Below are 144179 nucleotides of genomic sequence, written 5' to 3' on the forward strand. Positions count from 1 at the left end.
CGGACATGTCCCACCGGGAAGAGGCCCCGGACACGCTGGGGTATGTTTTTGGGTATTTTATGTGTCTCTCGGCTGGCCTGGGAACGCCTCGGGATCCCCCCGGAGGAGTTGGAGGAAGTGTCTGGGGAGGAGGAAGTCTGGGAGTCCCTGGTTAGACTGCTGCCCCCGCGACCCGGCCCCGGATAAAGCGGTAGAAAATGGATGGATGGATGGAACTCTCTAAATTGAGTTATTTTTTATCATATTCTTCAGAAACATCCCGGCTTTTTTAGCAAACAATAATCAGCAAAATTCTTTATCAAACTTATATTACTACATTTGGAGTATGTATTGTACTATGACTTCACACCCAAGCACTACGCGTCCAAGACAAATGTCCCTTTAAAGGACAATAAAGTTTAATTTAAGTCTCTCAGGGGCCAGAATTCTGTTGTGATCTCTATTTCTCTATTGTTCCTTCTACTACTGCTTTGAGTAAATGTAACTCAGCTCGTACTTTTGACTAGTCTGATGAAATGCAGAGGTGGGTAGAGACAAAAGCACCCTCTGCGGTCTTCAAATCTGGTCTTACTTAACTAACAATCTTTCGACACCTCCAAGCTGACGCACCTCCTCTGCCTCGGCTTTGTACCGGCGCTCGGCGGCTCACTTAAACATTTAATTAGAGTCTCAACACGAGGAAGACGCTCTCACCACTCCCGCATTTTGTTCACATCGCGCCGCTTTGAGCCCGTGTCAGATTAATTGTGGTCCACTTATTTTTAATTAAAGTGCTTTTGTGCGGTCTCTTTCTGAAACATGGAAGTACGCAGGGGAAGTAGTGCGTCCTTGCCTGCCGCCGCCGCCACCGCCGCCGCCGTGCCGTGCGTGGTTTAATCAAGTCTTTTCCTGATGAGATTGGGCTAGGTTAACCAAATGACTCCTCATCCTTTCTTAATTATTAAAGCCCACAGCGCCGGCTTCTGTTAGTTTTTTCTTTCAAGATATTTAGAGCTCTGTGTTTCTGGGGCTATAATGAATATTTGACTAATTGATCCATGTATTATAAAAGAGGATTGAGATCAGTTACCCTTCGATTTCACGCCATTCGAGGCGGAACGTTTAGCGGGAATCGGGTGATGTGCGGGGAATGTAGTGCAGGTGACCTATACAGTAAATCAGCTTGATAATGGCCTGGCTGTCTGAGTGCATTATCACGGCTCCATGGCAGACGAGACTGGCTGCTCGTAACGGTGTGGAGAAGGAAAGGTCTGCTGTACGGCGCCCCCTGCCTGCTCTGAAGCCAGTGCAAGGCAAGACTAATAAGGATTTTATAAAGAGATGAGTTAATTATGAGGTATACTGTATTTTCTGGACCATAAGTCGCACCTTTTTTCATTGTTTTGGCCGGGGTGCGACTTATACGCCGGAGCGATTTATATGTGATATCATTCGTTATTTTCACACTGGCAACCACAAGAGGGCGCTCTAGGCTCTAAGCGACGCAGAAGAAGAATCTGCACTTCCTCTACCTCTGGAGTTTGTGGAGTTGTTTAGAAGTGACACAGAGGAAGAAGAATTCAATGGATTTAGTGATTTGGGTAAAACTGATGCTTTGGTAAACTTGTTAGCATGTTCTTTATGCTATAGTTATCTGAATAACTGTTCATATGTTACGTTAACATACCAGACACTTACCACAGTTCTGTCTGTGCCTCATGTAGCTGAAGGTGTTAGCGTTAGCATACGTACACCTATTCACCATGTTCTCTAATCTCTATTATTTTAAGCTGCATTTCAAGATGAGATGTCTGTTCTTGGTCTTGGATTTGATCAAATACATTTCCCCCAAAAATGCGACTTATACTTCAGTGTGACTTATAGTCCAGAAAATACGGTAGTAGGTAACATGTTGTACAAAAGATCAGATTAAAGCAGGCCATGAAGTACTTTTTACAGTAGGGTTGAAGGCCATCGCAAAAGAAATGGAAGACACAAACTGAGCAGAGAACAAAGGACTGGACCCGAATTATAACTGACATTTGCAACATGGATATTTGGATTAAATCTGAAGCTGGATTTAACAGATTTTGGACTAAATGGGACGTGAGTGTCGGGTGGTCTTTGGGTGTCATTGTTGCTCCTATAATATCTCTCTGTGTGTCGTGTTCTGTGTTAATACAAAATATATATAGAAAAAGAAAATTGTTTACGAAAACTGTCAAAAGTAATGGTTATTGTACAAAAATGAAAAAAAAATTCAGGCAAATTTGTAATAATTTCATACATAGGGAATGTTGGTTAACAAATTCTGCAAAATAATTAATATATATAGAATTACATATATATTAATATTGTAAGACTTGATTAGGGTTAGGACCTTAAGTATCTTGTAAGATGAAACAATTTTAATATCTTAGGCTACTCCAAATAAATTGTCTGTTTGCTGTAACCCGAGTCAACATTTTTCAAGTGGGTCGGTATTTTCAAGGCAAATTCTTATTTTTTTTACTTTCAAGGCAAAAAAAAAGATCAACATTTTGCAATTTTTTGACTCGGAGTGACCGCCAGGGGTCAGGCTTCAACAGTCCAGGGGTCAGAGGCTTCAACAGTCCAGGGGTCAGGCTTCAACAGTCCAGGGGTCAGGCTTCAACAGTCCAGGGGTCAGGCTTCAACAGTCCAGGGTCAGGCTTCAACAGTCCAGGGGTCAGAGGCTTCAACAGTCCAGGGGTCAGGCTTCAACAGTCCAAGGGTCAGGCTTCAACAGTCCAGGGTCAGGCTTCAACAGTCCAGGGGTCAGGCTTCAACAGTCCAGGGGTCAGGCTTCAACAGTCCAGGGGTCAGGCTTCAACAGTCCAGGGGTCAGGCTTCAACAGTCCAGGGGCCAGGCTTCAACAGTCTAGGGTCAGGCTTCAACAGTCCAGGGGTCAGGGTTCAACAGTCCGGGGGTCAGGCTTCAACAGTCCAGGGGTCAGGCTTCAACAATCCAGGGTCAGGCTTCAACAGTCCCGGGTCAGGCTTCTACAGTCCAGGGTCAGGCTTCTACAGTCCAGGGGTCAGGCTTCAACAGTCCAGGGGTCAGGCTTCAACAGTCCAGGGGTCAGGCTTCAACAGTCCAGGGGTCAGGCTTCAACAGTCCAGGGTCAGGCTTCTACAGTCCAGGGATCAGGCTTCAACAGTCCAGGGGTCAGGCTTCAACAGTCCAGGGTCAGGCTTCTACAGTCCAGGGGTCAGAGGCTTCAACAGTCCAGGGGTCAGAGGCTTCAACAGTCCAGGGGTCAGGCTTCAACAGTCCAGGGGTCAGGCTTCAACAGTCCAGGGTCAGGCTTCAACAGTCCAGGGGTCAGAGGCTTCAACAGTCCAGGGGTCAGGCTTCAACAGTCCAAGGGTCAGGCTTCAACAGTCCAGGGTCAGGCTTCAACAGTCCAGGGGTCAGGCTTCAACAGTCCAGGGGTCAGGCTTCAACAGTCCAGGGGTCAGGCTTCAACAGTCCAGGGGTCAGGCTTCAACAGTCCAGGGGGCAGGCTTCAACAGTCTAGGGTCAGGCTTCAACAGTCCAGGGGTCAGGGTTCAACAGTCCGGGGGTCAGGCTTCAACAGTCCAGGGGTCAGGCTTCAACAATCCAGGGTCAGGCTTCAACAGTCCCGGGTCAGGCTTCTACAGTCCAGGGTCAGGCTTCTACAGTCCAGGGGTCAGGCTTCAACAGTCCAGGGGTCAGGCTTCAACAGTCCAGGGGTCAGGCTTCAACAGTCCAGGGGTCAGGCTTCAACAGTCCAGGGTCAGGCTTCTACAGTCCAGGGATCAGGCTTCAACAGTCCAGGGGGCAGGCTTCAACAGTCCAGGGGTCAGGCTTCAACAGTCCAGGGTCAGGCTTCTACAGTCCAGGGGTCAGAGGCTTCAACAGTCCAGGGGTCAGGCTTCAACAGTCCAGGGGTCAGGCTTCAACAGTCCAGGGGTCAGGCTTCAACAGTCCAGGGTCAGGCTTCAACAGTCCAGGGGTCAGAGGCTTCAACAGTCCAGGGGTCAGGCTTCAACAGTCCAAGGGTCAGGCTTCAACAGTCCAGGGTCAGGCTTCAACAGTCCAGGGGTCAGGCTTCAACAGTCCAGGGGTCAGGCTTCAACAGTCCAGGGGTCAGGCTTCAACAGTCCAGGGGTCAGGCTTCAACAGTCCAGGGGGCAGGCTTCAACAGTCTAGGGTCAGGCTTCAACAGTCCAGGGGTCAGGGTTCAACAGTCCGGGGGTCAGGCTTCAACAGTCCAGGGGTCAGGCTTCAACAATCCAGGGTCAGGCTTCAACAGTCCCGGGTCAGGCTTCTACAGTCCAGGGTCAGGCTTCTACAGTCCAGGGGTCAGGCTTCAACAGTCCAGGGGTCAGGCTTCAACAGTCCAGGGGTCAGGCTTCAACAGTCCAGGGGTCAGGCTTCAACAGTCCAGGGTCAGGCTTCTACAGTCCAGGGATCAGGCTTCAACAGTCCAGGGGGCAGGCTTCAACAGTCCAGGGGTCAGGCTTCAACAGTCCAGGGTCAGGCTTCTACAGTCCAGGGGTCAGGCTTCAACAGTCCAGGGGTCAGGCTTCAACAGTCCAGGGGTCAGGCTTCAACAGTCCAGGGTAAGGCTTCAACAGTCCAGGGGTCAGGCTTCAACAGTCCAGGGGTCAGGCTTCAACAGTCCAGGGGTCAGGCTTCAACAGTCCAGGGGTCAGGCTTCAACAGTCCAGGGGTCAGGCTTCAACAGTTAATCAACCTTTTGTACACCGTTATCCTTTATTTTGGTAGCTAAGGCGAGCGGGGGGAACATACGGGGGTCGCCGCCATGTTTGTTGTGATGACACTGCTGGGCGTGTTTCAATCCCAGAATGCATTGCGTAAGTCAAATTTCACACCGTGATAGAGCGTGACATGTACTATGGACAAGTGAGTGGCGCCCGTAGAAGCAAACTAACATGCCAACCGCCATAAAACAACAACAACAACAACAACAACAAGCAAACTAACTTGTAAAAAGCAATATAACAACACTTGAGTGTGTTCCGTTTTCTTACAGACGCATGTGGAGGACTGAATATGAAGTCGCACATGTGTTGCGCAATGCGTTATCAGTCCTTTGGGATGAAAGAAAGGATTACCGACATGATAAAAAAAAATATTCGACATGGCGGTTTAGGAAAGACCGGTCGGTGAGTCCGCAAAATAATTGAAAAATAAAAGATTTTGACGTTTTTTTCAACAAAATGCTGATTTTGTTTTCTTCAGTTGGCTAGTTCCGTACCGGGTCGGTCGCGTTACGGCAAACTGAAAAATGTGATTTATACTTCAGTGCGACTTATAGTCCGGAAAATACGGTAGCGGGTAATATGTTGTACAAAAGATCAGATTAAAGCAGCCCAGGTAGTTTTGGACACGGCGTCATGTATCAGGGCTTCAAAGCTCCTACCATGGATACATTAAATGGATACTTTATGAAGTACTTTTTACAGTAGGGTTGAAGGCCATCGCAAAAGAAATGGAAGACACAAACTGAGCAGAGAACAAAGGACTGGACCCGAATTATAACTGACATTTGCAACATGGATATTTGGATTAAATCTGAAGCTGGATTTAACAGATTTTGGACTAAATGGGACGTGAGTGTCGGGTGGTCTTTGGGTGTCATTGTTGCTCCTATAATATCTCTCTGTGTGTCGTGTTCTGTGTTAATACAAAATATATATAGAAAAAGAAAATTGTTTACGAAAACTGTCAAAAGTAATGGTTATTGTACAAAAATGACAATTTTCTTTTCAAACAGACATATTATTTTGCTCAGCCTTACTGTTTTTATTATTAGATTGTTGTGTTTTTTCCTTCAGTATTATTCAGCCTGCGTGTGTGCTACCGACAAAGTTGATGAAATTTAATGAAAAAGAAAAAACATTAACAATTGCAAATATACCTACTTAACTTAAAAAAATATATAACAAAACATCTGTATTGTATGGCTTGTGTTCCCTCTCTGCACCGTGAATGTAGAAGTACTGGGAAACAGAGAAATGAAATCAAGAGGAGACAGCGCACTCAGCACTCTCACTAATAGAAAGTAATCCTCTCACTAAATGACATTGACCTCATCCAGACACACAATAGCTCCAACTGAAAACACTAGTCCACCAGCAAACCTTTCACACCCATATTTACAGATGCATTATCGATTAATACATTTACAGTTTGCTTTATACATATTTCCAAAAACATCTCAGAAGTAATCATGTTCAAATCGAACATTTTGCCGAGAACAAATAGTCACATTAAGTTATTCACGGAGATGTATTTCGTGTTTGGTTTCTCAATCCAACATCTAATCAGAAAGCAGACGGAGCTCATCACTCTGGGTTGCCAAATCCTACGACTGAAACCAGCTCGCACCGAACCCAAAAGAGCTCTATAAATGACACGACGAATGCTCAGCGTGTGACAGCGAACGACAGTGAACGACAGCTTGTACCAAGTAAAGATGTGCTCATTTGTTCACTCTATTTGGTTTTTAACCCCTTTAGAAGCATGACAACGTAATCCTCCATTTGTCCAGAAATTATCCGCGGTAGTAAAGGTTTCAAATGTAGTTATTACCATATTTTCTGGACTAAGTTGCATCGGAGTATATACGTTTTTTATTCAGCATTTTTGGGGGAAATTTATTTGATAAAATCCAATGACCAAGAACAGACATTTCATCTTGAACTGCAATTTAAAATAATAGCAGATTAGAGAACATGGTGAATAGGTGTGCGTATGCTAACGCTAACACCTTCAGCTACATGAGGCACAGACAGAACTGTGGTAAGTGTCTGGTATGTTAACGTAACATATTAACAGTTATTCAGATAACTATAGCATAAAGAACATGCTAGCAAGTTTAGCAAAGCATCAGTTTTACCCCAAATCACTAAATCCATTGAATTCTTCTTCCTCTGTGTCACTTCTAAACAACTCCACAAACTCCAGAGGAAGAGGAAGTGCAGATTCTTCTTCTGCGTCGCTCAGAGCCTAGAGCGCCCTCTTGTGGTCGTCAGTGTGAAAATAATCAACATGTGAAATGCGGTTGCCAGTGTGAAAGTAACGAATAATATCACATATAAGTTGCTCTGGAGTATAAGTCGCCCCCGGCCAAAACTATATAAAACTTAAAAATGGTAATAATGATGTATGTAATTACTAGAAAGTTTGAATATTGATACTAGTTCATCTACTCTAGATATTCTAGATACTGATTTTGACGTCACGATGATCATTAAAGCTTTTTTAGATAATAGACTGATATTTTCAGCACAAAATAAATTTCACTTTCTTTATCAAACATTATGGTCTTATACAAGAGCTGATCAAGCTTAAGATCATTCTAAAACGATCCAGTAAAGATTTTCAATATAGTTTCGACAAGTATAATCATAAGTAATCAGAGTACTGATAGAAGAATAGAGATAATACATTCATCGTAGCAATTTAGAATAGTATCTTGATCACAGTGAGTAACCACACGAACCACACAAAGCACAGTTTAAGTACAACTTTTATTAATACTGGAGTCATCACAGTGCGTTTTGTTACATTAGCAGTGACTAAAGTTAACAAAATGGGTCAGATTTACAAAAGAAATTGGAAGACACAAAATAAAACCTTTGTCAGATTGAAAGAGAGTAAGAAAAAGAAACGAAAAAACAAAAACGCTTTGTTAAATTATGTCAAAATAAATAAAAATAGAAGAAGAAGAAGAGGAACCATTAAGGAGGGTAGAAGCACAGTGAATCCAGGGCTTGTCCAGAGAGATAGGAGCAATAATGGTGAGAATAAGAAACAATATTGTCTGTCATTTTCTGTTGTTGTAGTATTTAGTTTAGTTTTGGAAAAAATCAAACAAAAATGTGAGATTTCCTTTTGCTAAAACTTGAAAAATGTCTCCTAATTTATTTCATTTTAAGCAATTTATTTGTTCTTTCACGTCAAAGTTAAAGCATGTTTTTATTATTATTTTTATATTCGTTTGATCCTTTTAAACAATTTCAAAAATCAAACGACGCACGTGTTTTGCCTTTTCAGCTTGACTAGATTTTTTTAGATCAAAAGACATTTTCCTCAGACAAAAAAAAAAAGAAACAGTGACTTGATTACCAATTGAAAAAGACACAATTGCCCTTCGAACAGAATAATAACCCTATACATGCGTTCGCGGTGACGTCATACAGAAGGGACTTCCCCATAGCGGCCATTTTGAAAGGGGCACGCTATATACTAGCAACCACCACGACTGCATCCTTTTCTACGGCAGAATGAGCTACGAATACTTTGATTCTTTAGACGATAACGGCAAACTAAGGTACACGACACATATATCCTGGATATTATACTGTTGTGCCCCTTTCAAAATGGCGGATTCGGTTGCTACTGTACAAGTTCCCGGATGTGCAAACGCTTGTATTGTAACAAGTCTGTACCTCAAGAGCGACAACTGATGCTTTGTTGTTGTTGTTGTTGTGATTAACGCCATGGCAACGTGGTCGATTCCAAGTGTGACATTTCAGCTTTAGTTAGAACCACGACACACGGAGGCCACTTCTCGGACACTCCACTCACAAGCTACAGTCTGAATCTTGCTTGGTCATGTTAGCAGCTGTGTGTGTGTGTGTGTGAGTGCAGGAAGCGTTGACAGCTTGCGCGTGGGAGGCGGCGTGGAAGAAGAAGAACACTCGGGGGCTCGATCACGTGGCCGAGCGCGCCACTCGCGGACGCGGCTCGGCTTCACCCGCGCAGATGGAGCAAAAGAGGAGGACAATGCTCGGACGGATAAAGCAACCGTGGACTTGATGTTGACGTTCTAAATGGTGGAACTCGGGGTGATCGTTTAGTCTCAAAATGCAGATGTCTTGCAATGGTTTGTTTCTAAATATCTATCCACATGAGACAAATTTCCAACCACAATATACTTCTGTTTCCACCCTTAAAGATTTTTTTAAATTATCTGTTATCTTGTTGTCTGGAGTTGTATTTTGGTTAATTCATGCTGTTTACAAGGTTGTATAGTTGTGTTTTTCCTCTGAAATGTAATTTTTTTAAGCAAAATTTACTTGTTGAGCTTTAAACCGTATTATCTTGTTGTCTAGAGCTGTATTTTGCTTCATTCATGCTGTTTACGAGGTTGTAAAGGTGTGTTTCAACCCTAAAACATCATTTTTTTAAAGATAATTGTACTTTATTGAGCTTCAAACCGTGTTATGTTGTGGTCTGGAGTCGTTTTTTTGCTTCGTTCATGCTGTTTACGAGGTTGTAAAGGTGTGTTTCAACATTTTTTAAAGATAATTGTACTTTATTGAGCTTTAAACCGTGTTATGTTGTGGTCTGGAGTGGTTTTTTTGCTCCGTTCATGCTGTTTACGAGGTTGTATGGTTTGAGAGCTCACAAATTACTCCGTTGCAATATCCGGATACTCCACAGTTCCCATTAAGCCCATTAACATCCACAGCACACGCTCTGCCATTGAATCACGTTCACGACGAAGGCATGACTCTATCAGCAGCGCTCGTGTTCATTTATTTTGTTGTTTATTCCACAGTTAACAGCAGAGGGCGCTCGGACTCTTAAATACCTTATTGGAAACAGAGGTGTGCAGTGTTTTTTAGTTGTTAAATGCAAAATACTAATGCCACGGTGATCAAAAGTATGTTTGAACGCCAATTAAAGCATATGCAGTAAAAATAATTGGGAAAAAATCACCGCAAAACTTTGACAATTGTTACAAAATTATCTTATTGCTGTTTTTGGTATCTAAAGTGAGATGTACTTTATTGTTAAGCTGTCGAATGCATTTCTAAAAGGATCATTTTCAACATTTGTGGATTTTTGGCTAATAGTAGCTGATTGTGCTAGCTACACAACTGGGTCTGAATACATCCAAAACCCAAAAATGCAAATTCTTACGATTGTTAGAAAAATTCTTACGATTGTTTGAAAAATTCTTACAACAGTTTGAAAAATTCTTACGATTGTTTGAAAAATTCTAACAATTGTTTGAAAAATTCTTAAGACTCTTTGAAAAATTCTTACGATTGTTTGAAAAATTCTTACGACTGTTTGAACATTTCTTACGATTGTTTGATATGGATATGACAGAAACATAAAGGATACACTTCCCCACAATCACATCTGAAAATCTAAACGAATAAGCGTTCTGTCCTGATGAGAACATACAACAGTACGTTCATTACAGCTGAATTAAAACAAAAACATACGCTAATTCTTGCCCTGGACGGCTTCTTTTATCAGAAGTGATGTCCTCTGACGAGACAGGAGAAACCGCCTGTGGGACCGTGATCAGAATGTGTTTTTTGTCCGTATGCAGCCTACAGAAAGGGAAGCAGCAGAGTCCAGCGCTCACTTCAAGGCGGGTCAGAGGATGTGGTGCATTGTCTATATGACCAGGCCTATACTTTTACTTCATGGAATCTAATGTCACAATCTCAGCGAGCGGGCACAAGCTGTAAAAGTGTATACGTCTATAGGGGTTTTTTGAAAGCAAACTAAATCCACAAATGTTGGACCGTATCGGGTTTTTGTTTGTGTGTTTTTTTTGGCCTGAAGGCTTTGTTGGACAGGAAAGTACAGCGTGAAACAGGGGATGCGAGATGGGAGGACATGCAGTACATCGTCCGGGATTTGAACTCACAACACGGCGGCCGGCTGCACTTGACCACCGGGGGGCACTGGACTGTTTTTGAGTGTGATTGAGTTTACAAATTTACTATATTAAAGGAGAAATATACTTTTTTTCTTAAGTGCTCAGTATTTAATTAGATAAATACATTTATCTATATCATACATTTATATTTTGTTATATATTTATCTAAAACAGTTTAGGAACAGAACCAGCTCCATTGACTTCCTGTTAAAAACTGCAGAACTGATAAGCTCCGCCTCTTCATAGTGACCTCATAGCGAGCAACAGATTTTCTTTTACATGTTTTTATTCTTGAAAAGCAGCTTTGTGACATTTTAGAACTCTACACTCGACTGTGAATTTTTTCAAATAAACATAGCTAAGTACAGGGATGTGGGCGGGAATAGGGGGTATGTGAAAACAGGAATTTTCTAGAGCATGCAAGCTTCAAATGCAGGAAAATACAGCATTACTCAAACAAGCAGGAATCAATCAAACTACAACTTTGAGCTCAGTAATGATGAGAAAAGGCTGTGGTCTGGGTTAAGGTTGAACAAAAAAGTTGATTTTAAACCTATGATTAACAAAATATTCATTATTCAGTTCAGTTTTGCTCTCAAAGATGACGCCGAACTTTATGCCAGTATTTGTTTCATGTGGATTGGCCCAGACATTGCAGATGTATAGATAAAAAAACTGTTCATAACAATGCATTTTGAAACTTATGGATGGTTAAAGATGTTGTGACGTCACGTGAACCCGACCTATTGTCTATGTACTCTCAAATCTTGTTGTTTTGAGGATCTGCTCAGACGCTGCATTGTTTTCCAAGGGAATTTCAGAATTTCTGCACAGATTTTTCCTTTTGGATTGCCGTTAGCCGGAGCGAAACGCCACTCAAACGATACAACGGCGGTTTCATTATTTTCCTGGCAATTTGGTGAGCTGTCTTATTATTGTTGGATCGTGCTCAAAAGAGTGGAAATTCGAAAAGCAGATAAAGGTCTATTTTTCAGCTGCGGGTGCCAAAATTCAACAGTCAATAATGCGATTGTGCGGCGCATATACAGTGAGCCGATAAAGGAAGTGGTGAAACATCCGGTATTTTGTGGTGTATTTGCTGTTTAGCCAGTAACGGCGCAACGAATTCACCAGCCAATATCTGTCCGTCAAGTTTTTATCAAACCAGGATAAATGAAGGGCATCTGATGTGAAATATGATGAATACGAGGAGAAAGATGGTTTTGCTTCGACAACAGCAACACAAATAGTACAATAGTCTGAGTTGCGTCCGGATTTTTACTGATAAACGACGGTAGTAAAATGTGTCGTTTTGACTTAAATATCACCTAAAATCCTTACATCACAACTGCCACAAAGAACTGGATTTACCTGATTGTACATAGTCTTATAATTCATGGTCTAGACTCTAAACGCAGTGACTTTTGTGCACGTTTGTGTCTTCATAAGGGAACATCGATAGGAAATCTATGGAAATCACCTCTTTGTTGTAGTATTTTCCTCTTTTTTTTGTATGTCGACATTAGCATCAGCCGCGGCGCGCTTATTTAGCTCGTCAGTTAGTTCGTTAGTAGTATACAGTTATTCTCAAAAAGACATTGCATTGTAGCCTATTATTGTAACGTTAAGGTATTTTAAATGAAATAGCAGTACTCCAATATAGCCAATATACAAATCGTCTTGTATTGGAGTGCAATTCAGACTTTTTTTTTACAGATATATTTCAACAGACATTTCAAGTCGCTGTCCAACTGCTGATCATACGTACACTGAAGAGCGTCGCCGTTTTCCCACAGAACAAATCAAAAAGAGTCAATGGCATTGGAGTCATAACATACACGGCGATGGGACAGTTTTAGTCAATTCACAAGTTGTTCATTTACAAAGTCCCATTCGTGATTGTGTTATTACATAATTGGGATCCAAGTCTGCTTTTCCTTCTTCCGCGCTCTCACCAGTTTCAAAGTCATTTTTTTTTTTAAACACAGAACTGGCATCTGGTCACACACACAGTTTATGCAAATGGTTAAATTCAACTCCAAAAAAGGGAAATAAGTTTATTTTCTAAACAAATACTCATTTACGCGTGTTTTACGATAACGCTCACTTCTGTTGCGTTGCACGTTGTTGTGGCGCGGGGCCAGACACTCGAACCAATGTGCTACGATGCTCCCGTCAGATTTAAAGAGATGCGTTTTTGTCATCACTCAATTGTGGTTCAAAATGTCCCACAAAATGTCTTACCCGCACACAACAAAATGTAAAAATGTTTGATGAGCATTGCCAGCGACTATTAAATCCGTTATCAATGCTCAAAGTACTGCACTGTACCGTTACTTGAGTAAAAGTACTGCCTAGTTAAATATTACTACAATTAAAGTAAAAACAGCTCAGCACAAATTATTATTTAATACTCAAATATGTGCTTAACAAATTACATAAGTATTGAAGCAACTCTTTTGTAATAAGTGTTGTGAATGATAACAACAATGCAGTTACTTTGAAATATCGCTCAATTCTTTTATGGCCTGATCCTGTTCAGTTTAGCCGGTAAAACTAGTGTTAAAACGAAGGATTTGGTGACTACGTACGAGTAGCACATCATCGTGTTTCTGAAATGTGCATCTTGAGGGTTTTAACGGGACAAACATGTGGAAAACTTCTCCACAAAAGCTCTGTGAGCCTCGTTTTTCATTTTATTTTGAAACGCAGTGGAGACAAAGGGTTGAATGCTCAACTGAAATACAACTCAAGCACAGTACGGATCCTCAAATACTGCGCTCGAGTAAATGTACTGCCCTGACCACCTCAGTTATTATTAAATTGAATCTCACCGTGTCCGAGCTTTTTTGGAATTGAATTTAAAGAGTTTTATACGTTGAAAAAAAATAATAAAAAAATTGCATCCATATCCAACCCCTTTATTAGAATTCCCATTTGAAGCAAAAATAATAAATAAAAATATTAACATAATATCAAGATTATAGGTTACCGAAGGAACAACCACTGTGTCCGTCGTACATCCACGTCACACGATTAGTTTCACTTTTACATTAAACATAAGATTCAAAACCATGAAAAGTGTGCCGTATGCAGTACATTTGTGCGCCGTATGCAGTACATTTGTGCGCCGTATGCAGTACATTTGTATCGACGGGCAGTGAAATGCTCTTTTTACGCAAGTGTGTTCCAAAGTCCTGAACGGAATCCTCACCTAAAGTGCAAATCCACGACGCCTTTGACAACAGCACAATGTAAAAGCACTTAACAACCATCATCGAGTTAAAGTAAGACATCTGTCCGACACCCCAGAGTTACGGTATACGGCGTGCGTATACGGCGTGTGTGTATATGCAGTTACGCAGTCAAACCGACACGATATTTGGATGCCTTTTTCGTCGCCAAAGCTCCCCGTTTAGTTCACTCTTAAATTTGTATTCTACTTCCTTATCCCCGTCTCTCATTCAACCAATCGAATCCCCCCGTCCTCGTTCACTTCCTCTTCATCCCTTCCGTCTTTCTCAATAAACTAAATAATCACCTCGATGGCTTTGTCAAGGGCAGACTGGTTACTGACTATCAAAGATCCCTCCCTCGCCATCCGCCCTGCGCTTTTAACACCGCGACTGCAGCGACATCTACTGGCAGGAATTGTAAGTGCTCTGAGTGCTCGCTGTTTTCGAATGGACCCTGACTCCAGAATGTCAAAAAAAAATCCAGAATTGAGGCGACTGGAGGTAAAGTGAAGTCGGCCGTGACACATGTTTAATTATTAACGGCGTCAGCAATAAATATGAATGGTTTTACTTCTTTATAACATAAGAATAAGCAACTATTTGGGATTTCCATGGTAGGAAAGATTGAGTTTCTATCACAAAAAACACTGTATTTGAGCTTGAAGTGTGTAATATATATTGAGATATGTAGAGTATGTGTCATAGTCTCCTATTAGATATACAAATAATATAAAATTCAACTGTAAATGTTTCTAAATCAGGCTCTGACATCACTCAAGTATCTGAGAGGTTTTCATTTGCCAAAACCACCTTCATTTTTCATATTTTATGAATTCTTCATTGAAATTGCATGGTGTTCCACTTCACTTTTGCCTCCAGATGCCTTCGGAATTCAGAATGTATTTGTTACAAACCTTAAAAAGGGTCTAATTGGCTCCGTCCGTACAGACAGACAGAGAAAGAGGTGTTGCCAAACGGGCGAGAGGCATGAATTCACAGTCGACGTGTAATTTAGCATTCCTGATGTGGCAAAAGAGAACCTAGAGTCCCCTCCAATCGATTCTCTCCTTCAAAACAAGAAAATAAATCACATTTATTGCTCCATTTCAGATTAACATTGTCTCTCTAGAAAATATATATGAATATATCTATACGCCTGGATTACTACAGTGGTAACAAGGTAAGGACGTCACGATAGAAACAAGCAAATACGCACACAACACACAGAAGAAAAGCCCTGCCCTCAATGGGTGACCTGTAGCTGTCCCGCAGCAGAGCCCGACCCACCCCTCACTCGCTCCACACTCACACTGTTTGTCTGATACACTCACGCCACGCACTGAGAGAGAGAGAGAGGGGAAGGGGCACTAGCACGGCTCAATGCCCACAGCGTGTATACTAAAGGAGGCTGTTAGCTCCCCATGCTAGTGCCTAAGCTTGAGTGGAGTTGGGCCGTAGTAGGTACAGTGCGTTGCCCGGTTCAGATCCAGCAGTCACATGGCACCTCTCTCCTCTTCATCAGTCCCTTCATGTGGCACTAGACCAGCGGTTAGCGGAGAGCACAACTGCGATAACTAGAACGTGGAACCCAGTCTTTCTCTCCAGAAGCACTTCTCTTTGTCACAGTTTGTCCTGCAGATGCCTCCATCCCTGGGTGAGGATGAACTGAAGACACACATGCGTCCAACACACACTAGTCACGGTGGCCTGCTAAAGCCCCTCATTATTTTACTCCTCAGCATGTTAATGTTTATTATGTTTTATCATTGTTATATTTCATATATTATACTCTAAAGATGGTTTTAAACACGTGTATGTTTTTGTTTTCATTCCTCTTCTGTTGATTTATCCCTAGATGGTTAATTTTGTGTATCTCTATGCAGTTGCACCTGACTACTGGCTGACAACATCTTGTCTTCCTGCTTCTTTTTCATCACAAGATGCGAGGTGCTGAGCGGTCATTGGACACAGTCTTGCGAAGGCGGACGCCTCTCCTGATGGTGGTCAGCATGTCCCCAGTCCCCTCGGCCCCCTCTGTCTGAGCCTCACCGGAGCCAGATGGTGGCGTGGCCGGATCATCAGGAAGTGTGGGGAAAGGAAACTGGCCTTCTCCGAGGGCGTGTGCGCTGGCCACTAGCTCGCCGATCTTCTCCACCAGACTGTGACGATTGGCAGCGATCATTTGTTCCTCGTCTGATCCTGAAGCCATGCCCATGCCCAGGCCGTGTTGCTGGGCATAGACCTCCAGAGCGGCCCCTGACCCCCAGGCCGTGTTGGGCAGGCTGAGGCGCTTGGGTGATGCCTTCACATAATCCAGCGCTCCCTGTGAGTCCTCCGCACCAGCAAAGAACACACACTCCTCGCTCCCCGTGCGCACAGGGACTCCAGCGTGTCCCCCACTGGCCCCGAGCGAGTGCGAGTCCCCGGGGACAGTGGGCGTCTTCACAGGCACAATGGGTGGTCGGATGGGTATGGGCCCCGCGTTGGACAGTGTGCGTCTCACACCCGGTTTAGTGGATGGAGTCCGGCGGATGGTGGCTGTGCCAGGAGTTCCAGCTCCTCCTCCACCACCTCCACCAGGCTGCCCCGGTATCCCGTGAACCCCAGGACCCAGCACTCCGCTGGGCAGGCCGGCAGTGCTGGCTGGCCTCTTGGTCTGGATCATCCGCCGATAGTTTTGAGCGATGTTGGAATGCCGTGGAATTGTGGAGGATTTATCAAACTCTGTCTGTCCGTCTGTGCCCTCGGTATCTCCGTTCACAGAGTAGCAGTCGTAATCCGAGCCTAGGATCAAAGCAGACCAAGACATGAGAACAAAGCATCAGAAACACAGTCGAATGTGATCTCCTTGTGGCGAACATGACTTGACTGTGAAGTTTCGAAGCTATAACCACTGCCTTCTGCTGAGACGAGAACAGATGAGACGGCGATGGCAATCTGTTCATCCATGATTCATTTTGTAATAAGTTTGGCACTTCCTCTGTGTCAGACACTTTGTAAGAATCTTTCAGTACGTTCTAGTCCAATGTTTCCCTTTCTAGCCCGTTGGAAGCGAGTCTCGGCGGCGTTACCTTGTGAAGGGATGGTGTCTTCGGAACATGACGGGGTGGTGGTCTCAGTGCTGTAGCCGCTGGAGTAATGCAGCGAGTCTCGGTTGCTCTTCTGCTCCATGCTCAGTCCTCTGGTCAGCACCATGGCCAGGTCACTAGCTGCAGGAGAAGCGTCATCTCCATGCTGGAAACACACGCACCAATCAAAAGAGCCAATTCACACATGGGTCGTTTTGAATAATGTACTTATTCTCCCAAATTTGAATTAACAGTTTGTTTACTTATCCTGAAATGAAAAAAAGTGTGAAGAGTGTTTTTGCAGCGAATGTATTCATTTTGTAACTAATTGGCTCGGAGAAAACTTGCATGAATACAAGCAATTATGCCGCTGTATTTTTTTCTATGCACAATTAAAATTCAAATGGAGGTAATCCTGTCGAGGCTAGTTCACATCTAACAAATTAGCACCAGTGGATTTACTATTCTATTCTGATGCCAGGGCCGTATCTAGCTTCGAGGGGACCATTTGCAATGTGCTGTGTGGAGACCCCTGCCTAATTACACTGCCTCCATCTGTTAATGCGTAATGAAATGAAAAGCAACAAAATAGCAAATAAACCGCTAAAAAATAAGTCCAGTGTGAATTTTTGGTGTCGATAGCAATACTTAATATTTCTCTTATTGTTGTGGCCAGTAACCAATATCTGCAGATTGCAATTCTCTTTAGTACTTGTAAAATCCACAGCAAGGACCACAAATTAGTTAAAGTTAAAGTTAAGTTCACAAATTAACTTGAATTTCCATTTTTTTTATGTTTAAAAGGACAAATCTGTTCCACTGAGGACAAACTGGGAATGACACACGGGCGCATAGCAACCGGGGCAGTATAGGGGACCAAATATCGATGCCAAAACCTTTTAATATTGGGCCGATACGATATCACCGATAAACCATCCCTACTAATGCTCTTTTCACGTCAACACTTCTAATTATTTCTTTTGAATGTCCCTTTGTTGTTGCTTTTTTTGGTTTTTTGAATTGCTCCTTTGAGATAAGAAAATAATACAAAACATTGTCATCGCCTTGAATTACACAAATACACATTAAGGCTGGACGATATTGACAAAAATGAATATCAATATCAATACTTTTTTTGGACAAGTATCCCGATAATGATAATCAGAAAGTATTATGTCCGTCCAACAGAAATGTGTTGAAACATGCCTTCAAATGCATTATTGAGGTTTAAATAAGTGAAAAATGTATCACAAAAGTGCAGACATATCACTTACTTGAAAGTTTACAGAAATTTGCAGAACTTTGGTTGCATTTTTTACTATAAACAATATACACATTATGCAAATCTTCAAAACACTCACAATAATCGATGCATCGTCCACCTCTAATACAGTCAAACTAAACAACAACACGTCATAGAAACACTTGCTCTCCTCCCAGTCCACGCTCACCTTGCTCGCCATGGCAACCGCACCCATCCTGGCCCTCTGCGCGTCCTCAGCGTGCGATGGCCCCGCGTACGCCTGTGCGCTGGGGGACCCCTCGCTCTCCCTCAGCCTGTCCAGGGGCTCCTTCCTCCGCTGCACCGCCGCCGCCGCCGCCACTGGCTGCTCGTACTGACCTGCTTTGGACCAGTCCTGGGGGGGGACGGGGGGGAGGAGGAGGTGAGCGGGATTAATAAAAGAGCCAAACAGAGGAGAAGGACCGGCGCAGACTTGTCCGCCATCCAGCAGTTCTGAGCCCTTCATCTGAGTGCAGAGACGGAGGCTTTCTTAGTGGATTTCCCGGCTCGAGCGAGCGTATGGGTGTGTGTGGGGGCGGAGGGCAATTTAGTCTCAATATTATCTTTGTATTATTAAAAAAGGGGTGAGCCAAAGACAAATCAAATGCATGCACACACGTCAAACAGCAAACAAAGTGGAAATTGGGAATCAAAAGCGATGTTATGTGTGATGATGTGGTAAAACTCATGAGACGCAACAGGAGACAAAAAAAAAAAAGGTGCAACGGGGAAGAGAGGGGAAGCGTATGGGGGAACGAACCTTCCAGATAGGAACCTTTGATGTGGGAGAGGAGGAGCTGGATCCGGAGGGGCGGATATAGGGTGGGGACGCAGGAACGGGAAGAATGACAGAAAGAGGTCTGGTGGGGCCTGAGTGAGAGAGAGCGGGGCGGAAGGTAGCGAAGGACGGGCCAAACTGCGGGACGAGAGACAAGTCAGAGCATCAGAGAGAACAGGGGACAACAAACTGCGGGACGAGAGACAAGTCAGAGCATCAGAGAGAACAGGGGACAACAAACTGCGGGACGAGAGACAAGTCAGAGCATCAGAGAGAACAGGGGACAACAAACAGGCCGGGACGAGCCGCGGACGTCACATCGCCGCGAGAAAAAGGGCCTTCGCTTCAGGATATTGAGTTTGATCTTTTGAAATCTCAACCGTTCATTTATTTGTCCAGTTTGTGTTACCTTCAAATGCATTATTAAGGTTTAAATACGAGAAATGTTTGAAAAATGTATCACAATAGTGCAGAAATATCACTTTGTAAACCCTTACTTAGTTGACATAAGTTATTATTGCAGAACTTTTGTGGCATTTCTTACTTTATAAACGATATACACATTATGCATATCTTCTGGTTCACTTAAAGGTGCACTGTGTAACCTTTCTGGCAGTGGTGGTGATGCTGTTATTGTTTTGTCTGGAATGCTCCACGGTACAATTTAAATGTGTGTATCTGGCATTTATTCAATTTACAGGCGTTTCCATCATCCAATAATAGCTCAAAAAACTGAAATTCTTGCTGTGAGCTGGGTCACCTCTCCACTGATCTGACCTGTAACTTGTGTAATGCTGTGCCGTGGAACATTTCAGGCAAAGCAGTTACATCGAGACCCCTCCAGGTGGCAGACATTGTACACCTTTAAAGTTGTTTAAATATTTTGACACTGTGGCACGCTAAGATGAAAAGATCTCGAAACAGACAGTAAATATATGCATTTTCCGTTTAATTTTGGGGTTATTACTGCTCTACGCCCATAAAACACATCACCTCCCTGTAATTTCTGGGTATAAGTCGCACTAGCCAAATGCATAATAGAGAAGAAAAAAACATATATAAGTCGCACTGCAGTATGAAATGTGGTTGCAAGTGTGAAAATAACAAATAATATCACATATAAGTCACTCTGGAGTATAAGTATAAGTGTATAAGTATAAATATAAGCGAAATTATAAGTCGCACCCCGGCCAAAACTATGAAAAAAGGTGCAACCTATAGTCCGGAAAATACAATAAATATCATATCATTAGCATATAAGAGGTCAAAGTCCACAGTCCAGATAATGATCAATTAATGAATCTGTTTGAACCTATAGCTGCTTATACATTAAACTTTATAGGGGAAAAAAATAAATGTATTTATTTATTTGTTGGGCTCTGCTATTGGTAGATCCTCTTTTTTGTCCACACCCATGCCACAGTGTGCATGGTTTTATTGTAAGCACCGTACGGTTTGCTCGGCCATATAAATAACTTCATATATAAATAACTTCATATATAAATAACTTTGTGTACAAATAACTTCTTTGTACAGCTCATGTTTCTTTGGAGTGTCTGAATATATACCGTATTTTCACACCTTTAAGTCACACCTTTTTTTTTTATAGTTTTGGCCGGGTACGACTTATACTTATATTGATACTTATATACTTATACTTATACTCCAGTGCGACTTATATGTGTTTTTTTCTTCTCTATTATGCATTTTTTGGCTGGTGCGACCAGAAAATACGGCATTTTTCTAAACATAATGTAATATTCCGCAAACAAAAAGTAGGGTACTCCTGCTTTGAACTACATAAATGAAGGAAAAAGAAATAAGATAGTGAAACCAGCCAAATTTCTGTTTTTAATTATTAAATATCAAGGTTAATATTCTGACTTGACGTGATCGTAACTCATGTAGCTCTTTTGAAGTCAGGAAGTTCAAGTGCAAAGAAGGCAGAAGATCAGGCTCTACGACTGTGCCACGGTCAGAAGTGTGAGTCAGTTCAAACACAAGGTCACGAAACGCTCCACACGGTAAACGCTGCATATTCACATCGTTTAAAAGGCCCAAAACATGTCGGAATCATTCAGAATTCTGCTCTACCACATTCTTCTATTGATTAAACCCAGCATCCCGTCACGCCGGTTTCAGCGAACGAGAACGCGGCCTCGTCCGACAATGCTCGCCGTTTCAATGAGAACTGCATTCTGGACGGCGACGGGCAATCAAGCGAAGGTGAACGCAGTGGAAACCCGCCCGAGTGTGACGGACGCGTCGGCACAACACCGTGTTGACTTTGCCTCTGCGTCATCACGCCCACAATGGGAAAAACAAATCACACTTTTTTTTCTCCCTTTCTTTCGGGGGATGTAATTTTCAACGGCAAGACGAGGTTTCACATGAATAAAAATGCAATGTGGTTTTTATTGTGTCCACGCCAATTAAGTGGAGGAAAAAGGCACCGGCGAAGTTTGTTGTGCGGGAGCTTTTACAAAATCTTGACACCTAAATTGAGCTTTGTCATTGGATTGGTACGAAGACCGGATTTCTAATATGAGCAACGTTACAAAAACACAAACAGCTTGAATAAAAATGGCAGAAAAAAAGAAAACAGGCCACTCATTATTTACTAAAGGTTGTTATTGTATTTTTTTCCTAGCCAAACACGTGATTACCGTATTTTCCGAACAATAAATCGGACCTTTTTGCATAGTTTTGGGTGGGGTACAACTTATATTTATACTTACATACTGACTTATATGTGACATTATTTGTTATTTTCACACTTGCAACCTTATTTCATACTCCAGTGCAACTTATATAAGTGTTTTCTTCTCTACCATGCTTTTTTCGGCTGGTGCGACTTATAGTCCGGAAAATACGGTAATATGTTTTTTGTATTAAAAGGGACCATGTACAAGTAGAAATAACTAAATGATAACTTAATAACATTCTTTAGCAGTTCATAATTGCGATAAACTCCTCATATTTCAGTCTTTTTCTGTCTTTATTGCTACTGTGAATAAGCACACTGAGCAAAAATCCTATTACAACTTGTCATTGACCTGCGGGGCACACCTGATTGTTTTATTCACAGGTAATTAAAAAAAATCTTCAGCATTTTTTGTCGATAAGTGTTAGATCTGTGAGAAAATAACAGAAGCTTCGAGCCTTTGTGTGTGCGTGCTTTGTTATGTGCACTCCAGAGTTATTCTCCAAGTTCCAGCGGGGGTTTTGAACACGGCTGCATCGCCTCGTCTGAATGGCACGGTGAGCAGGTGACTAAAGGTACTCACAGTTGTGGGCGAGCTGCATTCACTGACCGACTGGCACGTCTCGGACGCCTCGGAGGAAGCAGAGCTGGAGGATTTCTGTGGCACAAAGAGAAATGACCTTCACTTCAGAGCGAACGGGGCCGATACATTCTGAGGACGTGTCTAAAAGGTCTGATATTTCGGCTGAAACTTTTGATTAGATTAGATGAAAGTGTATGACATTTAACATTCCCATTATTATCTTTATCGATGTAGGAATTCATATACAATTCTAAATAACTGAGGTTACTAGATACATTTTGTCATTGCTACAATAAACCTTAAATACAGTAATAGAAGGCAAACTAAGGTGGGTTTAAAGGTGCACTATGTATGTTTTCTGGCATCCAAAAACATGTTATTGCTTTGCACGGAATGTTCCAGAGTATGCTACAAACTATCGATCTATGATGTGTACAATTACAGGCATTTTTACAATTTAAAAAGTAACGATACATAACTCACTGGAATGATTCCATGTAAATCCTTCAGAACATTCTCCATGCAGATAGTTTATACCATACTATGTAATATTATATTCAAAGGAACAACATTTCTGTGTCATTTGTCAGGTTTGTGGAGATGCAAGCCTCCTCACAGTATGCACAGTGTTATATCATCCTACATATACTTGGTTTAGTGGTTTCACCTGCTTTGAAATGACTATGTTTTATGCAATTTTGTGGATTATTTCTGGCAACTATTCCACAGAGAATAGAAGGTTTCAGATCCTCCACCTGAAAACGTATTAACTATAGTAATAATATGCTACTTTGTGCGAAAAATGATACAAATCTTGCTATTTCCAAGGCTTTATTAGACAGAACAGTGCAAGGCGAAAGGCAAGTAAAGAGCAGGGAGGACATTTAGCAAATTGTCAGCGCCGGGCATCGATCCGGCCCAGAGCCTGACAGACGTGCTGCAGCTTAGGCCACTCCACCACCGGGCAAAAGAAACACTTTAAACCCCCAGTACTGACGTTTTTCCATGTGGTATAGTTTTACTGCACTAAAAGAAATTCAGAAAAAACCTGCTCCAGCTTGTTTCCATGGAAATGTTCCTTGGACTGTAATATTCCACAGTATGACACCCATCTCTCTGCATGGAGAATGTTCTGAAGCATGGCAACACTAACGTTATATTTCAATGAACACGCCACCTCCAAAAACTGACTGTTATTAAATATTGAAAAAGTGGGTTATTAAATATATAATATATTAATAATATAATATATTCTATTGAGAGTGTTTTTCAAACTTCCTATAAGTTATCTGTACTTTTCCTCTGTATCTACCTGTGTTGCAACAATGAAATTTCCCCATGTGTGGACAATAAAGGAATATCTTATCTTAATCCGTGGCTGGTGATGAAAAAACACTAACAGCTTGAATAAAAATGGCAGAAAAAAAGAAACCAGGCCACTTTTTATTTACTGAAGGTCGTTATTGTATTTTTTTCCTAGCCAAAGACGTGATTACCGTATTTACCGGATTATAAGTCGCACTGTTTTTCATAGTTTTGGGTGGGGCGCAACTTATACTTATACTTACAGACATTATTTGTTATTTTCACACTTGCAACAGAATTTCATACTCCAGTTCAACTTATATATGTTTTATTCCTCTCTATTATGCATTTTTTGGCTGGTACGACTTATACTCCGGTGCGACTTATAGTCCGGAAAATACCGTAATATGTTTTCTGTATTAAAAGGGACCATGTACAAGTAGAAATAACTAAATGATAACCTAGTAACACTCTTTAGCAGTTCATAATTGTGATAAACCCTTCATATTTCAGTCATATTTGTGTGTCGACGTGCACGGGGAGGACAGGTACATCCCCCCAGTCACCAGTACAGACCCAATCCTTCTAATCCGTGTGTGTGAAAATGCAATCTTTCATTATTTGTTTCAATAATTTGCTCCTGTTCCGTCACCAGAACGTCACTCGCTGTACAACCTTCACATTCCCTCTTCGTACCTGGCTGGTGATGTCCGAGGGCATGGGCGACGGGGGTTTGGAGTAGATGTTGGCGTCCTGGGACACGAATCCCGAGTCGTGCGAGGAGACGCTGCTGAGCCGGTGTGCCGCGAGGCCCCCCGGTGGAGGAGGCTGGTGCGGCAGGCTGCTGCGGTACCGGACCGAGGAGGAGGAGGAGGAAGAGGTCGGCGAGTGAGGCAGGGAGCCCCCGGCAATGCTGCCCCCTCCTGACGAACGGGAGGCACTGCTGTGAGCACTGTTGACGCTGCTGTGGACGGGAAGAGGGGGGTGGGGGTGGAAGGGGTGGAAGAGTGCGATGTGATTGGTCCGTATGGTGTGAGGAGGTCCGGAGCGGGGGGAGCAGGTCGTTCCAGAAAGTAATAAAAAACAACAACAAAAACAGAGAAAGAGGGCAGCACAAGCAGACAAAGGGAGGGATGAGGCAGTGGATGAAGGAGGAAAGAGGGAGAGAAAGATGGAGAGAGGGGAGGTTATGAGCATTATTTTATGTTAACATTATGCATATAAAAATTAATGTGAATGAATATGAATCAAAACTGAATATATGAACTGATCTATTGATATTTTTACCTTTTTCTTAATGACAAGCTATTACTTTGCCGGTCACAACATTTAATAAAGATGTATTAAAAAAAAATCTAAATAAAATCTAATCTGCCAATTTGGATTGAAGAAGAAGAGATAAAATATAAAAAAAAAACTAATACTATTTAAACAAACCAAAATTCTGATTTGAAATTTGATCCTTCGAAACCTGGGAAATGTCCTGAACTCCACAGTTAGATTGCTGATTTATAAAAACTAGTTAATTAGAGTTTGGTTTGGCCATAATTATTTCACTACGGAAATGCCATGCAGATTGTCTTACTCCTGTAACACATTTTACATTTTTTAATACATATGTGAAACATGTTATGCACTAATGATCGATAGTAGCAGTTAGACCTTTGTCCATTTACCCAAAAATTGGACAATACGCAATTCAACTGTCCTTGTGTGCATTGTGTATGAGATCTACGTAGCTCTGTTGTATATACCGTATTTTCCGGAGTATAAGTCGCACCAGCCAAAAAATGCATAATAGAGAAGAAAAAACACATATAAGTCACTCCGGGGTATAAGTATATAAGTATAAATATATATAAGTATAAGTTGCACCCTGGCCAAAACTATGAAATAAAGTGCAACTTATTGTCCGGAAAATACGGTAACAGTATAGCTGGATGGAAATTTATTTTGTGTATATTCATAATGAAGAAACTTTGCTGCGTAAATACTTTTTTTGCGCTTCTAAACTTGTACAAAGTAGTCTGAATACGTCCTCTGTGTCAACACCGTGACTGGCAGACATGGTTCCCAGACAAAACTCCACAAAGCTTCATATTTAGGGCGCAGCTTTTCCCGCTCAGTATTAATATCTGCAGGTGTCTGTCTCCGGTTTCATATGAATAAGTGAACGTGACAGACAACGATGAGCGGAGGAGGCGCAGACAAAAGGGCCCGTGATCAAACACACAACACACAGGCTCCTCTTTCTGATTGCCCCTGAACGTGGCACGAGTCGGAGCTACGCACACGGTGCTGTCTGATGGCACTTGAATGCATCGTGAGTGCAAATATGAGTAACAAATACGTTTCTACATTTCAGATTGGACGCAACTGGACGCAAAAGTGAAGTGGAACAATGGGATTTCACTGGAGAAACTGGGATTAGCCTCAGAATGTCTCAATACATGAAAAATGAAGGTCAATTTGGCAAAAGAAAACCATTCAAGATGCAGAGTGATGTCAGAGCCGTGGCATAAAGACATTTACTATTGTGTTTTACATAATCATATCATTTAAAAGGAACTGTATGCAAGACTGTGATTTAAAATTCCATAAACTTGACCAATCAGTGCTCGGTTCAAACCAAACATATATTTTACTGATAACAATTTGACATTTAACACTGACACCAAAACCCAAACCTTTATCAATTTAACCATGAAGCTATCGTGAATTAATCATTTGCCCCCATTTTTTGTTTAATTTTTTGTTGTATGTGACCAGTGTGGCCAATGGCAGCAAACCTCCTCCTCGCTACTCACGCTTCCTTTGGAAAGTTGGATTTTGAAGGTTTTACTGGACAAATGAAGCCTGCGTAAATTCAGCCTGGAAGACCTAACTCCACCATCTACATCAAGGCCACCTGCTCCCCAGCTCAATCAACGCACCCAGTCCGGCCTGTCCGTCTGTGAGAGTTCAGATCTCTCCTTCACCACAGAACTCCTCCAGGTTTCTACTTTTTCCCATGGAGGTTTTTGTAGTTTTTCCTGGCCGAGAAGGAGAGTCCCAAGGACAGGGGATTCCCGGGACATCGCCCCTCGCACCTGCTCCCCATCTTCAATCAATGCACCCAAGTCACTCCTCCCCGTCGCACCACTGCTCCCATCAGCGCACAGCCGGTCCCATATGAACCCTCACTCAGTTGGATCGGCCGCTTCAGACCATACTGCGACCTACCACCTCCGCTCCTCCTCCTCTGCATCCCTCTCGTCCTAATCATCTACCCTCTCACCATATCTACCACCACCAGTCTCCAGGCCCTGGGGGGAGACATCTAATACAAATAGATCATGGAGTGCCCATGATCGCAATGTCTTCCGCGCCAAATAACCCACGTAATAAAGCTTGATAAACAGTCCTTTCTTTGTCGTCTCTGCGTCTCTCCAGGGTGAAATACAGATCTTCAGTCAATCATGAAAATGTCTCCAGTCGCCTCCATTCTGGGACATATACCTGTGAGTATACCTGCACATGCTGCTCTTGCGTGAGCCGGAGCTGCTGGGGGAAGAGGGCGGAGTCTGATAGGACCAGGTGTAGTCGGAGCCCTTCAGATCTTTAATCACCTAATCAGAAGAAAAAAATGTAATAACGCTTAAATTCATCCATTTCTGTTCAGTACAAATTTGATAAATGACATGATTTATGAGCTAAGTTTTCCCGTTACCTGTTCACTGGCAGCGGGCAGTTTGTGAGGGTCGGTGGTCAACACAGTGAGGTCATCGATAATGGCCTGGAGGTGTGTGATCTCTCCTAACATGGCAATCTCCCCGTTCTGTCAAATCAGTCTGGACTTAGGTACATACAGTATCACACAAACTGTAACTCATGAGTCCAACGTACTGTACATGATCATGACATTATCCAGTGTGTTCACATCTGACTCGCGCTAAATGAATAGAATGAAAAGTATACGCTTTCTTCCTGATTAGGCTAAACATTTTTAAACTATTCGCTTCAAGTGCAAGGATACGCAACTGATCACCAAAAGTCTCAGAGGGGACAAATACTGTATACCCTGTGAAGGCGGTGACACATACATTCCATTTGTCTGTCCCCTTAGGACCTTTTATGCTCCATTTTGACAATTACATATCAAATTGATCAGAAACTCTGGGTTAACAGTGTGTTTCTTGCTCTTACCACCACAGGCTGCAGAAAACCGATAAATGTGCAGAATCGGCCCCTCTCCTCCACCAGGGCCCTCCTCACCGCCTGCTTCTCGGTCTCCTCCATCAGCAGGCACATGTCTGTCACGTCCTGCATGGCACTGTCCACCTGAGGCTGCAGGTCTCCACGACCTGGGGAGCGAGGGCACACTGGAGGTCAAGGTGAGGGCAAAACAACAGAGTCAACTCTCCTCTGAAGGAATCAGAGCAAAGCACAGAGTAAATGGCATCATGAGCGAGCGCTGCAGTGAATGTTAAACCGGACATGGAGCACTTAGAGACCGTGACTTCCTCCAAGGCATTGGCCCTATCCTACAATGGATTTATTGTTAGGCCCAACATGCAAACGGGAATGTTTTAAGTAAAAGATCGCCGCAATCTCTAGATGTATAAACAGATTGAATGAATGACTTTATAAACTGATGTTAGATCTCCTGTGAGTCTCACATGCATTCATAATTATATATTTTTACAATAATTGGCAAAAAATCTCCCCAAATTTGCAAATGAAAACAAGCAAAATGTAAAAAAATCATCCATGGCAAAAGCATAAAATGTGGTCTAAGACTGGTCCAAGTGCCACAACTATGTATCAATATAGTAATAAAATATCAAACCAATTTCACTTACTAAACTGGTGAAAAATCTTTAAACAATGTCAAGATCCACGTGACCACAGCTTTATTCAACATGCGTCCTAAGTTACGGTGGATGATGTCATTTAAAACAGCAAGCGGTGCAAAACTGTAGAGAATGACAGCATGCAGAAAGAGCAGGAGTCAAAGGAAACCATGGAGCGACTACAAAGCTAACAGTGCGGCAATGGAAGTCATGCAGGAGGTTTGCATCAGGCGCCGTCGCCGTGAGCCGACTGAGCTCCGGCTCCCGAGAACACAACGAGGTGGAAAGTCTAACGTAGATGAAACTACCCAGAGATTAGAGGACGTGCAGAGAACTTGCACTCGAGAGGACTGTTGCTTCAGAGTAATATCTGCGTAACTTTTCTGGTGGAGGGTAAATGTGCGCTGTGCCTGGAATGTCCCACTGTATGGCATTAAACACATCCATCGCCAAGGAGACAAGAAGGCGGAGTTACAGCAGGTGAGATCTGTGGCGAGGCAACAACTCGCAGTATGTTTTTCACAGGTGTTTTGAGCCATTAAAACACAAATAGATGCATTTAATGTCATACTGTGGAAAATCCCAGACAAAACGATCCAATCTCCATGGAGACGAGCTGGTCATGGACCCTCTGGCTGAAAAGTGACATAGGGCATCTTTAAGTAATCAAGCGTAGACACCAATCTGATCCTATTTACACTACTACTTTTTGAATGATATGTTGTTACTTTTTTTGACTTGACGTTAAAGAAAAAAATAATGTAATAGTTAATCAATTACAATTTACAAATCAATTACAAATAAAACAGATAATCACACTTTTAAAATACAATTAATCACTATTAATAACATTGCTTGCATGTTATTATGTAAATGATTTTTTGTTGTTGCACATTTTCACAAATCCAAATCAATTATTTAAAAGTCTCGACTGTTGGACAATTATTTACACATTGTATTTCATGCTGAATCTGTAAAACAGCTTTAGCGAGGTTCAAGGTCCTTCATCGCTGCTTGCGGGTGTAACTTGCCCTTAAGGCGACATATCGGAAAATGCATAAATGATAATAATTAAAGCCATTTCTTTGTTTTCGTCACTATTAGACTAATTGTAACACTTAAAAGTAACATATCAATAATGTTCTGCTCATTCCTCTTCACCTCTGGGAAGTACAGTCTGATTTTGACAGTGGACATGTAATTCTAAGCAGATGTATGACCCGACATGAAGTGACCGACGACGTGTAAACGGCAAACACTGAACGATACTTACCCTGCATCTCTACAACAGCGAGACACATGGGACGAGACAGCGACAGAGACGAGGGGAGAGCGAAGGAGCAAAATAAAAAGAGAGAGCGAGAGAGAGAGAGAGAGGGGCAGAAACAGCAGAACTTCTGGTTAAGGTTAGTACGAGGAAGACCAGAGTGCAGTACAGGTTAGAGTAACTCATACTTCTGCAACGGAAAACACAAATCATAGAAGCGACTGAGAGCGCAACTTAAAACAAGACGTGAATGTGTCATAGTCATTCCATATCATACGATATCATACAAACAAAGTACAATTAATGTTTAAATCACAATTAGATTTGACAAAAAAAACAAAAACAAGCGCAGCGGAAATCCCAAAACATTTGTTGAAACAAATTCTGATGTATAATTCCCAGTGTCTCCTGTCCTTAGTGTCCCAGCATCCCGTGTCCTTAGATAAATGTCCCAGCATCCTGTGTCCTTAGACAAATGTCCCAGCATCCTGTGTCCTTAGACAAATGTCCCAGCATCCCCTGTCCTTAGACAAATGTCCCAGCATCCCCTGTCCTTAGACAAATGTCCCAGCATCCCCTGTCCTTAGATAAATGTCCCAGCATCCTGTGTCCTTAGATAAATGTCCCAGCATCCTGTGTCCTTAGACAAATGTCCCAGCATCCTGTGTCCTTAGACAAATGTCCCAGCATCCCCTGTCCTTAGATAAATGTCCCAGCATCCTGTGTCCTTAGACAAATGTCCCAGCATCCTGTGTCCTTAGACAAATGTCCCAGCATCCCGTGTCCTTAGACAAATGTCCCCTGTCCTTAGACAAATGTCCCAGCATCTCCTGTCCTTAGTCAAATGTCCCAGCATCCCGTGTCCTTAGACAAATGTCCCCTGTCCTTAGACAAATGTCCCAGCATCCCGTGTCCTTAGACAAATGTGCCAGCATCCCCTGTCCTTAGTCCCTTCTTCTCAGCACTGGGATGTTTTCAAATGGCACTGAGCTAACTGAATACAGTACAATGGAAAGTAATGCCAGTTTACTTTAAAAATCAGTTTGAATAAATAAGTGGACCGTCCAAAACACTTGAATCCTGTTCTTGTTTGTGGCCAGTAAATAAGGGAAACTGAGCTTGGCTGTGGCTTCTTGACAACACTGCTGACATCTTTTTCACGCTGCTGAATATTTTACCTTATCACATTAACAACACAAGTTCTCTGAAGTTATCTGACTCTCCCAATTCTCATTCTTCGCACCCCTGCACCCTTGCACCCTTGTGCACTTACACACTTCATGCATTTTTAGTAGTGTGTAGTGCGTAGTGTGGGTATTGGGACAAGGCCAGGAAATCTCCTCTGCCTTCCACTCAATCTTCAAAGCCAAATATACCTGCATTTCAACTCAACCATGTGTGAAGATTTGGTATATTACAGTTTTTTTTACACATTTCTATAATATCTACATTAAGAACAGTAACTGGACACTGGTTTTGACAGTATCTTGACTGTATTTGAGAGAAAAAAAGTGTGGTCTCTTTGTTGTAATGACCTGCTTTTATATTTCTTACCACTAGATGGAGCTAGTAACCCATTTTCCCAGAGAACAGTGCAGCTGTCGGTCCAGAGAGTGACAAATCATTTTGTACAAAGCACCTCTTGCATTTCGATTAAAAAACAGGGATCTGGTGTAAATCAAAGTCAGTGGTTATTCTCCGTGTGGTCCGTACCTTTGCGAGCCTTCTTCTGCAGCTTCATGGTGTCAGATGACTTCTTTTTGATCTCGTGGCGTGACCTCTTGTACTCTGGAATCAACAGAGATGTTTTAAAGCTCGGAATGTCAGGCCGCCCCGGGTCAATTATGTGCGCTACTGGAACCAATGTGTGCAACAACTCCGCTTCTTTTTCCAGCGTACAATTAGCTCTGTCAACAGTAAAACAGTCTCTCCTGGAGGAATATAACAAAGTCGGCGTATCAAAGTGAATGCTGAATATAAAGCGACTGTCTGAAGTCGGGATCAGAGGAGGGCTTTGGTTTTCGAAAGGCGTTCAAAAGGCCTCAAATGGCACGCGGTGTTTATCTATTTCATTTTCAACAGAGTTTTGTATATTTCAGTGCGTAAAATAACTAGCGATACTTCGGCAATTGGAAGAACTGCTCTTTACGAAATGGAGTTGAGGCTTTTTACGGATCAAACGGCGTTGGAAGAGATATTGTCATTTTACGGTAATATCTTCCTCCAACGCCAAACATTCAAACCTTTCAGCAAACTATGTATCGCGCCTCGTCGGCCGGTGCGTCGTCCGGTTACTGATCTCGTAGTAGAAATGCTTTTAAAACTTTGGAGAACTGGGATTTTTCTCCGTACCTTTGGCGTGATCCTTGTCCAGCTGGTTGGCCGTCTTCTTCCAGTCCTCGATCTTGTCCTGGAGAGGCGTGATCAGACTCTCCATCAGCGCACTGCGGATGATGGGGAAACACAAGGAGAAAAACATACATTAGACATTAATAATTTACTTATACGGCTACAACAACTGCTTCTTTACACAGCTGAACAGACAAGACAAAACCTCTGTAGCACTTTATAATGACTTCATCTTTGCCTTAATTAAGCATGAAAAAGACTTTAGGAGAAGTTTAGGAGCGTATTATCATATTCTTCGTATTAGAGTTTCGTCGCCTGATAATAATAAAGCTTTACTGCAAAATAAGAAGCCACAAGAAGAGTAATTTTGGAAGTAAGTGCACAAGTATTCATGGTTTTGTCTCACCTCCGTGTTGAGGGCGAGGTCATTGTCGTGTCATTGTCGTGTCATTGTCGTGTCATTGTATTAGCAGGTAATTTAAGGTATTTGGCAGAAAACAGATGATGTGGCGTCATTGTGATATCGTCCAAAAGCATCAGCATTTTGCACATTTTAGCACGTTTTAGCACGTTGAAACTGTCTTTTAAATGGTTGACTTCTCGCCGCTGTTTTCTGGTTCGAGCTCAGGCGTCAGAGCTCTGTCTGACGTGACACCAGAGCCTCGGTCAGGGGCAGACGGAGGAGTTCCACAGCTCAGAACATCTTTTGGATGGTCCACATGATCATTTTTAGTGAAATGTTGTTGTTATTATTATATACTTATTATGCTAATTTGTCATGTTTTTTTTTATTTTTTATATTGAATTGTTCTAAAAGCCTCACATAGACGTGTTGAAGGTGTTGAAAAATACATTTATTTCCTATATCAGCTTTTTCCAAGGTAACTGCTGTATCTATATAAAATAAATAAAATAAATAAAATAAATAAAATAAATAAAATAAATAAAATAAATAAAATAAATAAAATAAATAGAAAATTTGAAGTATTAGTATTTTAGTTATTTTCACTCTAAGCCTTGCTAGAGTTTTTTTTTTTTTAAACATTTAGTCACTTGTTTTAACTTCCAAAATCATCTCCAAAGAAGTCGTGTTCTAGAAAGGACACCGTGTTCTACAAAGTTGCGTGTCCTCCTCGCTCAGGGGCCACGCTACTGTTCTTTGCGTTGTTCCAATCATAGGAGGTGTTAAACTTTCGCCCAGTCTTAAACTTTAATAACATTGACATTCAGATCCAGTCGGTCCATCACGCTCCGCAGCCGCCGTAGATATCACACCGCGTCAATGTAAGACAATATGGAATACTGGCCTCACCTTCAAAGGGCCCCATTAGTGTAGACATATATCGTAATCATCATTAACATCGGCGTAAGAGCTCGGCTGTGGAAAAGTCATTAGAGTAATGTATGGAGCGAGGGAGCAGGGGCAAACAATGGCTGAACGTGGGCCCCGGGTGAAGGCTCTTGATTGGTCAGTGATGCACACCGCTGAAGGTCTTCATTTACATTTTACATATTGAGCCGGGTTAGGACATTTTAACTGTTAAAATTCACACGTTTTGACCTGGTTTGTGTGAGTGATGGGCCTATGCAGAAGAAACAAAACCACCAAAAGCTTTAAATAAAAAGAAAAACACTGGTGTTATTGTGACACACAGACAGAAGGATTCAAGAAAATATAGTTATGCTTTTCCTTGCTATACATACACTGTATTTTCCAGACTTTTTTTATAGTTTGCCCGGGGTGCAACTTATACTCCGGAGGGACATATATGTGATATTATTTGTTATTTTCACATACAAGAGGGCGCTCTAGGCTCTAAACGATGCAGAAGAAGAACCTGCACTTCCTCTACCTCTGGAGTTTGTGGAGTTGTTTAGAAGTGACACAGAGGAAGAAGAATTCAATGGATTTAGTGATTTGGGGTAAAACTGATGCTTTGGTAAACGTGTTAGCATGTTCTTTATGCTATAGTTATCTGAATAACTGTTCATATGTTACGTTAACATACCAGACACTTACCACAGTTCTGTCTGTGCCTCATGTAGCTGAAGGTATTAGCGTTAGCATACAATACAATAGCGAGGAGTGGAATCGTTTGTTTTTTCCCCCATTTGTGCCAAAATGCGACACTGCTGAATCCTACGTGCATCACCGCCAATCATCAATCTGAGAGCAGAGCAGTGGCATCTTGAATGCAAGATAATAAAGATTGCTCAAATATGCATGAATCAGTCAAAAGTCGAGTTTGAGTGGTAAATGAGAAGAATAAAACATTATAACATGGACAAAACCCTAACAAAATATGATCGAGTATGTCGATTATCTATATTTTCAGTTAGGGGAATGTTTTATTGGCCCTTTCTCTGATTTTATGACAAAAATCAAATGACATTTTGAAAAGATTTGTTAAGTTCTTACTTTGTGAACTGTCGAAGTTTGGCCTCGATGCTGCGATGCCTCATGCACATCCTTGTGAGAGCCGAGCCAATGTCTCTGGTCGCCCCTGGAAACACAAAACAGTTTCACACTTTTAATCACACTTTTAATAACGCCATCGCAAACCAATCACAGAAGTGGCCTTTTGGCTCCACAATTGTCACCAATTCAGGGTTCATGCGGTCATAAGTTGGAAAAATGCACATACATGCCTTAAAATGTCAGGGAAAAGGATTAAAAAGTGTTGCTTCACCTTCGAAATGACAATTATATACATTATAGAAGAAAATATAACACGCCATAGTACTATTTGTGCGTATTGGACGTCAGCTGGTACTACAGAGTTACGTCTTTGTGCTCCAGCTTCTAACAATAACACATATTTATCATTTTTTGGAAACACTGAAATCATCAGTCGACAGAAAGTGGATTTACTTTGTAGGTATCAACCACCACAACAACTTTTAACCAGCCTCCATTGACCCGGCGTTTACACCGCTCCAGAGACACTCCACGTTTAAAACCCTTCAATCCAAATAAACGTCTTCCTCCCGTGAGTGACCCATATACACGAGTGCCGAACCTGCCACTGTAAACACAAGTCTATTCTGGTCCATGGCGGATCCCAGTGGAAAAAGCCGACCCCGGTGAGAAAGTCAGTTTAAATGATGGCAGACTGCGCCAACTTCCAAACAAGGCGCTTTTGGGACCCGAGGGGAAAGTACAGGTGCGGAGCCAACAGTGGAGCAAAAGCCAAGTATAAGCCATTTGCAGTGTGCGAGGAGACTTGGCTTTAGCAGACACTCAGAGGGCACAGTAATGACCCTGCCCAGTTAAAGGTAAACAACAGAGATGGCATCAGCCCAGTGGGACTTCCTTAGATAACATGCTGTTTATCACCAGAGCTTAAGAGGCTTCAGTAACAAGCACTGGGCATCGGGGGAGATGTCATCGTGGCATATGGGGAATATGATAAAAGTGTTATGAAAATTTCATATGTGTTTCATGTGTGACGCGTTAGCCTTTCAGGTCAGTAAGGAGTCGACTAGCTCCACCTGCTGGTCAGAAAAACACAGTACGCAGTCTTTCATGTACTTATTCCAAGACCATGATAACAAAGTACACAATTTTGCATAAACTCAGATGGTGGACAAGGGCCTGTGTAACTCTGTGGGTGATTCACAGTTTTTGAAAGAAATTTCCAAAATAGGAATGGTCAAATGTTGAACCGCATCATTAACAACAAAGGATTCTCTCCACAAACTTGCAAAATTAGCCAATAATTACAGAGATATGAACCATAAACTAGGTCAAAAACAGGTAAACAGTCACCAGCTAAATTTTTAAATATCTAAAATGTATATGTATCTAGAACATTGAATAGTTAATAGATTCGGAAACACTTCTAAGTTAGACGTGACGGACAGATTTTAACTTGAGGGTTGATTCTCATGGTGAATTTTGCATGTGCCTTGGCAAGACATTGGGCTTACATTGTCCAGTTACCATGCCACTGGAAGGCCTTCTAGAGTGCCAATAATCTACAGAATCAAAGGTTAGAATCGATACGTTTTCAATAAATGGGCGTTGAACACACGGTGCATGAGTTGGGTGCAAAATGCCTAATACAGAGTAAGATTAATGCTGGTCACAGATGGTTTCTTCTTGGGTTAAATGACCCGGAAACATGCCGGGCACGATAGAGCTACAGTGAAAAGGTGATTTATTGCTTCTATTCATACCCACTTAAGCTGTGAATTGACATGGCTCCATCTCATTCACAAAAATACACTGCCACCCCATAATTCCTTGTGGGTGGAATGTCTAAAATGGTGCTAATAGGTTGGATATCTCTGTAATTACGGGGCCTATTCACATGAAACAAAAACTGGCATGAAGTTCAATGCCATTGTAACTGAAACCTTCTCTACCATGGACTTCTGCTGGACAAATGAGGAATTACATCCAACTCCCTATAACCAACAGAATCGCTTTCATTACACCAAAAACGACTCAATTCACTTTGAAATCACGGCCACAACGTCCATTCAAACGGGTCAAAACACAAAAAATACAATTGCAGTCGCACCAATGTACAAACAAAGTCCCACGCACGTCAGTTCACGGCGGCATATGTGCAAATAGAGATGCCGCGCCGGTCAAATCTCCAGAGAAGAGCTCCATTCATAATTAACAAATTCCTTCCTTACGCCTCCTGTTCTACCCGGCAACCATTCATTAATTCACACACACACACGCACGCACACACACAGACACACATATAGACACATATACGCACACGCACACACACAGACATGCAGTAATGCGCGTGAGGGCGTACACTCTGAATGCCGATGCAGACTCAGGAACTGAAAGTGCATCACAACTTCCTCTTCATGTTGATATCGCGTCCCAAATTGGTACGATTTATTTTTTTTGGATGCGACTCAAACGGGAGGAGGAGGAGGAGGAGTGAAAGATGGAGTGGCAAAGCCTGTATCTGTGTGTGTGATGTTTTGGCGGTGAAGCATGGGGAATTCTGGGATAGAAGAGGAGAGACGAGATGAGAGAGGCTGCAGACGAAAGAGGTCACTTTGCACATTTTAATGAGATCATGGCACTAGACGGGAGCGAGAGTCTGAATGTGCTGCAGGTACAACTCCTCCGCTCAGGTTAAAAATAATGCAAGACAGTTATGAGAGACATCAGTCAAGCTACTGTCTGGCAAAAAAAAAAACATAGTAACTTGCTTTGGTGATTCGGTGCAACATAAAACAATGAACAATGATAAAACAACCTGTATAAGTCAAAAAAGAAAAACGATTTCAATGTACTATAGGATACAAATAAAAACAGGCTTACTGTGTACTCAAAATGTACAATTAAATTTACAGATGTTGTGTTATGTAGTGAATTACGTTGAAATTCTGAATTGTCTATGGCGTGGATCGCTCTGTAACACTTTCCTTCGGTGTAACAGCGCCCTCTATTGTCTCGGAGCTAACGTCGATAATGAATATGTGATATTAGTCTTACTCACACTGTTGTACCTCTTAATGAGTAAAGAAGTGCAGTATTCATGCATATCTTTTGGTACAACTTTCAATCATTGTTTGTCAGAACCGTGGATCTATTCAAATATCTGGTTGGGGTATTACAAGCTTAAACTGTCACAAAGTGGGACAAGTGGCCAGCGAAAAAGTCTTCATCAGACCATAAAGCATTTTTCCATAGAACACGATCTAAAACTGCTCGTGTTCGACTGAAAAAGCACCTACAGTTTTCAAAAAGGTGATTTTAGGCTTGTTTTAATTCCTTCTGTGTCTTTTTAACCTTTAGCTTCCGCTCACTCCGCTCCACGTTAGCTAACTCTTGCTCTGATTAGTCAGAGCGGTCACGTGGTTCGCGGGGAGGAAGTGCACGACATCTCAAAAGCTTTACAAACGATCGGTGGCTGAGTGGATAGCGCACATTCTAGTCCAGTTCTGACAATTTACTGAATGTCCCTCCCTCTGTCATCCTCAGTTCGCGCTGCGCTGTGTCCAATGGAGCCTATAAGGGCCAAAAGTCCTTCAAAAAGGGCCAAACAGGAAGTGACGCTCTTCATTTCCAGGAAGTACAGCTCTGTGTTTAAGGATCTACACTTTCACTTGATTTGATTGGAATATTTTCTTCAGTGAAAACATCAAACCCGCTAATTTGACTCGATTGGAATTAGTTTTATCTAGGTATCATAATAACAATGTTGTTTTGGTCTGTTTTTTCACCTTCTAACTAATATAAACTGTAAAAATGACATGACTGTTAGTGTCCGAAGCTTAAATAATTCCCAATACAAGACCTGCAAACACGCACGGATGAGGCTACAACGCAAACATCTATAGATCTTAAAAACGTTGCCTTTAAATGACAACTTTACTGCTGTTTCCATGACAGCAGACATCTCGTTTGTTACTAAGGTGAATGCATGTGTTGCTAAGGTCAAACTGTTTCAGAGTAGAAAAAACATCAGCTTTGCAGGAAACAGAACGGATGGCAATTAACATCTAAAAGCTAAATATGACATGTTTTAATGGTCAAAACTGTGCAAAATGGCACCCATGAACAAGAATAATGCCACAACATTCATTAGGCCTACAGTATTTAAAATAGTATAATAATAATAATAATAATAATAATAATAATAATAGTATTTGGGAGATATTGTCAGGGAGTATGGCCACATCACCAAGGTAAGGCAGACTAATTATTTTTAAAAAAAAACTTTTTATTAAGAGTTTTTTATGAGTTTTTATCAGAGCTTTTCTATTAGGAGTGTTTCCTATAAGTTATCTGTTCTTTGTTTACTTCTGTACCTACTTTGTGTTGCAACACTGGAATTTCCCCATTGTGTGAGAAATAAAGGCTTATCTTATTGATTGAATGCCTTTACAACCACGCCTTAACAAACAATTAAATTCCATCACTGTAAACATTTTATTGAAGCACACATTTTTATCATTCTTAAATTGTATTAACTAAGTATTCTTAAATCGTTTTTCCCATGTGTTAATGCTTTGGCTCCACAGCCTTTGAGCAGCTGTAAGTGTAAACTACAGTTTACAGACTGTGGCAGGTCAAGCCTCATCCGGAGGAAGTAAAGTGCCTTTTCATAAAACATGCTTCGCCCAAACCTAAACCAATCTGAGGAATATGCTCTCTGTCCTTTTAAAACCTCTTAACAAAATGTAGTAGCTTCAAAAAAGGAACTAAAGAAGCAGCTCTGCATTCCCGTTTAAAGTGTTTCTAATGTATCTGCTCTTGTCCATGTCCAAGTGTTGTACATGTCTCTGTGTCCTTTGTTTTGTGAGTGTGAAAAGCCCTTTTGGGACGTTTAAAGCAAATTAGCTTTGGCTATTAGCATGGGGCTGCTGTGTTACAATTAGTCACTGTTTTTGCATCTGTCCCTGTTCAAACAAATAAATAAGACCATTTCAACATTTGAGAATTTGGATATTTATCACAAAAGTTCCACATAACCAATGGATTAATCGTTTTCCTCCATCTAGGAATACGACATCATTTAGAGCACTACAAATACCAAGAGCTTTGTGATTATAGTCCTCATTTTTTTTTAACTACCACTATCAGTACTTTCCTAAAAACAAAGCGAATGACCAACTATACCAAATACATTAAAACATGTGCCCACCGGCAGCATCCAAATCCTGTAAAACAACGACACTAACACTTACAAACAGTTACATATGCCATATTTGTACACGCTCATGAAGTACTACTCGGACTACATAATGACGTAATAACGATGGCATGATTGTGATCGCCCTTGCCGCTTGAATGCCGCTACGCACAAAGAGCAGGTGAGGTTGCGGTTGCCACGGTTACAGAGGTTCGCTGCAGCCGCCCATCTGCTCCTCGGTGTCATCTGCGCAGTGACACAGCAGTAAGAGCTCGGCAGGGAGAAATGAGACGGTGATACAGGAGAAGGAATCATACAATGGGATTTAATACATATATGACTTTTTATTTGTTTGTTGTATTGTACTTTTAAAATTAAATGTCATCAGAAGGTTCTACATTTTGGGAATGGAGACAAAATTAAGTAGATTAACTCATTTTTAATTATAAACTGACAACAGACCTATACAAATGAGTCATTATAATATCATGATAACAAAACAAAAAAATAAAATAACGATTTAGAATTTACAGGGTAGACATGTCCGTTAGTTTGCTTTCCTTTTACAATAGATGGAACAAACAAATACAATTCTAGCTTCAAAGTTGTATTTGACCATTACAAAAAGTATAATTTTTGCAAATGTATGTAAAATAACAGCCTTTTGTTCAGTATTTCCCCAAAATCCAAAAATCAGGATCGTGTCTTTCATAATCTCTTATCAAATAAACTAATTGTAAAAAAAAAATCCTATTGCAAATGTGTTTAAACCAGTTTCTGAGTGATTTTTTATACTATATATTCTGTGGCTAACTCAAATTTCTCCATTGAAAACACATTACATTCCACTTCACTTTTGCCTCCATTCCAGAAACCTTTAAACTCTCAATACATGTTTAAGTAATCCTACATGTTGAGATCATCTTCCCTAAACAGACAAAAACACTATTTAGCACTGTATCCATCTGGAACGGCTCCAGTGAAATCATTCGCAGGGAAAAGGACTTTTTCCAGTGACAAGTTTTTCGGCTAATTTGATCAAGCACCACTTATGTTAGCGACGCATCTGTTCGTCAACATTGCCTCGCTAATTAAGCCGCGCTGCTTCGTCACAACAGATCCAGGCCTCGGAAGAGAAAGGCATTCCACACTCGCATACATCGCGTTAAGCTACGAAACACAAAACACCAATACGATAGTGTCATAAAAGGGCAAAGACGTGCGCCGCTGCGGGGATCAGATCAGTCAGAAGTCGTCACCGACCCTGGACTCTCTGTGGCCGTAAATCACAAGAAGAGATTGTACTTTCCAGACAAGCGGGCGGCCAGTCACCCTGACCAGAACGAGCTCCAGGACTGATAAAGCCGCGCTCGCTCCAGTAGATCCCAGTGTAAACATCCTGGTCCCGCCGCAGATCGTGTATCGTGTAGTTGATGGAATGCGTTACGACGTGAAACTGTACGCTGAAGAAACAAACCATGGGAGACCTTGGTTTGGGCCGGTCTGCGGGAAGCTAACAATGGACACGATCTGTGGGTTTCGGTTGCACAGGCTTGATACGATTCATCAGGTCTGAATTATTAACCGGATATGAGTGCAGTTTGGGGCACGTTTCCACTGGTTCGCTTTGGAGTCGTACCGTACCGGCCCGAGTCCGAAGGGGGCAGTGAGAGGTACGAGCTTCCGGGCGGGGCTGGCTCGCTTTTCGGCGCCTGGAACACTTTAGCGCAAGATGATTGGACAAGAGAGAATACAGATGTAAAAGAAAAATTATGAAAACTTCTCTCAAATTGCTGACGCGATCTTGTGATAAACCGACAAATTTCCAGTGATGATAACGTTGTTCATTGAGTCGACATGCTTAGAAAAACAAAGCTAGTGCACGTTAGCATCAGCTGCTTCCTGTTTATCGACGCGAGGCAAGACCCAAAATATGAACTATATTTCCAGTGCATCAAACACAGTCCAAAACAAGGTTCCAATGTTGAAAATGCAGAAAAACCTGAAAATCAATCAAAGTAGTGTCAAAGTAGTGTCCTGTTTACTCTAGCTTTAGCCACGTCTCAGAGCAAAGCAAACTTGGAACATCTTTGAGTGAATCGCTGAGATTGGCCTCATCTCAGAAAACTAAAGTTATGTTTGGGTGACGTCGGCTCCTCATGACCTCTGCGAGCCGGGCCCTTGCCATGGAAATGCAGACCACTATTAGAGGACGGGGCCTGAGAAGCGTCAAAGTGAGCGTGAATCTGAAATATGCGTTGTTGGCTAATCCTCCGGCTAAGTACTCTGAATAAAGATGGTAAGTAGTCAAGTTATTGCCACACAATTATGTTGAAAGAAACACACACAAAGCTTTATTTGACACCTCAGTGCGAAAAGAGGCTGAACAAAATGTGACTACTCTGCTCTATTATCCGGTTTGTGATAAAACAGGGCTGTGGATGTGGGTGTATGCTAACGCTAACATGCTAATGCTAACACCTTCAGACTACAAGTGTCTGGTATGTTAACGTAACATATGAACTGTTATTCAGATAACTATAGCATAAAGAACATGCTAACAAGTTTACCAAAGCATCAGTTTTACCCCAAATCACTAAATCCACTGAATTCTTCTTCCTCTGCGTCACTTCAACACAACTCCACAAACTCCGGAGGAAGAGGAAGTGCAGATTCTTCTTCTGCGTCGCTTAGAGCCTAGAGCGCCCTCTTGTGGTTGCCAGTGTGAAAATAACATCACATATAAGTTGCTCTGGAGTATAAGTCGCACAGCTAAACTATGAAAAAAGGTGTGACTTATAGAAAATACGGTATATAACTTGGAGAAAATAGTCTCTACATATAGACTCTCTGGCGCTTTTGGGCCAGTGGTTTCTCTCTTTATGGATTCTAAACAAGCGTTATCGTCCATGACAAAATCCATATCTGTCGACCTCAACCACGAACCAATGACAGAAGGTCAAGACAAGGGCCACTGTCAGACATGTTTGGCTAATGAAACATGTCCAAACAAAGAAACACTACGCACACGTTAAGACAATGCCTTCCTTTGAATATAACTGATGCACAAACAATTCAGTTAAACCCAGCAGAGTCAAATCAGAAGTTGTAGTTGTAGCCGTGAGCAATATATTGAAATTTAGATGATATTGAAGATATACAAAATGTTCAAACATCAAGTATACATTTTATAGTAAGATATGCTTCAAAAAGAGCTGATTAAAATGTGTTGGAATCTTTCAAATAAGGTTATAACAGTGATATTTCTGCACTTTTATGATTCATTTAATAGACATTTCACATTTGTTTGATAATTAAACCTTCTTACATACATTTAAAGAAGTTCACTATTATAATTGCAATAAACTGACAATCGAGACATTGTTGAATACACTATTTGTCAATCCAAAGTGGAGTATTTCCGCAGCAGCTGTTCATCTGTTTTGCTCATCACTACTTCAAGTCTTGTTAGTGGCCAATGAAGAGCACCTGTATTCAGACTGTTACAAAGACATGCTCCAATGTAATCTTATATTTGAAAGTTACAAGAATCAAACAATACAATGTAGTTCTGTCTAACCTGAAGAAAAGCCACAGTTTAAATATAGGTTATGTTGTTGCCAGCGTTAAGAAATAAGTAAAACCACATTTCCGACTCCACATGGACAGAGAAATGATTTATACTTCATTTGTAAAAATCATGTTTGGGTTTTGGTCCATATGAGCAGAAAAGACAATTGTCCCAACAATATCTAAGTGTGATTCTTCTGACAAACATTATGCTTTATGTTTTAATACTTGGACTCAAAGTGCCAGGGGACAGATTCTCTCATGTTTATTTCATTGTTTCTTTGTTTGGCGGGATAAGAACATGTGGTAAATATTTATAATTGTTTTGTATCCATCAGTGGCAGTTTTTTTTTAATGAAAAATAGAAAAACAAGAGATGAAAATTACAAGAGGAAGTGCTGCACAGGGGCAATTTAAAAACAACTTACAACAGTTTTTATTGACAGTTTAAACAGTCATTTTACAAAATAAAAAGGGGATATCCCGTATTATTGTTTGTTAAATCAGTGTTGTGTAATTTGATAGATTTTGGCCTTGCTTACAGTATTGTTGCTCGGTAACCGCTGTAGAATTAATTATGTCTATGTCACATCTGCTGCAGCTCATGTCAAACCAGGAAGTACAATTATAAACAGTTTTTACTCAAATCTTATATAATAATTATGTTTCAATGATCCAACCTGTTGTATGCACTTAAAAATACCGTATTTTCCGGACTATAAATTCCACCTTTTTTCATAGTTTTGGCCGGAGTGCGACTTATACTTATATACTTATACCTATACTCCGGAGCGACTTATATGTGACATTATTTGTTATTTTCACACTTGCAACCGCATTTCGTTCATACTCCAGCGTGACTTATATATGTTTTTTTCTTCTCTTTTATGCATTTTTTGGCTGGTGCGACTTGTATTCCAGAAAATACAGTATTTCTAGTCTTTGTGATTCGTTCATTGCGACCTTTCCAATTGTGATTTCGATTCCAATGTATTCTTCTGGTTGTTGTTGTTATTTTACCACTTGGTCTGCTCTTGGTCAGTCAAACGTGTGGCTACATCCCGCCTCTCCTGGTGCTGCCGCAGGTGAAGACCCTCGTTTGTGCCGTGTTCAGGTCGACCGCTGGCCTCATGCGTCACTTCTGTCCTCCCTCGACGCTGGACGCACTGGAGGTTTGCTTTCTGTCATGGGAATATCCATCTGAACGGCACGACGGCCTCCAGCGACCACAGCGCGACAGAGGCTATTTACCACGGTCTGACTTCACACGCATTCTTTTCTTCTATTCTCGAAAGAGAGGTCAGCGCATCAGAATTTATATCAGAAGCAATGCCAAGTCTAATTTTTATTGCCAGGCCTGTGTGACCAGAACAGATATGAAAGTGTGATATATAGTGTTGCAGAAATGATCGCTATAGACAATAATTAAGACTAAATCAAGCCTTAAATAAAACATGAGCTGCAAAACAAATAAAAAGCAATAATAGCAATGGCACAATTTAAATTTTTTAGTCGACAAATTAATTATTGAGATGATATGGTCTGAAGCAGGAGGGCTGGGAATCTTTTTGGAATCTCCTTCTTTTAAAAATAAATAAATGTGAAATTTACTAGAACTTTTTTGTCTTATTATTGCACACTTTAATATTTCGTTTGAAGACTTTTAGCTTTGATCAGAGCACACATTCGCAGGGGCATAATTTTAATAAGCTTCTATAATATTGTCAGATTTATTTCCATCCAGTGTGTCATTATGTTTCACCAGTTGATCTTGTATTGATGATGGAGAGAGTGACCACTGCACAAAGAGAGTGACCACTGCACAAAGAGAGTGACCGCTGCACAAAGAGAGTGACCGCTGCACAAAGAGAGTGACTGCTGCACAAAGAGAGTGTCCACTGCACAAAGAGAGTGACCGCTGCAAAAAGAGAGTGACCGCTGCACAAGGAGAGCGACCGCTGCACAAAGAGAGTGACCGCTGCACAAAGAGAGCGACCGCTGCACAAAGAGAGTGACCACTGCACAAAGAGAGTGACCGCTGCACAAAGAGAGTGACCGCTGCGCAAAGAGAGTGACCTCTGCACAAAGAGAGCGACCGCTGCGCAAAGAGAGCGACCGCTGCACAAAGAGAATGACCCCTGCACAAAGAGAATGACCACTGCACAAAGAGAATGACCACTGCACAAAGAGAGTGACCACTGCACAAAGAGAGTGACCACTGCACAAAGAGAGCGACCGCTGCACAAAGAGAGTGACCGCTGCACAAAGAGAATGATCGCTGCACAAAGAGAGTGACCGCTGCACAAGGAGAGTGACCGCTGCACAAGGAGAGTGACCACTGCACAAAGAGAGTGACCGCTGCACAAAGAGAGTGACCGCTGCACAAAGAGAATGACCGCTGCACAAAGAGAGTGACCGCTGCACAAAGAGAGTGACCACTGCACAAAGAGAGTGACCGCTGCACAAAGAGAGTGACCGCTGCACAAAGAGAGTGATCTCTGCACAAAGAGAGTGACCGCTGCACAAAGAGAGTGACCGCTGCACAAAGAGAGTGACCACTGCACAAAGAGAGTGACCACTGCACAAAGAGAATGACCACTGCACAAAGAGAGTGACCGCTGCACAAAGAGAGTGACCGCTGCACAAAGAGAGTGACCGCTGCACAAAGAGAGTGACCACTGCACAAAGAGAGTGACCACTGCACAAAGAGAATGACCGCTGCACAAAGAGAATAACCGCTGCACAAAGAGAGTGATCTCTGCACAAAGAGAGTGACCGCTGCACAAAGAGAGTGAGCGCTGCACAAAGAGAGTGACCACTGCACAAAGAGAGTGACCGCTGCACAAAGAGAGTGACCGCTGCACAAAGAGAGTGACCGCTGCACAAAGAGAGTGACCACTGCACAAAGAGAATGACCACTGCACAAAGAGAATGACCGCTGCACAAAGAGAATGACCACTGCACAAAGAGAATGACCGCTGCACAAAGAGAGTGAGCGCTGCACAAAGAGAGTGACCGCTGCACAAAGAGAGTGACCACTGCACAAAGAGAGTGACCGCTGCACAAAGAGAGTGACCACTGCACAAAGAGAGTGAGCGCTGCACAAAGAGAGTGACCGCTGCACAAAGAGAGTGACCACTGCACAAAGAGAGTGACCGCTGCACAAAGAGAGTGAGCGCTGCACAAAGAGAGTGACCACTGCACAAAGAGAATGACCACTGCACAGAGAGTGAGCGCTGCACAAAGAGAGTGACCGCTGCACAAAGAGAGTGACCACTGCACAAAGAGAGTGACCGCTGCACAAAGAGAGTGAGCGCTGCACAAAGAGAGTGACCGCTGCTGCTTCTCCAGCTCGTCCCAAACACTCTCACTGGGTTCAGCTCTGCAGTAGATTAGTCTCTGCTTCTCCTTAGACGTTTTCTCCGCTCGATGCCAACGATCTGACCCTTCTCAAACACACTGACATCTCATCCATGACCACGGGATTTGTCTTTCCACATGGTTGTTTCAGAAATGCATGAGTGGGTTTAAATACAGTGTTGCAGCTGAAAGTAAATCACGTGGAGCAATTATCCAACAGGAGGCTCGAACCTATTTGCTTAGTCAAATCCAGGTGGCGACTTTTTTTGGGACAGGCGGCGTGGAGAGACAGTTTGGAGCTTTTAATCTACAAGAAGTCTTTAGTTACGCCTTTTTCAATACATTTTAGCCTTAAAGATGCATGTATCAATAATAAGTCACATTACCTTTTTTCTGTTTTAATTAGTAGTACTTGCTCAAATTAGTACCGTATTTTTCGGACTATAAGTTACACCGAAGTCGCACAAGCCAAAAAAAATGCATAATAGAGAAGAAAAAAATATATATAAGTTGCACTGGAGTATGAAATGCGGTTACAAGTGTGAAAATAACAGATAATATCATATATAAGTCCCTCCGGAATATAAATATATACCTTTAAATAAATATAAGTCGCACCCCGGCCAAAACTATGAAAATACGGTATCTACGTTCAAGACGATCAGTATCAGATTTTGATGCTTTTGCCAAACCCACAGCCTCAAACATCCAGGATCAGACAGTGGCTGGCACATGACCTCATCAAACTATGAAAATAACACAGTGGAAGTCCATGCAGCGCCGGAATAGCCCTCCTCCTCCTCCTCCTCTTCCTCCTCCTCCTCCTCCTCCTCCTCCTCTCACGAAACACAAGCACCACTCAAACGACATTCACAACCACCACAGCCACCAGGAACCAAGAGAACAGAGGAGAGCCGCCTGCTGTAATGGTTTCGAGTGCAGTCAGCTGGCCCTGGGAAAGCATGCACATTCTCTGGCTTTGATTACAGAAGCTTTAAATCCCTCTTTCTCCCTCCCTAACACACACACACACACACACGCACACACACACACACACACACACACACACACACACACATACAAATAGTTGCCGTGTCCCAGAAGGCCAAATCAGAGTTGAACGGCATGTCTACAGACGGGACGCGCTTGCTCCAAAAGGGGGAATGGGGTCACAGGCAGTTTCACGGGCTAAAAATACACACAGTTCAGGAGCGAGAGAAATAAGACTTTCCAGGTTCAAGATCCGGGGAAACATATGCCGATAAGTAACAGGGGAAATTCAAGCTGTGCAATGAATATGTAAAGAAACGACGTAGGTGCTCTGTGACTTTGAGATGACGTTCAGTGTGTTCAATGTTTTATACCAAAAATATGAACAGTAACCTTAAAACTGAGGAACCTGCTTTTCAAACTGTGAAAGGAGGAAGTAGGTGTTTCAATTTGTCTCACTTCCTAGATCTCACAAACCCTTTGGCACATGGGGAAACATACACGGTTTTATTTGGCCACTGGCAGAGCTTTAGTAAAGCTTTTTTCAGATGGAGAAGTGAAGCAGGATGGACCATACCACAAAGTGAAGCATCAGGTTTGTGAGTAGTGTCATTTTGAATAAATAGAACGAGCTCTGGTTTTACAATACATTTTGCTTTAACTCATTATTGTGTGAAAAAGTTGGATACTTCAATTTTAATATTAGAACTAATCTTACCACAAAATTGAAGCCCGAACTTGTTTCATTCTTAAGTCTCAGTATATATCTATGCAATTATATTTTTTATATTTTATAAGATAAGAGTTCTTCTATTGAGAGTGTTTTTTAAACTTCCTATAAGTTATCTGTCCTTTTCCTCTGTATCTACCTGTGTTGCAACAATGAAATTTCCCCATGTGTGGACAATAAAGGAATATCTTATCTTATCTTAATTATTGAGCTAAAGTAGCAAATCACTTAAGTAGGGATGAAAGAAATCGTGCAACTTTGATCACCACAAGACTTTAATGACTTTGTCCATAATGTCCATAATGTCCATATATATGCTATGATGCTGAAAATATAAACAATTTCAATATTTTACCCCTTTTCTTTGCAAACTACTTTATGTTTACTTTGGAGTACGAGTTGTGGCATTATTTGTCGCAAAGTTGCATTCAAAGTTAAGGTTATTTAATATCACTGCCTTATTGAAACCATGGGATAGGATTACACAGGGGTCATTTGAGTACACCCTGAAGACCACTACCGCCCGTTTTGGTGTCCTTGAAAGCCAAAGTGAGTGCGATTGAGCTCTGTATTAGTCCATGACCTCACTGATGCCTCTAAAAACACTGCGTCCGTCATCATTGCCTGGCCCCATCCCAGTATTATCACGATGTACATCACCGCTGCACGCTCCCCTTCCAGGAATCCAGACACCGGACACTACAAATGCAATCAATAATAAGCTAAATCAATTGAAAATACATTTGTGCACCTTGGTAACCTGATATTCATCTCACATGATTCCCCTCGTCAATGTAAACGACTTTTCACGTAAAAGTTTGTTGTGAGATTTGACTGAGAATTTCACTGTCGCGCAACCTTCGCTAATCTGATGTGGTTTTTTGGCGTTGTCGGCAGGATCTAACCGGTAGCGGCAAGAACTGAGTTGAATTCCTGTAAAACCACGTTTATTTCCACCAAGGTTTAGCTGACCCTTGTCTCTTGTGTGCTGTGGTGGAGGTCGGAGGATTATTATTCGTGCTACCAGGCAATCAAATTCCCATCTCCAGATCTTTAGATATTCCCTTGGTCAGGAGTACCAAGAAGGAGAAGAAAGCGAAGTCAATCCAGAAACATGCACAATCAGGCTACTTATATCGGCGATTCGAACCTGGAACCTCAGACGCCAGAGTCACGTGACCCGCGGCAGAAGAAAATCAGAGCTTTTTACCAGATTTAAAAAGCTCCAAAGTGAAGAGAGAAGGGACTGTCTGTATCTAAAGGGCTAGAAGTGAGTCAAGGCTCACATCAATGAAGGTACAAATGTATTTCTGCATCGATTCAGGTTTTAATTTGGAGACAGATTTAACCACCGTCTCATAACAACTCAAAATCTTTATTAAGATTGTGTATCATATTATAGATATCAATCTTTTTATCAAGCGCCAGTTGCCTAGTTTGAAGAGAAACAATGTGTGCATAATTGACTGTTAAATAAAATCATTAAACTAAAGTTAAACCAATGATTTCCCAGTGTTTATAACATTGACATGAGTGAATAAGCCTCTTTCACGTACAACACCTCAAGAGCACATCACTTCAATTGTCAACATCAGTAAATATTAAATGTACAGAGATTTATAAAAAAGCACATTTCTCGCGAACATCTCCAGAGACACTTTTTGATGAAAATAGAAGGTGGAACGTGAATCAGATGCGCACATTTTAAAGATTTACGGTGCAATCTATGTCATCTAAGCTCTTCAAAAGCACACTCATACCAGGTGAGTGTGTAATGTTTAATCTCATTCGTTTTTTAAGATATATCGCTATTTATAAACTACAAAAGGTTCTTTTCCCCTGCCGTGATGGCGTCCTTTAGTCCCACGGATGCAGGAGCTCTACAGTACATGCTGAGGACACATCATATATCATACACGGACAATTAGACAGCACCTTTCCCCCTCGCGTCGCCCTAAGGCACCGCGCGCACTTACCATAACCTTGCTCACACACTGCTGCGCATTCAAATGACATACCAGGGTTTGCAAACATGACTAACATACGTGATCACGGGCCCTGCATAAGAAGGTCCTTGTAATGCTCTGCTCATCCACACTCCATTTCATCAATTACGCGCCACGAAGCTGAACACACACACACATACACACACAAACACACACTTACATGCACACAAACGCTCCAAACCTACATACAACCGCATATCTACTGCAATATGGCTCCGCGTAAGTGCAAATACGCTTTCTCACGCCGTTTAATAGCACGTTAAGACGCACAATAGCTGCTGGCGCTTCGCAGGCGGCGTATATCGTATCCGCTTCGATGCGTGTAAGCGGCTTGGAGGTAAAGAAAAGGTAATCGGGACGTGTCGGCACAGAAAAGGGACATAAATGCAGACATATCGTTGCAAATGTATGTAATCATGCTTATGGAAACTGGGTATAGCAAAGCACGACTGCGAGACATATCCCACGGTAATCTTCTGACACATCTAATCTGATTACGAGAGCTAATTAAAATAAACGGGGCACTGCTATTGTGGTGAGGATCAGGATGGGCCGTGCTGAGTCATACACTGCAGTGGTCTAAATATAGCATTGTGGGTAATGTAGTTTAGGCATATGTGCACTGGTGAGCCACCCCTGCAGATGGACTATTAGTCAACCTGATTCAGGCTGAATTAGGGTACAAAAACATAGGGTCAAGACCATAATTGCAATTTTTCAGACAAAATAGTGCGAATAAATTTGGGATTTATGTTTAAAAAGTACGGGCAATTAGACATGTACATTTTAAACTCATCCAGGAGCGTTATCTAGTCTAATATGACTAAGAATCTCATGAATGTATTTCGGAAAATGTTTGTAGAGGTCCAATAAAAAGACATTTAAGATAATGTTGTTGTTTACAGTGGATATTACGTAAACTTAATAATTGTAGTCATTGGTATTTGTCATTGGTATTTTATAATTGCGGTTTTGATTTGATTGCAATGTATTGTGTAATGACCAGTGCAAGTTTCTGCCATGCTGTGCAGTTTGAACAAGTCAGGTGTAGCTAGCCTTTAGCTTTTGTGTACTGTTTTGTTTGTTTTTTAAGGTAAAATTGTAGAAACTTGGATAGACTGTAGCTGTGAAGTAGCTCATCACTATCATGTGTTTTGGGACTGTCCTGTTACTCATAAATACTGCACTGCAAACTCTCTTCAACACCAACATTCCATTTGACTTTAAACCAATCACAGATGTAAAACTCCAACAATGCAAACGATAGATGGATACCAGTGGAATATACTTTTGACAGCAGCAAAACAGCAATAACAAGAGAAGGATGACAGTGATGGAACCGACGGTCAAGGACTGGACTGAAATAATATGTGACGTTCATAAAATGGAAAAACTAACTTTTGCAGTGATTTTGAAAAGGAACAATTTGCAGACTTTGGGACAAACAGACACAAAAAGCAACATATATCAGACTTTTTGTTTTGTTTTGTCCCTTTTTGTGTCTTGTTCTATGTTGTCGCTTGTATTATTATAAAAGAAATGAAAAATGGTAAAAAAAAAATCTATCAGATCAATATTTTGTACTTGTTTTTCTACAGCTACTTTTACTTTTACCACAAGAATTAGCCTTTTTTGCTAACTCATTTTGGGTAAAGTAAATATAACACAATATTATTCGCAAACGCTTTATGCCCCAAAGCATAATAATCCTAAAACATGAACAATAAATAAATTACACTCTTAAACTCTTGAGTATATAACATTTTACAACTGATAAGTGAATGTAAGCCAACTACAAAGAATACAATACAGTAAACTACGTAACAAAGTACTTACATAAAGGTGGGTTACACAATAAATATCGATTCCAAAGATGTCTCAATTATTGAACGATAAATCAATAGCAATCATTATGACTACTCCTAAACTTTCGCTCCCACTTCCAAACTTATCAATAGCGTCATCGTTTTATACAACACCAAATAGAGTCAATTTACTCGCTTTCATAAACGGTAAACGCGCTGACGGAGCCAACAATGACCTTCCAGTCTGCACAGTTAGTCCTGACATTTGAAAGCATAAACAAAGAGAAGAAAGGAAAGAAAGAAAGAAAAAGAAGAAAACACTGTGTCATCTGCAGTTGCCATAGTTACCCTGCAGTGAGAAAGTGGGAGCAGACTGGGCGAGGGCTGGGGGTGAAATCAAATCAGGTTTAATGCAGAGACGGTGCAGACAGGAGGAGCTGGAGCTATAGGGTTACACTGGAAACACCCAGACTGTACAGTTCATTATCAGGCGCACAGAAGAGGCAGCGGGAAGGCTCTTAATATGTCATCAAATAAATAACTCGAGCCATTAAGATTTTGACGTAAAATACAGAAAATATAATAAATATTGTTCTGATTTTTTGCGAAAAATTGAAAATCAACAAAGGGAAGGTGACGATGTGAGGAAGATGAAGTCATCCTAAGGCAACGATGCATGAATTCCAATTACATAAAATGAACACAGAACAGAAACAAGACACACAGAGAGAGAAAGAGCATATAAACATGTTTACATAGTTCTAAACATGTAATCTGGCATAAGTCGTCCCATTTGGTCCAAAGTCTATTAAGTCATTTAGTCTGAATGTTATTTTCTCCACTTCTCGAATGTCAATTATAATGTCGTTTATTGTTGGTGCAGTTTGTGTCATCTTTTTTTTTTTTCCTGTAATGTCTTTCTTTACCTTCTGACAAATGTATGTATCCATTTATTGTGTCCATGACAGGAGTTTTTAGGCTCAAATACATAGTTCTGAGGTTAAGTGGAACGCCAACGCTAAAAACAGTCTGCAGTGCTTCGTTAATCTCAGTCCTCAGCTAAAGTACTAGAAGTAGGGTATTTTTCTGTGTTTGGATCCACAGAGAAAGCACAAATTGAATCATTGACCTTCAAAGGGTACACGTGATATGAGGAATGCCGCTACATGTGCCGCTTAAGTGCTTTGTTACCTTGGAGAACCCACACCTTCTCCAAACACAAAACACCCGAATCTCACATCTACAAATGCACTTCATACTTTGAAATCAAGACATTCAGAGACAGAATATAATGAAGTAAAATGAAATGGGCAGTAAAATGGACGTCCAAATTCAATAAGGATATACTTGATACTCAACAACAACGATGATAATAGCAAGCATTAGCATTAGCATTTTCAACACAAAATAATAGTACTTTCTTTTTCTAGCTCTGATAAAGCTCAAGATCCTTCCAAAACTGTTCAGGGAAGGTCAAATTTAGTCATGTTTATGTAATTCTCTATACTTTTGACACCCTAGAAGAAGTTAATACTCTATTTCTGACCTCAAACCCTCGCCTTGACCAATTTAGCCCAGTGACTGTCATGAACTAATTGTTTTAACATTTTTTGTATTTGGCATCGGAAGTAACATAGTGGAGCTAGCCAATGGCGCAGCCGACAGAGTGAAGCTCCACTCGTCAATGTAAACGACTTTTCATGTTTTAGTTTGTTGTGAGATTTGATAGAGAATTTCACTGTCGCGCAACCTTCGCTAATCTGATGATTTTGGCGTTGTGAGCAGGATCTAAGATGCGTTGAATTCCTGTAAAACCATGTTTATTTCCACGTTTAAGGTCAAATTTAGTCCTGTTCATGTAATTCTCTATACCTTTGACACCCTAAAAGGAGTTAATATGCTATTGCTGACCTCAAACCCTCGCCTTGACCAACTTAGCCCAGTGGCTGTCATGAAGTAATTGTTTCCAACATTTTCACAATGATTTTATATTTGGCATTGGAAGTAACATAGTGGAGCTAGCCAATGGCGCAGCTGAGAGAGTGAAGCTCCACTCCATGGGCTGGGGTGAAGCCAGACAAATTCAAGAACTACAACAATGCCTCACAGCAAGAGGGTCCTGGAATCCTAGACCTTTCTTTTTTTTTAACATGTGTCTGTGTTTCCACTTGTTTCTCTCCATTCCACCGTCTTGTACAACGTTTATCCATGCTTCAACTTCATTAAAATCACCTCCAAACGTACAAACACATTCACCACACATCATCTCACCGCGGACCCTTTATAAGAAGCTGTGGGAGAATCTCAACGCCGTGAGCCCGAGCATGCGGCCAAACAAACAGACCGCTGGAGCGCGTACACATTCTCACACACTCTGCCATGCCACCGCCGTCCTCTCGCTCTTCCTCCCCCTTCTTCTCCCTCTCTCTTCTCGTTAAACAGCACTTGGCCTATGGGAGCTCCGGGCCCGGCTAGCTTCCCATGCTAAACCAAAGAGTGCCGTGCAACAGTGCATGTGCTGTGCAGCTGACCCCGGGGGACAATGAGCGCTCTGTGACAGGAGGAAATGTCCTTAGAGAGCTGCCAATGACACACAGACTGCACAGAAGGATGTAAGGATGGAAGACTGGGAGAAGTGATGGGGCCATAGAGGAAGAACTCAACGTGAGAGAGAGAGAGAGAGAGAGAGAGGGGGGGGGGGGGGGGGGGGGGGGGGGGGGACGCCGGCTTCATTAAAGACAATAATGTTGTTTTTGTAGATAGGGCCCCATGATAACAACAGGACGCTTATATGGAGGGACGGGAGAGATTGCATTAAGAAAACGTGATGTACTCTGATCAGAAATAGAGAGTTTAATATTTATTCACATCGATACATGTACAGCTATATTTCTTCTATGTATGTATTATTGCTTCTAGATCAAACAATGTGTGATTTAAATGCACTGTACATGAATTTGAACCAGGAACCAGTAAAGAACATGTTTCAGAATGAGTTAAACCATGACAGAGAACATGACATTTGGCATTTCCTGGGCATTTACCTAGAACCGTTCTTTAAACACTAATATAATAATAAGTGATTAGTTGGTGTAATCCCTCATCCTTCCAGTAGTCCTTGGTTGAAACGTTTTCAATGGTAGTCCAGACACTTTTTGATAAATAAATGTAGTTATTTACAATCTGAAGGCACTGATCTGAACTAGATTGTTCTGTTATAAGGCAGAACTTTGGCCTTGGCCTTATCATGGGTCATTTTAATCTACGTGCAGTGAAGTTGTGATCATATTGACCTATTTTCCCTTTTCCCTGCCTAACTCTTCCTCACTGCAGTTATGTACCGGATTTGCATTCACCTGGCACAATTCCTCACTTGAATATGGTTTGAGCGGGCTGTTGTACACAGAAGGGTGATTGCACCTCACTTCTGTTGCAAGATGAATTACATCTTCTTTTAATGGCCTCACTCGTAAATGTTTTTCAAACCATCGCTTCTTTCTGCTTGAAATCTGCCCTCAAATGAGTGATTTGCAGCTTTAAGATGCAGGCGGACGACTACACAGATGTAATGTACAGATGACCTTTGAACCCTTTTCTACCATTTCAACTTCACACATCCACAATATCTAACCCAAAGCAATAGATTTCATTTAATCACAAGCAGTCATGATGATCCAAAGTCAAACCTATTAAATGGATGTAACATAAATTATAAAGTAGCAGAAGGTCCAGAAAGTGGCAGTTTGAAGGTCGTTCGCCAACTAAACCAGCGGAATCTATCCTCCAACCACATAAAGTCAAAATGCCTTTGCCAAGTTCTACATACAAATAAATAACCATAAAACTGACACAAGAAAGTGCCTGTTCTGATCACAGCTCATAATAATTCCTGGTATACGTCACAGGATGCCGGTGTCGGGATGATGGAAGGTCACTGTAAGTCTAATCCCGCTGAGGAGGGTTATGTATAGACTGCAATGTTTGGAGCGCTGAACCACACGTATGGGACCGTCGCTGCATCTCTGCTCCACTATGAATGGCATCCCATCTGCGAAACGCAATTAAGCAACCGGCTCGCTCCCGTTTCTGCTCTCCTCTTGGCAACAACGTGGCTATTTTTTTCCTCTGCCGCCGCTTCCCTCTCAGTTTCTCACACGGGCCTTCTCTGACTGTCGCCTGGCAACCTTGGTCGTAAAAGTGGTTCCTCTGCGTGATAGGCGGAGGGGAGAGCACAGCCATGTCAGGGGCATCGTTCTTTCAGGACAGAGCAGTTTGTACTGATTGGCTGCGTTCACAACATTTTAGAATTTGGTTGTCCATGTGCAATTCACCATTTTGGAAGCATTTTGGGTCTACAAACTCAGTCCTAACACCTTTCTATTGCCATTGCAGTTTTACAGGTAGTTCATATCATGGAATATAGATGAAAAGGCAGGAGTCAAAGTCTATTATAAATTCATACATTCCCGGAGGCTTGAATAAGCAATTAGCATATTAGCATTGATTACCAAAGCCGGGAGATGCTTCCACATGAAGAGGGTTTATGTAACCTCAGTTGTGGGTCATATTGAAGGACAAATGAGTCAGATTAAACATAAGAAATCTAGGTGGTGTCCATACGATTAGGTGTCGTGTAACTTGAACTATCTTTTGTCTTTGTCAGGCGTGGTAAACCTGATGGATCTGTCAGGTCTATCAGGCTGACCACACCCCTGGACGGCTTACAATCGGCAATATCAGATCGCTGTAAACGCTATAACCACATTACGGACTGAGAAAATACACGGATCATTAACCAAGAGTCTGATGAATACAAACGCAGAGTCAAAGGAGTAATAGTGATTGAAACGAGGCACTTGCACTTTGAATCGAGACCAGGCACTTTCCGATATTCCCGCACATGGGACACACTTCACAAGCGACGACCAGCAGCCAGAGGGGGGCAACGGATCATGCTGACCACGCCAAGAAATCAAATCAAATCAAATCAAATCAAATCAAATCAATTTATTTTTGTAAGGCCCAAAATCACAACAACAGTTGCCTCTGAGGGCCACAGGGAGAAATGAATCAACAATGTCTGTGGTGGCGATGGAGTCAGACAATGTCTGTGGTGGCGATGAAGTCAGACAATGTCTGTGGTGGCGAGGGACGATGTCCCAGGGTCCTCTGTCCTTAGACTCTCCTTCTCGGCCAGGAAAAACTACAAAAAAAACCTCTTTGGGAAAAAAGCGTAGAAACCTGGAGGAGTTCCAGTGAAGGAGAGATCCGACTCTCACAGACGGACAGACGGACACAAGGAGACTGGAGCTGGACCCACTCTTCAGGCAGAAGAGGGACCGTCTGAGTCGAGCTGGACCCACTCTTCAGGCAGATGAGGGACCGTCTGAGTCGAGCTGGACCCACTCTTCAGGCAGAAGAGGGACCGTCTGAGTCGAGCTGGACCCACTCTTCAGGCAGAAGAGGGACCGTCTGAGTCGAGCTGGACCCACTCTTCAGGCAGAAGAGGGACCGTCGGAGGCGAGCTGGACCCACTCTTCAGGCAGATGAGGGACCGTCGGAGGCGAGCTGGACCCACTCTTCAGGCAGAAGAGGGACCGACTGAGGCGAACTGGAGCCACTCTTCAGGCAGATGAGGGACCGTCGGAGGCGAGCTGGACCCACTCTTCAGGCAGAAGAGGGACCGACTGAGGCGAACTGGAGCCACTCTTCAGGCAGATGAGGGACCGTCCACACAAACAACAGTAACACCACGTCACGCCAACCATTGTGCGACGCTTCGGACAAAGTTGGAAGTTACTGTCAAAACACATCAAGGTAATTACACCGATTGTCTGATTTACAGTCGATGAAACAACAATCTAATCTACTGAAGGGGACAAGATGAATGAATGTCATCAACATCAAACAGCGTAAATCTGCACGAGTTATAGGATATGAGCTCATTTGCATCGGCAGTGCCTTTGCCAGATGTCAAAAAGGCCTCCTAAAAGTGAGAACAGTTAACTCGGTCACTCTGCCCTCCCGAGATCTAAAGTTCACAAAGTCGTTGAACGAAGGAGGAACAGAGTCACATTTGATCCAATACATTGGTCGTCATAAGGCGCTGGTACAGCTGGCAGCCCGGTGTAAACGCTCTCTCTTCTTTCTCACACTTATTGTGCTTCATCTCCTTTATTTCGTAAATATAATTAGTATATTTTTTCTATTTTACTGTACGATAGGGACATGCGCTGGAATATTTTTTTAATTCAACTGTTTTTGACTTTTTTCGGCTGGATTTGAGCGTTTTTCGTTGCGTTCGTTGTGTTGTTGTGGCGTGAGCTAGCTCCGAGCGAGCCCACCAGCCCCTCCCCGCGCCCTCCGGCCGCGCTAAAGTACGGCGTGTCGTCGGTACACGTTTATATACACGTTTATATGAAAGAGGAACTGCACGAACGATCGGGACACGCACTGGAATCGCTTTAAACTAACTTGTTTTGACTTTATTCGGCTGGATTGAGTGTTTTCGTCGTGTCGTTGCGATGTGTCTTGGCTCTGAGCCCCCCGGCTCCGGCCCCGCCCCCCGGCCGGCCCCGCCCCCCGGCCGGCGCCGTACCGCGTTTACACAAAGGAGGAACTCATGATACTGCGGAGAACAGTCGTCTTACCCGGAGATCGTCACGTTATCCCGGCGGACATCCTAAGGAAAATGCAACGAGGCAGACGGGCTGGACGTAAACTCCGAGAGAAGAGAGAAGAAAACAGGAAGTCGGTTCCCGCCGTAGTCATGGGTAACGTGAGGTCCCTTCAAAATAAAATGACGGAAATAGCGAGCCTCATGCGGTCCCAGAGGATTTATAGGGACAGCAGCGTCTTGATTTTCACAGAGACCTGTTTAACAGCAGAAATGCCAGACTCTATTGTAGGTTTGGACAATTTTCATCTGCTGCGGGCGGACAGAACGAGAGAATGCTTGAAGAAAAGAGGTGGAGGTCTGGCGGTGTATGTGAACACGAGCTGGTCCAAACCCGAACACTGCACAGTGAGGGAGCAGCTATGTAACAAGGATATTGAAATATTGGCTATTGGCATGAGGCCATATTATCTGCCCCGGGAGTTCTCATATGTGATTTTGATCGCAGTCTATGTGGCCCCGTCTGCAAATGCTGAAAATGCTTGTGAAGCACTGCTCTCCTGCACTTGTAGGCTGCAAACACAGCATCCACAGGCTCTCTTCCTCATCTCTGGTGACTTTAACCACGCTTCTCCCTCTTCTGTTCTACCAACATACACCCAGTATGTTACCTGCCCCACCAGAGAGAATAGAACATTGGACTTGTTTTTTGCCAACACCAAGGAGGCTTATTCTTCTTCCCCCCTCCCTCCCCTGGGCAGCTCGGACCACAACCTTGTACATCTGAGGCCTGTGTATGAACCCATCGTGCGCAGGCATCCTGTGGTGTCCCGTGAGGTGAGGATGTGGTCTGCTGAGAGCGAGGAGGCTCTGAGGGACTGCTTCAGCACCACTGTCTGGACTGAGCTTTATGACCCACATGGGGAGGACATGAACACCATCACAGAGTGCATCACGGACTACATCAACTTCTGTTTTGAGAACATTGTTCCCTCCCGGACGGTGCGGTGTTTTCCAAACAACAAGCCATGGATTAACCGTGAACTGAAGGCTCTGCTGAAGGAGAAGAAGAGAGCCTTCAGGTCAGGGAACAAGGAGGAGCTGAGGACTGTGCAGAAGGAGCTGAGGAGGAAGATCAGGCAGGCTGAGGCCGGCTACAAGAGGAGGATGGAGGAGCAGCTGCAGCAAAAGAACATTCAGGGAGTGTGGAGGAGCCTGAAAACCATCTCGGGCTTCAAAATCCCCCCTGCCCAGACAGAGGGGGATCTACAGTGGGTGAGTGATTTAAATGCTCACTTCTTGAGGTTTGATCGGTCACCCGCCCCTCCCCCTGCACAGCTGCATGCTCCCTCTTCCACAGCTGGACAATGCCCTGCATCTGTTCCTCTTCGCTTATCTGCCCCGGACCATCAGCTCCCCACTTCGCCTGGACTCACCCATCTCCCCAGCACACGGTCCCCCTGCCAACCACTGACTGTCACAGCAGCACAGGTGAGGAGTGAGCTGAAGAGGATTAAAGTGAGGAAGGCAGCAGGACCTGATGGCATCAGCCCCAAGCTCCTTAAGTCCTGCGCAGATGAGCTGTGTGGAGTTATGGAGCATGTCTTCAACATGAGCCTGAAGCTGAGGGTGGTACCACAGGTCTGGAAGACCTCCTGTCTGGTACCTGTGCCTAAGACATCGCGCCCCAAAGACCTAAACAGCTTCAGGCCAGTGGCTCTCACGTCCCACCTGATGAAGACACTGGAGCGGCTAGTCCTGGACCACCTCCGCTCCACCGTGAGCTCAGCCATGGACCCGCTGCAGTTTGCATATCGGTCTGGCATCGGAGTGGAGGACGCCGTCATCTCCCTGCTGCACCGCTCTCTCTCTCACCTGGAAAAGCCTGGCAGCTCTGTGAGGATTCTGTTCTTCGATCTTTCCAGCGCCTTCAACACCATCCAGCCGCTGCTCCTGAGGGACAAGCTGGAGACGGCTGGTGTGGAGTATGACCTGGCAGAGTGGATCCTGGACTACCTCACAGACCGACCCCAGTTTGTGAGAGCCCGGAACTGTGTGTCTGACACTCGGACCTGCAGTGTGGGGGCGCCCCAGGGCACTGTCCTCGCGCCCTTTCTCTTCACCCTTTACACTGCAGACTTCAGACATGACACGGACAGCTGTGTCCTGCAGAAGTTCTCTGACGACTCTGCCATCATCGGACTCATCACGGACGACGATGACGCGGAGTACAGAGGACTGGCGCAGGACTTTGTGGACTGGTGTCAGCGGAACCACCTCCTCATCAACGCGGGGAAGACCAAGGAGATGGTGGTGGATTTCCGCAGACGCCACCCCACTGCCCCCTCACCAGTGAACATCCAGGGACGGGACATTGAGAGAGTGGACTCATACAAGTACCTGGATGTTCATCTGAACCACAAACTGGACTGGACTCATAACACAGACGCACTGTACAGGAAGAGCCAGAGTCGGCTCTACCTCCTGAGGAGACTCAGGTCTTTTGGAGTGACAGGGCCACTCCTGAAGACCTTTTATGACTCTGTGGTGCATCAGCTCCTGTAGGTGTGGCCTGCTGGAGCAGCAGCATCACAGAGAGGGAGAGGAGGAAGCTGGACAGAGTCATCAAGAAGTCCAGCTCCGTCCTGGGCTGTGCTCTGGACTCGGTGCAGGAGGTGGGGGACAGGAGGGTCCTGGCTAGATTCACATCTATGCTGGACCATGAGTGTCGCCCCCTGCAGGACACTCTCTCCGCTCTGGAGAGCAGCTTCAGTGAGAGACTGATCTACCCTCGATGTGTGAAGGAAAGGTTCCGTAGGTCTTTCCTTCCTGCTGCTGTCAGACTTTATAACAAAAACTGTTAGTACTGAACACTCGCAATACTGACCTAACCATGTGCAATTCTGTCATATGTGCAATTGCTGTTGGAATTCATGTGCAATTCATGTGCAATTACTATGAAATTCATGTGCAATCTATGTGCTGTCGTGAAACATATTCATGTGCAATTACTGTCGTGATCACATGCAATGGTATTTATTTATTTATTTATTTGTCTATGGGAGTTTTTATTTATTTATAGGAGATCTTCTACTGAAAGTGTTTTTCAGACTTCCTATAAGTGATCTGTTCTTCTGTATCTACCTCTGTATCTACCTGCGTTGCACCAATGAAATTTCCCCATGTGGGACAATAAAGGAATATCTTATCTTATCTTATGAGACTTTTGAATTGAATAAGATTGTCCTAATTCATCAACTTGTATTTCTGCCAAATCTGACAGTGGTGACATCTGTAGTGTCTGTTTTTGTAGTGTTTTTAGAGCTTGTTTATAGAGATTCTAAAGGTTTTATTGTCGTGGTTTAAGTGTTGGACCAGCTGACCATGCAATGTATATGTGAGAGGCAAATAATCATCTTAAATAAGTATGTTGTAGCTGCTTCAGTTGATAGTAGTGGATATAAGTAGTCTCTTATACTTAAGCTGTAACTTGACTGGCATTTTCAACTGACAACAGCCACTCATGCGTGATTAGATAACGCCTTTTTGAAGCTACGGTGACAAAACAAACTTCACCATAGTTGATTTGAACTTTGAACAGTCTTTATTTCCTGTATTACTGAGATATCACACAAAAACCAGCACCAAAACACAGACAAATCTACTACAGAATTTGACTTCCACCTCATTTTTAAACTATAGACATCTTGGAACGTCGCAATAATGTGATTATCTGGAACCTATTGCTTTCTCGTCGAGGCCATTTCCAAGCGTCCCCGTTTGAATGGCGTGCGTAACTAAAACATAAAGAACGTGACAGTATAATGTCAAAAAAAAGAGCCAAGTCATGATTAAAGTTAATTTCCTGGTAAAACGTCCTGACTGGCGACCGCAGCCAGCACCCGTCGTACTGTTAGCGGTAGCATTTCTCCCTAAATCAGAAGCACATTTGCCATAAACGTTCATTGCTTCCTGCTTCCTCCAGCGTTATCGAGGGAGAAAAACATGTCGAGGATGACTTTTCCATCCTCGCGCCATCTGCAGCTCAGACAAACTCCGCTCCAACTTCTGCTTCGGTGCAGCACATTGAACCGTCAGCGCTGTTCTTTCCACGAGCCAGAGAAAACATCAGACTGTTTACTGTTTAAACTATAGACATCTTGGAACGTCGCAATAATGTGATTATCTGGAACCTATTGCTTTCTCGTCGAGGCCATTTCCGAGCGTCCCCGTTTGAATGGCGTGCCTCTTTACCGGGCTGAGCGATGCGTGTGAGAGCTCAGTGGCTTGGCATGGCCTGAATAATGTCCCCATGTTTACACACACGCCTGTTAGGGCCCCATGCGTGGCTCTGTGTGTGGGCATGGGGACCGGGCAGGTGGTCCTCCTTATTGTGGAGTTTCCGTGCAGTGATCTGAGTCAGGGAGAGTCTGTGTTGGTTTGTCACAAGTTAAACAGCATTAAGAGCCAATGAAGCACTCAGACTCGAAGTGCATATGACGGATTACAATAAACATTTAGTTTTATAGTTTTTCTGATTAGACCATCTCAGTTTATTATGTTACTTCTTGGCTGGGCATAGACAGCAGATGTGATTTGCAGTAAGTACAGGTATTTCCTCGAATATTACCTTAAATATATGTAATCAAGCGCCGAAGCTCGTCTAATTTAAACAATAGCCATGATTAAGATATGATAAGATAACCTTTATCTGTCCTACAATGGTTGAAATCCCAGTGTTGCAACACAAAGTAGGTACAGAAGTATAATAATAAAAACTCTTCTTAATAAAAATAACAATAACACTCTTATTTACAGCTGTTATATGGACAGAGAATATTGCACCAGGATGATTGATGTTATGTCACAGTATTGCACATGATTATATCAGTATTGCACATGTTCAGGGCTAACAGTGTAGGGATGTCACCGTGTCAAATTTTGATTATAATTTTACGATTATTGTGAAAAGACACAGCACAATTTCACGAATAGTCACGATTGTCGGCACTGACCAAACAACAGTGAAGTCCATGCATTTGCTTTCTTTCACAAGTCTAGCTTTACAAAATCAATAAAGTAATGATATTGGCACATAAACAGCCAGATAAAAAAATAAAAATTGAATAGAAATAACCCTTTCTCACCATTATTATTATTTTTTAGTTCTTATAATTATTTTGTGACCTGCATAATCACAATTATCAATGAACATAATGATCTTGACGTTAGCCAAATAGAAATACATAACAACACATTTATTTTGTTAAATTAATGTCGATTGTGTTCCGTGTACGTACATTTATCTTGCTTTTTGGATGGACGTTTTGTGGATAGAGGTATTTCTTTTTAGACCTCAGCTTTACTTTCTGTCATTTCTTCACAAACTTGACTGAAAACTCTCATTCACGTTCCACTTTATCCGGCATTAGTGACATAGAGCTCAGTTTTGATGCGAGAAACCGATAAAACATTGTTCTTCTGCTGCGTACGGCTGTAGCGACTACCTGTTTCAAACTTGTGGAAGTAAAATGGACACCGCGAGGTCCAACATAAACGAATATAGTCAAAGTACCGTACTGCAGTCTATTAATTCAGCAGGGATCTCGGCCTGTAGACGTCGATCCTCGGAGCTGCTGCCTGCCGCTCATTGGAAAGGGCTGCGCAAAGTCTCGCACACTATCTGAACCTCCTCAGACATGTCATGCATATCAAGCATCTCTGGCTTATGTAACCGTCGTCGTGGCACAATGCTCTTTCAGTCCAACTAGTTTGTCTAAAAACCAAAGCCATTGACTCTGATGCTACACAGCAAGTCGTATGTCGCGCCAGCCAAAAAATGCATAATAGAGAAGAAAAAAACATATATAAGTTGCACTGGAGTATAAGTCGCATTTTTGGGGGAAATGTATTAGATTAAATCCAAGACCAAGAACAGACTTTTCATCTTGAAATGCAATTTAAAATAATAACAGATTAGATAACATGGTGAATAGGTGTACGTATGCTAACGCTAACACCTTCAGCTACATGACGCACAGACAGATCTGTGGTAAGTGTCTGGTATGTTAACGAAAAATATGAACAGTTATTCAGATAACTATAGCATAAAGAACATGCTAACAAGTTTACCAAAGCATCAGTTTTACCCCAAATCACTAAATCCATTGAATTCTTCTTCCTCTGTGTCACTTCTAAACAACTCCACAAACTCCAGAGGAAGAGGAAGTGCAGATTCTTCTTCTACGTCGCTTAGAGCCTAGAGCGCCCTCTTGTGGTTGTCAGTGTGAAAATAATCAACATGTGAAATGCGGTTGTCAGTGTAAAAATAACGAATAATATCACACGCTCCACGCTGTGGAGTATAAAAAGGGTGCAATTTATAGTCCAGAAAATACGGTAGGATTGTTGTCTGCCTCAGTCTTCTTACAGTTAAACAAAAGTGTCTCTTCCTGCATGACTGTACTCTGCTTCAAACCGAGCCGTTCCATCCACTCAAAATCAATACAGGACATCATTGATAACTTGCTTGTATCCCTTGTGATGGTTTAAAATATAGTATATTTCATAAAAAGGTAAACATCTAATCTCCGAGGCAATGAACGTACTGTAAATCTAACTAATCCACGGCTCATTTATACAGACTCCGGCACGTTCCCTTCGTGTCTAGAACGTGTTAAAACTACATGATCGTCTCTTTTTGCAGCGTATGAGTGAAGTTGAACTTGCAATGTATGTAGCCAAACATTAGATAAATGTGGAAAAACGGTCCGGGGCAAATATCCGGATTTAAATGTTTGATGAATTATTAGAAGGCATGTAGGCTCTATGGATTTACAAAGAAGAGATGAGCGGAGAAGGAGGCAGAGGAGCGGAGGATGAGCAGAGGATGAGCGGAGGATGAGCAGAGGATGAGCGGAGGATGAGCGGAGGATGAGCGGAGGATGAGCGGAGGATGAGCGGAGGATGAGCGGAGGATGAGCGGAGGATGAGCGGAGGATGAGCGGAGGATGAGCGGAGGATGAGCAGAGGATGAGCGGAGAAGAGGAGGCGTGTCCCTTTTATTTCTGCTTTCTTCAAGTGCTAGACGCAAAACTCTGAACACAATCACATTTCCTCACGGTGTTTCCTATTAAACATTCGGTTAAATATGTTGTTTTATACAGATTATGTTCAAATATATCGAAGAAAAATAGTGACAAGGCTTCATCATCTCAAAAGAACACAATTATCTCTGTCAAAAGAACCAAATATCAGATAATTAATACAAAAACTAGTATTGAAACTATGTACTAATTTTATCTATACAAAAAATGACACGAAAAGGACAAAATGGATGTTTCTGGAACAGTTTTACAATGATTTTGAGCTTTATCAGAACTAAAACATAAAGAACGTGACAGTATAATGTCAAAAAAAAGAGCCAAGTCATGATTAAAGTTCATTTCCTGGTAAAACGTCCTGACTGGCGACCGCAGCCAGCACCCGTCGTACTGTTAGCGGTAGCATTTCTCCCTAAATCAGAAGCACATTTGCCATAAACGTTCATTGCTTCCTGCTTCCTCCAGCGTTATCGAGGGAGAAAAACATGTCGAGGATGACTTTTCCATCCTCGCGCCATCTGCAGCTCAGACAAACTCCGCTCCAACTTCTGCTTCGGTGCAGCACATTGAACCGTCAGCGCTGTTCTTTCCACGAGCCAGAGAAAACATCAGACTGTTTACGGAGAGCGGGAAGAAAGATGGGAGACGGCTTATCATCGCGCTGCGATACGCTAATGACAGAAGTTTGTAATGGATGTTCAGGAAAAGGGAAAAGCTTCATCGTGCTTCTTAAAGGGGCGGTGTGCACAGTTTGTGGTGTTTTAGAGCTTGTTTGGCATTACTTTAAAGGCGCATCGTGTTCGTTTTCTGATGAACATGGTGTTTTATTAATGTTATAATGATATATTCAATTCATTTACATTTATAGGGAATATTCCAATCCAACAGTCTTTGTATAACACATTTTATAAACAAGATAAACAAGTCCTGAGACAAGCAGGTTATGGACACTCCACCCGAGAACTTACATGTTACGCCTTTAATCATGTGAAATACTGACTTAATCATATGCAATACTGTCATATTCAGACGCAATAATGTCATATTCATATTCATGTGCAATAATGTCATTCATGTGCAATACTCATACACAATTATGTCATTCATGTGCAATACTCATACACAATAATGTCATATTCATGTGCAATACTCATACGCAATAATGTCATTCATGTGCAATACTCATACACAATTATGTCATTCATGTGCAATACTCATACACAATTATGTCATTCATGTGCAATACTCATACGCAATAATGTCATACACAATTATGTCATTCATGTGCAATACTCATACACAATTATGTCATTCATGTGCAATACTCATACGCAATAATGTCATATTCATGTGCAATACTCATACACAATAATGTCATATTCATGTGCAATACTCATACGCAATAATGTCATATTCATGTGCAATACTCATACACAATAATGTCATATTCATGTGCAATACTCATACACAATAATGTCACATCCATGTGCCTATAACTGCTGTAAATAAGAGTGTTTACTTTTGGCACTATTATTATTATGATTTTTGTCCTATTTTATTGTATTTTTTTATTTTTGTATTTCTATTCCTTATTAAGAATATGAGAGGTTTTGTCTATAGGAGTTTTGTTTATAAGAGCTTTTCTATTAAGAGTGTTTTTTTAAAGCTCCCTATAAGTTTATGTTATTTACTTCTGTACTTACTTGCATTGCAAGACCAAAATTTCCCCAGAGTGTGGACAAATAAAGGCTCAACTTATCTTATCTTAATCTAATTCCAAAAACAAGCTCAAGAACAACAACAAAATGTGCAACGAGACTTTGTGGAAATAAATAAGCGCTACAACAACAAATATATTGACACTTGAATCTGCTGCAGAACATAGTGTAAATAGATGCGTCAATGGAATGAAAATATATCAGTCATTCAAACATGTCCAGGAGCAATTTGAGGAAAAGACTGGAATATAAACTTGCAGAGATCAATAAAAGAGGTTGTTAGTCTGTAATATGTGTTGTTGTTGTTCTTGTTGTTCTTGTTTTTGTTGTTTATGGTGGATATTTTATGACCTAAATAATTGCAGTGCTTGTGATTTGATAATTGCGCTTTCTCAAACTACGATATATTGTGTTTTTATTACATGCTAACAATAGTGTCCCATCCCCACAGCTCCCCTAGTGGTGGAAGTAAAAGTGCAGGTACTTGAGCAAAAAAGACTTATATGAATGAAATAAAGTAATGATTTTAGTTTGCTCAAAGCTGGGGCTTGAACTCAAAACCTTTCACTATGAAGTACTTTTCACTTTTCAGTCATGTTAAAAAATGCAGCGGAGTAGAAAGAAAAGTACAATGCTCTCAAATGAAGTAAAAGTGAAATGCACTGACGTAACAAACAGATACCTAGACATTTTTCCTTTTTTTACTCGGTTATTTTCCACCACTTGAATCACGGTCAAATAAAAACATAATAAAACGACGCGCCCTTGTACCTCTGATCTGGAAACACTGAACTCTCAACTTTCAGGGCTCATTAAACTTTCTCTCCCACAAACCACATGAAAACGACAAAACGCAGTGAAAGATGCTCGTTCAGAATTCTTCCTTTCCGCCATTCGAATTCCTCCAGAGTGTGATTGATGTGGTTCATGATTAGAACCCTCCGTGGAAGGCGGTGCCCGCGGGTGTCCGATCATCAGACGCCCGCCCACATGCTTCACCGCTCCGCCCACGCGCTTTTACCGCTCCGCCACGTGTCGTGCGGTCGTTCCGAGGGTCTCCGGGGGGGAAGCCATTTTTATTACCGATGCTGCATCATCATAATCATAAAGAAAGGGCCATAAAATGCTGAAAACGGTTTCAAGTGCGCCGCGGGGTCGGAATGTCATCGTTTTCAATCGTTTTAATTCCAGCTTTTTCTTGTTTTCTTGTTCATTCTTACTTATTTTAAACCCACTATTTTTCAGCAAACAGCACACTAATGCAGCGGCGAGGTTTAAGGTGAAATACTGCACAAAAGAAAGCGTTTACGAGATGTTGGAAGGACAAATGGCGGCTTAATTGGTCCCAACTGACACATTAAATGCGTGGCAATTAGTACATGTGATTCAAAGCAATTTGTATGCTAATAACCACACAAAAAACACTGACACCGATGTCCTGTGGGAATCAGACTGGGCAGAACTTTCATTTTAAAGGCCCTGTACCTGATTTGGAAGCGTAAAATGCCCAGTATAGTCTCTTTCCTCACACGGATAATGCACCGTGATAAAAGGCACGTCATTGTTCTGATCCAATACCAAAATACTATGGTAAATATTGATTGTATATTGAGACTAATGAGTTTTCTACTGTATTGTATAATGGATGTATAATGGATTATTAAGCGGTTGGAGGCTTTTATTATTTTAGCACCAAATCAGTTCGAACAGATCTTAAAAAAAACAATGTGAATATAAAGATTCAAAAATGAGCTCAAATTTAAACAATATTTGCGCATGAGAAGTTATATTTTTCGATAGCCAAGTCAGAATGAATATATTTATATTATTTCATCCATCCATCATTAATTAAAAAGCATATTGGCAATATAATATAATTTGATCCTACCTTTTTTTAATGGTAATAATGTAACTTTTGATAGTAGCAGCACATCATCGATTCAAAATTCATAAAACGTTTGTACAAACTCAAATACATACATACGAAAGAGAATCATTTATTTCTTAATTTATTTTGGCAATGAACTGAATATTATAGACTGTTGAATCAATATATCTGAAGGAACAGGCAATAAGAAGCAAAACTGGATTTCCATAGCATTATTTCATGGAAGAAAAGATTATTAATGATTATTAAATGACAGATATTTCCGGTTGTTTATCGTGCGTCATCTTGAATTGTCCAGGAGATTCCCAGACGTAGTTTACATGTAAAACAGGTTTGAAAATCCCTCCACAGCAACAACAACTGTAGCTTAAACAAATTCATTATTTCTTCCCCATTCGTCCCTCGCGGCAGTTTCCCCCCGTCGTCCACGCCGATTCTTTTTACGGAAACAAAATAGAATTGGAACGCCCGGTCTCCGTCGCAAACATCTCAATCACTCAAATGCCCCGGGGTCTTTTCCCATTAGTTTGGACATCGCACTTCTCCACCAGAGTGCAGAGGAGCAGTTGTAAGCTGTCACGGCCGTTCTTCGAGTCCAACCAGAACACCGTCTGAATCACATCGGCGTCACGTGCCATTTCAAGCGCCTCCATTTTCTCTGCCCTGTTCTGTCAGACGGTGAGAACCCCGGGGGGGGGGGGGATGACTGTTTGTGCTGAGACGTGCATCTGAAGTGAAGCGCACTCCGGTTGACTCCGCTCCGGGGGAATTCGCGACGGGCCCGATTCTCCTGCCTCCGACGGCACGACTTTCACCGACTCATTAGAAGAGTCGCTTCGTGCGCGTGCGCCGAATCCCCCTCGGGTAGCGCCGTTCTCACGTTTTGCTGCCATTTCGCGCGCTGTCCAGCCGATCGGGGTGTAATTTGGTCGAAGAACGGTGTGTGAATCGTGCAGGATTAAAGGGAACATCTTGAGGAAGGTTTGTCTTATCTGAGTTAACAATAAGGGATAAGCTGAAATGTCATATTGATTTGGTTTCCCATCCTTTGGCGCAATGGCGTTCTTCTCTTCCCTATTATCTAAGTGAGTGGCTAGCAAACTTGCCGTGGATAGAATTTGATTCCTGGGCTAAGTGTAACCTTTCTGTGTGGAGTTTGCACGTTATCCTCGTCCGGGTGAGGATTGTGACTTCATGACGTCGCCCTTACAAATGATCTGATCTGGAAAGAAGCTCAAAAGCACGATGCGATTGACACGAACTTGACGAGGTCGAATGTAGAGGAGACATTTTTAAACAGAGACAATAAAGTGTGTCGTATGTATTTGTAGCACAGGTAAATTATGTTGTATTATGTTATGTTGTATTCCTTTTATAGGTTTGTATAGTCAAACGATCTTCAGATTGAAAATGACTTCCGGTTGGCAGTTGATTCGTTTCATGACCGTTTTGTCCCAGCGTTCCCTATTTTGACCGTGGATGTGTTGGCGACCCAATCGTCATTCTCCTTCCTGAGAAACTACAGTCTCTTACGGAAAAAATAGGATTATTCACAGTAAAGCTGCAACAATTGTGACTAGTTGACCTAAAAACCCTAATCGTTTTTTGATATACGTAATTGTTATACTTCACAGACTCCCATATGAAAATACTGTTTACTTTGTCCACTTGTCAAGTTATTATTTCTATTTGAGTTTTTAAATAAGTTGTTTACCAAATAAAGGTTGAAATACAGTGACAAATAAGGCATATTACTGATTCAAACACAAATATGTTTTAAATCGTGGACTAACTGACTTCTTAAATAATAAATGAATATGCCCTTCAAATTCACACAATGTACTTTCTAAGACCTAATATCTTAGAAGGCCCCTGGGGACCCCTGGGAATGTTTGACGACTCAAATGTTTCTATTTTCTGTTATTAACCCCTTCTAGACACGACTTCCTCGTGGTGGGTGATATTTGAGTCCCCTGATAACGAATGACAGACAATACTATGACAAGCCAATAGAACTGTGTTAAAACATTGTCTTTAAACACATCAGTTGAGGTTTGATTATCAGACAAATGAGAAATGTCTGTAAAATGAATCACAAAAGTGCAGAGAACAGTTCACAGCATAACTTTTCATTGCATTTTTAACTGTAAACAATGTACTCAATATTCAAAGTTTGCATATCTTTGAAAAATGTGTCGTTATATTATCAAAATGTCTGTATATTGCCGCCTCGACCTGTTTTACACCGAAGAGCTAAAGTTCCCTCAAAGCTTCATGTTCCCGTTATAACTTGTCATCAGTAATAAGTGGACAGTCAATCGGAAAAGAATTGCCATATTTAGTCATGCGTAATCCGACATATGGAGAAGGCTTGATGTTTGCTGTGATTTTGCTCGTGACTTTCGCATGTTTGTGGTGGTGTTTTCGACTCCCCAGCCTGTTGACATGGCAACCCAGACCCCACACTCTAGCGCGCCCTGTTCGGAAATCAATACATGGACAAGACGCTGAAAACGATGGAGCGGCTGAACGAGGAGAGCGGGACGCAGGAGATCGAGGAAGGCTGGAGTGAGCCGCAAAGGAGGTGGAAGCACAGGAACCAGGACGGGACGACCCAGATCGCTGCCGAAATTATGCCTGTACTGGCCTGATGTACTGGGCTGAGCGAGGTGGAGGCGGGACGCGAGGGAGACGAGAGCGCCAAAGATCCACAGAGAGCGGCCCGATCCCACTCGCGGGAGGAGCACCGCGGCAACGGCAGGGCAGGGAGACCCGGGGGTGCTAAAAAACAGCATATCGAAAACGCAGCGGCAGGGTGTAAGAAGTACCCCAAACATCCAGCTGATCGTGCCCGGTGTCTCTTTGTACGCTGACATGGACCACCGCCCCACGTGCCCCGCCTCCCTGTCACCTCTAAGATGTCTATGCTTATTGTTGACGTGTGCAGTTTGCAGATAGCGTGCTGATATGGGAAAGAATCAATCTAAAAGTGATGTGTCCATCCCGGAGACGCCTGTCGTGCTGCAATGTCAAATAAATATGGGAAAGAGTGTCTGGAATGCTATGTATGTGGTCTGTAATTTCTTTGTGATTTTAATGCATTTTTCCTGTTGTGAAGCACTTTGAATTGCCTTGTGTATGAAATGTGATCTACAAATAAACTTGCCTCGCCTTGCCCACTTTTACCAATAGTTTTAACTGACTTTTTCTGTTTCTTTTTAAACATTTCTAATTGTAATAAACCTTAATTTTAACGGATTGCATCTTATTTGGTTGTACCCGCGAGCCCCTAACGGGAGCAAGCGGTAGAAAATGAAATAAATGAATGAAGAACTGCTTTAATTAGGTATAACTAACATTGTTCCACTCATTCGGCCGACACCTTTAAACCACAGTAGTCTCAAAAGCCCCACAATTACACATGTGCGTACAGTCTAATCATTTCCAAGCATGTGTCATGTTGCACAAATACTTTTCAACCAAATGAAAAAGACATACATTAACTATAAGAATGCCCATTTCTTTACACAAACATATAAAACGGAGCAGTGTCGGCTGGTGACGAAACAGTTCAGTTATTGAAAGTTCTGGTACAAAAGCCGAGCCGGGGCGTCTTCAGTACTTTAGCTCTTAAAAGCCTCACATTCAGACGGCACACGGCACGGAGACACTGAGCCTCGTTATGCCAAGCCAGCGCCTACTTCCATCCATTTAACAAATCTATTAGAGAACACGGCGCTGCACGCAGAGAAGAGCAGCGATTGTGAAGAGGCAAATGTGACAAATAGACTCCGATCGGGATGAGTCATGATTCACTAGGCACGGCGCTCGCCTGGTGCAGCATAATGTGCCAACCCAGTCTCCCACTCCCACGGGCGCCACCCGAGGATTTGTACTGTAGTTTTAGAGATGTTCTGATCACTATATTATACTCTGTAGTTGTCCGCCTGGGATTATGGGCGGATGGAACTAACCGCAGAATCAAAAAAGCATAGTATATTTTGTGAATATTGACAAATAGATTTATTCCAGACTATTCCTAAGTGTATACAAGAGGTGGGAAACATATAATTAGAAGGGGGGAAAAATTAGGATATTGAGTTTGTTACTATTAAAAATTACCTTTTAAAAAGATGGTGTAATATCCAAACATGAGACGAAAGTGATATTTATGCCTTTTTGTGGTTCATTTGATGGTTCATTCCATTTTATGCTTGATTTGAACATGAACCAAGACATTTACAGGCACATTTTAGCACATTCCTAATTGTTCCTTATTGCTATCAATACAAGGCAAAAATATATCAACATATTAACTTTTTACATATCACCCACTCCTAATTCAGACCGCGGCATCAAATTCGTGCCGGACGCTCTGGTTGGACGCTGGTACATTCGACGGCAGACGCTCTGGTCTCTCGGTGCGATGGTAGAACAGGTGGAGAAAGTGGCTTTGGTGTATTTGCTTTACAAAGTCTAAAAACAGAGGCTCGTGGCTTCTCTGAGACCATCAGATACTTCAGACGTGAGCAGAGTTTACTGAATATCATCATTTGCTCCAAGACACATCTGGATGATTTATTTTTACCGGTTCAGGGTTTGTTCTTCCGGATCATGAAGTACTTTGGTGCGTCACTGGAGTATAAACTTTGATTGTTTGGCAAAAGCTCAGCTTTGTTTAACGTCTGCCTCGGCCTGGAAGCCCTCAGGTTCAAAAATGTCACATAATAAACCATAACATGTCATCTTGAAATATTCTCGCTGCCTCATGTCTTTGATGCAGATACGGAGGGCACTATATTATGTGGGAGTGCGTGTGCGGCGGAATACGTAATGGGCTGACAGAGCTGCCTGATTTCCTGTCTGGGCCCTAAAAGCAGCGGGGGTCTTTTCCTGTCCTTATTCTGGAGCCCACCTGGGGAGCCCACACAGCCCCATCACATGTTCACTGACTACAGCTGTGCACGAGGAGCTACAGGAGAACGGGTCCACGCCGCGCTCCTTGGGTCGAGATAAGCTGCAGTAGTATTAATACGCTGCGGTGTGAGCGGGTCTGACCTCCGCGGCGCTCAACCCACATTCACAGGAAAGTGGAGCAGTTGGACTTTAAATGGGGTTAAGATGGAGAAAATAGCCACAAATTAGTAAAAAATTGGATCTGAGTGTTTGAAGTGCAATGGCAGTTGAGCCAGTTTACACTTAAATAACAGAAAAGCGTGTTTGAATTAAGCAGTTCTGAAATAAACCTTTGTATGAAAACAAAATATTGACATAAAGTTGCAAGTGAAATACTTTGTAGATTACTGTAAAGACGACAAGGGATTTCAAAAAGCCCAATATAGATAACAAAGGACTATATGTTAAGTATAAGTGCAGAGCATGATTTAGAGTCATTCCACTGCTGATAGATATTAAATATGTAACATGACTTCACTGGGACCTAATGTTCCATGTTTTTCCCTGTGAAAAACTGATTCTACCAGTTTATCCAGTTTAAAATCTGGATTTTCAACAACACAAAGCATGAAGGACAGAGACAACACACACTTGCCGGTTTCAGTAACTAGGGACAACGGGACGTGTCACGTGATCGAACGGTCAGTCTAATGAAAAGACGAGTGGAATCGGCTTCTTTTCCCATGTGTTCTTCACAGCCATAATGAAATGTGTGATATAAGGCCACAGGAGCCGTGTGAGCAGGAGGTGAACCTGTTCATCCTGTTCCTGCGTCAATTCTGAGGATATAGACAAAAGTTTGCACAAACTCCGTGATGGAGTCATCCGTACTTTTTCCACAGTTTAAAAGTTGTCACTAGGCAACAGTTGCCTGGCAGTAACTGGATGTTAAGATCGGCTGTTGTAAAGATGATCCAAAGCGACAGTTGCAATACAGTCTGAATGATGGTGACAGAGCAGAATCACACTGATCCCACAGACATTACTCAGGCCACGCCTCCTCCAGCACAGGGAGGGGCAAATCCTGCCAAAAATCAGGGTAAATATTCTCTAGTGTTCAGAAGGCAAAAAGAATCCACATTATGAACAAAATAAAACATACACAAGACATTTAAAGGCACAGTGTGTAACTGTCTTGAGGTAGAAAGTCGACTGCATAACTCCACAAAGATCGAAAGTTCAAACCAAACTTCAAAACATTCTCCATACAGACATTTTCATGCCATATTGTGGAATATTACAGCCAAACGAACTACATTTCCATGGAAACAAGCAGGAAGAGTACGGTATTATCCGGACTATAAGTTGCACCTTTTTTCCTAGTTTTGACCGGGGTGCGACTTATACTTATATTTATACTTATATACTTATACTCCGCAGCAACTTATATGTGATATTATTTGTTATTTTCACACTTGCAACTGCATTTCATACTCCAGTGCAACTTATATATGTTTTTTTCTTCTCTATTATGCATTTTTTAGCGACTTATACTCGGGAAAATACGGTACATTTTGCAGCGAAACAACTCCTTTCACTTTAAGGACACCATTTTTTAGTGCAATAAAATCATCCAAAACGGAAAGAAAGTTACGTACTGTGCCTTTAAACCTCACATCAGAACTCACAATTCTTATACTTATTGCTTTGTTTCTAAATTCAACGAGAATCCATCGAAACGCACTAAACGCTCTCCACAGCAACAACAACAACATTCCTCGAAATAACTTTTGAATCCGCAAATCGACAACAAAGACGCTCAATCCTCCCGTGCGCCGCTCCACAAACACGACTTCCTACTGCGTGCAACCCTAATGAGTACTTTCCTACTTCCACACCCCGCTACTTCAAATACGACCCCTCAGTACATCTCTGACACACTTCCGCTCGTCTCTGTAAACACCGCTTTGATCAGGCCATTTCCCCGCCCGCCCGATCGTATCTCGCAACGCGGCGGTCGCCACGTAAGCACTCGGTCGGGGACGTCTCTCACAGCGTAACCACGGCGTCCTACCTCGAGTGTTGGTCGCCATGTCCGCCACTCTCTGAAAGGCGTCCAGGAAGGCCACGGCGGCGAGGACAGTGGTTCTGGACACACGGAACAGACACATGTAAGCGGTCGTGTGGTAGTTGTACTTTTTACACATAGCGAGTACAGAGAATATATACGATTACGCAACGTGTTGAGTGGAGGAGACACTTACCGGAGCTGTGAGTGTAGCTTGGTGGCCTTGGCGCTGAAGTCCTCCCATACAGGATAGGAGCACTAGAAACACAGCACAAAGAGGTTTGATTAATGATTTTGTGTGATATTATGGATTATTTTCTGTTGCCACGTGTAAGAGGGAGAGGAAAGTGTTAGTTTCTGGGGACGTGGGTGAAGACGGGGGAAATTTGACAGTATTGACAACAAAATACAGTATTTTCCGGACTATAAGTTGCAACTTTTTTCATAGTTTTGGCCGGGGTGAAACTTATACTTATATTTATACTTATACTTATACTCCGGAGCAACTTATATGTGAAATTATTTGTTATTTTCACACTTGCAAACGTATTTCATACTTCGGTACAACTTAATTATGTTTTTTTCTTCTCTATTATGCATTTTTTGGCTGGTGCGACTTATAGTGTGGAAAATAGAGTACATAACATTTGGACATTTGATGATTTATCTGTATTTTCATTGGCCTTTAAACATGCTCTCGAGTACATGTTTCAGCACAAAATGAGTCTGAATACGATTTAAATACTCAAAAAAAGCGCAAAAACAACCTCTGCACTTCAAAAAGATGGCAAATTTGGAGTGTTTTTTGAGGCTCAGAGGGGAGAGGACCCACTCAGCAAGATTAGAAAAGCTAAATACAAATCCAATGTGTTTTTGATGATGAAACAATGTTAAAACATGATTAAAAGCTTAAAAAAAGTCAATTAATACGTGTTCTTTAAATCCTTTTTTTAATAAACTGCAAATAATAAGTTCATAGTAACAAATATTAGCTTAAAATATAAACTTGTGAAGCTGTTTAAGTGAGCTGTTACTTTCACTTTAGGTTTGGTGCTTTAAGACTATTTATTTGTTTATTTGTTTAAATGGATCCATTGGCTGAAAGCAGTCTTCCCGGGTCCATTACAATTAAAAACAGGTTACATTACAGTAACATAGTTTTTGATCATTCCACTTCATTATAATTCATTACAGCAACAATTTAACAGTTTTTCTGCAAATTATGTTAGATTTCAGTCCATAATAGTGTACAGCAAGTCTTAAATATCTAACACGTGACTCTTTAGGTTAATTTTGAATGATTGTTTATTTTTGAATTGCATAAACTTAACAGGAATGCGGTTCCAAATGGGTATTCCTTATTGCTTATGAACAGAATTACACTAAACAATTTTATTCAACGTAAAAAACAGCATTTTTAAGGTCATTGTGTTGTATTTCAAGACTAGACATTCACCATCCAATTTGCAGCAGGAAGAGAAAAAAAAAAGATAGACATATATATTGATAGTTCTTGATAAATACCAAAAAATTAAACTACATTTTTTGCCAAATCTTCTTTGTGCGCGCTTTGTTCTGCCTCTAGACATCCATACATCAATAATACATTTCCGTATCACTCTAAGCTCGACATAAATCAAATTCCATATTCCCCTAAAACACGGCCCCTCCCCCTGCACCAGCGCACCCTCAACCATCACCCTCTGCTCCTTTTATTCCCCTGCACACCCCCCACTTCACATTCAGCGGCGCCGTCTCCCCCAAAATATGATCTACGTCTCTGCTCCCCAAGTGCTCATCTATCTCCCCCACACAAACACCGACGTGTGAGGAGGGGCTTCTGGCAGCTCCAGCGGCATCAAAGGATCCACAGCAGCCATCGTTATGGGGGTGTGTCTCCGGTGGATGTGTCCCCCTGTCCCGCACCCCGTGCACCCACACCCCGCGCAACCACACCCCGTGCACCCACACCCCGCGCACCCACACCCCGCGCACCCACACCCCGTGCACCCCATTACACTTGATCCAGGTTAACCCCTCGCACTGTTAAATGGCTTGTATAAGAGGGGTGAGGGGACGGATGTGTGCATGTGTTTTGGTGTTTATTGCTCAAAGTAAAGAACAAACTGGGTAAAAAGAATATATATATATATATATATATATATATATATGAATATATATATGAAGAATAGAATAGACTTTAAATTAATAGACTTTAAAGCAGCTCTGCTTGTGTACAAGTCTCTCCATGGCTTAGCACCAAAGTACATCTCAGACATGTTAGTGCCTCCTGCTGGTGCCAGAGTCAGGACTAAACATGGACCGGCCTCCTGCTGGTGCCAGAGTCAGGACTAAACATGGACTTGGAAATGCAATTTATGTTTTTGTGTAATTTATCAATTTGATTTCAACCAAATACAGTAATCAAAAGACAAAACTATAAATCAATATGTCATACCACTTTTAAAATATATATATATATATATATTTATATGGTCAATAGTGAGTGTTATTCCTTAATACAGTCTCTCATTATGTGAACATATATGTAAATACAACAGAAGATGCTGGTGGAAAGATGATCATTATAATTTGGGGAAAGCCCGTGCTCGTCCCGCTGGCACAGACACTAACAGACTGTTCCTCTTTCATCATGCCTGGGTAACACGCCCTCGTATCACAGTCCGATTTCCCCCTGGCACCGACCCACCCGTGCCCCCTCCCCCTGCCCCCTCTGTGCCCGCCCCCCCTCCCCCCGTTTGAAGTGTCCTGTGATGCTGCGGCAGTGCGGATGGGAGATAAGCGGCGACGCCCTCCTCCACACACACACACACACACACACACACAGACTTAGGACTTGATTAGCCTGTTTTGGTGAATCCTGATCCTGCGGGGTCTTCTGAGGCCGAGGTTGAGAACGTTACAGTGCACGAGTGGCGGCGGAGGCGGGCGCGGCAGATGGTTGGCTGATGGGGCGCGAGGCAGCGGTTCACGTAATTGCTTTTAAATCGCAATATTATATAGAAGTCTCAGCGAAATGTGTTTTATGAATGTGTTTTGCACAGGCTTTGGGGCAACATTCCCATATCCATTTAATGCAGTTCATTAAGGACCGCGTGAAATCAAATATAGACTCGAGTATATTATGTAAGGTCTGTCATGATCATGGATTTTTTGTTCATTTGGCCAAAGGATGCAGCTGAATTCTATATATGTATTACAGATCAAGAAAAGAACATCGGAGTACAAAGTGAGTTCAGAGCAGTGGGCGAGTGCCAGGGGGATTGTCAGAGAATGAAGACGACAAAAACATGCATTAATCATTCTAAATGCAACTTTGAGAGCGGAAATGCTGAAGCAAAACAGTTATAACATGTTTAAAAAGTTGATTTTGCATCGTACGAAACAGATGCTTGGGGCAGTTTAGGTACATACAGTTGTTTTATAGAAGTTTTGATGGTAATGAAGTTTAATTAAAACACAGGATTGGTCAAAATGTACAATTCATTACTAATATGCGCATATGGGACAATATTTAAACTGTATGGATTTATATGTATATGTAGTAAATCAACCTCGGTCTAGAAATACTTACATACAGCACAGCTACATATTTGAATACACGCTTTAGACTTTGGTCCAGTTAGTTTGGTAAATACAGCGATCATGAATTGAACTGTACAAACTGTAAAGTACAGAGGTGAATATAGAGTGAATATGTTGAAACTCAAATAATACACGAGGCCGACACAGTCTATGTGTCATGTAAGTGGGGCGTCTGAAATGTTACGAGATGGCACAATGAAAGGTCAGTCAAACGTGAACCGTAACATTATACCAGGGCCTGAAATACTGTACGTTTTCTTTACTTGCGTCATTGAAAGTGACCATGACCCTTATTTCTAATTAAAAAGCAGCTGTCAATAAGAAATAATATGGTTTGACGAGATACAGTTAAAACTAAATGATTATTATTATTATTATTTTTATTTTATTATTATTTTATTTTATGCGTGCCCTATTTGATATATTTTGCTATTATTACCATATTTTTCATTTATGTATGTTGCATTTTTTTATTTTATCAGTATTTTTATATTTATTTATGCATGCCTTATTTGATACATTTTGCCATTATTACTCTTCATTCATCTATGTCGCACCTTAACGCCAACGCAAGTTCCCAGTCCATGACTTTTGTTCACTGACAATGGAAACAAACCCTTTTCTGATTCTGATGTAAATGTTACACGTTGCGACTCGGACTTTGGCTGTGCCCGTCTCTTCCAAAACACTTTTTTTTTTAAACGTTCTAGTCTTAAAAAGTTTGCAAAAAATGTACAATAATTTCTGCACTTAAGGCTGGGCTTTGTTCCAACAGAATCTTGTGATAACACCACACGTTTAGTACAATTAGCACACTGTCAAATTTGAATATTACCGTATTTTCCGCACTTTAAGGCGCACTTAAAAGCCTTTAATATTCAAAAAAAAAGATAGTACGCCTTATATATGGATGACTTTTTGGTTGCGCTTACTGACCTCGAAGCGATTTTGTGTGGTACACGTTTTATATATGAAAAATTATCGAAAATAGACCATTCATTGACAGTGCTCCTTATGATCCAGTGCCCCTTCTAGTGCGATCTTGTGATAACACCATATGTTTAGTACAATTAGCATACTGTGAAATCTGAATATTACCGTATTTTCCACACTATAAGGCGCACTTAAAAATCTTGAATTTTCTCAAAAAAACAACAGTGCACCTTATATATGGATGACCTCTGGTTGCGCTTACTGACCTTGACGCGATTTTGTGTGGTACACGTTTTAATGCGCCTTATATATGAAAAATGATCGAAAATAGACAGTGCGCCTCATAGTGCGGAAAATACGGTACATAACAACAAGCTATTTAAGACAAACTTGCATAGCCTTTTTTCCATAAACGACTGTGAGCCTGACTGACTTTTTAATGTGCGTTTATCTCCGCCACAGTGACCAGAACGGGCCTGCGATTACGGACTTGAAAAGCCAGTGGCCGAGGGGTGAACGCAGTGTGAAGAGAGAGGGAATGTGTGAGAATAAGCTGCGTACCATTACATCACCACTTCCTGTGTCAGAGCGAGGCGCATCGGCACGCACGATTACTCCCGTGTACACACCGCAGCCACGAGCGCCGCAAACATATCACGCATTCGACGTCGAGGAACGGAACAACACGCCCCGAAGAGGTGGAAGAATGATTTACGCAAGAGATGGCAGTCACACAACTGACTGCCATCGACTTATGATAGAGCTGTGTTCTCGTGGTAAACGTCCCTGGGGTTGTATTACGTTTCATTCATGGATTTTTAAGAAACGTTTTTTTTTTGCTTGGGTAATTTTCTGAATTGATCAAATGCTCAAGGTCAACTTAAATGTAATTGGAATCCAGAAGAACTCCTGAAGTTCTAATAAAAAGTGGGAGATGTGTAGAAGAATTGACAATATTGCAACTGTTGTTTTGCTAAATCAAGTATATTAAGTGCGTTGTCTACAAATAAAACGGTTAGAAATGGCCTCGAAAGTAATTTAACAAAAGGTATAAAGTGATATTTCTGCCCTTTATGGTCCACTGTGATCCAAAGAACCACCAGTAATAAAACAATTTGAAAAGGTTTTGAACATCTGCCACCGCCATTCGTGTTTTGTGTGATATTGGAACCTGAATCCAACACATTTGCAGGTATATTTCAGGACATTCTTGAAGCGTTGTTAAAATATTGTTGTAAAATTGTTCTCAAAATATACTGCAGAGTTCATTTTTGACACTGTCGTCCACCCCTTGTTCTAATATTTTTGTAATTGCCATTGAAAGAAGTACCAATCCGGTTGCATCGTGTTGCATATTCTGCTATTTGCCCTTCAAACATGCTTCTTATCTGCTCCAAGTGAAAACTGAAGGTCCTCAATGGCTAAACTGCGGTCAGAAAGAAGCATCTGTCTGTTAGTGACATGTTTGCTGAATAACTGTGCTGCTATTTGCTTTTTCAGCACGAGTCACTTCCAACTGTTGCCTTTAGAGGGCGTCGGTCTCTCATCTAAACTACCTAATTACCAAATTCACCATAAACTAAATCAAACATGTCACTCAACTCTTTATGATAGGGGCTGGATCTTCTTCTGTTCAAAAAAATGGTTATTTTTATATATAGATGTATTTTATATTCATTTGTTGAGATAATCCCTCAATTGTCCATATTCGTTAGCTTTCATTATGTATTTGTTATATTTATTTGTATTTAAGAAGCCTAAGAAAATCTACTGACTCATTTTATACAGTAAAAAAGCTCCATTAAGTCTAGGATTATATTAGAAGTGTGCAAACCTTTTGAAATAATGTGAAGTCTAAATAATAAATTGTATTTCAATAAATAACAGACTTCTTTGATGAATTGTATCACTCACCTTCTTTGATGCGTGTGAAAGGTTTCAAAGCTAGTTTCTTTCAAGATAGAAGTAACTTTCATTTGCTTTGAGGCTGTTACTTGAGTTTGTTCGGAATAAAGTTATTTATTCAAATATATATATATATCGAAAGCTACTAATGAAGCTCTTTTTGCTCTAAAAGTGTAGCTCTGTTTTGAACCGTTTTCATGTTTTTTCCAGGTTTTCCCTCCTCCACACTCAAACTATATTCAATAAGAAGTATACATAATATGTATACTTCTTATTGAATATAGTTTGAGTATGAATGCCAAGTGCTGCTTTACTACTCCTTTTCTGCACAATATATGAGATCTCAATACGAAAGCGTTCAACCCTCGTTACATCGCCGTCCTTCACCTTTGATTCCTTTCCTTCTCTCGCTCTCTCGCTCTCCCTCGCTTCCTTCCTCCATCCTTTCCTCCCCTGCTCTCAGGACAAAGCCGGCCTGCCTCGGTGAAAAGTGGAGCTGTGTGGCACTACATTAAAGCCGCAATAAATCACTGGCGTTAAACAGAGAAGTGCCGAGCCGGAGTGGGGAACGTTTGAGAGAGAAAACGGGTCAAAATGTAAAAGCAACATAAGGCCAATTTACATATTGACAAGGCTCGAATAGATGCAAGAAAAATCAATCAACGCCATAACCTTTTTGACTGTAAAGTGTCCGCTTTTCAAATTGCGGCCCTATAAATGTCACAAAAACGGTTGAAACACAGTAAAAAATAGTGAAAACACAACAATTACAGTGAGCAATACACATACAATATACAGCAAATGTAATTAAAAGGCCTGTCTGAATAAATTACTTACATGAAAAAATCTCAATTGGTAAAATAATGTAATTTAGGAGGTATAAAGACAATCGATTTTGAGTCAATGTTGGGAATATAAGGTAAAATGGTTAAAATTGTCGATAGTACTAACTTTTTGCGCAAACTTGTCATGATGTTAGACAGAAATGGCACTGTGAATTCCACCACAAACAAGTTACAAGGGCCAGGTTCTTAGTTGAACATTTTTCATTCATCACAATACGATTACTGTAATGTCTCTGATTGTGATTGACACATGGGAGATAAAACCGATGCCCAGTTTGCTGTTGTAAAGAAGAGAAAAAGGCTGCAATCTTGGTCTTCCAGGCAAGAGATTTCAACCCAGTGATTTACAAAATGTCTATTACAAATGAAACTATTATATATTATCTCTATCTGGAAGTGAGTCCGTCTCAATCACATCTTCAGCCTGTGCGTATGTTGGAGTATCATCACTCCTTCACTGTGGTTCTCCTCCAGGTTTCTATTCTTCCTCGTGGGTTCTTTGTAGATTTTCCTTGCCGAGAAGGAGGGTCCAATGATCTGGGGATCGGGGATGCTCTGGGACAGTTACCCATTTGCTTATTTCCTGTGAATTCTGGCTAATCTACTTTCCTTCTCTGCCTTTTATCAATCAATCACTCGCTCAACCTTTATTTCTTTATTTCCGCACTCAATGTGACCAAAGTGCTTCACAATAAAAAATCGAGTCAATACAAAACACAAAAACTAAGTAAAAAACAAACTGTACAAAATAAAGTGTCTTTACATTACAGAGTGTTAAAAGCCAGTCTGAATAAATATGTTTGAAGCCTGGATTTAAAAAGGTTAAAGTCTGTGATGGTGCGCATGTCGGGGGCTCATGTCGGGGCTCATGTCGGGGGCTCATGTCATGAGGCTCATGTCGGGGGGCTCATGTCGGGGGGCTCATGTCGGGGGCTCATGTCGGGGGCTCATGTCGGGGCTCATGTCGAGGGCTCATGTCATGAGGCTCATGTCGGGGGGCTCATGTCGGGGGCGCATGTCATGAGGCTCATGTCGGGGGCTCATGTCGGGGGCTCATGTCGGGGCTCATGTCGGGGGCTCATGTCATGGGGCTCATGTCGGGGGCTCATGTCGGGAGCTCATGTCGGGGGCTCATGTCATGTTGCGCATGTCGGGGGCTTATGTCATGGGGCTCATGTCGGGGGCTCATGTCGGAGCTCATGTCGAGGGCTCATGTCATGGAGCTCATGTCGGGGGCTCATGTCGGGGGCTCATGTCGGGGGCTCATGTCGGGGGCTCATGTCGGGGGCTCATGTCGGGGGCTCATGTCGGGGGCTCATGTCGGGGGCTCATGTCATGTTGCGCATGTCGGGGGCTCATGTCATGGGGCTCATGTCGAGGGAGCATGTCATGGAGCTCATGTCGGGGGCTCATGTCGGGGGCTCATGTCGGGGGGCGCATGTCGAGGGGCGCATGTCGGGGGCTCATGTCATGGGGCTCATGTCGGGGGCTCATGTCGGGGGCTCATGTCGGGGGCGCATGTCGGGGGCTCATGTCGGGGGCTCATGTCGGGGGCTCATGTCGGGGGCTCATGTCGGGGGCTCATGTCGGGGGCTCATGTCGGGGGGCTCATGTCGAGGGGCTCATGTCGGGGGGCTCATGTCATGGGGCTCATGTCGAGGGCTCATGTCATGGGGCTCATGTCGGGGGCTCATGTCATGGAGCTCATGTCGGGGGCTCATGTCGGGGGCTCATGTCATGTTGCGCATGTCGGGGACTCATGTCATGGGGCTCATGTCGAGGGAGCATGTCATGGAGCTCATGTCGGGGGCTCATGTCGGGGGCTCATGTCGGGGGGCGCATGTCGAGGGGCGCATGTCGGGGGCTCATGTCATGGGGCTCATGTCGGGGGCTCATGTCGGGGGCGCATGTCGGGGGCGCATGTCATGGTGCGCATGTCGGGGGCTCATGTCATGGGGCTCATGTCGGGGGCTCATGTCGGGGGCTCATGTCGGGGGCTCATGTCGGGGGGCTCATGTCATGGGGCTCATGTCATGGGGCTCATGTCGAGGGCTCATGTCGGGGGCTCATGTCGGGGGCTCATGTCGCAGGAGCATGTCATGGGGCTCATGTCGGGGGGCTCATGTCATGGGGCTCATGTCGAGGGCTCATGTCGGGGGCTCATGTCGGGGGCTCATGTCGCAGGAGCATGTCATGGGGCTCATGTCGGGCATGTCATGGGGCTCATGTCATGGGGCTCATGTCGAGGGCTCATGTCGGGGGCTCATGTCGGGGGCTCATGTCGCAGGAGCATGTCATGGGGCTCATGTCGGGGGGCTCATGTCATGGGGCTCATGTCGAGGGCTCATGTCGGGGGCTCATGTCGGGGGCTCATGTCGCAGGAGCATGTCATGGGGCTCATGTCGGGGGGCTCATGTCGGGGGGCAGTTTGTTCCAGAGTCTGGGACCAGCGACAGAAGGCTTGACTAATGGGTGTTTCATCCTGTTTCATCGTTTGATCTCCTCTCTCTCTGCAAAGTAAATCAACATTTTCGTAAAGCTTAGCAAGGCGACCTGCCGTTGTGATCTCGGGCTTTACAAAAATACATGTAATGGCGTTAAACAATTAATATGCAACCACTTTGAGCATGCATGGTGTTGGTCTCAAATGTGGACCAGTGGCTCCTATTTTTCGTCTCTATCGCCCCCTATGCTTTGGCTCACACATTGCGTAACCTTTAACTCTGGTATCGGGGAAATGCCTCGACACTGAACGACACTGCCACAGAAATAAGTCACACATGCTAATATTTCATTGGACGACCTTTAGCCTTGATCACAGCTCACGTTCGCTGTGGCGTAGTGTCAAAACGCTTCTGCAATGTCAAAAGTGTTATTTCCATCCAGTGTGTCATTATGTTTCACCAGTTGATCTTGTGTTGATGATGTGAGAGTGACCACTGCACAAGGAGAGTGACCGCTGCACAAAGAGAGTGACCACTGCACAAGGAGAGTGACCGCTGCACAAAGAGAGTGACCACTGCACAAGGAGAGTGACCGCTGCACAAAGAGAGCGACCGCTGCACAAAGAGTGACCACTGCACAAGGAGAGTGACCGCTGCACAAGGAGAGTGACCGCTTCACAAAGAGAGCGACCACTGCACAAAGAGAGTGACCACTGCACAAAGAGAGCGACCACTGCACAAAGAGAATGACCGTCGCACAAAGAGAGCGACCACTGCACAAAGAGAGTGACCACTGCACAAAGAGAGCGACCGCTGCACAAAGAGAGTGACCACTGCACAAAGAGAGTGACCGCTGCACAAAGAGAGTGACCGCTGCACAAAGCCTTCTCCAGCTTCAAACACTCTCACTGGGTTCAGATCTGTAGTAGATCAGTCTCTGCTTCTACTCAGATGTTTTCTCTGCTCGATGCCAACGACTTGACCCTTCCCAAACACACGGACCTCTCCTCCATGACCACGGGATTCGTCTTTCCACACGGTTGTTTCAGAAATGCATTGGTTGGGTTTGAAAGATCATCACCCACGCAGATAATTATCCAATAGGAGGAGAGGACCTAGTGTACTTGCTGAGTTGAATCCAAGTGACAACCGGCAGTGTATTATAGCATATTATAGTAATTATTTCAATTATATGTCCTCGTTTTATTGATAAAGATATCCAAGAGTCTCTGAAACATTATTAAGTAAGTAAAATGCACCACAAATGACATGTTCCTGACCTGAAACCAATCCCAGGCAAGCTTCCCAGTGCCCTCTGTGTACCACCCCACGACACCACATTGACCACTATTTACACAGCTCTGCCCTACTTCTCATCACCCACACACCCCCCCCCTCGTCCACCACCGGCCGTCCCAGCACTGTACGGGAGCCCCACTTCACCCACTCAACAGACCCGCTCGCTACAGTGGGATGAGGAGCTTACTGTCTCCTCTCCGCTCTTTTGTTCCCTTTGTTTGGCCCGCAGCAAGACAGAAAAACAGAGGAAATCCAGCGGCGGAGCGCGGAGCGGAGGCAGGAGGATCGGGGAGGATTAGCCCGCTTCTGGGTCGGGACATCCAGCCAATTTTGAATGGGACAAGACAAACGTTAGCGCAAGAACAATGGCAGATCATTTCTAGCCGTGCTATGAATCTCGTGAAGCGTTCGGTAATAACTAGGGTATGCGCATTTTTATCAAGGTTGGTATGGAAATGGAGTGGAGCCTGTGGAGAACATTGTGTTGTGCTCTATATTCACTCGTCCCAAAGAGAGTATGAGACCTTCGGATGTATTGTTCTCACAGATATAAGCTTGGAGATACACGCTACAGAGAATGTGGTCCTTTACTGTATATAGGACACTGTATATAGTATTCTACTGTGTTTTTTATTCAGACATTAGAAGGTTTGATCGTTGGATTTTGATGACAATGATCAGTCCATTACAGCATTTAACAGAGATCGAAATGAATGTATTGTTCTGTTAATGAGTCAGTAAATGAGAGTTGATTGTAAATGTAAGATATTATGTGATGTCAAAATTTTGCATTTGATGTTTTTGTAGAAAATACAAAATTAGAGGGGACATACTTTGCAAAATCAACTTTAATGACTGTTTAACCTTGTTTCAATTGTGTTTCCTCAGCACTCGTCTGCTCAAAGTTGTATTCTTATTCATTCATGCATGTTTGAGTCATTCAAAATTGTCCTGCATCAATCGGGCGGCATGGTACGGGAAGAAGGTCCTGAGATTGTGTATTCTCCTGTCTTTGTGGAGTTTGCATATTCTCCCTGTGTCTGCATAGGTTTCTTGCAGGTGCACCAGTTTCCCCTCCCACTAAAAACATGTGCAATAGACTCCTCCTCTATGCAAAAGAGACATTACAGTACATTTCAGTGGGACTTTCTGGGTTAAATGAAAGTCAACTGAAGCTTGAGTGCTCATAAAATTCCTGATTTCACCTACCCCCTATCCCCGCTCACAGCTTTGTACTCAGATGTGATAATGTGAGACAAATCTGCTGCTTGTCACAGTAAAATGACACCGTGAAGAGGCAGGGTCAATGGAATGTTTATGTCATGAAGCCGGTTTAATGAGCAGAATGTAAAATCTACTTATGTTATAGTTAAATAAAGTACCTGAAAAAAGCCTAATATGTCTCCATTAGATATCATCCAAAATCAAAAACAGTTTTATAAAAGCTTGCAGTGTAATTATATTTATTGGGATGATAGAAATATGATAATACATCTTCATTGGTGTCAATAGTCGGTGGTATAGCGGATTATGGCATTGCACATATAGTTGTTACCACCTTGGAATTACGTCGCCTCCCAGCCTTGACCATTTGCTGAATGTTTCTTCCCTCGCTGTCCCATTTCCCGCTACAGCTTTCTGTCCAACAAAGCCTTCCCCCCAAAATCCAAACAAAATCAAACACTTCTCTAGCTTAAACTGTATAATCATTGTTTATCTAAATACTGCAAAAAGGTCATTTAAATGCGGATTAAAACCTATTAAATTATCTGTAAATTCTCAAAAATCTCAGCACAAAACCGACTACAGGCCGTTATGTGTCATTTGAAACCCAATACAAATGCCAATAACGTCAAACTCTCTTCCACTTTTCCGCATCTCCCTCCGTCTCGTGGATGTGCGTTGCGTCTGTGTTGTTGGCGGCGGACGAACAAAGCCGCGCGCCCGGACATGAGGAGCCCTGACTTTGCAGCCTCCTTTTCCCCCCACCGCGAATTCAGCCGACGTCGTAACCCATTTGGAACGATCGATGTCGTTGGCGAGAATGTCGTTTTAACAAGCGCTATTATTTAGCGCTATGTGAAAGAGTAGATGATGCCGCGCTTTAGAGTTTATGGGAGAGGATGGCGAAGGGGGCGCATGCAGATTTGGAGAGTGGCTGGATGCATAATTGATGAAGAGTAAGAGCTAATTCCAATCCAAACACACGAGGGGGAAGAGGGAGACCGGCTGCAGACGCAAGGCTCCTGCTAACGTAATATAAGAGTTGCTAACAGTGCGCGGTCGCCCGGCACAGTTAGCTGGTAAAGACATGAATAATCCAATGTGGTATTAGAGATTAGATGGAGTAAATTCACAGCGATCAAAAACACATTTACAATTATAGGCCATTAGGTTTAAAAATGTGATCAGTGTGGACCATGACAAAAAGGGCAAAGCAGCGGGTGGAACAGTTTTTTAATAAAACATAACAGTAAGAAATACTTCAATAAAATATTAGGTACCTGAATGTTTTTATTTGTAGATTATTCGAGTTTAGTTTTTTTTTATTTGCTTTCTTTTGCCACAAAACTAGCATTAGCAATAGCATTGACCCACAAACACCTTCCTTTCCACACCCAGAAGGGCCCGCTGGGGAGGTATTCACCTCATTTGTGAAGTCTTTAACATGTTGTCAGTGACATCAGCTGCAGTTTGCCATTCACTGCCTAGTGTGTCGGGATTTACGGATCGTGTGTACAGAGCCCATTGTCAATAAGTACTAAATGCATTTGGTGAATTGGCAAAGAAATAGAAATAAATATAATACTAGCATTGCAACTAACAATTAGATTAGAAGGCAATTAGTCACAATGTTTTTGATAAGCCGACAAAAAATTACCGTATTTTCTACTCTAAGTCGCACCTTTTTTAACAGTTTTGGCCGGGGTGCGACTTATTCTTACTTATGTGATATTATTTGTTATTTTCACACTTACAACCGCATTTCATACTCCAGTGCCACTTATGTATGTTTTTTTCTTCTCTTTTATGCATTTTTTGGCTAGTGCGACTTATACTCCGGTGCGACTTATAGTCCAGAAAATCATCTTTATGAATACAAAAGAAATACCATTATTTCTTTTGTATTTATAATTTATAAAGATGTTTTTTTTTAATACATTTTTAACCTGACAAAGGTGTGCTGACTGAAGGCTTATAGAGAATATTTACCAATCAAAGCAGAACTAAGCAACATTTACGCATATTAAATGTATTTGGAAGATCCTATGATGCTTGAATATGTATTTTTAGGGCATTTGAAGTGTCTGTTGTCTCCCACTACTGGTTTTGGGGACGGAAAACCAGCTTTGCAACATTGCCGACATCACCCGAAGACTATGCTGTGAAACCATGGCTCTCTTTTATATCTGGCAATGCTGAATGTCTAGACTTAAGCCACTTAACCCTGAGTACCTTGTATGACAGTGGGGTGAGCACAAATGGCTTGTGGTGGTCGGAGGGGTCGATGAGTATGGGATGGGATGAAAAAACAATGACAATGTAGTGGCTTCGACGAGCTGGTAAAGCCAATTCCAAGGCCACAGTTTGAGCCATGCACTTCATTCACTGTGTCCTTTCCAAGTGCGTTTGCTTGTATATATTCATCTTTATCACGTCGTATAGTCATCAACTTAAAACATGGACAGCTGAAAAAACCCTCCAGCTAAAGTGGTCCAGGCAAAGGCTGTCTCAAACGGGTCACTGCTTCGACCTGCTCTAGGAACGGGATCAAACCTGGGGCCACAACATACTGCAAGATAAAACATTCCACACACATGTCGTAGAATAACCTTGTGATCTATTTTTCGTGCGTTTATATATTTGGCGCTGAGAAGTCATAGTTTAAAAAGACAACAGTACAATGACATTCTCCAGGACCCGATCTCGCATCTCGTCTTGTGGCATTCGTGTCCTGTCCAGCAACACTGACCGATGCATAGGTCAAATGTGTGGACAATAAGAGACATAGCGGTAAATTCTGTGTTAGCCAAGCATCATTAAAATCATATTCATTCTTTCAACCAGAGTATTTTATTAAGAAGCTATGTAATTCTGAGGACATCACAACAAACAGAAGCTGGGAAAAAAACTTGCACAATCCTTAAGAGACTACGAAATCTTTTATATGATAACCAGTAAACCAAATTCCATTCCAAAGTAGTAAAATTTCCTCCGTGGCTAGCAGAAAAAGCTAAGCAAACACAAGCTGCTCATTAAAACGCTCGCCAAAACACAAAACAGCAACATTAAGTCTTGGAGAAATGAGGTTATTGCCACAAGCAAACTCCCCTTCAGTGGCTCGGTTAAGACTAAATTAAGATATCATGGCTAAATTAATATGCAAAGTGTGTTTTATTAGCATATCCTTCATCCATATTAACGGAGAACTTATATATTCGCTGGCACTGGAACTGTCCATACGAATGTCTAACTGTAACCATAAATATACTTCCCTATTAATGTAAGATGTGTGTCACGAAGGACTGAATTAAGTTAATCAATTTATCGCACCAAATCAATTATTTAAATATTTGCTACTAATTTAGTTATAGAATCATCTTTATCTGGCCAGTACCCAGACTACTACTGAAACACGCTATGTGCTGAGTGAAAATCCAGATGACACGGGAAAATATGTATGTATTTTGTCAGCGAGAACACTCAAGATGTCCTTCAGTTCGTCTTAAACTGGGTCAATGTATGAATTTGTTTCCTGTATTTTCCGGATTATAAGTCGCACATAGTTTGGCCGGGGTGCAATTTATACTCCAGGGTGACTTATATGTGATATTATTCGTTATTTTCACACTGACAACCACAAGAGGGTGCTCTAGGCTCTAAGCGACGCAGAAGATGAATCTGCACTTCCTCTTCCTCTGGAGTTTGTGGAGTTGTTTAGAAGTGACACAGAGGAAGAAGAATTCAATGGATTTAGTGATTTGGGGTAAAACTGATGCTTTGGTAAACTTGTTAGCATGTTCTTTATGCTATAGTTATCTGAATAACTGTTCATATGTTACGTTAACATACCAGACACTTACCACAGTTCTGTCTGTGCCTCATGTAGCTGAAGGTTTTAGCGTTAGCATACGTACACCTATTCACCATGTTCTCTAATCTGTTATTATTTTAAACTGCATGGAATTAGAAACTGCTACAGGCACATCCACAACTTTGATTTGAATGTTTTCATAGATTTTAAATGCAACTTATTCCACAGACTTGCACCTCTGACAGAGAAGTATTGTCATGATCTGTTATTATCATGTCTTAAACTCATGGAATGATATGTATTATGTAATTGTGTGTACACATTTTTCTAAAAGGCCCTGAAAAGCATTTAGTGCGTGTGAATATTCTGTGTGTGTACAATAAAAGGTTAGTGGGTTCTCATCATTACATCCATGACAGCAAAAAAAAGCCTGTTCCGTAATGTGCCATGCGTTTCTTTACCAACATTCCACTGACCTTTTCCCGGTGCAGGTGTGCGAGTCGGACCACATGTGGATAAGTGACAACATGTGTAATTTTGACCTCTGCCCTTTCAGGTGTCGGACTGCGACTAATGCTGAACCTGTGTCTCCACTGGGGTTTCCATTAAATATGAACCACATGCACGTACGGAAACTTGCACCCCCCGACCTGCTCCGCGATCTGCAGAAATGTGCCCGAAGAGTCCATGAATTATACGGGATAAATCGCTGTAATCTGAGCGTTCTCTGTGTTTACATGGGCTTGAATGTCCCGGGCATGATCAGGTTTTTTAAGTATCCCGGTTTTGTCTTTTTCCATGTAAACGCAGTATCCTAGTCAATAGAAACCGGGTATATTCCACGAGTATCCAGAATATGTGACATTTAAACGACTTCTTGCTGTACTGAGCATGTGCAAACCCAACAAACGCATTTGGCGGGAGCTGCTAATTTCGCCGAATGACTCAAACATCTTCCAGGGCTTTTCATCTGTATCATGTTATCATCAGACAGCAATTACGTCGTCTACTGGACAGTACAGCCAACTCTAAACAGCCAAATCATTCCTGTGGTGCTCTGTGTGTTGCTCTTGGACTGAACTGACGCTGTTAAAAACAACATTTTAAAACGTTGTGCATGCGCTCTACATGTTATGTGATTGTATCTTGTCTCTTTGTTGTTAGACATGTGCTAAAAGCCATAAGTTAAAAAAAGTGAAATGCCATTTATGTGCCAAAGTTTCCATAGTTACCGCTCGAAGCATCCAGAATACCACCGCGTCCGCACAACAACAGGGAGCATGCTGGTTTCCCTGAGCAAATGGGAACGTCATATCCAGGGGTAATTGGGATGTATGATGTAAAAGTGGCCTTGGTGCCGGCCAAAGAGCTTGTTTAGGTGTTTTCAGGCTTTTAGAATATCTCACATCTTCATAATTGGAAAGAATTCTGTAGTGAAAAATGTGCTATGATTTTATTTTTTTTAAAACACCACGTCAAAGTGCACACTAGTCACTACGGGATCTGCTAACTGCTGGTGAAACTGTGGTTGTCAACTGTGGGACTGTCCTATTGTTTCTCAAGTTCTGGACTGAGATTATGAGGCGCTGCTGATTGTCTTGGACACCGATATTCCATTTGACTTTATAACAATGTATTGCGGACGTAGAACTCCAGTGATGGAGATGGTTCATGGATACATGTGGAATGTACTTTTAGATGCAGCAAAAAAAAAAGGCAGAAACAAATAAATGGATGACGGGAACTGAGCCGACTGTCGAGGACTGGACTGAGACAACGTTGGACATTTATGAAACGGAAAAACTGACTTTTAAATTTGAACTTAAACAGGGACAAATTTAACAATCACTGGGACAGACACATTTAGCGAACTGACATTTTATTTCTTATTTCCTTTTGATATTACTGTACTCTGTCTGGTCATGTTTTGTTTGCTCTTGTTCTGTTTGCTAAAAAATGAAAATCTCACATCTTAGTATTGTTCTATAACATTAGCATTGTGCATAAAACACAAATTAGAAACGCGGTAACGACGAGGCTTAGAACAAGAGCATTGACGTTGTTAAGCTGCACGGTGAAGACAATTTTCATTGCTGAAATGACAAAAATATAATGACGCGTACACTTTCGAAACAAAGAGGGGCTGGATTACCACTGGGGCTGCAAGATTTATTGCAATGGAATCAAAATCACAAACTGAATGGACGCAATTAGCAAACTGCAAAGACTACGGTTTTGGAAGTAGCGTCATTTCCTACAAAAAAAAAACAACATGTCTGGTTTTGCATAAAAAACGCTAACCCTATATACACACACCATACAACAAATACATCGCAAATCTAATCGCAATTATAATACTTGCCAGAATAAACACAATCTGATATTTTTCCCAAATTTTGCAGCCCTAATTACCACGTACACCAATCATTTTGAGGTCTTGAAAAGCGGCCTGAATTTCCCAAAGTAAAAAAAGGTTACGCTAGATCTTTCTTTATATGCCAACAATAATATATGATCACAAACTCAAGCTAAACATGATTAAACGCTCCAAAAGATATTCCAAACCAACGCAACAATGCCAAAAAGTCGTTCCAAACTCCCAATAAAGACGTACATGTCCCTTTGAAAGCTTCATCAGAACTTAATACTCTTGCAGTAGCTTGTTTTGTGCAGCTGAACAAGAGTTTATTGATTGGCCACATCAGTGCTTTGTGAGCCTGTTCATAATGATGAGTGTAGTACAGTGACGAGAAGGCTTTGACAGGCCTCACAATGGCTGCAGTGACAGGACCAGGGTTGGCCCGGCTCCACGCTCCACACTGACCACCGCTCGCTCCCCCCCCCCCCCCGTTCATTCGCTCGGAGCGGGGGTCCGAACGAGCCCTCGAACCGAGCACGGATGCTAACGTGATACAAATACTATCAGGCAGGTCAAACGGACTAAAATGTTACACAGACTGGAGTAAACTCAAAAGGCAAATGGATAACTAAAACTCCTGATGGACAATGAAACAGGAATACCAAAACAGACTAAAACTCAAAGTGTCCCGGGACGAGGGACTGAAGGGAGAGAGGGAGCATATATACCCTCCCATAGACTAACGAGAGAATGAAGGGAGAGAAGGAGCATATATACCCTCCCATAGACTAACGAGAGAATGAAGGGAGAGAAGGAGCATATATACCCTCCCATAGACTAACGAGAGAATGAAGGGAGAGAAGGAGCATATATACCCTCCCATAGACTGATGAGGGACTGAAGGGAGAGAGGGAGCATATATACCCTCCCATAGACTGATGAGGGACTGAAGGGAGAGAGGGAGCATATATACCCTCCCATAGACTGATGAGGGCATGAAGGGAGAGAGGGAGCATATATACCCTCCCATAGACTAACGAGAGAATGAAGGGAGAGAGGGAGCATATATACCCTCCCATAGACTGATGAGGGAATGAAGGGAGAGAGGGAGCATATATACCCTCCCATAGACTAACGAGAGAATGAAGGGAGAGAGGGAGCATATATACCCTCCCATAGACTGATGAGGGACTGAAGAGAGAGGGAGCATATATACCCTCCCATAGACTGATGAGGGACTGAAGAGAGAGGGAGCATATATACCCTCCCATAGACTGATGAGGGACTGAAGGGAGAGGGAGCATATATACCCTCCCATAGACTGATGAGGGACTGAAGGGAGAGAGGGAGCATATATACCCTCCCATAGTCTAACGAGGGACTGAAGGGAGAGAGGGAGCATATATACCCTCCCATAGACTGATGAGGGCATGAAGGGAGAGAGGGAGCATATATACCCTCCCATAGACTGATGAGGGCATGAAGGGAGAGAGGGAGCATATATACCCTCCCATAGACTGATGAGGGCATGAAGGGAGAGAGGGAGCATATATACCCTCCCATAGACTGATGAGGGAATGAACGGCAGCTGCAGAGAGCGGGAAATCAGGGCAGGGATCAAAACACGAACTGGAGCAGAACAAGAGCTGAACCAGAGAAAACACAAACAAGAACAGAAACACAGGATCATGACAAATACACATATGGGCCGCTAGTCGCTGCAAGTCGGCCGATGCTACGAGGATCTGAAAATAGAAATGTTAAATGAAGCTTTTGGCTCAGAAAAGCAAAGTTCATCTATAAACAAATATGAAATCTTATTGAACTTCTATTTATGAATCATCAAATTGCTGCAATAGGTTAGGTTCACGCTCTAGACTTTGATGATGGGGCCTATGGAACTATGTTGGGCATTTACCGTATTTTCTGGACTATAAGTCATCATTTATTGCATATGAATGAGCATACGTGATACTGTACACATGCTGTAAACACGCAGGATTGCAGTCACAGGCTCACTTCTATCCATTACCATCATCATAAATTGACTCTCATTCATACACCAAAGCACCTGGACACTGGAGGCGAGGTGGGTGAAGTGTCTTGCCCAAGGACACAGAGGCAGCGTGCACTAGAGCCGTGCCGTCCCACTGCGGCATCTGGCATTCCTAGAGGCCTCCCGTCATTTTTAAAGTCTATCGCTCTGTCCTTGTGATTTACTATGAGCATAAACAACCAATGAATAAACATGAACATGAATAAAACATTTACAACACATTTAGAACATAGCATTTAGATATAAGTTAAAGGTACCTGAGTTTTATAGTTCTTTTATAGTTCTATAGTATTCTTTGCATGTAATAAAGTCAAATCTATATTGTCCCAGTATAGATATATTGTAAAAGCATCTGTTCGGGGGGAAAATGAGACCTTCTCTGTATCTAAATATAGAGTGTTCTATTCTCCCAGAAGCAGGAAGACCGCGGCTAGCATGCTAATGTTTGTTAGCTTTACCTGGACCGACAAAAAGCTCAGAGATTCATGGAAAGTGCTTAAGAATTATGATTAAGATGCTGGAAATGCATTAGGCTAGATACACACGAGGAAAGAGTTTAACTATAATTCTGTTTTCATGTTTCTAAACAGTAAAAAAAAGCAGGTACAGCGCCTTTAAAGGGATAACTACGCACATTTTCTTCTGAGCTTTTGGGACTGTTATTATTTGCCTTTCACTCTTCATCCGGTCAATGGAAATAAATCTGGTGATTGTACCAGTTCTTTCAAGAAGAAAAGAGTTGTGGCCTGAATGGAATAACTTTTTGAATTGATCTTGAACACAAACACCATACTGTACATGCTGTAGTATATACTAATTCAAAGTATTTAATCCAAGTCTATTTATATTTTATGTATCATGCATGCCTTATTTCATTGTACTTGTTTCTATTTTATCATTGTTATTCACGTTGGTTATTACGTTATTCATGTTGCTGACTCTGATTCTCATACTGGACTCACGTTACATGGATCATTTGCCACCCTCCATGATAGAAAACATAGATTTAGAACTTTAAATTCTCACATATTTTAAACAATATTATCTGATTTAATTTTATTATCTGATGCTCTCTCGTTCATGCGCTGTATCTCAAGGTCTCGATTCTCAAACCACTTCCATCGTCGCGATCAGGAGTTATACAGCTCGACGTTTACATATTTGAGGTTGATGAGGAAACCGGACACGAGTAGAACATGCAAACCACACAGAAAAGAGTGCAAAATGTTGTGCCAATGTGCTGCAAAACAACAACAAAAGAATTGCCTTCCAAAGTGCCTCTGCAAAGGTTATCATCGCATCAGGACTTGTAAGAAAAGGACGTTGTGTAAAGAAATGGATGACATCGCCGGCTCACTTCCACTTCCACCACCGTTGATGTTTATTTAATTCGAGAGTGCCTCATTTTCCATTTCACCAAACATTGCCATAAACGGCTGCCTGACGGTGAGCGAGCACGGACTCCGACACAGCCACGTAAATCACGAGACAATATCATTATGATTTATGAAAGCTCTATGTGCATAAAAGCCTCGCCGCGCTTTGTGCAATATCCAGAGTAAATCTTGGTTGTGAGAGGTGAGTCTCAGTGAAACAGATGTGTTTGACCAGAAAAACACAGCGTAAGTTCATGACACGGGTCCATTCAGAACTCGAGAATATAAAACATTGTCTGCAACACTGGTCTTAAAGTGCCTATGACAGTTTTTACCATTTTCTAATGTATTGGTGTATTTATACCTGTAGTACATATAAATTATAGTTTTGCAGCAATCGAGCAGGTATTTGTGGAGAAAACGTTGAAAAATCTATGGAAAATAACAGGAAGTGAAATCACACTAAGGATACTCATTCCAGTCTAAGTTTATGCATAATTTACACACAAAAAACAACTATTTTGACCAAATAAAGTTGCTCTTAAATTAAAAAAGTGTGACATTAGATGAGTTTTTGGTTCTGGGTAATTTCCTAATGTGATATCATCAATTATAAACAGGAAGTGACATTATAAACCTTAAAAAAATTGCTATTCTGTGATAACATTTTTATATTTTTTTATAAAGAGAGAGATTCAAACTATATTTATATTAACTGCATTTTAGTTCAATGAGTCGTCCGACCTGTAGGGGGCGCTTTAAGCGTTCAGTAGAACACAATAGGGACTATCAAGGCTGAACTCTTGTCCACTCAATCAAACAATCAAACGACAACATTTTTACTTGTATTTTCTTTCTTGTGCACCTGCTCGTGGCCGTTAGCGTTCTACAGATGCACACAGAGAATCTATCGATGATCGAGTCTATATTAAATTAAAACGATATGTAAATGTATAAAAAACAACAACAACAATAGAAAATGTCCAAAGGTTCTCTCACGGTCAAAAAGTACAAATGTCATTCTGGGAACTGAATACAAGGGATGGAAGTATCATATGTTAAGTATTGATACAGCGATATCATTTTAAATCCTTTTTTATACATATATTTATTGAAACGTCTTCACCCATAAGGTTAGACCAGTATTGAGTTATGGTATGGTAAGAGCCACAAATGTTGAACCTGTTACAACGCCGGGGGTTGTAAGAGTATTTGTCATGTAATTATTTAAAATATGGAACTGTTTTAAAGCTATTTGCAAAAAATATTAAGTGTGAATGTAACATAATAAAGTATAATAATAATGATATATTTTATTAATACTGCGCTTTGCAAGACACTAAAAGACACTTTACATAGCATAACAGTAAGAAAAACTATTTAAAGCAACAATTAATGCAAAAAGATAAAAAACAGTAAATCAATAGAGTAAAAGAGTGAATTTAAGGATTAAAGTAGTTCTAAACAAATGGATCTGGAGGTTTTTCTAAATACATACACCAAATAAATACAATTAAACCTGATGCATGGTTAATTTGTGGAGGTCCCAGCATAAAAACACTCGGCATATTCAACCACAGCACAAAATGACATTCCAAACTTCCACATCGTGCTCAACGTGAACCTGTTTATCCAGGACGTCACAAAAACTCAACATTTCGACCCAAAACTACAACATCTTTGACCTATTCTGAAACGCGTTTACAAGAAGTCGGAACACTTTCTTTACAAACGACTATACCACCAATTCTATAGCATGGGTCTGTACTGCAGCCAGCTGACCGTGAACGTGACCTCAGCGTTTCGTCATATTAGCCTCTGGTGACCCGCGCGCGAGTGAATAATGCACTAAAGTTCACAGACGCCGCCCCCGGGGATCACATCGGCACTCGTCTGCTCTCACACTTCCTGAGCAAAAAACCCAGACTGTTCCAGTTTTACGGGTAAATGCTTTGACCCACTGTATCAATAATGTAGAGGACCCACTGTATCGTCTGCGAGATGATGCAGAAAAAGTGGAAAATTAAGTTTATTGACAGTAAGAAATCGAAAAAGAGACGGAAATAAAGGTACAGCGAGTGTGACTGTGTGAATAATGTTACGTTCCATCCGCAGCGTACTACGTTATAGCTACAGGGTTGTGGAATGGCGTACACGAACTCTAAAGTCTGTGAAATCAGTGAAAACTTTGTCAGAAAAGTCCGAAAACGCTCTATTTTCCAGTTCTGGATCTGCTACTTTCATTTAATCCCATTCGATTTTGAGCAAAGACAAGGCTCCGCCCTCTCGTTGTGCAAAAAAACCTGTTGAATTTTGCCATTTTCTATGATAAACCTGAACCGAGACGTCCATGTGAACATATTAGCACATTTCTGACAGATTGCAAGAATATAATCTGATCATTGCTGCTGGAATAACGCCCGAGATTTATGTTCATTAATAATATCTTAGAAAGTATTAATGCTGGTGCAGAATGAGCGGAGTGGAGGGAGGGCGGAGGAGCAGCAGAGGAAGTGAGAACCTGCAGACGGGGTTAAAGGTCACAACGAGGCAGATAGTGAGGAAAGAGGAAGGAAAAGTGCACTTTTCAACACTTTTCTCTGCTGACAATAGCAACGCCCTTGATTTGTGAACACGATGTGCAAAGGAAAGGTTTGGTTCGCTTTTCCTTGTAATACAAAAGTTACATTCTAATATAGTCTTTGAAAATAATTAATAAATGCATGATATTGAATTGTGCAAACAAATGTCTGGACCTAATTAAGATTTACATTTTGATTGCCGGTACTAGCAGTGAGTTGGAATAGATTAATAATAATGAAAAAGGTCCCAAATACATACAGTGTTTACCTGCCATTTATCCAAGGTTTATTTTATTATGGATATTAATAATCAACAAAATGTGTAACTATTATTCACCGTAAACACCTATAGTTGGCTTTTTAGAATGTCATTATAATTACAAATAAACATTTAACTCAAGCGCTTCCATTTTGGTACGTTTCCTTATTCCTCATTTACAGCTTTGAGAACAATAGAATTGGCAGCGAACAATCCAGTGTTTTTTCTTTTCTGTTCAGGCAGATCATGGTCCCAAATTAAGACCTACGTAAGTGTACGAGCAATGAGAGAACTATGAGTCTATACAAGGAGAATGAGAGAAAAGGCTCTGTGTGGAGACTACCTCACGCACATGTGCAGCAGCAGTGCTGTGTCATAGGTGCTCATGTTGCTATGCAACCATCCTAAATGGATGATGTTCATTCCTGTTGTCATGTTGAAACCAGGCAGAATTCACATTTTCCAACACCAGCTGAAAATCTACTTATTTTGAAAAATAAGTCTATATTTGGTTATGATATTCTCCTCCACATTGTGGGCTTTAGTTAGATTTACCCTTGAATAAAGCTTACGTCCACATTTTTGTAAAGCAATAGCCTTCACTCTTCACTGGTCAGAGTACAATGTGTAACCCACCCCCAACAGGGCAGACTGTGGCATCAGTGCCCTCTGGCTCCTGGATGTCCGGCCAGTGGCACTGGTCAGAGAAAATGACTGGCAGCCCCTTGATGTCCAAGACAAAAAGCTTGTGAGCTCCTCAGACTGACAGACTGGACAGACTGACCACTGCGCAGAGCGGGTCAGTCCACAGTGGCACTGCGCGTGTGACGGCTGTGCGCCTTCTCACGCCTTCATGTGCTGCTGCCAGATCAGCCTGACACTAAATCAATGACGCGGCACTCTGTGGAGACGCACCGAGTCCTGTGAACAGCAGAGGCGTAAAGCAGGGCTCAGTGTGCACTTCATGTACACACACTTCATGTACACACACTTCATGTACACACACTTCATGTACACACACTTCATGTACACACACTTCATGTACACAACCGCGGACACGCGGCTTTGTCCAAAACAACGGCGCGCTCAATGATGGCGACACTGATCATGACGAGGAGCATCTCAATCAGCTCCACTCAGCCTCAGGGCCAGGCCATGTCACAGACTGTCCAGCACCAGGCCATGTCACGGACTGTCCAGCACCAGGCCATGTTCTGAACTGTCCAGCACCAGGCCATGTCCTGGACTGTCCAGCACCAGGCCATGTCCTGGACTGTCCAGCACCGTGCCATGTCACGGACTGTCCAGCACCAGGCCATGTCACGGACTGTCCAGCACCAGGCCATGTCCTGGACTGTCCAGCACCAGGCCATGTCCTGAACTGTCCAGCACCGTGCCATGTCACGGACTGTCCAGCACCAGGCCATGTCCTGGACTGTCCAGCACCAGGCCATGTCCTGGACTGTCCAGCACCAGGCCATGTCCTGGACTGTCCAGCACCAAGCCATGTCCTGAACTGTCCAGCACCAGGCCATGTCCAGCGCCTTCATGCAGCTCAGCTCTGTTACAATGGCACAGAGAAGCTTCAATGAGTCACCTCAGCCCTGCATGTGCCCCATCTTCACCGGGACTCTGTAGGCCATTATAGTCATCTATATTAGGGCCATAATCAGAATAACACTGGATGATGCGCTCCACGCGTTAAACCACCTGCACAAATGCGCAGAGCAGCGCGTGCGCGTCCCTCACAGCAGACCCTGGACATTAGGACATTCTACACAGAGCAGCTCGTGTTAATCGTGCAGAGAGCAAGAGGAGAGAGTGGGAGTCACACTGAGACCCCCGGCCCGCTGCATTACTATTCTATGACTATTTACACAGCGCGAGGACTGAACACGCTGCGCAGCCTTCAATGTGCGGGACAAGAGTCACGTGACGGGGACATTTGGCCCTCACACAGCCCCGTTCACCTGGTGGCGCATGATACATTTGACAGCCGCGCGTGCATTTACCTTCATGTCGTTGACAATCGCCTGGAACAGACCCCCAAGGGCCCCGCATTCCTTCTCCACGGTCTCCATGTTCGCCAAATCCACCATTCTCCACTATTTAAGAGGCTCGCGCTCCCAACGCACAGGAAACAAATCAAATGCAAAATGTAATTCCCCCCCCAAAAAAAGGAAAAGCCTCGCTCCCCCGATCCTTCCCTGTGTCGGCCCGGAGAGGAATGAAAAGGATGCGACGCGAAGGAAAGAGGGACGCGTGACGGGAGAGAGATGCCGCGGGAGGAGGCTCTGCGGTGCGGCGGGCGCGGGGCAAGAGATGGCTCAGTCAGGCGGAGCGGGGACGTGCAGACGGTACCGGTCCGACCACGCTCATCCCGGCGCAGCTAGCGGTACGCGGAGCCGCAACGCATGTGAACGCGGCGCAGGGGAGAAGGATCGCAGTGCGCGCGCGTGTGTGTGCGTGCGCGCGCGTGTGTGTGTGTGCGTGTGTGTGTCTGCAGGGCGAGCGGCGCGCTGTGATTGGCGCAGAGGCGGTGGGCTCAGTGCAGGCAGTAATACGAGCCACGCAAAATGTGAGTCAAAAAAAAAGAAAAAAGAAAAGGGGAGGCCGGGCAACCGCGGGGCCGCTGTCACATGGTTCCCGGGGGCCACTTCCACATGGACCGCGGAGGAACACTGCTGCAGCCGCGCGTGAAGTGTCAGTGGTGCGTGAAGTGTCAGTGGGTGAGACGCGCGTGCAGGACATTCGGGTGACCACGGGCCGCGCGCTGACTCTCACCTTCACGCGCCGTCACGCACACGTACGTCCAATACACAAGATGATGCTGTGATTTAGACTCATTTAAACTGCATCACACTTCCCACAGTTGCTAGGAAAAGGCAAAGTACATTTAAGATACACATACATATAAGATAAGATAAGCCTTTATTTGTCCCGCAATGGGGAAATTCCACTGTTGCAACACAAAGTAGGCACAGAAGTAAATAATAAAGAACAGATAAAAAAAAAACAATTAATAGAAAAGTTCTTATAAGCTTATAGCTTGTTTCCCCCCTTTAAACCTAGTAGTTGGCATTATTATTATTTGCATGCATTATTATTATTATTATTATTATTTGCCTGCATTATTATTATTTGTATGCATTATTATTATTCGTATAGATTATTATTATTATTATTATTTGCATGCATTATTATTATGTGTATGCATTATTATTATTTACATGCATTATTATTATTTGCATGCATTATTATTATTATTATTATTATTTGCCTGCATTATTATTATTTGTATGCATTATTATTATTCGTATAGATTATTATTATTATTATTATTTGCATGCATTATTATTATGTGTATGCATTATTATTATTTACATGCATTATTATTATTTGCATGCATTATTATTATTTGTATGCATTATTATTATTTACATGCATTATTATTATTTACATGCATTATCATTATTTGCCTGCATTATTATTATTTGCATGCATTATTATTATTTACATGCATTATTATTATTTGCCTGCATTAATATTATTTGCATGCATTATTATTATCTGTATGCATTATTATCATTATCTGTATGCATTATTATATTTGTATGCATTATTATTATCTGTATGCATTATTATTATTTGTATGCATTATTATTCATTGTAACAGAAGTTGTGAGCATGATGGTGTATATGCAGAAACGCTCTCATACGATCACCTTGGGTTCATCGGGTTTCTTTTATTTGTCTGTGGAACGCATCACACTTTTATTTGATCAAAGGCCACTCTGGTGGGACATTATTTTGAAGGACATCATATTTCCATGATAGTGAGTAACATGACACTGTTAGTGGCCTAAACGATGAGCCAGAGGCCAGAGGTCAGAGAGTCTCGGATATTCTCGTGGTCACAGATGGAGTTAAGTTCTGGGAAGTAAAGACAGCTGAGGACGGAACTCCTCTAGATGTTTATTACCTTAGAGCCCCCGTGACCATAAACCGCACGTCTCATTTAGGACTCAAAACAGCGTAATCGTTTTAAAATACCCGCTCTTGGACGATCAGAGTAAACATCTCGTTCACGATCGCACACAGGCAAGGATTCTGCTGCTGTGAAGGAGATCGTTTCGTCAGTTGTGCCTTCGCAGAACTCGATAAGCGTGAGCGGTGTGTTGTGCGTTGTGTCGGGCGCTCTCCGTTTATTCTGGGCAACATGAAAACTGCGAAAATGAACATGTGCCACTACACCACAGCTCCAGCCCCAACTACAAAGGTTTCACGTCAATATATAACACATCAGAGCTCAATATCAACTTAAATAAACCTATAATATGATAACAGTGACAAATAAAGACTAAATAAGAACAAAAGGACACTTAAAACATAGGATTACGAGGGGTCATGACTGACCTCTGACCCACACGGGATTAGCCAAATGGGAAGAGGAAGTCACGACCCTCAAATATATGCAAAAATTACATAAGTGCGCCAAGGGGAACACACGAAGAAGAAGTAGGGACTGGAGGACCAAGACAGCGCAGTACATCAAATACCAGGTACCGTATTTTCCGGACTATAAGTCGCACCAGCCAAAAAATGCATAAGAGAGAAGAAAAAAACATATATAAGTCGCACTGGAGTATGAAATGCGGTTGCAAGTGTGAAAATAACAAATAATATCACATATTAGTCCCTCCGGAGTATAAGTATATAAGTATAAGTCGCACCCCGGCCAAAACCATGAAAAAATACGGTATGTTAAACACAATAATCAACAAAAATAATAACTTTGTAATTTTGTGTGATTATAATACGATAATATATGGACTGGTTACATAAGTCTTGCAGATATATCCTGTTCGCAGCGCGTCGGTCTGTGAAATACAAGCGAAAACGCACTTCTTTCGCTCTCGGATATCCCCTGGCCGGGCCCGTCTGGCAGCTCCGTAGGTGCAGGACTATATATACGTGCGACCGCCACCTGCACCTCTCCATGTGTCTCCTGCACCTCCCCATGTGTCTCCTACACCTCCCCATGTGTCTCCTGTTTATATGAGTCCTCTCCTCTTCTGGCGTGACCTTGAAAAGAGGAAGGCCACATCAGATATCGAATAACCCGCTGCACCTCCAGTGTCTTAACCTCATATCCTTCCCGCGTGTTACATTCATACTTCAACCTCTCCCTTCCCAACCTCCGAAACCGAACATGTTAGGACGAATTCGCCGCTGCTTCTCTCCTTTTCCCACGGGTTTTTGTTTTGTTTTTTTTGCCGAAAATGATCTTGTTGATGGTAAACACGCTTCAAACTGATGTGAACGGGACAGATTCCAGACAGGTTTGAATCCATGGGACGAGGCGCCGAGACGCATTCTGAAACGCCGAGACTGAGTCGAAAGGTGTCGTTGGCCTGTTTTTGAGCCGGACCGATCGTCTTCTGTGTGTCTGCTGGAAGGGAAATGTTTGGTTTGTAGTATATTGTTCCTAAATGGGGGATGAGAACAGGCTTTTAGATAAGAAACCCGGTATTTTAAAATGTGGACGGGCATTTTGGAGTGCAGGGACGGCCATTTTATTAATACATCTTGGAAAAAAAGGGAATATTATCATTAAATCGGGCCGGAAAGCGTTTGATAATAGTCCGCCATTACAGTTTACTGTTTACACGTGAAAATGTGCACGCTACGCGCCGATTGGTCGACGAAATTTGTGTGCTTGGCTCTGATTGGCCGTCGAGCCGTGGTCTGGAGAATGCTAAAGCTACTCGTCTTTTCGCCTAGTCGGCCTCCGTACAGGTGTTTTCAAATCTAAAAGCCTGTGTGAGAAGTATTAAGGTTTGTAAAAAAAAGGCGTGGGTGCTTCTGTTGCAGATGGATCTCGAGTTATTAATGTCAGGTTTGGAAAACAAAGAAGAAATTTGACTTCTTCTTGTCTCAAAAATGCATAAATCTTTACAGGTTCAAACCAGTTATTTATTATGTCTCTGGAAAGTGCTCCACATTTATTTTTTAAAGCTGTAACATGCTCGCTCTGATCATTCAAAACACGTCTTCACAAAGATCACCTCTTGATGATGTTATAATGTCAAAGTTTGCATGTGTTTTAGCCTCATTTAAACTGCTTCACACTTCTACACAGCTGCTGGCAGAAGGTAAAGTGCATTTTCTGGCCATTTTTTCATGTTGTAGGGGATGAATAGCTTTTTTTTTCTTCTTATAAGCCTAATTGTATGCATTATTGTATTATTTGTAACTGCAGCTGTGAGGATGATGGCGTATGCAGAAGCGCTCTGCTTTTCAATCTAACGATCACCTTGAAAAACACAGAAGATAATCATTTATACAAGAATCAAAGCATCGCCTCACATACATGACCATAAGTGTGAGTGTTTATATATCACACAAGTACAAGGAGATGTATCACACAAGTACAAGGAGATGTATTACTCAAGTACAAGTACAAGGAGATGTATCACACAAGTACAAGGCGATGTATCACACAAGTACAAGGAGATGTATCACACAAGTACAAGGAGATGTATTACTCAAGTACAAGTACAAGGAGATGTATCACACAAGTACAAGGCGATGTATCACACAAGTACAAGGAGATGTATCACACAAGTACAAGGCAATGTATCACACAAGTACAAGTACAAGACGATGTATCACACAAGTACAAGGCGATGTATCACACAAGTACAAGGAGATGTATTACACAAGTACAAGGAGATGTATTACACAAGTACAAGACGATGTATCACACAAGTACAAGGCGATGTATCACAAAAGTACAAGGAGATGTATCACACAAGTACAAGGCGATGTATCACACAAGTACAAGGAGATGTATCACACAAGTACAAGGCGATGTATCACACAAGTACAAGGAGATGTATCACACAAGTACAAGGCGATGTATCACACAAGTACAAGGCGATGTATCACACAAGTACAAGACGATGTATCACACAAGTACAAGGCGATGTATCACACAAGTACAAGGCGATGTATCACACAAGTACAAGGCGATGTATCACACAAGTACAAGGCGATGTATCACACGAGTACAAGGAGATGTATCACACAAGTACAAGGCGATGTATCACACGAGTACAAGGAGATGTATCACACAAGTACAAGGCAATGTATCACACAAGTACAAGGAGATGTATCACACAAGTACAAGGCGATGTATCACACAAGTACAAGACGATGTATCACACAAGTACAAGGAGATGTATCACACAAGTACAAGGCGATGTATCACACAAGTACAAGGCGATGTATCACACAAGTACAAGGAGATGTATCACACAAGTACAAGGAGATGTATCACACAAGTACAAGGAGATGTATCACACAAGTACAAGGAGATGTATCACACAAGTACAAGTACAAGGCGATGTATCACACAAGGTGAAGCGTGGACAGTATATAACCTTCAGGAAACAGCAGGTGTCGTCCGTTCAAACTAATATCACACCTCGTTTCTCGACCTTCTCAGGTGTGACTCCGTGACTCATATGGACATTTTTCCATTTATCAACCGAAAGTGTTGAGGTTCTTCACATTTTCGACCTCAGGGCCCGTAACCTGCAGTTTAATGTCGTAGTCTAATGTCGTAGTCTAATGTCATAGTCTAATGTCGTAGTCTAATGTCGTAGTCTAATGTCATAGTCTAACGTCGTAGTCTAATGTCGTAGTCTAATGTGGTAGTCTAATGTCGTAGTCTAATGTGGTAGTCTAATGTCGTAGTCTAATGTCGTAGTCTAATGTCATAGTCTAATGTCGTAGTCTAATGTCGTAGTCTAATGTCATAGTCTAACGTCGTAGTCTAATGTCGTAGTCTAATGTGGTAGTCTAATGTCGTAGTCTAATGTGGTAGTCTAATGTCGTAGTCTAATGTGGTAGTCTAATGTCGTAGTCTAATGTCGTAGTCTAATGTCGTAGTCTAATGTGGTAGTCTAATGTCGTAGTCTAATGTCGTAGTCTAATGTCGTAGTCTAATTTCATAGTCTAATTTCATGTGCAATCTATGTGCTGTCGTGACACATATTCATGTGCAATTACTGTCGTGATCACATGCAATGGTATTTATGTATTTATTTATTTATTTGTCTATGGGTGTTTTTATTCATTTATAGAAGATCTTCTACTGAAAGTGTTTTTCAGACTTCCTATAAGTGATCTGTTCTTCTGTATCTGCCTCTGTATCTACCTGCGTTGCATCAATGAAATTTCCCCATGTGGGACAATAAAGGAATATCTTATCTTAATGTGGTAGTATAATGTCGTAGTCTAATGTCGTAGTCTAATGTGGTAGTCTCATGTCGTAGTCTAATGTGGTAGTCTAATGTCGTAGTCTAATGTCGTAGTCTAATGTGGTAGTCTAATGTCGTAGTCTAATGTGGTAGTCTAATGTCGTAGTCTAATGTCGTAGTCTAATGTCATAGTCTAATGTCGTAGTCTAATGTGGTAGTCTAATGTCGTAGTCTAACGTCGTAGTCTCATGTCGTAGTAAATGTGGTAGTCTAATGTCGTAGTCTAATGTCGTAGTCTAATGTCGTAGTCTAACGTCGTAGTCTCATGTCGTAGTAAATGTGGTAGTCTAATGTCGTAGTCTAATGTCGTAGTCTCATGTCGTAGTAAATGTGGTAGTCTAATGTGGTAGTCTAATGTCGTAGTCTAATGTCGTAGTCTAATGTCGTAGTCTAATGTGGTAGTCTAATGTCGTAGTCTAATGTCGTAGTCTAATGTCGTAGTCTAATGTCGTAGTCTAATGTGGTAGTCTAATGTGGTAGTATAATGTGGTAGTCTAATGTGGTAGTCTAATGTGGTAGTCTAATGTCGTAGTCTAATGTCGTAGTCTAACGTCGTAGTCTAACGTCGTAGTCTAATGTCGTAGTCTAATGTCGTAGTCTAATGTCGTAGTCTAATGTCGTAGTCTAACGTCGTAGTCTAACGTCGTAGTCTAATGTCGTAGTCTAATGTCGTAGTCTAATGTCGTAGTCTAACGTCGTAGTCTAACGTCGTAGTCTAATGTCGTAGTCTAACGTCGTAGTCTAACGTCGTAGTCTAACGTCGTAGTCTAACGTCGTAGTCTAACGTCGTAGTCTAATGTCGTAGTCTAACGTCGTAGTCTAATGTCGTAGTCTAATGTCGTAGTCTAATGTCGTAGTCTAATGTCGTAGTCTAACGTCGTAGTCTAACGTCGTAGTCTAACGTCGTAGTCTAACGTCGTAGTCTAACGTCGTAGTCTAATGTCGTAGTCTAATGTCGTAGTCTAACGTCGTAGTCTAATGTCGTAGTCTAATGTCGTAGTCTAATGTCGTAGTAAATGTACGCTTTTCATTCTACCGTATTGTACTTTAGGCCTTATAGTTAAGAGTCACAGGTCTAATAAATACATTCAGAACGTCACCAGGAGCGTTAGTTTATATAATGAGGCAATAATATAACAGGGGTAAATGACCAATTTTGATGAATTTGACTCAAAATATTGCACCAAAGATTTTTAAAAAAAATGGAAATAGATATAAATATTGAATGCTCGTATTACAGTGCATCTCTTTTCCCCTGTGTTCTTTTTATTATACAGCCTAATTCCAAAATGTATTAAATGGATGATTTGCCTCAAAATTCTACAAACAAAACCCCATAATGACAACATGAAATAGGGTAATAATAATAAGTACTTGCAAATAAGTATTCAAATTTTGGAATGAAAATGTGGAATAATGGATGCACTGTATGTCAACTGTTTTATTCACAACAAGAGGAAACAAAGTGATCACACAAAACCATCCTACTTTGAGTCTAAGTATAAGGAAAATATAAGTATAAGTCGCACCCTGACCAACACTATGAAAAAAGGTACAACTTATAGTCCGGAAAATACGGTAATCACAACAAAAAATGATAAACTTTGGTCGATGCAACTTTTTGGGTGGAAAATGTTATGCAAAATTAGCCCGATTTCTGTCTAAATTCTTCCACTCACTTTTACTGACAGAGGATTCTTTTTTGCTCCTCTCGATTAAAAACACAGATCACTGATGATCAGAGACCACTGTCAATCTCAATTCAAACGTGTTTTTTCATGTATTTAGCTTTCCCGTTCTCGCCGTTTAAAGACGCGGCGGATTAGTCTGTGAATCATACCGACATTTTTAGATGTCCTAAAAAGACAGAAAAGGATGACTCAGATTGACGATGACATTTATATAATATAGCGGTGGTTTCATGTCGGGAGAGTAGGCAGCGTTGTGGTGAAGAGGAATATGATAAAGGCTGGTGTTCTGTCACTATCAGCCCACCTCTGTTTACGTGGCCTAGTCATTTACTGCATTGCATCAACCAGAACAATGGGAGAAAGAAAAAAACTGCTCAGTCGTGATGCAACTGCCACACATTCGGCGTTTGTGTTTTGAAAGAGGACAAAATACCTGGTCCAACTGTGGAAACGTGTTACAGTGGATTCGGTGGAGATGTCACGATGTCACGTTTTAGCGTTTATTAGCGATTAGTAGCGATTATTGTGGGGAAAAACATCACGTTGGACGACTTGTTGAACTAAAATGCAGTTAAGGTGAATATATTTTGAGTTTTGCAAAGAATTATAAAAATGTTATTGCAGAATAGCACATTTTTGAGGTTTATGATTTCACTTCCTTCCTGTTTTAGCGTTTATTAGAGTTTACTAGCGTTTATAAGCGATTATTAGCGCTTATTAGCGATTGTTGTGAGAAAAAACATTGCGATTTAAAGTGACAAGTGGGACGACTTGTTGAACTAAAATGCAGTTAAGATAAATATATTTTGAGTTTTGCTAAGAATTATAAAAATGTTATCGCAGAGTAGCACATTTTTGAGGTTTATAATTTCACTTCCTGTTTGTAATTGATGACATCAAATGAGGAAATTACCCAGCAACTCCTAAAAAGATACATAAGAGCACCTTTATTTGATTGAATTAATGATTATAGAGTCAAAAAAGTTGTGAAAAAAAAAACTTTGACTGGAATGAGTGTCCCTGGTGTGATGTCACTTCCTGTCATTGTCTACAGATTTTTCAACGTTTTCTCCACAAATACCTGCTCGATTTGTGTAAAACTATCTTTTATATGTACGACAGGTATAAATACACCAAATGAAGTCAAAATTAGAAAATGGTAAATCGGCACTTTAACGATTAATCGCACATTCATTATTATAAACTGTCACCTAGCAACAGTAAACGTCTTTCATTTTCCTTCAGTCTCACGATTTAACACACACTATATGAACTCTCTGAAAAACAAATCAAGTTAAATGTGACAAAAACAGCCAATACAAAAAAAGTTTGTCTATTTTGGGGATTTATATTGAAAAAAAAGACTTAAATTTGCTCCTAAGATTGCTTCACGATCATTATTTTTTGGTTCTTACGATTATATGATCATCGATTGACCTAATGATCTTGACATCCCAATTAGTCGCTGATCATTACGTTCAGCTGTAAATGTCGTTTTGACCTGATATTTACATAATCAAATAAATTAGGGCTGTAACAATAATTGACTCATCATCAAAAATAATCACAGTCACAGTTTGGTAATCGTTACCACGGCAATAAAGACTAAAACGCACACAAAAAAGACCTTTTTATAACAAAGACAGTTGCTTTTCTAAATCAATGCTTTAAAAAATATAGATCTTTTTATATATTTCCTCCAGTCTCCACGTTTTGACCTTCATTTGGTCGAAAATATCACATTGTACAATAGAAATAATCGCTTGACAAGTCGACTGATCGAAGCAGTAATCGCTGACGCTGACTACTCGACTACTAACGTGAAGCTGTCAAAAACACTTTGTACATTTACTGTAACGGACGGAATAAAATCAGATAATTAGAGCAACGATAATTAGATCTGACTTGTTGGAGAAACGTGAACGCAGCACACGCCTGAAGACATCATGCGTCAGTGAACCGGCGGAATTTGAACATTTAATGTTATAACGTCACTGTTCAGTGGATTTTAAAATGACTCTTTTCTTACTCATTATCTCTTTAATTTTTGTCTTTTTTCCTTCTTCTTTTTCTCCCGTGCATCATTTTCTTCATGTTCGAACAATCAGAAACAAAAACTGATTTCTCACCTCGGAGCTGTTTCCATCGTCTCTGTCTCATCACTCATCAGAAAATGGTCAGATTTATGTAAGTAAACATGGACACTCTTTCCTGCTGTGAAACCCTGTCTTTTCCTTCATCGCTCTGGGAATAATTTACAAAAATAACTTAAATTGCTCCCACCGTCCAAAGACATTGGACCCTAACCCCTAACCCTCTAACCCTTAACCCTAACCCCTAACCCCTAACCCTTAACCCTTAACCCTAACCCCTAACCCTTAACCCTTAACCCCCAACCCCTAACCCTCTAACCCTCTAACCCTCTAACCCTAACCCAAACCCTAACCCCTAACCCCTAACCCTAACCCTCTAACCCAAACCCCAACCCCTAACCGATAACCCTCTAACCCTAACTCTAAACCCTAACCCCTAACCCCGAACTCTCTAACCCTAACCCCTAACCCTAACCCCTAAACCCTAACCCCTAACCTCGAACTCTCTAACCCTAACCCTAACCCCTAACCCTAACCCCTAAACCCTAACCCCTAACCCCGAACTCTCTAACCCTAACCCTAACCCCTAACCCTAACCCCTAAACCCTAACCCCTAACCGATAACCCTCTAACCCTAACTCTAAACCCTAACCCCTAACCCCGAACTCTCTAACCCTAACCCTAACCCCTAACCCCTAAACCCTAACCCCTAACCCCGAACTCTCTAACCCTAACCCTAACCCCTAACCCTAACCCCTAAACCCTAACCCCTAACCTCTAACCTCTAACCTCTAACCCTAAACCCTAACCCCCTAACCCCTAACCCTAACCCCTAAACCCTAACCTTCTCACCCTAACCCCTAACCCACCCCCTCTAACGGTTAGAGGGTTAGGCTGTTAGTTAAATTGCAGCGTGTAGTGTCACTTAAGTTCAAGTGTGGCGATTGAGACTAGTTTGCGTCTTTCGTGAGCGAGTTGTATTTATAAGATCAGATATTCCTTTATTGTCCCACACGGGGAAATTTCATTTGATGTCATATTTGGTGATTTTAGGAGCATATTCTTCATTTTAAAGTGGATGCCCTTCCTGACAAAACCACTGTGACACACATATTACATTTCAGAGAAGCTCTTTAAAAGTGCATTTGTCCGTCAACCCGCTCGTCTCCACGGAGATGTCACAGTACGGCATTCCAAGGCAGCAGGCGACGACACAGGGCCAAGTCAGATCTGTGGAGGGGCAAGCGCGCTCATAGAAAGAATCATTTTTTACCCGAAGGTGATGTTATAGTGGAACAAAACTCCTCTAAGTGAATAAATGCACACGTTAAATGTGTCAGAGTGACAGAGACGAGCAGGTGACACATTTAACCTTTACATTACTCACATTCCTGAGCAGCAGCTGTCGCACGACTTTCACTTCAGCCTTTACGTCCTGGACATTCTGCGTCTCACTGAACTTTAACGCTTGGCCAATATTACCCACTTTGTTTCACTTCTTATTCTATTTAACTATCATTTAATCACTGCACTGTTCACTTTCTGCATCTGTAAATTCAACTGTACATTTTGCGTACATAGTGAGCCTATTTGTATCCTGAGAAAATTTAAATAGTTTTTCTTTTTGACTTTATATAGGTTGTTTTATCCTTGTTTTTCATTGTTTTATGTTGCACTGAATCACCAAAGCAAGTCCTAGATTTGTGAATCCTGTTCATAATTGGCAATGGCAATGAACCTTTTCTGATTTTAATTCTGACTTATTATTGACAGCTGTTTCTCCCACACACAATAATTACAGACACTTTTCAAACTGGTGATTTGATTAAACTGACAGGTCTAACGATGGAAATGGATTGTTTTATTCATTGCAGTGGTGAGCGTGTAGCATGGATCTATATGACGTGTAGCCGCCGCGTTCTTCTTCTCTTTAAAAGTGTTCGTCGGCGTTGAAGGTCCTCCTAACGCAGAGGTCACGTGGCCCCGGCCCCTGAAATCTGACGACTGAGCGCTTGCCTAGAGAAGCGACAGGACAGAAAGCAGACGTGAAGCTAAACGTGACGGACAGCGGCGGGAACGTGGCTGTTACTCGGTTAAAGTGGCGTTTTTGCTTGTGTCATGAGAAGACTTATTGGTGTTTTATACTGTATAAGCTGTGGGTTCAGGGCTAGGAACCTTTTTGGTGCTGAATGGAACCTTTTTGTTGCTGAACGGAACCTTTTTGGTGCTCAATGGAACCTTTTTGGTACTGACTGGAACCTTTTTGGTGCTGAATGAAATCTTTTTGTTGCTGAATGGAATCTTTTTGTTGCTGAATGGAACCTTTTTGTTGCTGAATGGAACCTTTTTGGTGCTGAATGAAACCTTTTTGGTGCTGAATGGAACTTTTTTGGTTCTGAATGGAACCTTTTTGGTGCTGAATGGAACCTTTTTGTTGCTGAATGGAACCTTTTTGTTGCTGAATGGAACCTTTTTGGTGCTGAATGAAACCTTTTTGTTGCTGAATGGAACCTTTTTGTTGCTGAATGGAACCTTTTTGGTGCTGAATGAAACCTTTTTGGTGCTGAATGGAACCTTTTTGGTGCCGAATTGAACCTTTTTGGTGCTGAATGGAACCTTTTTGGTGCTGAATGGAACCTTTTTGGTGCTGAATGGAACTTTTTTGGTGCTGAATGGAACCTTTTTGGCACTGTATTAGTCGGTTGAAGATGGAGAAGATAAATTCCGTGGCGTATGTGGAGAAAAGCAGTTGTTTTCCATGTGGGTTGATGTCGACACGGCCTCGTAACATTCTAACGAGCTCAATGTTCTGGTTGTTTCATTGATTTAATTTGATTTTAGCTTCGAACAGAGAAAACAAAAGGATGCAATATTTCCAACTTAATTATCAATAATTAACTGCAGGAAACTGGAGGACACGTTTGAAAAGGACAAAGCAGCCACACAATATGTAAAGTCAAGCAGATCACACACACTTTAGATACATATTACATTTATAAGATGATGACAATGAAAAGTATTTGTATTTGAATTAAAGAATAGTTTTAAAAGTGAGTGGAAGGATATTTGTTAACATTACACTCTTTAAAACGGTGTGTGGGACTTTGGAATATACTTTTGGAAGCTTTGGAGGAAGAATCATAAAGAAATGTTGTTGTTGTTGTTGTTGTTTCTTTTAATGGCAGTTTGCAGCCAACTGAATATGTGCATTTGCCGCCACCTACTGGAATTGTAAATCTTCAAAGTATGTGTTATACCATAAAAAATAAAAAAATAAAGGAGAGAAAGAGGGAGAGTGAGAGGGAGAGAAATAAAAAAGAGAACAAACTGAGCTCACGTAAACATGGACATTATGAAACGGAAAAACAAATAGCCTTAATTAGCTGTTAATTTGAACACTTTTAAACAGCAGCGCTTTAGGTGTCGGACAAAACATGCCAGACACCATTACTTTATTCCTCCGTGTTTCATGTTCTTTGTTTCCTTTGTGTTTTACAAAATAAAACTGAATAAAAACATGAAACAAGAAATTATATTTTTAACAATTAACAACATCTATGTATTTGCGTGATCTGGCTCCACCCTCACGATCTGGCTCCATCCTCACGACCACGATCTGACTCCACCCTGACGACCAGGATCTGACTCCACCCTCACGACCACGATCTGACTCCACCCTCACGACCACGATCTGACTCCACCCTCACGACCACGATCTGACTCCACCCTCACGACCACGATCTGACTCCACCCTCACGACCACGATCTGACTCCACCCTCACGACCACGATCTGACTCCTCCCTCACGACCACGATCTGGCTCCACCCTCAACCATGATCTGGCTCCAACCTCACGATCTGGCTCCATCCTCACGACCACGATATGACTCCACCCTCACGACCACGATCTGGATCCACCCTAACAACCACGATCTGGCTCCACCCTCACGACCGCGATCTGGCTCCACCCTCATGACCACGACCTGGCTCCATCCTCACGACCACGATCTGGCGGCTCCACCCTCACGACCATGATCTGACTCCACCCTCACGACCACGATCTGACTCCACCCTCACGACCACGATCTGACTCCACCCTCACGACCACGATCTGACTCCACCCTCACGACCACGATCTGACTCCACCCTCACGACCACGATCTGACTCCTCCCTCACGACCACGATCTGGCTCCACCCTCAACCATGATCTGGCTCCAACCTCACGATCTGGCTCCATCCTCACGACCACGATATGACTCCACCCTCACGACCACGATCTGACTCCACCCTCACGACCACGATCTGACTCCACCCTCACGACCACGATCTGACTCCTCCCTCACGACCACGATCTGGCTCCACCCTCAACCATGATCTGGCTCCACCCTCACGATCTGGCTCCACCCTCACGGCCACGATCTGGCTCCACCCTCGCGACCACGATCTGGCTCCACCCTCACGGCCACGATCTGACTCCACCCTCATGACCACGATCTGGCTCCACCCTCAACCATGATCTGGCTCCACCCTCACGATCTGGCTCCACCCTCACGGCCACGATCTGGCTCCACCCTCGCGACCACGATCTGGCTCCACCCTCACGACCACGATCTGGCTCCACCCTCACGACCACGATCTGACTACACCCTCACGACCACAATCTGGCTCCACCCTCACGACCACGATCTGGCTCCACCCTCACGACCACGATCTGACTCCACCCTCACGACCAAGATCTGGCTCCACCCTCACAACCACGATCTGGCTCCACCCTCACGACCACGATCTGGCTCCACCCTCACGAACACGATCTGGCTCCACCCTCATGACCATGATCTGGCTCCACCCTCACAACCACGATCTGGCGGCTCCACCCTCACGACCATAATCTGACTCCACCCTCACGACCACGATCTGACTCCACCCTCACGACCACGATCTGACTCCACCCTCACGACCACAATCTGACTCCACCCTCACAACCACGATCTGGCTCCACCCTCAACCATGATCTGGCTCCACCCTCACGGCCACGATCTGGCTCCACCCTCACGATCTGGCTCCACCCTCACGGCCACGATCTGGCTCCACCCTCGCGACCACGATCTGGCTCCACCCTCACGACCACGATCTGACTCCAACCTCACGACCACGATCTGGCTCCACCCTCACGACCACGATCTGGCTCCACCCTCACGACCACGATCTGGCTCCACCCTCACGACCACGATCTGACTCCACCCTCACGACCATGATCTGGATCCACCCTAACAACCACGATCTGGCTCCACCCTCACGACCGCGATCTGGCTCCACCCTCATGACCACGACCTGGCTCCATCCTCACGACCACGATCTGGCGGCTCCACCCTCACGACCATGATCTGACTCCACCCTCACGAACACGATCTGGCTCCACCCTCACGACCACGATCTGGCACCACCCTCACGAACACAATCTGTCTCCACCCTCGCGACCACGATCTGGCTCCACCCTCGCGACCACGATCTGGCTCCACCCTCACGACCACGATCTGGCTCCACCCTCACGACCACGATCTGGCTCCACCCTCACGACCACGATCTGACTCCAACCTCACGACCACGATCTGGCTCCACCCTCACGACCACGATCTGGCTCCACCCTCACGACCACGATCTGGCTCCACCCTCACGACCACGATCTGACTCCACCCTCACGACCATGATCTGGATCCACCCTAACAACCACGATCTGGCTCCACCCTCACGACCGCGATCTGGCTCCACCCTCATGACCACGATCTGGCTCCACCCTCACGACCACGATCTGGCGGCTCCACCCTCACGACCATGATCTGACTCCACCCTCACGAACACGATCTGGCGGCTCCACCCTCACGACCATGATCTGACTCCACCCTCACGAACACGATCTGGCTCCACCCTCACGACCACGATCTGGCACCACCCTCACGAACACAATCTGTCTCCACCCTCGCGACCACGATCTGGCTCCACCCTCGCGACCACGATCTGGCTCCACCCTCACGACCACGATCTGGCTCCACCCTCACGACCACGATCTCGCTCCACCCTCACGACCACGATCTGACTCCAACCTCACGACCACGATCTGGCTCCACCCTCACGACCACGATCTGACTCCACCCTCACGACCATGATCTGGATCCACCCTCACGACCACGATCTGACTCCAACCTCACGACCGCGATCTGGCTCCACCCTCATGACCACGATCTGGCTCCACCCTCACGACCACGATCTGGCGGCTCCACCCTCACGACCATGATCTGGCACCACCCTCACGAACACGATCTGGCTCCACCCTCACGACCACGATCTGGCGGCTCCACCCTCACAACCATGATCTGACTCCACCCTCACGACCACGATCTGACTCCACCCTCACGACCACGATCTGACTCCCCCCTCACGACCACGATCTGGCTCCACCCTCATGACCACGATCTGGCTCCACCCTCACGAACACGATCTGGCTCCACCCTCACGAACATGATCTGGCTCCACCCTCACGAACACGATCTGGCTCCACCCTCACGAACATGATCTGACTCCACCCTCACGACCACGATCTGACTCCACCCTCACGACCACGATCTGACTCCCCCCTCACGACCACGATCTGGCTCCACCCTCATGACCACGATCTGGCTCCACCCTCACGAACACGATCTGGCACCACCCTCACGAACACGATCAGGCTCCACCCTCACGACCACGATCTGGCGGCTCCACTCTCACAACCATGATCTGACTCCACCCTCACGACCACGATCTGACTCCACCCTCACGACCACGATCTGACTCCACCCTCACGACCACGATCTGGCGGCTCCACTCTCACAACCATGATCTGACTCCACCCTCACGACCACGATCTGGCTCCATCCTCACGACCACGATCTGGCTCCACCCTCACGAACACGATCTGGCTCCACCCTCACGACCATGATCTGACTCCACCCTCACGACCATGATCTGACTCCACCCTCACGACCACGATCTGGCTCCACCCTCACGACCACGATCTGGCTCCACCCTCACGACCACGATCTGACTCCACCCTCACGACCACGATCTGGCGGCTCCACTCTCACAACCATGATCTGACTCCACCCTCACGACCACGATCTGGCTCCATCCTCACGACCACGATCTGGCTCCACCCTCACGAACACGATCTGGCTCCACCCTCACGACCATGATCTGACTCCACCCTCACGACCATGATCTGACTCCACCCTCACGACCACGATCTGGCTCCACCCTCACGACCACGATCTGGCTCCACCCTCACGACCACGATCTGGCTCCACCCTCACGACCATGATCTGGCTCCACACTCACGACCATGATCTGGCTCCACCCTCGCGACCATGATCTGGCTCCACCTCATGCTGCTGAGTCTGTCTCCACTGCACGTCTCCTTCTGCTGCACGCCAGAGTAGAATGTAGGTCTTTGCTTTGCCCGCAGCCGTCGGCAACAATCAGTTCTGCCCCAGTTACTGACGCGGCTCACGCACCGAACACACCGCTCACGTCGCCATGGAGGCGAGCGCTCACGTGTCCACAAACGCAGGTGTCGGGGAGCAAAGGGTGGAGGTGAAGAAGTCATGATAGCAATGCATGGATACATAATATGTATCCCTATTGTGTATTTCCAGTGGTGGAGGAGTGGAGTCACAGTCGCCCCTGGGACAGAGTTACAGTCGCCCTGGGGCAGAGTTACAGTCGCCCTGGAGCAGAGTCACAGTCGCCTCGGGGCAGAGTCACAGACGCCCTGGGGCAGGCAAGAGGAGGGAGATATCGTGAACATTGAATAAAACTGCAATATTTGTTTGTGAGAGATTTGAACATGGAGTATATTGTCTATAATCAATCACAGTCAGTCGAACTCAAATGTATTTATTTGTTGCATTTCAAAAACAACCATGACGGACCAAAGTCATACATTAAACACTAAAATAACAATGTCAAAAAGTCATGCATCAAAAATCCATGCATTAACCAGTTTTAAGTGAGGTTTTAAAGTGCTTAAAGGGGACATATGATGCTATTCTATTCTTTTTTTAACTTAATTTGGTTGAATAATTTACTCACAACAAACACTTTTAAACATAAAGGACAACATAAAGCTGTTCTCATATATTTTTATTAGTCAATTAATAATTCCTATGGATCAATTGTGATGTCATAATTTACAATCAGGAAGTAAAAATGATAAACCTAAACATTTGCCAAAAACCTTCCAATATTGTGCTTCATCACCACACAATTTCTTTCAATGGGTATTTTCAGCTTTTCCTCCGTCAGAGCCGTGTTTTCACTTATATAGTTGCCTCAGGAATCCCGAGTAATTATGACGGCATTACTCGCTACACGTGCGATGCTAGCTCTTCAACAACAACAATTAACAAGTGAGAAATGACGGCTCTTATTTCCAGGTCACACAACTTGAGCACGGTCAACGTCGCAGAAATATACAGTAGTTTAATGTTTTGGCAACGATTGTTTGAACGCTAAAATCCACCCGTATTTTCCGCTCCGGAGTATAAGTCGCACCAGCCAAAAAATCTATTATAGAGAAGAAAAAAACATATATAAGTCACATTTTTGAAATGTATTTGATAAAATCCAAGACAAAGAACAGACATTTCATCTTGAAATACAGTTTAAAATAATAACAGATTAGAGAACATGGTGAATAGGTGTACGTATGCTAACGCTAACACCTTCAGCTACATGAGGCACAGACAGAACTGTGGTAAGTGTCTGGTATGTTAACGTAACATATTAACAGTTATTCAGATAACTATAGCATAAAGAACATGCTAACAAGTTTACCAAAGCATCAGTTTTACCCCAAATCACTAAATCCACTGAATTCTTCTTCCTCTGTGTCACTTCTAAACAACTCCACAAACTCCAGAGGTAGAGGAAGTGCAGATTCTTATTCTGCGTCGCTTAGAGCCTAGAGCACCCTCTTGTGGTCGTCAGTGTGAAAATAACAAATAACATCACATATAAGTCGCTCTGGAGTATAAGTCGCACCCCGGCCAAAACTATATATACTATAGTCCGGAAAATACGGTATTTTTTTAATCACACACTTTAACATGTTTGGTATATTATGTTTTCATATATTCAAAGGTGCACTACGTAACTCGGCCAGTGGAAGGTCCTTGTCGCCACGGTGATGTTAATAAATGTGCCGCAGTGTGACATTAAACGTATCTGTCTTGCATTCATTCATTTACAAGTTTTTTTTTGTTTTTTTTGTGGTATTTCTTTTGCCCGTTTGGTCAGTTTTATTTTGAAATCACTTATCTTGTTTCCGTTGTAGTTTTACTTCCTGCTATTCATTTCAGCCCTGCGCTTAAAGAGCTAAATATAGAGCCTTTCACATTTAAATTGCACGAAGAAGAGTTTAAATTCCTTGCTTAAGGGGCAAAAAATGACTCAAGTGGATGAGACAAACTACAACTTCAGGAACGTTCCGATGACAAAAACATAATAGCACCTGCCTAAAAGCTTCTGATAGACGGTTTGCATGATGATGATGATGTTTTTCTCTGAAGTTTCACGTTCGACAGACAGTAAAGTGTGTGCTGCCGCTCCAGCCGTGAATATTGGTGTTCTATAAATAAGCATGTGACTCGCCGGGACGTCCATCTGTATTCTGCAGGTCCCAGGAGACAATCGTGTCATTTGTCAAGTCTCTGCACACGAAACACAGACCACACTATGAGTCCTTAACCAAATTATACTGATTTACAATGACAGATCGTCGACTGAAATACGGCTTCCTCCGCTGTGTATTTGTGATCGCGGCGCACAGATGTTAGTATTGTACTGTGTGTAAGAAGAGTAAGAATAGTAACGTCTAACTGTGACTACTAGAGGAGATTTACTTATGGAAAAATGTGGAAAAAAAGTGAATACTGTATTTTCCGGACTATAAATTGCTCCGGAGTATAAGTCGCACCAGCCAGAAAATGCATAAAAGAGAAGAAAAAAACACATATATAAGTCGCAGTATAAGTCTCATTTTTGGGGAAATGTATTTGATCAAATCCCAGACCAAGAACAGACATTTCATCTTGAAATGAAATTTAAAATAATAACAGATTAATGTGTGTGTTAACCAGAGGGGGAGGGGGGGAGGGGGGAGGGGGAGGAAGCTCATACACAGGATCTGCTCTCATTAATTTTTCACTTTCATTTATGGTGAATTATTAACGACGTGTGTTGCACTGCGTCTCTAACACAGCCCAGACCTCTGTTTAGTCATCAGACGTTCAGAAGACCAACAAAGACCCCCGTCCACACACCGTCCACACACTGTACACACACCGTCCACACACCGTCCACACACTGTACACACACCATACACACACTGTACACACACCATACACACACCGTACACACACCGTACACACACCGTACACACACCGTACACACACCGTACACACACCGTACACACACCGCACACACACCGTACACACACCGTCCACACACTGTACACACACCGTCCACACACCGTCCACACACTGTACACACACCATACACACACTGTACACACACCATACACACACCGTACACACACCGTACACACACCGTACACACACCGTACACACACCGTACACACACCGCACACACACCGTACACACACCGTCCACACACTGTACACACACCGTCCACACACCGTCCACACACTGTACACACACCGTACACACACCGTCCACACACCGTACACACACCGTACACACACCGCACACACACCGTACACACACCGTCCACACACCGTCCACACACTGCAGACGAGGACTGCAATGTGGAATCGTATTTGATCAATTTAGATTTACTAAGCTCATTGTGGTTCTTATTTGACGAATTTAGGTTTGTGTGATTTTTTACAGTTAAATCAATCATGTTTTTGAATGTTTTTGACAAATTTATATTTATTCAGTTTGTTTTATCCATTGTTTTTACTTTTTAGCCAATCATATTTTTTATTCGATTTTTATTTGATTTATTCAGTTTGTTGAATTATTATTTTTTTTTTTTTTACTTTTTTGTCAATCATGTTTTTGTATGTATATATATTTGTTTGTTGCACTAATTTTTTTAAGGGAATTTTGGCTGGATTAATAATAATTTCAAGACAAATCTATTATTTTTTTTGTTTGTTTGTGATTTCTGAACTAATTTCAAGGTGAATTCTTTAAAAAAACGTTTTATACAAGATAAGAAACTCCTCGAACAGACAATTTAGCTTAAAACTAAAACATTCCACCTTGAAACATCTAAACAACATGTAGGTTACGTTTTGGCAGCGTGCACAGAACTGACTCAGATTTGTATGATTTAGTTATGCATACAGAAATGTGTGACCTCCCGGGGGACACGATTAGAGCAGGAAGTGTCAGTCAGCCTGGCCCCCACAACACAGCACAAGCCTCTGACGCCTCTTTCAATATTGATCATGCAAATACCATTCATTTCAATGCAAATACCATTCATTTCACACCCTGCATTCTTTCTTTTCGATAAACCTGCTTCAAAATGGGCCAAACGTTCCAAAAAGGTGCATAAAGTTTGTCGTATGCTGTAAAATAGTCATCGAGTTGGTTAAATGACTTAAACGCAGCTTCTGGATTGAGTATATTTGAGTCTGGAAGATTTGCATTGATTATTTAACTTGCATTATGACATTTTTGACAGGATTGTTAGGATATTATGAGGATAATTTAGCCAGAAATAAGAAAATGAATGTACCAATGAGGTTAGTGCAATCAAGCTTTTGAGACATTTACTATTTTTGAAAGAAATCTCAAATTATGATCCTTAAATGTTCAAATTTATCGTTTTTGTTATGCACCGGCTACAAAAACTGGTTATTTGACTCTTATAACTTTAAGACCTTTCAGCTTAAAACAGTCACGTCTTTTGGGTCGATTCATTCAGTCAGTTTTAAACCTTTGGATGCCACAAATGCAACCTTCTGGAAAATGTGTTCAACTACATCTCGGTCCATCTGGTACAACTCAAATTTAGCCTTTTATCAGTGTAAAACAAGCAAGCAACGATGATAAAAAGCTCATGTTTCTTTTCTTTTGGATTGTAGAGAGACATTCTGATGATGTAGCGTCTCCAGCGTTGCCCGGATACGGCACACTGTCCGGACACAGCGCGGCAACGAGGCGCTACATCAAAGACAGGAGGCAAAACGAGGCACGTGCAGCGTCGACTGAAGAGGCGTGGGTAGAAGTCTGCAGGAGAACTGAAAGAGAGGTCATATGTGTGATATCAAAACAGTAAAAACTTAGAAAATGTGAGAATAATCACAGATAAACAGATCGAAGTAACATGCGGTGAAAATGTACTTTTTAGACCCTTTAAAATGCAGGTTACTGGAGGCAGAATTTAGAAAACCAGATGAATTTTCAATTAAACTTGCAACAGACTGATGATTTTGAGTCTTTATAACAAAAAAAAATAGCATCTTTATTGAAATTGCTTTGTATTCCACTTCAACTATTACATCTACATCTCTACTCCAGTTTATCAACTTTTAAAGAGTCTATATAACGTCACTCTAACGTCTATATAACGGCTTAAAGAGTGTGCATCATTTTGAGTTGCCGGGGAAACGTGGACACCCAGAGGAACTCCGCCCAGGCACAGGGAGAACACCAGATCTCTACACCGATCTCCAAATTTACCGTTTATTGTTCATTTATTGTGCATCCGAACAGGCTGAATGCTGCAACAGAATATTCTCATTTCTACTCATCAACAGCTTTATTGTCGGAGAGATTTTGCATCAATAAATGAGCTTATATATTACACTGATGATGGAAAAGCAATTATACAACTGCAGAAATGGTTAAACAGACATAAAAAAGAGAAATGGCTCCCTCGTGTGGTCAGAGATTAAAGTGCATAGCCAAAAATAAGCCTAATTAATAATAATAATAGTAAATCGTTAATAACATAAAATATTATTACCAATGAAAACAGCAGGCGTAAGACATTAAACTAAATAGGGTTAAACTGTATATTTTTGTTTTGCTTTAAGATGAAATACTCAACACTTTTTACATTTTGGTCATTTTGTTCTCAGCCTATTTTATTTATTTTATTCTAAATGTTTATGCTTGCATTTTTTTGCATATATTTTTACTGTCATTATTCATGTTTGTATGTTACAGTTTAATACCAAAGTTTTGACTCCTGTTCATTGACAATGACAATAAAACTTTCTGATTTTGAACTTTCACCTGGAAACAACAACATTATTATTATTATTTCATTTAATCCAGTTGCATTCATTGGTTCAAAGGACATTATTTTATATCTAATTTATTTTGATGGATCGTGCTAAAAGATGTGTTGATATCTACTTCAAAGCCTGATTTATTACAGTTTCAACTAGAATCTTTTTTATTTATTTTATTTTATTGTATTTGTTTGTTTTTTTTGCATGATTTTCAGTAAGATCTGTATAGTTTACTCAACAAATACTCCCCAAAATATTTTATAACTAATTATGTCAACGAAATGTAGCAAGAAATTTAAACCTGCAATTTTGTCCATTTTAGTCATTAAATGATGAAAAATTGTGATACAACTTTGTATTGATGTAAGTAAACCACAACATAAGTTCACAATTATATTTCAATAATAAAAACATTCAGTGTCTCAACTTTATGTGTGAATCACTATTATTCTCTCATCATTCTGAAAACCACATTTTTACAAACAGCAAAATAAGAATGCATAAGTTGTCTTTTTTTTCTCTATTTTTTTTACTATTCTTTTGAAATAAAACAGGTTTGCGTTTTATCTTTGTAGTCAACCACACTTAATATAACTAAATGCATTTATCTTTGTAGTCTACCACACTTATTATAAATGCATTTATCTTTGTAGTCTACCACACTTATTATAACTAAATGCATTTATCTTTGTAGTCAACCACACTTAATATAACTAAATGCATTTATCTTTGTAGTCTACCACACTTATTATAAATGCATTTATCTTTGTAGTCTACCACACTTATTATAACTAAATGCATTTATCTTTGTAGTCTACCACACTTAATATAACTAAATGCATTTATCTTTGTAGTCTACCACACTTATTATAACTAAATGCATTTACCTTTGTAGTCTACCACACTTATTATAAATGCATTTATCTTTGTAGTCTACCACACTTATTATAACTAAATGCATTTATCTTTGTAGTCTACCACACTTAATATAACTAAATGCATTTATCTTTGTAGTCTACCACACTTAATATAACTAAATGCATTTACCTTTGTAGTCTACCACACTTATTATAACTGCATTTATCTTTGTAGTCTACCACACTTAATATAACTAAATGCATTTATCTTTGTAGTCTACCACACTTAATATAACTAAATGCATTTATCTTTGTAGTCTACCACACTTATTATAACTAAATGCATTTATCTTTGTAGTCTACCACACTTATTATAACTAAATGCATTTATCTTTGTAGTCTACCACACTTATTATAACTAAATGCATTTATCTTTATAGTCTACCACACTTATTATAACTGCATTTATCTTTGTAGTCTACCACACTTATTATAACTAAATGCATTTATCTTTGTAGTCTACCACACTTAATATAACTAAATGCATTTATCTTTGTAGTCTACCACACTTATTATAACTAAATGCATTTATCTTTGTAGTCTACCACACTTATTATAACTAAATGCATTTATCTTTGTAGTCTACTACACTTATTATAACTAAATGCATTTATCTTTGTAGTCTACCACACTTATTATAACTAAATGCATTTATCTTTGTAGTCTACCACACTTATTATAACTAAATGCATTTATCTTTGTAGTCTACCACACTTAATATAACTAAATGCATTTATCTTTATAGTCTGCCACACTTATAATAACTAAATGCATTTATCTTTGTAGTCTACCACACTTATTATAACTAAATGCATTTATCTTTGTAGTCTACCACACTTATTATAACTAAATGCATTTATCTGTGTAGTCTACCACACTTATTATAACTAAATGCATTTATCTTTATAGTCTACCACACTTATTATAACTGCATTTATCTTTGTAGTCTACCACACTTATTATAACTAAATGCATTTATCTTTGTAGTCTACCACACTTATTATAACTAAATGCATTTATCTTTATAGTCTGCCACACTTATTATAACTAAATGCATTTATCTTTGTAGTCTACCACACTTAATATAACTAAATGCATTTATCTTTATAGTCTACCACACTTAATATAACTAAATGCATTTATCTTTATAGTCTGCCACACTTATTATAACTAAATGCATTTATCTTTATAGTCTGCCACACTTATAATAACTAAATGCATTTATCTTTGTAGTCTACCACACTTATTATAACTAAATGCATTTATCTTTGTAGTCTACCACACTTATTATAACTAAATGCATTTATCTTTGTAGTCTACCACACTTAATATAACTAAATGCATTTATCTTTATAGTCTACCACACTTATTATAACTAAATGCATTTATCTTTGTAGTCTACTACACTTATTATAACTAAATGCATTTATCTTTGTAGTCTACCACACTTATTATAACTAAATGCATTTATCTTTGTAGTCTACCACACTTATAATAACTAAATGCAATTATCTTTGTAGTCTACCACACTTATTATAACTAAATGCATTTAGCTTTGTAGTCTACCACACTTATTATAACTAAATGCATTATCTTTGTAGTCTACTACACTTATTATAACTAAATGCATTTATCTTTATAGTCTACCACACTTATTATAACTAAATGCATTTATCTTTGTAGTCTACCACACTTATTATAACTAAATGCATTTATCTTTGTAGTCTACCACACTTATTATAACTAAATGCATTTATCTTTGTAGTCTACCACACTTATTATAACTAAATGCATTTATCTTTGTAGTCTACCACACTTATTATAACTAAATGCATTTATCTTTGTAGTCTACCACACTTATTATAACTAAATGCATTTATCTTTGTAGTCTACCACACTTATTATAACTAAATGCATTTATCTTTGTAGTCTACCACACTTAATATAACTAAATGCATTTATCTTTGTAGTCTACCACACTTATTATAACTAAATGCATTTATCTTTATAGTCTACCACACTTATTATAACTGCATTTATCTTTGTAGTCTACCACACTTATAATAACTAAATGCATTTAGCTTTGTAGTCTACCACACTTATTATAACTAAATGCATTTATCTTTATAGTCTGCCACACTTATTATAACTAAATGCATTTATCTTTGTAGTCTACCACACTTATAATAACTAAATGCAATTATCTTTGTAGTCTACCACACTTATTATAACTAAATGCATTTAGCTTTGTAGTCTACCACACTTATTATAACTAAATGCATTTATCTTTATAGTCTGCCACACTTATTATAACTAAATGCATTTACCTTTGTAGTCTACCACACTTATTATAACTGCATTTATCTTTGTAGTCTACCACACTTATTATAACTAAATGCATTTATCTTTGTAGTCTACCACACTTATTATAACTAAATGCATTTATCTTTGTAGTCTACCACACTTATTATAACTAAATGCATTTATCTTTGTAGTCTACCACACTTATTATAACTAAATGCATTTATCTTTGTAGTCTACCACACTTATTATAACTAAATGCATTATCTTTGTAGTCTACTACACTTATTATAACTAAATGCATTTATCTTTATAGTCTACCACACTTATTATAACTGCATTTAGCTTTGTAGTCTACCACACTTATAATAACTAAATGCATTTATCTTTGTAGTCTACCACACTTAATATAACTAAATGCATTTATCTTTGTAGTCTACCACACTTATTATAACTAAATGCATTTATCTTTGTAGTCTACCACACTTATTATAACTAAATGCATTTATCTTTGTAGTCTACCACACTTAATATAACTAAATTCATTTATCTTTGTAGTCTACCACACTTATTATAACTAAATGCATTTATCTTTGTAGTCTACCACACTTATTATAACTAAATGCATTATCTTTGTAGTCTACCACACTTATTATAACTAAATGCATTTATCTTTGTAGTCTGCCACATTTATAATAACTAAATGCATTAAAAACCTCCCGTTTGGCCTCATTACATCAACAGCAAAGTTAAACCACACGTGAATATGACACAATACTCCACACGTTACGTACAGTTTGTTTACCTTGTGTAATCGTCCACACACGGCCGACGTCTCTCTCGTCCAATCACCGACCCGCACACAACCTCTGGCCCGCCCATCCGTCGATCCCATTGGCCGACACTTCGTACGTCGTGGCGCTATGGGGCGTGGCTTCTCCGCGGCCCATCGCGTCACGAGCAGAAGCTGGAGCAGGAACAGGAGGAAAAGAGGAGCGCGTCTTTGCTTCTTCTACATCTGCGGGTGAGTGCGGCGCAGTCCGAGCTTTGTGCATCTTTTACGGCTAACATTGTGCACGTTTTAGGGTTAGCATTGTGCATGTTTTGGAGCTAGCTTTGTGCATGTTTTGGGGCTAACATTGGTGCGTAATTGCGCGTGGAACTGCACATCTGGTGGTCTATTATTGTTCATACGGTTTTTTATTGTGCTTTTTGTTTCTTTTTACTCTTTTTTTAAGAAGTGAGCTAAAACCTACAAGTATTATTTCCCATTTGCAACTGCTTTTTTCATTCCACCCACCGGTTTTTGTTTTGACAGCCACAAACATGGTGTTGTTATGGGGAATAAAGTGTGTTAAAGTAAACTCATGTGACAACTGTAGTGTGTTAGATGAGAGTTTAAGCATGTTTCAGACAAAGAATGTGCTGAAATGTCTTACCGTTTGCCAATTCAACCTTTTTTGTTTATTTGTTTGATTGTTATCTGCCATTTTCAAGGCCATGCACCATTTCCCCTCTGACCTTACAACCTTTGCTCATGTTCATTCTATCACTATCACGTCTTTTTAAACTAGAAACCATGAGCACAGTTGATTTATCGTGTCTTATAAGTGCTGCATTACGGTTCAAAGTGCAATGTCCAGCTGTGTAATCTGTTATTTCTGGTTCTTCTCCAGAGATGAGCTCCACAGAGGCCACTAGGAGGCGCACGCAGCCCACCACCAATGGGAAATCCTCTGGGACAGCTGAGGAGGCGGGACAGTGGGGACGAGCATGGTTTGTCTTTTGTCTGTCTACACGTCACCCATTTAATATTGTGTTGTAATGTACTGCCTCGTGCTAAAATGTACCTCCTATAACCAGAGGATTGCCAGTTTGAACCCCTCTGACCAGTCTATGTTCTGTCCTTGGGCTGGATATCTGTGGAAGTAGTGGATTCACCTAGTTTGGGAAGTAGGGGTGTCAAGGTTATTATTTGGTTAATCGATTATTGTCATTATTCAGGGCACAATGTAATCGTAAGAATCAAAAATGAAGAATCGGGACAATTTTATAGCCCAAAAAATAGAGCTGAACGTAAATAACGTTTTCATCCGGCTGTTTTTGTCACATTTTATTTCATTTTGATGTGAAGCCGGTAACGAACTTGAGGATTAGTGACATGTTAGACCAGGGGAATGAAAAATAATAAAGATTTCACTGTTGTTTAGTCTCTATAAACGTTAAATCGTGATGTTTTTTCTCGCAATAATCGCAATAATCTTAAAGTTTGTAAGCGAGTCGTTTATGCTGCATTAAAAAAATGCTGCATTATCATTATTATTGCAATATTTGAATAAACTTTTGGACACAGATATTTCAATTAGATTAGAATAAATATGTCAATGTCGTAATGTATTAGTCAAACGCTTGAAAATAATCACCCTCACGTCTATAAAGCATGAAAAACGATTACAAAAACACACAATTGTATTTACCGTACTATAATAATAATACAATAATATTTTCCGGACTATAAGTTGAACCTTTTTTCATAGTTGTTGCCGGGGTGCGACTTATACTTATATTCATACTTATATACTTTTGGATACCGATATTTCAGTTAGATTAGAATAAATATGTCAATGTCGTAATGTATTAGTCAAACGCTTGAAAATAATCAACTTAACAGGGATAAAATCAAGATCAAATCAAGACAAACCTGGATTGAATCAGGAAAAGCAGGAATAAAATCTTCCTTCTTCCACTTTTTCACTACCTTTGCCATATATTTAGTTTGTTGTGACACTGATACTTGATATACTTTAGTGATATATTCTGCGGCCTGACTAAAGACAAGCAGAGCAGACATTCCATCGTCTGTAGAGGGCGCTGTACGTGATTCTCCTCTGCGTTTTTCCCAGGGAGGTGGACTGGTTCTCTTTAACGGGCGTGGTCGTCTTGCTCTGCTTCGCCCCGTTCATCGTGTTCTTCTTCGTCATGGCGTGTGACCAGTACCAGTGCTCCGTGACCGCGCCTCTGCTGGACCTGATCAGCGGAGAGGCCAGCGTGGGCTCCATCTTTGAGCGCTCGCCCTCCTTCACCTGGTCTGCAGCCAAAATATACGCCATCTGGGTCTCTTTCCAGGTAAGTTCACACAGGAATGCGCTCAAAATGGAGAATGCATTGAAAGTAAATGTTTGTTTGTTTGTTTGTTGCTTAGGTGTTCTTGTACATGTGTATTCCGGATATTCTTCATAAAATAATCCCAGGATATGTTGGTGGGGTCCAGGACGGAGCACGCACGCCTGCAGGTAATGTAATATAAATATAGATACTATGTAGGTACCGATGTATACATAGGTATTTTTTCATTTACAGTATTTTCCTGTGTATAAGTCGCACCAGGCAAAAAAATGCATAATAGAGAAGAAAAAAACATTCAAGACCAAGAACAGACATTTAATCTTGAAATGCAGTTTAAAATAATAACAGATGAGAGAACATGGTGAATAGGTATTCACGCTTACACCTTCAGCTACATGAGGCACAGACAGAACTGTGGTAAGTGTCTGGTATGTTAACGTAACATATGAACAGTTATTCAGATAACTATAGCATAAAGAACATGCTAACAAGTTTACCAAAGCATCAGTATTATCCCAAATTACCCCAAACCCCCCCCAAAAAAATAGTTTATTTTGAAAAAGTGTCACCTCACGTCTATAAAGCATGAAAAACGATTACAAAAACACACAATTGTATTTACCTTAATTTGCGGACTACAAGTCGCACCTTTTTTCATAGTTTTGGCCGGGGTGCGACTTATACTTATATTCATACTTATATACTTATACTCCGGAGTGACTTATATGTGATATTATTTGTTATTTTCACACTTGCAACTGCATTTTATACTCCAGTGCGACTTATATATGTTTTTTTTCTTCTCTATTATGCATTTTTTGGCTGGTGCGACTTATACTCCGGAAAATACGGTATTTATTCATGTATATGTTTGTAACCTGCTGTACTTTAGGCCTCATAAACCGGTATGAGATCAACGGGCTGCAGTGCTGGCTCATCACTCACGCGCTCTGGTTTGCGAACGCCCAGTACTTCCACTGGTTCTCTCCCACCATCATCGTGGACAACTGGATCCCCCTGCTGTGGTGCACCAACGTCCTGGGCTACGCCGTGTCCACCTTCGCTTTCTTCAAGGCCTACATGTTCCCCACCAACGCAGAAGACTGGTGAGCTTTAGCGCTTTAGCGTCGCTGTCGAAAGGAGAGTCGAGCGCATCGTTGTTAATCGTGACAACGTTTGCAATGTAGAAATGTGTTTGTTTAGCGCACTATGTTCTGTCCTGTAGCGGGACACTTCATCCTGCCGAGTATGAATGTGGCGTGTGAGTGATTGGTGGTCAGAGGGGCCGATGGCACAAATTGGCGGCCTCTCTTCCGTCAGTCTGCCCCAGGGCACTTTGAAGACATCGGTGGAAGAAGCACACATTTCACTGAAACGTAGTGAACACTATTATATTTCAGATTTGACTGAATATTTTGACTATTTGTGCCCAGTTTGACAATTTTTGTAAAGTTTATAATGGTACTATCTGACACGGGTAGAGGTAATCCCAAAACTGTTTCCTAGCAACCATGAAAACAAGAGCCAAAATCCAAATCACACAATAGCTATGATTTGACTAACAGTAATACCAAATTGCACCTTTTATATTGTTGAACGATCATTTGAATTGAAAACAGAAAACTGTGTTACTTAAGAGTAAACCGCCTCTTACTGTGATTTAAAACCTTTATTTTTTACTTACGAAAGTAAAACTATGATGAATATTTACCACATGTTCTGGCCTTAAAATGATCACACATCTAAATCTATTTCAATCAAATTTAACGTTGCGTAGATTTTTGATTACTATTAAATGTGGTGCTCTTGATAAAACATTTTCCTGATTTTTTGTTTTTTGTCAATCTATTTCTCGCTGTTTTTAGACATAAATACAATTATTTTATTTATTTTATTTATTTTATTTATTTTATTTATTTTATTTATTTTATTTATTTTATTTATTTTTAAACCGGGTCAACAATCGGACCATCGCATTCAAAACTATCGTCAAACCTTTCCAACCAAATGAATGCAAAGTCTTTATTCTTGTCTCTTTGTCTTTTCGCAGCAAGTTCACCGGAAACATCTTCTACAACTACATGATGGGCATCGAGTTCAACCCTCGGATCGGGAAGTGGTTCGACTTCAAGCTCTTCTTCAACGGTCGCCCGGGAATCGTGGCGTGGACTCTCATCAACCTCTCGTACGCGGCCAAGCAGCAGGAGCTGTACGGACACGTCACCAACTCCATGCTCCTGGTCAACGTTTTACAGGTGCGACACACGATACACGGCTCGCGATAAGATAAGATATTCCTTTATTGTCCCACATGGGGAAATTTCATTGGTGCAACGCAGGAAGATACAGAGGTAGATCCAGAAGAACAGATCACTTATAGGAAGTCTGAAAAACACTTTCAGTAGAAGATCTCCTATAAATAAACAAAAACTCCCATAGACAAATAAATACATAAATAAATACCATTGCATGTGATCACGACAGTAATTGCACATGAATATGTGTCACGACAGCACATAGATTGCACATGAATTTCACAGTAATTGCACATGAATTGCACATGAATCACAACAGCAATTGCACATATGACAGAATTGCACATGGTTAGGTCAGTATTGCGAGTGTTCAGTACTAACAGTTTTTGTTATAAAGTCTGACAGCAGCAGGAAGGAAAGACCTACGGAACCTTTCCTTCACACATCGAGGGTGGATCAGTCTCTCACTGAAGCTGCTCTCCAGAGCGGAGAGAGTGTCCTGCAGGGGGCGACACTCATGGTCCAGCATAGATGTGAATCTAGCCAGGACCCTCCTGTCCCCCACCTCCTGCACCGAGTCCAGAGCACAGCCCAGGACGGAGCTGGACTTCTTGATGACTCTGTCCAGCCTCTTCCTCTCCCTCTCTGTGATGCTGCTGCTCCAGCAGGCCACACCTACAGGAGCTGATGCCACCACAGAGTCGTAGAAGGTCTTCAGGAGTGGCCCTGTCACTCGAAAAGACCTGAGTCTCCTCAGGAGGTAGAGCCGACTCTGGCTCTTCCTGTACAGTGCGTCTGTGTTATGAGTCCAGTCCAGTTTGTGGTTCAGATGAACCACAAACAGGGGCAGTGGGGTGGCGTCTGCGGAAATCCACCACCATCTCCTTGGTCTTCCCCGCGTTGATGAGGAGGTGGTTCCGCTGACACCAGTCCACAAAGTCCTGTGCCAGTCCTCTGTACTCCACATCATCGTCGTCCGTGATGAGTCCGATGATGGCAGAGTCGTCAGAGAACTTCTGCAGGACACAGCTGTCCGTGTCATGTCTGAAGTCTGCAGTGTAAAGGGTGAAGAGAAAGGGCGCAAGGACAGTGCCCTGGGGCGCCCCCACACTGCAGGTCCGAGTGTCAGACACACAGTCCTGGGCTCTCACAAACTGGGGTCGGTCTGTGAGGTAGTCCAGGATCCACTCTGCCAGGTCATACTCCACACCAGCCGTCTCCAGCTTGTCCCTCAGGAGCAGCGGCTGGATGGTGTTGAAGGCGCTGGAAAGATCGAAGAACAGGATCCTCACAGAGCTGCCAGGCTTCTCCAGGTGAGAGAGAGAGCGGTGCAGCAGGGAGATGACGGCGTCCTCCACTCCGATGCCAGACCGATATGCAAACTGCAGCGGGTCCATGGCTGAGCTCACGGTGGAGCGGAGGTGGTCCAGGACCAGCCGCTCCAGTGTCTTCATCAGGTGGGACGTGAGAGCCACTGGCCTGAAGCTGTTGAGGTCTTTGGGGCGCGGTGTCTTAGGCACAGGTACCAGACAGGAGGTCTTCCAGACCTGTGGTACCACCCTCAGCTTCAGGCTCATGTTGAAGACATGCTCCATAACTCCACACAGTTCATCTGCGCAGGACTTAAGGAGCCTGGGGCTGATGCCATCAGGTCCTGCTGCCTTCCTCACTTTAATCCTCTTCAGCTCACTCCTCACCTGTGCTGCTGTGACAGTCAGTGGTTGGCAGGGGGACCGTGTGCTGGGGAGATGGGTGAGTCCAGGCGAAGTGGGGAGCTGATGGTCCGGGGCAGATAAGCGAAGAGGAACAGATGCAGGGCATTGTCCAGCTGTGGAAGAGGGAGCATGCAGCTGTGCAGGGGGAGGGGCGGGTGACCGATCAAATCTCAAGAAGTGAGCATTTAAATCATTCACCCACTGTAGATCCCCCTCTGTCTGGGCAGGGGGTATTTTGAAGCCCGAGATGGTTTTCAGCCTCCTCCACACTCCCTGAATGTTCTTTTGCTGCAGCTGCTCCTCCATCCTCCTCTTGTAGCCGGCCTCAGCCTGCCTGATACGATAACGCCACGATTTTGCGATAATCGATAAAACGCTCATGATATTCCACGATATGTCACTGTGTTTTTAACGCCTTCACCTCCGCCAGCCCGCGCACGGGTAAAAAACAGACTTTAGACTGGTAATTTCATTGTCAATACCAGCAAGTTATACATAATTTTAAAGGTTATTTTCTCAACAAAACGAATATATCATTGATTTGCATTGAATAATACGCCTCAATAAGCAATTACCAATAGTTTGTGATCAAATTCAGCTTTTCATAACGAGTTTCTTACTTGTTTTGCGGTTTATGACGGACTCAACAAGGTTCAATCCATCTGTAGCTGTACTCGTTCTGTCCATAATAATCTACAGAAAAACAATATCCACTTGTGTTTTTCCTGACGTGATCCCATTTGAAGAAAAAGTTCAGTAAACAGCGTTTTCTTCTGTGAAAAAAATCACAACTAAAGCTCGTCCGGCGCATTTCTCTTTCCATAGCAAAACAGCTGCTCTGGATGCAAAATGGCGCTGGGTATGTTTGTTTTCCTCACACTTTCAGCTACAGAACGAGACCATCCATGAGTTTTTACGTTCCCGGGTTCGTCTGGCACATCCTTTTGAAAATAATTTCCCTTTAGCGTCCCTTTTTTGCGCGCGCGCGGTGAGTCTTTCTGCTGTCCTCGCACGCTAAAACAGTGACGTAGAACAGTTTGATTGACATATTATTCTAGTCAATGAGCCAGGCTTTCGAAAAGTGGGTGGGTTTTAGGAATCAAACAGTTTCCTTTCTCTAAACGAGCGACGCAATTGTAGCGCGGTCCCAAAATAATGCCAAAAATGACTGGTGGCGCTGTATCGATGCGGCAGCCCACGATGTCCATACTGTATCACGATATATCGATATTCTGGCACACCTTTATTGTACACGCATGTCACTCTTTTCCGTTCCAGGCTGTTTACGTGTTGGATTTCTTCTGGAACGAGGCGTGGTACTTGAAGACCATCGATATCTGCCACGATCACTTCGGGTGGTACCTGGGCTGGGGCGACTGCGTGTGGTTGCCTTTTCTTTACACACTGCAGGTAAATACACACTTTATCTGGACGTTTAACCTCCAAACGCGGCTGAATTTAGTGACTAGCAGACGATACGATATACAACACATGACCATACGATACTAAAGGATGTAACACCGGTATAATGTAAATGATATCTAGATTATATCATGGATTTTTCTTCTCTTGCAGCAGAGTGGTAGGAATAGTTTTATGTCACTATTTTTAGACATAATAAGAAAATAGAACATATACCGTATTTTCCGGACTATAAGTCACCCCTTTTTTCATCGTTTTGGCCGGGGTGCGACTTATACTTATATTTGTACTTATTTACTTATCCTTACACTCCGGAGCGACTTATATATGTTTTTTTCTTCTCTATTATGCATTTCTTTGGCTGGTGCGACTTATAGTCCAGACAATACGGTATTTGTACAACAATGGGAAAGTTGCATCGCTACAACAGCAAAGTACAAGAACAGCAGCAGTAGAAATTGCCGTCAAAAATATTCAATATTATTAAAATGATCAAGTTGTACTAAAAACATCTAATATGAAAGTAAAGAATACAATCAAACAAATATAAAAGGTAAAAATATTAAAATGGGAAACACTCAACACAATAAAACAACAAAACTATTATATTATTTATGGTGTATATATAAGAATGGGTGTGTACAGTTCATGGACAAATATAAATACTCGGTAAAGAAGTCACTACTCCAACTGCTCCAAATTCCTATGTAAACTGTGATGTACTCTGTCCAAAAATAAGTCTGCAAATATGTGCTGTGATCAAAGCTAAGGGTGGTGCTATGAAATATGAGTACCGTATTTTCCGGACTATAAGTCGCACTGGAGTATAAGTCACATCAGCCAAAAAAATGCATAATAGAGAAGAAAAAAACATATATAAGTCGCACTGGAGTATGAAATGCGGTTGCAAGTGTGAAAATAACAAATAATATCACATATAAGTTGTTCCGGATATAAGTATAAGTCGCACCCTGACCAAAACTATGAAAAAAGGTGGGACTTATAGTCCGGAAAATACAGTATACGTTTTTTGGGCAGAGGTGGTAATCGACACAGAAAAGTGGATGTGAATAGTCAACCAACATATTAGCAATATATATATATATATATAAGTTAATTCAGATGGAACGCTGAGGTTCAAACGTTTCTTCAGAACGCAGAGTAACAATGTGCAAAAAGCTTGTTCATTTCTTCTTCTTTTGTCGCGATTAAAATGTTTAAACTTTTCACCAAAACCCCTGAAACGCTTGTGCCTTTCCCAGGGCCTGTACTTGGTCTACCACCCCGTCCAGCTCTCCGACGGCCACGCCCTGGCCGTCCTGCTCCTCGGCCTGGCGGGCTACTACATCTTCCGCTCCACCAACCACCAGAAGGACGTGTTCAGACGCACGGAGGGCGACTGCGCCATCTGGGGGAAGAAGCCCGCCTACATCGAGTGCTCGTACCACTCGGCGGACGGCGGCGTTCACAAGAGCAAGCTCCTCACCTCCGGCTTCTGGGGCGTGGCCCGGCACTTCAACTACACGGGGGACCTGATGGGGTCGCTGGCCTACTGCGCCGCCTGCGGATTCGACCACGCCCTCCCGTACTTCTACATCGTGTACATGACCATCCTGCTCGTCCACCGCTGCGTGAGGGACGAGGACCGCTGCGGGCGCAAATACGGCAAAGACTGGAGGCGGTACACGGAAGCTGTGCCTTACCGACTCGTCCCGGGCGTGTTTTAGGACGTTTGGCAAATGAGAAAATGGAATTGGAGAAGCGATTATCAGCTCGTCACAGTCACTACTGCCTTTTTACACCAGCGTATGTATGTATATGTACTTATATTACGTTAAGAAAGATGTTATCTGTCGTTTCAGGCACTTCTGACTGTTTTTTTTGCCTCCTTGAACAAAATAAATTACAAGGAAAACTACTGCTGACTGACCAAACTGTAACTGATGTAGACGTGTTATTTTGTCACAATTAGAAAAAATATATAAATAAAAATGCATAAACGGCTATACTAACAAATTTGGTATGTAAACCAATTATACTTTCCATAATAGGCTTTAATTAATATATGAATAGCCTCTTTGTATTTAGTGCTGTGTGAATTCTGTCTGTGTATCTGGTCCTAACAGTTGTATTTGTGGCAAACATTTTTCTGCCGTAACGTTTATACTGCCAATAAATATTACATTCTTGTCTCATTTGAAATACACACGCATCAACTTTACATGCAAAATAAAGCACAAAGAAGTCCTTTACATCAGTGTTCTTTACTGATTGGACTGAAGTAAAATAAATAAATAAATATTTGCATCAACTAATAAAAATGTTATATATTAACATTATTAGTCCCATAAAATACTGTATAATCAATCAACACAATTTATGTTTTTTTTTTTTTTTTTTTACGACATTTAAATTTCATTTATTTAAATGTTTGTATTTTTTTCAAATTTAAGAACACATTAAAAAAAACTGACAAGATAAACTATTTTGTTTTTTTTACTACGTATTTATTTTATTTTATTTATTTATTTTATTCATAAATTTAAGAACACATAAGAAAACAGTGAAATGACAAACTATATATATTTTTAAATCAATTCAATCAAACTCAAAGGCGCAATGGACGATTTTTCGGCGATTTGAGAACGCAGGCGGAAGTGCTTATGCCACTCCCCCGTGTACATGCGGTAGGTGCGTTTTATGATTGATACGTGGCAGGACAAATGATTTATCCACGCCACGAGAAAATATGATAAAAAAATTGCTGAAAAAAATCGTCCAGTCCACCTTTAAATCAAATAAACATTGCATTTAATCATTTAGACATCTTTTCTGTAGTTCCAATTATAAACTTCATAGCGAGTAACTGCTGTGTGGCCACCAGAGGGCGCCAGATAACAGTAAACGCATTTGCTTCTCGGTATAAAGACCTCTCTTCTTCCATAATAGGCCATTTCAAGTCTGATGAAACATTTATGAGTTATAAAATCATAAAAATACAAACGTTGCATTTAAATCGGGTTGGACGTTGTGTTATGGGTCAGACAATGCTCAGACCTGCTCCTGCCTCTCACCTTTATCTCTAATGGCATAAGTTACTTCTGTAATCACTGCGGAGAACTAATCAATTCCCCTTTGTTCAGCAATAAGCCTCGGACTCAATTCATTGTTCCGTGTGCACAAATCCACTTAACATCTTTTCCTGCACTGCATTGATCCAGTAATTAGCGCCGACGGTGAAAAGGAGTTATAGTTTGCGGTTGCTATAGTCGCATTGACCAAACAGTAGATCTTTGTGTTTCTTTGTAATTACTCTAAAAGTTTAAGCATCGACAAAGTTTTACCATCACATTTCGCATTCATTTGCATTAAAAGCCAAAGAACTGGTCAAAATGGAGGAAAAAAGAAGATATATAATAGAAAAAAGGGGCTGACTAAATGAGAATAAGGGGGGAATAAATGAGCAAATTACAATAGTGTGGAGTTGGTGCCACTTCTAAGTTGGCTTGAATTCCCCAGAGGCCAAATTAGTTTTTATTATGAGCATTGAGGGGCAAAAATGCTGTGGTTTATTGTGGCGAGGGAGACGGAAAGGGGCACGTAAGAGGCAGGAAAGTGCATGATTCGTCAGCAAACTGCGGGTTCTGCCGATTATCGTAAATACAACGGAGCGCTCCAGGTCGCGGAGGGGCCGTAACGGGGCTTGAATGTGTGATACGTGACGTGATATAATAATAAATACTGACGGTTTTACTATTGCATAAGCTCAGTTGGTTCAGTTTCCTGTTTCTGGCAATGCACTGGAAAGAAATTGCCCTCTTTTTCCTGTTGTAATCCAGAAAAGTTAAAGTTTTTGGCATGTATAGATGTAATAATTGAACAAAAGCTTGTGTCGCAAATGTATTTCTCTTTATTTATTTATGTTGACGTGAGCAACGGTGGGTTTGAAACGAATACTTGCTCCCACAACTCGATATCGTCGACGTTTTACTCGCTAGCGTAGCTTAAATAGTCATTCTACATTGTTTTAGTGTTCATTTAACGTTTTGCATACGCACACGTTTGACAGTTTATCAAGTATAAAAGTATAATATTTGCTCATGGTTTAGGTGTGAATTGTTGTCACGCACTGTTTGCGTTGTAAATTGCAGGGTGATTGTTTTAAGTTGCATAATCTGTACAATGTGACGCAGGCTAATGTAGTGCTTCCCAAAATCAGCTTTTTAATTATTTTTTTTATTGTATATACAGTATATTTTAGTTTTTTGCCATTAAAACTTTAATTTATTTATCACTTTTTATGGTGAATATAAAGATAATAAATAATTATCTTTTTATTTACCCCACTTTATTTAAGCAACACAGAATGAAATACAATATTATCATATATATGCTGTACATCAGACATGTAAGAGTGAACGAAGGGGACTGAATACCGTATATTATGGACTATAAGTCGCTTTTTTCATACTTTTGCCGGGCTGTGACTTATACTTATATTTATACTTATACTCCGGAGCGACTTATATGTGATATTATTTGTTGTTTTCACACTCCGGTGCAACTTATACTCTGGAAAATACGGTAGTGGGCTCACTTCCTGGTCAGAAAGGGCCTTTCTGGTTCTCCTCGTGTCCGGGCGCTCCAGGTTTCCCCCATCAACCAAAAATATAAACATGCACTGTACGAATATCTTCCAGCTACAGTATTCCTGACCAAGAGATAATGCCTGAGCCAGCGGCATTGAAGGACGGGTCAAATGCAGAGGACAAATCTTCCTAGGGCGACAATAACCTTAATCTTAACCCAAGTTTGTGTAAATGTAATGTCGTCGATGTGTGTTGTCTACAGCTCCAATGGAACATTTAAACGAAACTACGAAAGAAAAAAGTATCTTCCTTTTTGCTTATTTTTTATTGTCCATTGAAGAATATGATTGAGGAATTATAGGACATTTCCCTCGTCACCGCTGCCATTCACCACCAAACCACTAGAGGCAGTGTTATTTAGATCTAATGTCATTTTAGGCATCGATGGCGCTAAAAAACCCTCGCTTAGCCTAAGTTCAGTTCATCACAAAACACGCTCACAATATACTGACCGTGCTGGCTTGAGTTCATTCATTTGCTTTGTTTGGTATCAATTCCCTTTTTTCTGAGGGCGTCGCTGAGTACGCGAGGTTATTTTGAGTGTCCTGGCCTCAGACGTTTGGGAAATCCTGTCAAATGCATTCTCACCGCCGTCAAGCCTTTTAGAGCAACAAAAGAGTCCTCGCATATGAGTCGAAACAAGAAAAAACGAGTAAACAAGAGCAAAACAAACTACAAAACGAATGGAAAAGAAGCTGCGCAGAATTGTTATAACATTTGAACATTTGAGCTTTTTCATAACTGTTTTGGATAACTTGTGTTTCCATGACACAAAGTACGTGCCTGGTCTGCAGCGCGTATGGAAACACGCTCTGATCCATTATCCCTGACTGGTATTTAGTGCTATTGATACTATGTCAGGTGAAGAATACGCATTAAGGATCCCGATAACCTCTTCCCCTGACCCGGTGTCGATCTCCAGATGCTCATCCCCGCTCCTCTGCCTCTTCCCGCTCCGCGCTGACCTCCGACCCCTGACCCGGGCTGTCAAAGTCGCTAATGGATGATGAGCCGGGCAGACTGACCAGCAGACTAAACAAAAGCCTCCCCGCGGTTTACCGGGGAACACCGGGCGTGATGAAGAGCTCAGGGACAGGTTTAATGCGCTGTTTGTGAGTGTGTGGGAGAGACATTCAGCATTTTTTAATTTTTGGAAGTTATTTTTGCATTCTCACACTTTGACTATTGTATAACCACCTGGTCCGGCACGATAATGAAACCAATC

At 42.0% G+C, this 144179-nt stretch overlaps 2 protein-coding genes across 3 annotated transcripts; one reads left to right on the plus strand and one right to left on the minus strand.

Moving 5' to 3' along the window:
• Window positions 1-15653: 15653 nt before the first annotated feature.
• Window positions 15654-103263, minus strand: mtss1lb (MTSS I-BAR domain containing 2b). 2 transcript variants are annotated; one of them, XM_072464989.1, is made up of 15 exons: window positions 103164-103263; window positions 76649-76710; window positions 76459-76532; window positions 34506-34590; window positions 32090-32181; window positions 31451-31525; window positions 27824-27981; window positions 27348-27455; window positions 27149-27246; window positions 24335-24602; window positions 22334-22408; window positions 19029-19184; window positions 18438-18623; window positions 16990-17152; window positions 15654-16702 (listed from the first exon to the last, which is right to left on the minus strand). In XM_072464989.1, the coding sequence occupies exons 1-15, from the start codon at window positions 103248-103250 to the stop codon at window positions 15852-15854; spliced, it is 2538 nt and encodes an 845-aa protein (XP_072321090.1). In that variant the 5' UTR covers window positions 103251-103263; the 3' UTR covers window positions 15654-15851. The 2 variants fall into 2 exon arrangements, with proteins under 2 accessions (XP_072321090.1, XP_072321091.1); XM_072464990.1 differs by lacking the exon at window positions 19029-19184.
• A 28200-nt stretch (window positions 103264-131463) lies between these two features.
• dhcr7 (7-dehydrocholesterol reductase) lies at window positions 131464-140057 on the plus strand. The gene is made up of 7 exons (XM_072465331.1): window positions 131464-131563; window positions 132691-132913; window positions 132990-133080; window positions 133806-134019; window positions 134964-135168; window positions 138162-138293; window positions 139568-140057. Exons 1-7 carry the CDS (start codon window positions 131466-131468, stop codon window positions 140030-140032), a joined length of 1428 nt encoding a protein of 475 aa, XP_072321432.1. The 5' UTR covers window positions 131464-131465; the 3' UTR covers window positions 140033-140057.
• Window positions 140058-144179: the final 4122 nt, after the last annotated feature.

This window comes from Eucyclogobius newberryi, unplaced genomic scaffold (genome assembly GCF_026437365.1).
Source record: "Eucyclogobius newberryi isolate DKJ021-1_F unplaced genomic scaffold, fEucNew1.0.hap1 SCAF_5, whole genome shotgun sequence".
NCBI lineage: Eukaryota > Metazoa > Chordata > Actinopteri > Gobiiformes > Gobiidae > Eucyclogobius > Eucyclogobius newberryi.

Excerpts from the sequence above, each read along its gene's own strand:
- mtss1lb (XM_072464989.1), bottom strand. The coding sequence starts at position 103,250 with ATGGTGGATTTGGCGAACATGGAGACCGTGGAGAAGGAATGCGGGGCC. Across the intron at positions 32,182-34,505 it reads AAACTTCGACAGTTCACAAA|TGCGCTGATGGAGAGTCTGA; the intron begins GTAAGAACTTAA and ends CATCATCCGCAG. Across the intron at positions 16,703-16,989 it reads AGACACCATCCCTTCACAAG|GCTCGGATTACGACTGCTAC; the intron begins GTAACGCCGCCG and ends CTTTGATCCTAG.
- dhcr7 (XM_072465331.1), top strand. The coding sequence starts at position 131,466 with ATGAGCTCCACAGAGGCCACTAGGAGGCGCACGCAGCCCACCACCAAT. Across the intron at positions 134,020-134,963 it reads CCCACCAACGCAGAAGACTG|CAAGTTCACCGGAAACATCT; the intron begins GTGAGCTTTAGC and ends GTCTTTTCGCAG. Across the intron at positions 135,169-138,161 it reads TCCTGGTCAACGTTTTACAG|GCTGTTTACGTGTTGGATTT; the intron begins GTGCGACACACG and ends TTTCCGTTCCAG.